The sequence below is a fragment of the Hyla sarda genome, chromosome 6 (assembly GCF_029499605.1).
Source record: "Hyla sarda isolate aHylSar1 chromosome 6, aHylSar1.hap1, whole genome shotgun sequence".
Taxonomy (NCBI): Eukaryota; Metazoa; Chordata; class Amphibia; order Anura; family Hylidae; genus Hyla; species Hyla sarda.
In genome coordinates this window covers 262,253,574-262,397,752 of record NC_079194.1, presented here as the reverse complement: position 1 = coordinate 262,397,752, position 144,179 = coordinate 262,253,574, and the positions used below count along the sequence as shown (strand labels likewise).

Here is a 144,179-nt window from a genome sequence, read left to right as displayed (position 1 = left end):
TCAACATTCATTAATCTAAAATATATCAAAAGTTTATTTGATGAGAGGTACCCTTTAAGGGGGCCCATTCACATTGAGGACATTCTTCTGGCGGAAATCTGCTTGCAGCAGAGTCCAAATGTTTTAATGGTTTTCTGCTGCTCTGTGCATATAGTAGAATCGCCACAATGGAATTCCCCCAGCAGAATGGACGTACACCCAAAGAACGAACATGTTCATTCTTTAGGTGGGTGTCCATTCTGCTGGTGGAATTCCACCAGACTGCACTGTCATCTATAGAGATGGCACACATCCATGCAGTCCTATTGCCAATGGCTTCTGTGGTGCCTGCAGCAAGCGGACATTCTGCCAACTAAATGTCCACAGTGTGGAGGAGTCCTTAGGGGTCTGCAGGAGGAAGGGAAAAATTGGTCTGGGGGGGGAGTACAGGGGTGGGATTCTGACAAACAGTGGAAACAGTTTCTGGCAATATTATTATTAGGGGTCATTATGTCTAGCAGGGTTATAATTGTCTTTATACAGAGGATGAGGATCGGCTAACAAAGTAACCAATGATGTCTGGGCGCCAGACTCTGCAGAGAAGTTGGAGCTGAAAGAAGATAAAGACCAGAGGAAGAAGAAAAATAAATACAACAGAGAAGACGTCTCCTGTGAGTCATTATACAATTGTGCATTCTCCTGACTGTCCCATCAGAGCTGGAGTCCCTTGTAATTTCTGCAGTGATGATGGGTGACACTGTACCCCTATCTGTGGTTGTCCAACTGTTACAAAACTACAACTCCAATAATGACTGAAGCTTTGCAACAGTTGGAGAGCCACTTAAACGGAGGTGATTTTAGAGTAAGCAGCTCATTTTATTTTAATGGGTGTTGACTGATGCGACCCCCACTGTAAAAAAAGAAATGGGCTGCACAATCTAATATCCTCGGGCCTATTTTTGCTCCCAGTCCAGCCCTGGAAGTAAGTGTATTACAGGTATTTCCCAACCTTTAACTCCACAGTTGTTTCACAACTACAGCTCCCATCATGCTCTTCTGTCTGCATGATGGGAGTTGTAGTTTTGCAACAGCTGGAGAGTTCACATGGGGGGCAGGCATAGTGGCATAGTTTTATATGGGGGAGGCATCATGGCACAGTTCATATGGGGGGCAGGCTTAAATGGCAGTATTATACTCAGAAACAGGGTGTATGGAGGTATTATATCAGGGGCATAGTGTTTGACAGCATTATATTTAGGTACACAGCATGTAGTAATATTATATTCAGGGGCACAGTGTGGCAGTATTATACCAGGGGCACATTGTGTGGCAGTATTATACCAGGGGCACAGTGTGTGGCAATATTATACCAGGGGCACAGTGTGGCAGTATTATACCAGAGGCACATTGTGTGGCAGTATTATACCAGGGGCACAGTGTGTGGCAGTATTATACCAGGGACACAGTGTGTGGCAGCATTATACCAGGGACACAGTGTGTGGCAGTATTATACCAGGGACACAGTGTGTGGCAGTATTATACCAGGGACACAGTGTGTGGCAGTATTATACCAGGGACACAGTGTGTGGCAGTATTATACCAGGGGCACAGTGTGTGTCAGTTGGAGAATGATTATGACTTAACAAATAATGTTTTACAACAGACAGCACCTATTTCTGGCATGGCACTGCGGCCGCTAGGTGTGAACCAGGTCTTAGCGTTTAGCTCGGACCTTCACTGGATGGCAGACCTGGATAAGCAGACCCCTACTAAGATTAGTTGAGTACCCCTGCCCTGCACTATCACCGCAACATCCAAGACCACAGATGAATGAATATACTCCCGGGGGTGCAGATCAAAGTCCAGACATAGCTTTAGCAATATATTATTAGAAGAAAAGTAGATCGCACTCACCCAAATGGAGATTAAAACACCCTCTTTATTAGATAACTTCTTTAAAACAGGTGAAGGTAGATGGATGCGGTCAGCATAAGCTGACTGACCGGCAGAGTCGAGGCAGCGCTCCTTTCATGGTTCAGCCCGCTTTCTCAAGCCTGCTCTTCGTCACACCTATGCGTCCCTTACAGCTCTTCTCCGGGGTCCTGCGAAGGAGAACTACAATGGAAGACTCCCTATCCAGTGGGCTGAGGAACAAGAAACAGCGTTCCAAGCTTTGAAGTACCTACTCACTGAGCCGCCTATCCTGGCGTATCCTGATTATGGCCAGCCCTTCAGGCTGTACACAGATGCCAGCTTCGAAGGCCTGGGAGCTGTTCTATCCCAGGTACAAGAAGGTAAAGAAAGGGTGATAGCCTATTCCAGCAAACACTTGCAAGGAGCAGAGAAGAATGACACCAACTACAGTTCCTTCAAGTTGGAGCTCCTTGCCTTGGTCTTGGCAGTTACCGAAAAGTTTAAAGACTATCTAGCAGCCACCCCTTTCACTGTATACACTGACAACCCGTTGGCACACCTGAATACCGCAAAATTGGGAGCCATTGAACAGCGTTGGGCCTCCAGACTGGCCAACTACGACTTCAACATTAAATACAGAAGTGGCAAGTCTAACGTGAACGCTGATGCACTATCCCGTATGGCTCCTGGCGAAGAACCATCCACAGAGGACGAGTGGAAAGACGTGGAGATGCCCCCATTCTATCAAAGGTTCATGAGTCAAAGCGTTCTGACTACACAAGAAGACGGTGGACCTGTGTTATGCCGAGCGCTCCGGGTCCCCGCTCCTCCCCGGAGCGCTCGCAGCGTTCTCCTGTTCGCAGCGCCCCGGTCAGACCCGCTGACCAGGTACACTGCGATAATGTCCCCAGCCGGGATGCGATTCTAGATGCGGGACGCGCCCGCTCGCGGTGCGCATCCCGACCCGCTTACCAGACTCGTTCCCCGTCTGTGCTGTCCCGGCGTGCACGGCCCCGCTCCCTAGGGCGCACGCACGCCGGCTCTTTGCGATTTAAAGGGCCAGTGCGCCGCTGATTGGCGCATGGTTTTAATTAGTATGTTCACCTGTGCACTTCCCTATATTACCTCACTTCTCCTTCACTTCCTTGCCGGATCTTGTTGCCATTGTGCCAGTGAAAGCGTTCCTTGTGTATCCCAAGCCAGTGTTCCAGACCTCTTGCCGTTGCCCCTGACTACGATCCTTGCTGCCTGCCCTGACCTTCTGCTACGTCCGACCTTGCTCTTGTCTAATCCCTTGTACCGCGCCTATCTCAGCAGTCAGAGAGGTTGAGCCGTTGCCGGTGGATACGACCTGGTTGCTACCGCCGCTGCAAGACCATCCCGCTTTGCGGCGGGCTCTGGTGAAAACTTAGAACCGGTCCACCGACACGGTCCACGCCAATCCATCTCTGACACAGAGGATCCACCTCCAGCCTGCCGAATCCTGACAACCTGGATCTACCAAGGTTTCTGAGGACCTACGTGGAAGACTGTACAAGATGAGAGTCGAGTCATGGGGGATCTGTTGGACTACCTACTTCAAAAAAAGGTACCAACCCGTCTACGCTGGTCACAGTGTGACTTTGAATTGAAGAGGTTGTGGTGCCAAAGAAACCGACTGTTTATTCACAAAGGACTGCTATACAGGAACTCACTGGATCCAGTCTCTGGTGAACGACTCCATCAGATCCTGATTCCTAGAAGAGATGCTGCCATGGTCCTAAATGCCTATCAAGATCAGTCGGGACATTTTGGGATCCACAAAACTGAAGCCACCATCAGACAGAGGTTCTATTGGGTAGGGATGCGAGGAGACATTGAAAAGTGGTGTGGTGAATGTACTGTCTGCAACGTCACCAAGAACCTCCGCAAGGATGTGTGAGCACCCCTTCATCCCATCCAAACCGAAAGACCCATTCAGCTGGTCGCCTTGGATCATGTGAAGTTGTCCTCTACAAGGTCTGGATACACCTACGCCCTCACCATGGTAGACCATTACTCCAAGTAGGTAGTGGTGGTGCCTATCAAGGACCTCATGGCGAAGACTGCGGCGCAGATTTTTTATTCCAACTGGGTCCAGACCCTGGGATGTCGGGAGGCGGTCCTCACGGACAGGGAAACAGCCTTTGAAGCCCAACTGTTCCAAGAGCTGTGCCAGTTTCACGACTGCAAGAAGCTCCGGACTACGGCCTACCACCCCCAGGGGAATGGATTGTGCAAACGCATCAACCAGGTCTTCATACACATGCTGCGAGCAGCATCAGTATCCAAGCATGAAGAGTGGCCCCGGCTATTGCCTGAACTGTTGGAGATCTACAATTATACCATCCACTGCTCCACAGGGTACACTCCCTTCTTCCTCATGATGGGGCGACATGGGCAACTTCCCAAGGACCGAGCATTTGGGCTGCAAGCACTCAGTGGCGTTGCGACCCGGGTGCGGGGGGTGCGGCCCGCACCGGGTGACACCAACCTAATGGGGTGACACCAAGATGCTCCGCAGCACCCCCCCCGCTACACAGACACCCCCCATCTGTGCCTGACCGGCCACCCATCCGTCAGCACACCCCCCCCCCCCCCCCGCGCTGTGTGTGCGGTGCGCCCTTCCGTCCGTCAGCAACCCCCCCTCTTTCACCTGCACTGTGCGCCCGTCCGTCATCACATCCCCTCGCCGTTACAAGCACTGTGCCCGGCCTCCGCTCCCACGTCTGCGCCGGCCTGACGTCACACTGCATGGCCGCGCAGGAGGACGTCAGTGACGTCACTCGCAGGGCGCCAAATGAGAAGGAGCGCTGCTGGATGGGTGAGTGTGTGTGTGTCTGTCTCTCTGTCTGTGTGTGTATGTGACTCTGTGTGTGTGTGTGTGTGACTGTGTGTGTATGTATGTGACTCTGTGTGTGTGTGTGACTCTGTGTGTGTGTGATTGTGTGTTATGTGACTCTGTGTGTGTGTGTGACTGTGTGTGTATGTATGTGACTCTGTGTGTGTGACTGTGTGTGTATGTGACTCTGTGTGTGTGTGTGTGTGACTGTGTGTGTATGTGACTCTGTGTGTGTGTGTGTGTGTGACTCTGTGTGTGTGTGACTGTGTGTGTATGTGACTCTGTGTGTATGTGACTCTGTGTGTGTGTGACTGTGTGTGTATGTGACTCTGTGTGTGTGACTCTGTGTCTGTCTGTGAGTGTGTGTCTATCTGACTGTGTGTGTGTTTGTGTGTGTGTGTCTCTCTGTGTTGTTTTTTGTGGTTTTTTGTGTGTGTGTGTGTGTGTGTGTGTGGGGGGGGGGGGGGGGTTGAACCAGCGATCTAATGTGGGGAGACTTTGACCCATTGTGGGGAACCTGCGGCCTAATGTGGGGAAACTACTACCAAGTGTGCGGAGTCTATGCTACCTAATGTGGGGAGTCTATGCTACCTAATGTGGGAAATCTGTGCTACCTTATGTGGGGAGTCTATGCTACCTTATGTGGGTAATCTGTGCTACCTTATGTGGGTAATCTGTGCTACCAAATGTGGGGAATGTATGCTACCTAATGTGGGGAAACTGCTACATAATGTGGGGAATCTGTGCTACCTAATGTGGGGAAATTGCTACCTAATGTGGGGGAACTGGTACCACATGTGGGGAATCTATGCTGCCTAATGTGGGGAAAAGATGCTACCTAATGTGGGGAAACTGCTACCTACCTAATGTGGGGGAACTGCTGCCTACCTAATGCTCCCCCCTGGCAGTAGCACCCTCATCATCCACGAGCAACACCCACCCCCCAGCAGCAGCACCTCCATCAGCAGATCCTGGTGGTGGATGATGGCGGTGCTCCTGCCAGGAGGATGATCCTGCCGATGGATGATGGGGGTGGTACTGCCAGGGGGGATGGCCAGTAGCACCCTCATCATCCTCCAGCAACACCCCCCAGTAGTAGCACCCCCATCATCCACTAGCAACACCACCAATAACCCCCCTCCCGTGGTAATAGCATCAGCTAACGGATGTTGAGGGGTGTTACTGCGGTTGTGGTATTATATTCAGAGGGTGCACTGTATGGCAATGTTATTCATAGGGCGCAGTTTGTGGTAGTATTATAGTCAGAGGGCGCAGTTTGTGGTAGTATTATATTTAGAGGGTGCAGTTTGTGGTAGTATTATATTCATAGGGCGCAGTTTGTGGTAGTATTATATTCAGAGGGCGCAGTTTGTGGTAGTATTATTAGAGATGAGCGAACTTACAGTAAATTCGATTTGTCTCGAACTTCTCGGCTCGGCAGTTGATGACTTATCCTGCGTAAATTAGTTCTCCTAGGACTGTATCCACCTTTTCCAGCCCACGGGAGCACCTGAAAGCTGAACTAATTTATGCAGGAAAAGTCATCAACTGCCGAGCCGAGAAGTTTGTGACGAATCGAATTTACTGTAGTTCGCTCATCTCTAAGTATTATATTCAGAGGGTGCAGTGGGTGGTAGTATTATATTCAGGGGTACAGTATGTGGCAGATTTATATTCAGGGGTACAGTATGTGGCAGATTTATATTCAGAGGGTACACTATGTGGCAGATTTATATTCAGGGGGCGCAGTTTGTGGTAGTATTATATTCAGAGGGCGCAGTGGGTGGTAGTATTATATTCAGAGGGTACAATATGTGGTAGTATTATATTCAGTGGGTACAGCGTGTGGCGGTATTATATTCAGGGGTACAGTATGTGGCAGATTTATATTCAGGGGTGCAGTGTGTGGCAGTTTATATTCAGAGGGCACAGTGTGTGGTAGTATTATATTCAGAGGGCGCAGTGGGTGGTAGTATTATATTCAGAGGGCGCAGTGGGTGGTAGTATTATATTCAGAGGGTACAGTGTGCGGCGGTATTATATTCAGGGTTACAGTATGTGGCAGATTTATATTCAGAGTGTACAGTATATGTTGGTATTATATTCAGAATGTACAGTGTGTGGTAGTATTATATTCAGTGGGTATGGTGTATGGAAGATTTATAATCAAAGAGTATAGTGTATAGTAGTATTATATTTAGAGGATACTGTGTCTGGCAGGTTTATAATAATAACTGTTTTCATATAGAGGATGAGAATGCGCTGACATAGAGAGGAGACGTCTGGGCGTCACATTCTGCAGACAGAAGTTTTAGCTGGAACAAGTCCTGGCGGTATGTACCATCTGAATTAGATAAGGGAAGACTATAGAGAAGACGTCGCCTGTAATCACTGATATCATTGTGTATTCTCCTCACTATAGAGAAGACGTCACCTGTAGTCACTGATATCATTGTGTATTCTCCTCACTATAGAGAAGACGTCACCTGTAGTCACTGATATCATTGTGTATTCTTCTCACTATAGAGAAGACGTCACCTGTAGTCAATGATATCATTGTGTATTCTCCTGACTATAGAGAAGACGTCACCTGTAGTCACTGATATCATTGTGTATTCTCCTCACTATAGAGAAGACGTCACCTGTAGTCACTGATATCATTGTGTATTCTCCACACTATAGAGAAGACGTCACCTGTAGTCACTGATATCATTGTGTATTCTCCTCACTATAGAGAAGACGTCACCTGTAATCATTGATATCATTGTGTATTCTCACTATAGAGAAGACATCACCTGTAGTCACTGATATCATTGTACATTCTCCTCTCTATGTCCTATCAGAGCTGTAGTCACTTGTAAGTTCTACAGTTATGGTGAGTGAAACTACAACTCCCAGCATAACCTCACCACTGCTCAAAGGGGTACTCTACTGGAAAACATTATTTTTTTTTTTATCAATTGGTGCTACAAAGTTAAACAGATTTGTAAATTACTTCTATTTAAAAATCTTAATCCTTCCAGTACTTATTAGCTGCTGTATAAGTGATTCACAGGAAGTTCTTTTCTTTTTTAATTTATTTTCTGTCTGACCACAGTGCTCTGTGCTGACACCTTTGTCCATGTCAAGAACTGTCCATAGTAGGAGCAAATCCCCATAGCAAACCTATCCTGCTCTGGACAGTTCCTGACATGGACAGAGGTGTCAGCAAATAGCACTGTGGTCAGACTGGAAAGAACTACACAACTTCCTGTGGAGCATACAGCAGCTGATAAGTACTGTAAGGATTAATATTTTAAATAGAAGTAATTTAAAAATCTGTTTAACTTTCTGGCACCAGTTGATATAAAAGTAAATGTTTTCCAGTGGAGTACCCCTTTAAGTAATTCTGGGAGCTGTATATTTAAATGGTGAAAACTTCCTTAACACTTTCCTATTCTGTGGCAACTGGTATATCTGATTATTATACTGGAATTTCTCACAATGCGCTACAACAGTGGTGTCTGTCACAACAGGCTAAAAACTTACTGGGGGGAGGGGGTAGGTATGGGGGTGACACCATTTTCTACCGCACCGGGTGACACCAACCCTAGCAACGCCACTGCAAGCACTCTTCAACAATTCTCCACAAACCTTGCAAGACTGGGTCTCTGACCATCAAAGGAGAATTCAGAAAGCTAAGGAGATTGTTGGGAAGAAAATGGGCGAGGCCGAAGAACATCAGCAGAGAGACTACAACCGTCATGCATCTGCTAAACCGTTACAACTGGGAGACAGAGTCTGGCTGAGGAAGTTTCCCAGAACACACAAGCTAGACTCCATCTGGGATATGGAACCGAATACGATAACAGCCGTGCCCTACCCAGACTCAGACATCTATGAAGTCCAGATGTCTGAATTTGAACCGCAGGTGGTTCATCAGAACAGGATTAAATTGTGCCTCAGAGAGGACCTACCAGAACCGCCTCTTCCTGCTCCCACATCTGCTAGACCCGGGAGAGAATATGTCCCAGGAGAAGGGATCCATCCGTCATTGGATATTCCGATGTTCTTACCCCATCAACCTGCGATGTTCTGTGGCATGTACTAACCATTTCCAACACAGCCGTCTCTGGTTTCCTCGCCTGCTATCAGTTTGTCTCCCTTAACAACTCCAGCAAGATCAGAACCAATGTCACCAATCCCTATGGGTTCTCTCAGTCCAGAGTTAGGTGCATCCCCTGCGTCCAAGCTGGTCCCTCTGGGACTGAAGTCACAAGAGTTCTGACGGGAGAAGAACATACTCCTGAAACACTAGAGGTGGTGTTGCGTCAGTCTCAAAGGTCTACCCAAGGGAACATTCCTCTCAGATACCAAGACTGACTGCCCTCATAAAATATAGTGTACACATAGTACATTTCATAACTTTCACTAGTGTACTTCCCCATAACATTCAGTACACATAATTCAGAAAAATATCTCACAAAAACAACAAAAATATTTCTTAGGGACTGTAATATGCTATATTTCAGTTCCATCCCACTGTTTATGCACTAATGTGTTCTTTTGTCTTCTACGTGTTCAGGATGCTCTTCCTGGCCAGAAGTTGCTCCTGTAGCTCAATAAAAATGCACGTATCCAGAAAGGTAACATTCTGTAATTGTTATCTAGTTCAGAGTTCTAGGGGTAAGTGTGGGATACCTATAGACCCTAGCTGCTAAGGCATTGGGCAGAAAGCCTCAGGCAACCCAATCCGCAACAAGTGTATAACTCTAGGAAAAGTGTGTGGTATAATACATTTATGGTATACTATTTACTGTCTGTCAAAGGAAGAAAAAATAATAACAAGTGAGATTTATAATGGTATGTAGAAGCCTCACCCTCATTATACATACTTTCAGTTCCGTATCAAAAGTACTTGTGTTAGTCTAGTGTAGTGTTTTTAGGGTACATTCTCACTGACGAGTTTACAGTGAGTTTCCCGCTAGGAGTTTGCGCTACAGCAGAAAATTTGCCGCAGCTCAAACTTGAAGCAGGAAACTCACTGTAAACCTGCCCATGTGAATGTACCCTCTACATTCACATGGGGGGGCAACCCTCCAGCTGTTGCAAAACTACTTTTGCAACAGCTGGAGGCCCACTGGTTGGAAAACCTTCAGTTAGGTTCTGTTACCTAACTCAGTATTTTCCAACCAGGATGCCTCCAGCAGTTGCAAAACTACAATTCCCAGCATGTACTGATTGCCGAAGGGCATGCTGGGAGATGTAGTTATGCAACCGCTGGAGGTATACGCAACTACAACTCCCAGCATGGCGAGACAGCTGTTTGATGTTTGGGCATGCTGGGATTTGCAGTTTTGCAACATCTGAAGGGCTACAGTTTAGAGACCACTGCACAGTGATCTCCAAACTGTGGCCCTCCAGATGTTACAAAACTACAAATCTCAGCATGCCCAGACAGCAAACTGCTGTGTGGGTATGCTGGAAGTTGTAGTTTTGCAACATCTAGAGGGCTACAGTTTAGAGACCTCTGTATAGTGGTTTCCAAACTTTACCCCCCCCCCCAGATGTTGCTAGGCAACTACTCACCGGCTTAATTAGTCTTCACCGGGAAGCCACGAGGGAGCCACACGTCATCACCACCCGCCTCCACCGGTCAGGTAAGGGACCTCCACCGCCGCCGCCACGGCTATTGGTCGCTGCTTTTTGACTGACTGCCATATCTGGAGTCGGGAAGGAATTTTTACCTCTAGTATGAGGGTTTTTTGCCTTCCCCTGGATCAACTCAGTAGGGACTCATTAGGGATATAGGTTGAACTAGACTCTGGTCTTTTTTCAACCTTACGAACTATGTTACTATGTTAATAGCAGCACCTAACTTCTATCCCTTCAGGGGGACCTGGGTGTCTTGGACACCCCCGATCCCCCTGATTTTCCGGGTCACCGGACACCAGTATGAACCAGATCCGCCGAAAATTGCCGGTCTGAATTGACATGGGGAGGGGGGGGGGGTCTCAGGACCACCCTGGGCATATGCTCGGGATCCTGGAGGAACTTAGAGACGCTTACATTGTGTGGCAAAATGATAAATGTTTCTTCAACTGTACTAGTGATTGGTGGGAGTATGTTAAAGTCGAATTTCGCTGTTTCTTTCAGGCAAAAAGCAGACAACAGGCGTGTGAGAAGAAGTGGGATTTCTGGGAGTGGGAGGCTGCAGCAAGAGTTGTGATTACTGCAAGAGCTACTCCGGTGTGTCTGGGACATTGGAGAGGAGCTGGAGGAGACCAAAAAGAGCTTGAAAAGGCACTTTGAGGAGGAATCCAAGAGAATCATCTTTCCAGCCAAGGTGGAGAACCTGGAAAAGGGTGAGAATTGTAACTCTTTCTTTTTCAGGAAGCTCCACGCCGGCCACACGCCCCTGACAGAACTGAGAGATGAGACTGGACACATGTGGAAGGGCAAGCAGAAGGTGATGGGGGTCTTCGCTGACTATTACCACAATCTCTACGCCCCAAAGACATCTGACCCCAAAGCCGCAGAGAGGTTCCTATCAGGTATCACTAACGTTGTTGATTCCGCAGTTGCCAGGGCTAAATCCTTTAAGCCCGGCAGGACCCTGGGCAGACACGGTCCATTACATCCAGGACCATCGTGCCTGCACCACCCTGCTCAGTCTGGATCAGGAGAAGGCGTTTGATCGTGTCTCTCACACTTTCATGGGCAGGGCTTTGCGCAAGCTGGGTATGGGGAAGATGGTTTGCTCGTATGTTAACGTAATGTATCTTGACATTTGCAGCACGGTGTTGGTGAACGGCTGGAAGACTGACCCCTTTCCTGTACTTTCCGGGTCAGAAAAGGATGCCCTCTTTCACCTCTTCTTTTTGTTTTCTGTTATAGAGCTCTACGCTCTTCGGGGAATGGCACCTGGCTTCTTCCGCCCCCTTCCCTTTTACTGCTAAACCAGACTTCCTCCAAATCCTCGGAGTCTAGTTCGGGAAGGAAGGCGCGGCCCTCAAGTTCTGGCAAGACTGACTGGCTAAAAGGAACTCAAAGATCGCACTTTGGAGTACAAGACAGCTCTTGATTGAGGGCAAAACACTTGTCCTGCAGAGTGAAGTTTTGCCTGTGCTACAGTACACCGCACAGGCCTGGCCCCCCCTTGCCACCGTTTGCAGGGCCATCACCCGGACCATGCTTTGCTTCATCTGGGGCAAAATGGAGTTAAACAGACTCTTATGTACAAGGAGCCCAGCAAGGGTGGGAAGGGAGTCCCCGATATCCCCACTCTGCTGCAGACTTCTTTTGCATGTGTCAGTGTGCAGAGGACTTCGGGCAGGTCCATGTCCCGCCTGTTTCTCCTGCCCCACTGGAAGAGGATTGGCTGGGACAACTGGCGCACTCCCTGGTTCTATGGGGATGTCTTCCGGTTCATAGAGGAACACCAACTGGAGGGACTCAAGCCCGACTTGTGGAAGCCTAAGACTGTTTACATTCCAGGGCTTCCTAAGGCCACTGAAGAAACTGTTTGGGACAATGTAGCCTCTGCAAGGCTAACTAATGGACACAAGGACTTGTCATGGATGGCCATTCAGGGGGGACTATCTCTGAGGTCATTTATGCATGTCCATGGCCTGTGCAAAACCAGGTACTGCCCCAGGTGCCCCTATGTGGAGGAAACATCTATGCACGTCTTTTGGCAGTGCCCCTTCGCGCAGGGCCTATTGAATGCCCTGGAACTTCAACTTAGAGACTCGGTACCCAGGAACAACCTATTGTACCATTCGTGACTTCTGGACTTTTTCCTGGGGTTCACGACGTGGAGGCCATCCAGGAGGCCTGGCACCTTATGACTTGTTTTAAGAACGCTATATAGCTGGCCAGGAATTGCCTCATCTACAACAGGGAGGACATGTCCGTCCAGGACTGCCGCAAGCTGGTCCACAGCCGGCTTAGAGACTATTTCATCTTGGACTGTCCGGACATCGATGAAGAAGAGGATTAACACCCCTCTGCTTCCCCTACCTCCCCATACGTTTGCCCAGTAGTTTGACAATGTGATCCGCCCTCCCCCAACCCCCCATTGATCCCACGCCCCACCCCGATCACAGACTGTAATATATTGTTCATTTTCACCTTTTTTTTTTCGATATCGAGTGATGGAGCAGAGTGTTAGCGTAGCATATGGTACGGTTTTAAAGCTTAGGGAACCTGTGCTGTATATTGTACTGTCATGCTTTGTGTGATTGTAATTTATTGTATGACTTGTAATGACAACTGAATGACGAATAAAGCTCTTTCAATACCTTTGGCTAAGATCAAGTGTAGTATCTTTTGTTATCAGGCAGTCCACTGGTAGGAATGGATGGCTACATGGAGGAGCAGGTGTTCCCGGGGCTGCTGCCCTGATGTGACCTGTTTCCTCTGGATCTTGCCATGAGGCTGGGAGGATCTAGAGCCAAGGTACTTTTGTGCCTCAGGGAGTGGTGATCCAGAGGTGCCGAAACTCCCTGCATGTTATAACTCACTGAGTGAATGCACTGCACCACTCACTCTTCACCCTTGGTATCCCAGCTTTCTGGCTAGAATCAAGGACATTTTTATAGATCCGGTCGGATGACTGGGCAGTATATCTGCACTCATCCACTTCTTTTTTTTTTTTTGTCACTGTGCCACTTTTATGTGTTTGTTTGTACACAGGATTTGTCAGGATGCGGTAACCCTTCTGGATGTCCCTCCTGGTGGTCTAGCGGAGGTGTGTGTGGCCATCAGGTTCCTCACCTCCCTGCAACCCCTGGGCATCTTGGCTTCGGTTGAGATGCAAACTGTATACGGCTCCATGGCTGATACCCTGGTTAACGCCTAGGTTGAAGCTAGATGCATTTGTGGCCCCTTAGTAGCTTCTGCGAAAAGGAGCATTGAACTTGGATCCTTGCAGGTGCCTTTTGGCCCGGATGTAAAGGGTAGGTTTGTTGGGGTGCCTCTCTCCTGTTGGAGAAGGGCTTAACGATAGACCACATCCTTTGTGCATGTTTTTTTAATGTGACATGTTTGCACTTTTTCTTTCACTTTGGTTGAAAGAGAGCACTTGCTTTCGGCTCTTAAAAAAAAAAAAAAAAAAAAAAAAAAAAAAAGATGTCCTTTTGGCTAAGATCAAGTGTAGTATCTGTTCTTATCAGACATTCCACTAGTAGGAATGGATGGCTGCATGGAGGAGCAGGTGTTCCGGGCGCCCACCCAGCTCTACGGCTGCCCTCATGTGACCTGTTTCCTCCGTGTCTCATGGAAAGTGTCTAGAGCTGAGGTACTTTAGTGCCTCGGGAAGTGGTGACCCCGGGGTTCAAAAACTTACTGGGTGTATTGGCTCACTGAGCACAGGCACCATGATCTCTTCACCATAGTGGCACTCACCTCTTGATTCTCGGCCTTCTGGCTAGAATCAGAGAAAATTTTACTGACCTTGCTGGATGTCCAGGCAGTGTACCTGCACACATTCACTTATTTCTTTATTTTTGTTCACTGTGTCGCTTTTTGTGTGTTGTGTGTCCACAGGTGTTTTAGGATGCGGTAGCCCTTCTGGGTGTCCCTCATAGCGGTCTAGGGGAGGTATGTGTGGCCATTAGGTTCTGCACCTCCCTGCAAAAAGAACCCGGGTACTCCTGCATGGGCAGGGTACTGACTGCTAACGGCTCTGCAGGCAGATACCTTGGCTACCTGAGAAGGTGGTGTGATGAGCTGCTTTGCATATTCATATATATACATATATTTGTGTTATCATTGTAAATGAGCCTTCACAATGTGACTTACCCCAGATTTATAATAACATGTAATGATTACAATTAACAATCAGAATCTAATTACATTTTCTGACTATTTCAGAGTAATTCATTTGATCATATGCATTTATTTTTTTACCATTAAAATTACTTGTGTCTGCTAACGCTTTGGTGAATAGTGTTGGGCGCGAATATTCGCTATGCGAATATTTATCACGAATATCGCATATTGCGAATATAGCGAATATAGCACTATATATTCGCAATTACGAATATTCACTTTTTTTTCACAGTACACATCATAATGATTGTGATCGTAGCTCCTGCCCGAGAAGCGTACCTACCTACCCTACTACTGCTGAATACCAACCCCTAACTAACCAAGCAGTCTGAGGTGTGCCATAACTGCTGCGCATAGAATATGCCTGGAGAAAAAAGAGGGCATACCCTGTAACTGAGTAAATGAAAATTAAGGGAGGGTGGGTGGGACCGAAGAACCCACGGCGTCCGGATGTGAGGCGGCCGTGGGTTCTTAAAGGCAGCTCGATCCTCTCACAAACTCAGGCCAGCTGCGCAGGCCTTTATACTTGTGGTTGTAGCTCCTGCCCGAGAAGCGTACCTACCTACCCTACTACTGCTGAATACCAACCCGTAACTAACCAAGCATTCTGAGGTGTGCCATAACTGCTGCGTATAGAATATGCCTGGAGAAAAAAGAGGGCAAAACCCTATAATTGCATCAAAGTACATTTATTACAGAGTGTACAAACCAACGTCTCAAAAGCATCAGCCATCTTTCTTCAACATGTGATTATTTCCATCCCTATAAGGCTATCGCAACTACGGTCATGCATCTGCATGTAATTCCTCTAACCTTAGGAAACCATGACAACTGAAGGACAGCGCGGCCTCTAACGGTGAGCTGTCTTGGTGTCCCGATGGGGAATTACCTGAGCGTCAGCTAACCAACTAGCTAAGCCAGCTGCTAGAGGGCACGCAACCTCCCTCTTCGTACACTCTTCAGGGTAGATTTGATGGCATGGAATGGAATGCAAACAATGACGCCCTGTCAGAGGAAAACCATGTGATTTTATGCTGGATACCTGACAGATATATTTTGATAGTATAATGCTGGATGCAAAGAAGAGTGGCAAAACCCGATGAAATGCAAGTAGGAGCAAAATGGCATGTGAGATATCCACTAGGTATCTGATGAAAAATATCACGTAAGTATTCTAAGCTACGTGTTGGAAGCTCTCTGAGCTGTGGGCGTGAAAAGTCTTGACTGAGAACAACCCTATGCCCGCATATGCAACTGCAAGTGCTAACAATGTGTATACACAAAAGACTACGTGATCACCAACCTAAACCTGTGTCAGGTAACCACTGTAACCGACCTGTAGACGTGAACAGCAATGCAACCCCTTATGCAGCAACATGATGATGAGACTCACCCAACATGCGACTACTATCATCGTCAATCTAAGCCAAGACAAACCAAACCAACCACACAGAATCAAGCTATGTCCCCAATGCTAAGTAAACGTATGGACACGTGATGACATTACCGCCGACCTGAAGTCGTGTCAGGTCGCAACTGAACTGACCTATAGACATGATAGGCCGAAACATGAAAGACTCAACTAAATCTGTAACTAACAGTATGACCGTCACCCTGAACCAAAACAGGTCGTAACCGTGACATACCTATAGACGTGGCAATTAACAATGGAAACATCATGCTATCCCTGTAGCATAACCCAATTGCTGAAAGAACACAACGTATACAAAGACATTATCGCCACCCTAAGTCTTGTCAGGTTGTATCCAGACTGACCTGTAGACGTGACTGGCCTAGATTTTTTTTTTATATATACGTGTCAGGAATAATGAGTATATCACCGCCTATGTGTCATAATGCTGTTGCTCTGAAGGCGTGTCAGTGACAACCATGCAACGTACCCCCCTGCAGGCATGGCAGGCATGATGGGTATACACCATCTATGTGTCGTAATGTTGTTGCTCTGAAGAAGTGTCATCAACAACAACTATGCAATGTATCCCCCTGCTGACGTGGCAGGTATAATGGGTATACATCACCTATGTGTGGTGTTATTGCTGTTCTGAAGGCTGTCAGTAACAACAATTATGCAACGTACCCCTCCTGCGGGCGTGGCAGGCATAACAGGTATACGCCACCTATGTGTCATAATGTCGTTGCTCTGGAGACGTGTCAGTAACAACAACTGCAATGTATCCCCCTGCTGATGTTTCAGGTATAATGGGTATACATCACCTATGTGTGGTGTTATTGCTGTTCTGAAGGCATGTCAGTAACAACAATTATGCAACGTACCCCTCCTGGGGGCGTGGCAGGCATAACAGGTATACGCCACCTATGTGTCATAATGTTGTTGCTCTGGAGACGTGTCATTAACAACAACTGCAATGTATCCCCCTGCAGACGAGGCAGGCATAATGGGTATACACCACCTATGTGTCATGTTATTGTTGTGCTGAAGGCGTGTCAGTAACAACAATAATGCAATGTACCCTTTCTGCAACGTGGTGGGCTTAATAGGTAAACACCGCCTGTGTGTAGTGTCAATGACGTTCTGAAGACATGTCAGTAACAACGATAATGCAACGTACCCCGTCGTCTGCAGCGTGAACGGTTTAATGGGTAAACACCGCCTGTGCGTCGTGTAATTGCCGTTCTGAAGACGTGTCAGCAACAACAACTGCCATGTATCTCCCTGCCTATATACAGATGTGTACAGAACGACTATGTGCGAAACTGTCGTAAAACCGCTATGCGTGGCTGTACCACCAACTTGATGAACCTATACTCGGGCCAACTATATGCGCGTCTGCACCACCAGCGAACGTATATGTGGCTAACCACAACCGATGACAGAAAATATGCATGCATGTAGTAACTATTATGACCACATACCTGCGTACAGGGCCACACCCCATGCACTGTATGAGCATGTGCGCTGCACCAACGCCGCAAGCGTGCGAACTTCACAAATACCGCAAGCGCATGTACAGAACACATGCCACGAGCGCACGCGCAGCATGATTCCCACGAGCACACATGTAATATAACCCTACAAACATGCACGATACAAGTCCTGCGAGTTTAGTATTAATCCGACGAGCGTGAGGACCGTGTGATACTATGAACTTGCGTACAGTGTAACTCGGATGAGCGTGTACATAGTATGATTCCTATGAGTGTGTGTACAACATGACTCCTACAAGAGTGTGTGTAGTATGAACCCTGCAAGTGTGTACAAGCGTGTATACAGCGTAAACCTACAAGCAAGTGTACGGTATGGATGCTACAATCCTATGTACCGTATGGAACCTACAAGAGTGTGTACCGTATGAACCCAACAAGCGCGCGTACAAAATAAATCCTACAAGCGAGTATACAGTATAAATTATGCAAGCGAGTGTACAGTATAAATGCTACAAGCGAATGTATTGTATAATCCTAACGTGTGTAAAGTATGAATCCAACCAGCATGTGTACAGCATATCCTACCAGTGTGTGTACGGCAGAAAACCCTACAGGTGTGTACAGCATGAATCCTACAAGTATGTACACAGCATAATCCTACAAGCATGTACAAGCGTGTGTATAGTATAAACGCTACGAGCATGAATCCTACAAACGTGCACAAGCGTGGGTGCAGTATAAATCCTACAAGCAAGTGTACAGTATAAATCCTAAAGGAGAATGTACAATATAATCCTACAAGCGAGTGTACAGTATGAATCCTATAAGCGAGAGTACAGCATAAATTCTACAAGTGTGTATACTGTATGAACGCTACAAGCGTGTGTACAGTATAAACCCTACAAGCGTGTGTACAGTATGACCCTACAAGCGTGTGTACAGTATGACCCTGCAAACGTGTGTACAGTATAAACTCTACAAGCATGTAGACAGTATGACCCTGCAAGCGTATGTACAGGATGTGCCCAACAAGTACAGCATGAATCCTACTAGCGTGTCTATAGTATAAATCCGACAAGCGTATGGACAATAAGAAACTCATGAATCCTACAAGCATTACAGGCATGTACAAGCGTGTGTACCGCATAAATGTTACCAGCATGAATCCTACAAACGTGCACGAGCGTGAGTACAATATAAGTCCTACGAGCGAGTGTTGGTTATAAATCCTACAAGTGAGTGTACCGCATAATTGCTACAAGCTTGTGTACAGTATAAACCTTACAAGCGTATATACAGTATGACTCTACAAGTGTGTATACAATATAACCCTACAAGTGTATGTCCTACAAGTACCGCATGAATCCTATGAGCGTGTGTACAGTATAAAATCTACAAGCGTATAAATGATGAGAATCTATAGCGTGTGTACAGCATAAATCCCACAAGCGTGTGTACAGCAGAATCCTACAGACGTATGTACAGCATAAATCCTACCAGCGTGTGTGTACGGAATAAATCCAACCAGCGTGTGTACAGCATAAATCCAACCAGCGTGTGTACAGCATAAATCCAACCAGCGTGTGTACAGCATAAATCCAACGAGCGTGTGTACAGCATGAATCCTACAAACGTGTATAGCATAATCCAACCAGCATGTGTACAGCATGAATCCTAAACACGTATGTACAGCATGAATCCTACCAGCGTGTGTACAACATAAAACCTACAAGCATGTATACAGCATGAATCCTACGAGTGTGAGTACGGCATGAATCCTACCAGGATGTGTACATCATGAATCCTACCAGCGTGTGTGCAGAATGACTCCTATAAACGTGTGTATAGTATAAATGCTATGAACGTGTACAACAACACGGAACAACAATATGATTGAATGTATAGAACAAATTATAAGAGCGAACAAATTATATGAGTATGTACAGACCAACTACGTGCACAGACCATAACTTATGTAAATTAACTTATAAGAGCGTGTACACCGACAACTATATGAGCATATGCGTAGAAAAAGAAGCGTGTGCCCGGCACAACTACATGACCGTCTATGTATAAGGAATGTGTACATGAAATGACTATATGAGCGTAGACATTTTTTTATTTTTTTTTTAAACATAGCGAAACGCATGAAAAGCGTAATTCGTGCAAATGACGTGTTAAATAAATAGAAATTGTGAACTGACAGGCCCCAAAGCTAAACAATACACATTTCCCGTTTATTAAGGACAGAACTCCCACCTGAAGTGGAGCTCCAACTCAGATGATTATTCCTGACTGCTAACAACTTGCAACACACCAAGAGAATACAAGTAACTGCAGGGGGGAGGGAGGGAGGGGGGGGGGGATAAAGGGAGACAGGATTAACACTGCTAAGTGAGTACGCCCCCATCCACCCTTGCAGCGTAATCGACCGCAGTATGAGTGAGAACTGTAGCTCCGCAACAGCTGGAGGCACACCGCCCGGAACACTGAAGTATGAATATAAAATATATGAAAAGAAATCCCACGTGAATACCACACTATTAATTGTTCCCCCCTAAACAAATATAATCCCCAGGGCTGGACTGACTGAGGTTCCCCCCGAAGCTGCGGCTTGCCTCCGGAGCGAGGAGGGCGCCGCCGCACACCTCAGCCAGTCCCAGCCACTTACCCACACCGGCTCCGATTCCAAATGAGCTTCCGATCAGCTGACCCGACAGTCAGGGGATAACGTGAAGAACCCGCGGCGGTTAGGTGCGAGCGGGTTAAATTCGATTATATGCGATTGGAAAACTCACATGTCACACACCTGGTGCCACATCCCGCGGCCTCACGCCGCGTCCGCGATGCGGCCCCAGGTCCCCATAACATGCTAAACGTGCGCCAATAAAGCAAATGAAACACCGGGGCTGGACTGACTGAGGTCCCCCCGAAGCTGCGGCTTACCTCCGGAGCGAGGAGGGCGCTGCGCATGCCTCAGTCAGCCCCAGTCACTTACCCATACCGACCAACTTCCGGTCAGCTCAACTTCCGGTCAGCTGACCCGACAGTCAGCTGATCAGTGATGATGTAACAGGACCTGTAACCGAAGAACCCACGGCATCCGGATGTGAGGCGGCCGTGGGTTCTTAAAGGCAGCCCGCTCCTCCCACAAACTCAGGCCAGCTGCGCAGGACTTTATACTTATCCCTCCCTGCTTCCAGCTTGTGGTGTAAACACGGCTCCAATACTTGTTGCTGTGTCAGACTTCATTTGCATATGCAAATTGTTGGGCATATTGATCCCTCCCTTCTTTTAGCTCTTTTATCACGCGATATTGCGCATAATTTTATGGCGAATACGCATGCAAATTTTATGGCGCATAGTAAAAAAGGCTGCGAATATGTGAATTTAGCAAATATATGACGAATATTCATCCATATATTCGCGAAATATCGCGAATTCGAATATGGCCTATGTCGCTCAACACTATTGGTGAATTTGATATAGATTTATAATAGGATATGCTCAGACATGGTGGATATTGTGTAGCTTTTTTGACCAGTTTGCTCATCGAAATTCAGTAACAGAACAGTATAAAATATTTGACAGATATTTTATAAAACCCATTCACATTTAGCAGAATAAAATGAGTAAAACTTTAAGGGTAAGCTGCTAATTTTCAACTGCTTGGCGGATGTTCCACAGCCATACACTCTTTGACATAAGCAATGTATTATAATAGAAATAAAGGATTGCTTCAAAACTTAGCATGCAGTTATGTCTCAGATAGGTATGAAAATGATTGGTGTGTTCTGACTAGACACCGGGTCTTACCATAAAACATAAACATAACATAAACATGCCTCTACCATGCAATTAAAGACATTTTGCCCTTTTTGACAGACTTTAAAAGGCGTCGATCTTGAGTATGAAGACCTTGAGGTGAACGATTCAATGCTGCCTTTGCTATGGAGTGACATCATCATTTCCTAGGAATGTCTATGGCAGATTCCAACACTTCCTTGGCCCTCCGGTCACCAGATTTGTCTCAAATTAAGAATATATGGCAAGCCAGTTTCAACAGCCTACGATTGGGGAGGAGTTACATACATACTTTGCTCCAACACCACTTACATCCTTTTCTTCGCACACCCAGAAGCTTTCCTTGCCATTTTGACAACAGCCCTGCAAATCACAGGGCCGGTCATCAGTGAGGTCAGCCGGCCTATCAGGAGGTGAGAATGCTGGGCCGATCAACTGCAGCACCAAAACTCACACTTCTCAGCAGCGGTACATTAACATTCATCTGCATCTCAGTCCTATGCCCATGATTGTGCTTTGTCCTGTCACTAGTGTTCCTGTTTACTGTGTTCCTATACTTTTGCTGATTTTGTACTTTGCTGTGTGTGGAGAGTAACTGCCTTCATTTTGGTTGTGCAGGAAGTAGCTAAGCAGGTAAATCTTACATTCTTAGCAATTGTAGGCTTAGTGCTAGTGTGGTATCCCGGTGCGGAACACCCTTGTCTTACCTGCCTTGTCAGGTAGATGTTACTTTATGGTGTCTGCTTTGGCCCACAGCTCCAAGTTCAAATGTCATGTATGTGGTGATTGATTTTGAAAGTGTTTTCCATTGTTTAATGCATTTGTATTTTTTCTGTCATGTAAAACAGTTAACTTTGTCTGTAGAAGGATGCATGGGAAATCACACGTGCACTTTGCCAATCAGAGCCACCTGCCCTTCTCCACCCAGATCTGTCTAGATGGGGAGGAGTTAGTGAGTTAGTTAGTGAGTTCAGTCAGACAGGTTCCATGTGTTTATTTTAGTCTACCTTTCCAGAGCGGCTGTCCCATGCATAGATCCTGCCTACTAGGATATCTGTCAAGTTCAAGTCAGCTTTGGGGACAAACACCAATGAAGGTGTGAAGCTGCTGGGGCCACATTTGTCCATACTGGTTGTAAGCACAAAACAGGAACCCTGTGTGTGAAAGGCTATGCCAGTGGCAGCCACCCCCTTTCACTGAAGTCTGTGTTTCCTATTCGGTCAAAGTCAAGTCTAAGTCAGTCAAGTCTAGTTACATCAAGGCACTACTACTGAACTGTACCATGTGTGCCATCTGTCAGCAATGGGTACAGTAAAGTTTCAAGGGGTTTCCCTAACCTTGCATTGGAGGTATTCATTACCCGGCACTTGGCACCAGCAACAGCTTTACCTTGGAGTGTGGTGGGTGTGGGGGCCAAATGGTATGCTAAGAACCTATTTTTTCTCTATTGCAGAATAATATGTATTATACATATATCTTAGAGCTAGCAGTATTCTGCTGTAATTTTCTTGTTTGTATTTGTATTTAAGCCACAGTAGCATGCACCTGTATACCTATAACATCTATAATAGTTGTGTGGGAGGGGCTCACCAATTTTTGCCTTTTGTGTCCTAAACTCCAAATCCATTCTATGAGGTAATAATAGATCAGAGTGATAGTAGTAGGAACACACTGCACTCACGTACTGCTGCTAAAGGTGCTATTTATTCCAGGTTCACAGGTAAAAACTATCACATCGAGGAAGCGGAGCAAATGGACATCATCCGCTTTGTATCGTCAGCTGCTTCAACTGGTCCAGTTGACCAACTGGTCTGGCTGGTGAGAACCAGTTGAAGAGGCTGACGCAGCAAAATGGTCGTTATCCATTTGCTTCGCTCCCTCAATGTGATCGGTTGTTTTTACCTGTGAACCTGGAATAAATAGCACCTTTGGCAGCAGTACGTGAGTGCCGTATGTTCCTACTACTCTCACTATGGTGTTCCTACTACTATCACTATGGTGTTCCTACTACTATCACTATGGTTAAAAGTACTGACACCTCTTGTATGACAGGACATTGTGGGACCTGTAGTGCCATTGTGGGACCTGGAGGTGGCAACAGCTTGACAAGACCATAGGGCCTCACAATTTAAAAAATTTAAGACATTTTTTAACATTTAAATTGAAGATTTCAAATAGGTGAACCTAAAAGCTTTTGTTTAATGTGCCAGCAGCATGAGAAGAACACATGGCGGTACAGTGAGGTGGCGGCAGCATGAGGAGCCCATATAGTGACTGAATGACACAGCCTGGAGTTGGCGGCAACAAGAGCAGACCATATAGTGGCTGAATGACACAGCCTGGAGTTGGCAGCAGCATGAGGAGACCATATAGTGGCTGAATGACACAGCCTGGAGTTGGAGGCAGCATGGGGAGACCATATAGTGGCTGAATGACACAGCCTGGAGCTGGCAGCAGCATGAGGAGACCATATAGTGGCTGAATGACACAGCATGGAGGTGTGGGCAGCATGAGAAGACACTAAAGTGGCTAAAGGACCCAGCCTGGAGTTGGCAACAGCTTGACAAGACCATAGTGCCTCACAATTGAAAAAATGCAAGATATTTTTTAACATTTAAATTGAAGATTTCAAATAGGTGAACCTAAAAGCTTTTGTTTAATGTACCAGCAGCAGGAGAATATCACATGGCGGTACAGTGAGGTGGCGGCAGCATGAGGAGACCATATAGTGGCTGAATGACAAGGCGTGGAGGTGGCATCAGCATGAGGAGACCATATGGTGCCTGAATGACAAAGTGTGGAGGTGGCTGCAGCATGAGGAGACCATGTAGTGGCTGAATGACCGAGCCTGAAGGTGGCAACAGCCTGACGAGACCATAGGGGCTCACAATTGAAAAGATTAAAGATATTTTTTAACATTTAAATTGAAGATTTCAAATAGGTGAACCTAAAAAGTTTTATTTAATGTGTCAGCAGCATGAGGAAACCACATGGCGGTAAAGTGACACAGCCTGGAGGTGGCGGTAGCATGAGGAGACCATATGGTGGCTGAATGACACAGCCTGGAGATGGCGGCAGAAAGAGCAGACATATAGTGGCTGAATGACACAGCCTGAAGTTGGCGGCAGCATGAGGAGACCATATAGTGGCTGAATGAAAGCCTGGAGTTGGCGGCAGCATGAGGAGAACATATGGTAGCAGTATGAGACAGCCTGGAGGTGGCATCCGCAGCATCAGGAGTCCTGAAAGTGACACGGTGACATAGTGGGGCGGTGGGTGGCAATACCAGTACGAAGGTGGGGGAAAAAAGGAGAACTTGGCATCAGATGTGTGGCATCAGGTGGGTGGCAGGATCAGAATAGTAGCTGAGGCAGGTAGGCAGAAGAAAATGGTCTCTTTTGTAAAAGGGTTAGTGTGCACAAGTAAATATAGAGGATATGCGTTATGTAAAACTTAACTTTTAATAATATTCTTAGTATAAAATATATGTACCCAACATTTTTTAGAAATAAAACAAAAGGAAAGGTATGCAAAAAACACCATGTGCCACCTGCACCACCAAGTATTGATGTGATGCAAATACCTCTAAAAGGTTAAAGGGAACAACGTATGGTTCATTGTAACCGGATGGGGAAAAAAATCTTCCCCTGTAAGGCCCTACTCTCGCATTATTAATTCCCTTCTTGGAAAGTGTTACTCGCCCTAAAAAGGGTGTCCCCACACAGAAACCTCTCCCTATTTCCACCTACAAACACTGCTATTTCCCAGGGTTTTTAGGTGGACATAGGGAGAGGTTTCTGTGTGGGGCTGCCCTTTTTAAGACGACTAACACTTTCCTCGAAAAGGTGGAAGGGAACAACATATTGTCCATTGTAGTAGATGGGGGTAAAAAGTTCCCCTGTAAGGCCATACTCTTGCCTTATTAATTCCCTTCTTGGCAAGTGTTACTCGCTCTAAAAAGGGCGGCCCCATACAGAAAACTCTACCTATTTCCACCTAAAAATCTTGGGAAATGGCAGTGTTTGTAGGTGGATATAGGGAGAGAGTAACACTTGCCAAGAAGGGAATTAATAATGTGAGAGTAGGCTCCTTACAGGGGAAGTTTTTACCCCCACCGGTTACAATGGACCATACGTTGTTCCCTTCCACCTTTTAGAGGTCTTTGCATCACACTTGGTCTTTGCATCAATACTTGGTGGTGTAGGTGGCACATGGTGTTTTTTGCACACCTTTCCTTTTGTTTGATTAAAAAAAAAAATTTGGGTACATATATTTTATCCTAAGAAAAGTTAAGTTTTAGCTAATGCTAAACGTCACACTGCTGCTCAGCCTATCGCCGGCCGAGTCGGACTGCGCTGTGGCTGGTGATTGGCTGATTCATCCGACCACCGGCAACCAGGAAGTGGATTGCGGCAGAGACCAAGGCCGGTTACCGGGGGAGCGGAGGAAGGTATGTACATCTTAATTTTTTTTACTGCCGGCACTATGGGGGACAATTTTTATGGTCTGGAGTTCTCCTTTAATACTTTAAAATTGTCATATTCTGACCCCTATAACTTTTTTATGTTTCCACGTATGGGGCGGTATGAGGGCTAATTTTTTGCGCCGTGATCTGAAGTTTTTAGTGGTACCATTTGCATTGCATTTGCATTACATTGTTAGGACTTATTGATCGCTTTTTATTCATTTTTTTCATGATATAAAAAGTGACCAAAAATACACTATTTTGGACTTTGGAAATTTTTTGCGCGTACGCCATTGACCATGAAGTTTAATTAATGATATATTTTTATAATTCGGACATTTCCACACGCGGCGATACCACATATGTTTATTTTTATTTACACAGTTTTTTTTTAAATGGGAAAAGGGGGGTGATTCAAACTTTTATTAGGGAAGGGGTTATGATCTTTTTTTTGCAATGTTATAGCTCCATTGGGGGCTATAACACTGCACACACTGATCTTTTACATTGCTCAATGGTTTCTCATAGGAAACCATTGATCAATGATTCTGCCGCTCGACTGCTCATGCCTGGATCTCAGTCCTGCTGTGTCACAGCTTTTCGGGATGCCGCGATTTCACCGCGGACATCCCCAACAGCCCCCTGAGCTAACCGGCAATAATTTACTTTCACTTTAGACACGGCGTTCAACTTTGAACGCCGCGTCTAAAGGGTTAATAGCGTGCGGCACCGCGGTCAGTGCCGCGCGCTATTAGCCATGGGTCCCCGCCATTGTTAGAGGCCGGGCCCAACCCGCGCCGTGGCCCCGCATTATAGAACGGGAGCGGACTCATGATGCACCGGTATGTCATGGATCCTTAAGGGGTTAAATATGTTTTGCAGTATCCATATTTGTGAAGTCTTGGTGTGGCACCATGGTCAATCTACTCTGATGCATCAGGCATTGGTGGGTGGAAATCCGGTCTGATCTATGCCTGATTCATCTTCACAAAGGTCAGTCTCTCCCCATTTTTTGTGGACAGACAAGTTCTCCTTGGGGTTACTATGGCCCCCGACGCACTAAACACCCGCTCTGATGGCACACTACTGGCCGGGCAGGACCACTTTTCCAGGGCAAACTCTGCTAGTTGTGGCCACAAATCAAGTTTGGCTGCCCAGAAATCCAGCGGATCTTTAAGGTGTGTTAGCTTGGGCATGTCAAGGTATGACACCACCTACTGGTTCAGGTCCTGCTCCAGGTCTACCTAATGCTTCACTATGCAAATGAAGAAATTGCTTCACTATTCAGATGAAGAAAGCTACTCATCAGCGACTGTAGACTTAGGCTGCTGCTGCTGATGAAGCTGGTACTGCTCCTGCCACTCCACCCCAGCAGCCATGGCAGTGGAAGTGTAGCGCAGAGGGCCCCCTGAGTCAGACCTGTGAGAGGATGGACAAACGCAGATAGTCATCGGCCAACTGACTACGTAAGATGTCTCTGTGGTAGGTCAGTTTGTCCTCCCTCTCAGAGGGTGTAAAAAAGGCCCCCATTTTGTGCCGGTAGCGAGGGTCCAATAAGGTGGAGAGCCAGAAGTCATCCCACTGCCGAATGGTGACAATTCGGCAATCACTACGCAAGCAAGCGAGGATGCATCGTGCCACTTGTGCAAGTGACTCGGAGGGACTCCCTGTCTCCATCTCCACTCTACATACTGACTCCCTGTCTCCATCTCTACTCCACATACTGCCACAGTGTGTCTGGGTCTGCTGTCTCGCCTTCCTCATAACCCTCTAGCTCGTGCTCCTCCTCTCCTGTCAGATGACTAGAAAAACGTCCATCTCACAAAACCTAAACTGTGCTCCACTGTGCCCCTCCCCCTCCTCATCCAGTTCAGCCTCCAGAGGGCTCATGTGGCAGTTAGATGTAGGCACAACATCTCCAGTCCCCTGACCAGCCATCATTTCCAACATTTGTTGTAGTAAATGAAGCAATAGAATGATGTTGTTCATCCTATAATCTTGGCGACTGACTAATAAGGTGGCTTCCTCAAAGGGTCTGAGGAAACGGCAGGTGTCACATGTGAGCTGTAACTGGTTGACATTAAAGGTACACAGGGGAGTCCCCCTATCCACTTGGTGATGGCTCTTCTCTGTTCATATAGTCGATCCAACATATGGAGGGTGAAATTGCAACATGTGGAAACGTCGCAAATCAGACTATGTGAGGGGATACCGTTCTAGCGCTGCAGTTTAAGGTGGGTGTGCTTTGCGGTGTACGAGTGGCTAAAGTGCATGCAAAGTTTCCTTCCCATTGTTAGGATGTCTTGCAGATGGGGGGAACACTTCCAGAACCGCTTGACAACCAGATTGAACATGTGTGCCATGCAGGGTGCATGTCTCAGGCTTCCTTGTCGCAGTGTAGACAAGATGTTTACATTGTCAGTCACCATGGTTCCCATTTCCAGTTTTCGTGGAGTAAGCCATGATTCTATTTCTTGATGAATGACTTTTAGCAGTTCCTCATGTGACTCAGTTCGACAAGGCAAACCATGTGAAGAAGAGTTTGACACCATCGTGCCCTGCACACATGCTATGATGGAGGGGCACTGAGACTTGTCCGTGCTGAGGAGGCAGAGTCGCACACTGTCACAGGACAAATGGCCTGAGAGCATGGAGGCGGAAGTGGTGTGACCTGTCCAAGTTGCTGTTGTGGCTGTGCAGGAACCACGTTCACCAAGTGCACAGTAAAGGACATGTATTGTCCCTGACCATAGTTACAGCTTCACACGTCGGCGCTGCCGTGCACTTTGGTACACACGGACAGGCTCAAGTACTGGCCCACTTTCTGTTCCACAAAATTGTGCAGGGCTGGTACTGCCTTCTTCGCAAAGAAATGACGGCCTGGCACTCTCCACCTCGGCTCGGCACAAGCCAGCAGTTCTCTGAAAGGTGCAGAGTCCCCCACTTGAAAAGGGATGGACTGCAGCACCAGCAACTTGGAAAGGAGCATATTCAGCATCTGCGCAGTTGTATGAGTGGGTGCATACTGTTGTCTCTTGGACATGGCTTCGCCGATGGATTGCTGGCGGAAGGACTGACTTGAAGTAGGAGGAGCAGGAGCATTTGGAGCGACAGAAGATGGGTATGACACAGAGCTTCCTTCGGCTGAGGTGGCGGAGCCTTGGCTGGCTAAAACAGGGAGTGGCATGCCACTGAGTGATGCAGCAGGCTGGACCACCTATCATTCTATCATCTCATGCAAGCCTTGCGGGGTAAGAATGCGTAGGGTGTGTATCCAATAATTTTCCTGTTTCCTTAATGTATTAAATCTCTGGGACACATCTTTGGCAATATGCTCAATTAGATAAGCTTTTAAAAAGTTAAAATTGTTGGCATGATGCTCATGCATATGGCGGGATACACTGTGGAAAGAGAACCCATGTATTGTATTATTACGATGCTTATTGAGGCGTTCACGTATGGTTCTCCCCACATATTGTAGAGCACACGTACACTGGAGTCAATAAATTACGTATTGAGATCCACAATCAAGACGTGTCTTGATGGGATATACATTCTTAGTAACATGCAAGGAAAAAGAGTTGCTTCTGTGAGAAATATGGGAGCAACACTTGATAAGCCACACATGAAGTTGCCAGGGGCAGACAAGAAATTGGAAGTGGTAACTATAGAGGTTTTTTTTCTTTAATTTGCTGGGAGCGTTTGTGTTCAGACATGGCTATTGGATTTGGTTGTGTTTTACCAGTGATATGTTCCCTGGTCAGGGAATAGTTAAAGCCTTTGGCTTTCTAACTAATAGCTCTGAGGGTGTGTCTACATAAGATCAGCTCAGTCTAGCTTCTGGGCTGGAGATTACATATTGACTTCCTGACATTCTTTTATGCCTGACATCCTGCTATGGAGCTTTTGGTGAAACACTCTTTGTTTGAGCTTTTAATCTACTATCTCTGTTTTAGCATGCACCTTCCATTTATCTTTGATATGTTCTGGGCTTTTACCCATGGTTAGATAGCAAGCTCATGGTAGATTTTAATCCGTGTTTGTATAGTTGGTTTTATTTATTTATTTTTTAACATAGCGCCTACAGATTCCACAGCGCTCCTTTCTGCTATGTATCTGTTCACACTGTGTTTTCTCTTGTATCCGTTGTAACACTCACGTTTCTGAAGACAGGAACTCCAGTGTATGTTGATCCACTGGACCTGTGTGGCAGATGACTCGGACTGTGCCAGGTAACGGAGTCTAAGGTGCTGCTGGTCTTCACCAGAGCCTGCCGCAAAGCAGGATGGGCTTGCTGCTGCAGGCGACACCCAGGTTGTAACCCCTGGCAACGGCTCGACCACACAGGTGGCTGAGGAGAAGCGAAGCACAGAAGGGATGAGACAACTCGTAGTCAGGATAGCTGTAGGTCAGGGCAGGCAGCACAGTAGCGTAGTCGGGACGTAGAAGACGTTCAGTAGGCAGGCGGCAGAGAAGCAAGGTCAAGGTCACAAGAGCAGGAGATCTGGTACACGGCAAGGCAATACAAAGGAACACTTTCTCTAGGGCACAAGGCAACAAAGATTCGGCAGAGAACTGGGGAGGGTGGAGGAATTTATCAACAAGACACAGGTGGTTACACTAATGAGCGTACTGGCCCTTTAAATCTGAAAGCTCTGGCGCGCGCACGCCCTAAGGGACGGGGATACATGCGCCGGAGCAGAGAGGTGGAAGCAGAGGCAGGGGAAGCACCCGGAGAGTGACGGACTGGGGCTCGCATTCAGGACTTTTCCAGAAAGTAGACTAATGACAAAGGCCACCTTACTACGTTCAGTTGGAAACAGTTCAGACATGAGCTCCAAATGCATGGAGCACTGTGTAACAAAGCCTCTGCATGACTTGGAATCCCCATCATACTTGGAAGGCAAAGGCAGGTGCAGCTGGGAGCAAGGAGAGACTGCAGGAGCTGGATGAGGGAGTGGGCCAGATTGTGGTACCTGCTGCTGTTGCAAGGCCAAAAGCTGTTGCATCATGGCTGCAAGTTGAGAAAATTGCTGCGCCTGTCGGGACAACTGCTATGAATGACGTATCACAACGGAGGAAAGATCCGCAACTTCAGGCAGGGGTTCCTCAGCGGGATCCATGGCCAGATCTTACTGCAACACTCACGTTTCTGAAGACAGGAACTCCGGTGTATGTGCATCCGCTGGACCTGTGTGGCAGATGACTCGGACCGTGCCAGGGAACAGAGTCTAAGGTGCCGCTGGTCTTAACCAGAGCCCGCCGCAAAGCAGGATGGGCTTGCTGCTGCAGGCGACACCCAGGTCGTAACCCCGGCAACGGCTTGACCACACAGGCGGCTGAGGAGATGCGAAGCACAGAAGGGATGAGACAACTCGTAGTCGGAATAGCTGTAGGTCAGGGCAGGCAGCACAGTAGCGTAGCCGGGACATAGCAGAAATTAAGTAGGCAGGCGGCAGAGAAGCAAGGTCAAGGTCACAAGAGCAGGAGATCTGGTACATGGCAAGGCAGTACAAAGGAACGCTTTCTCTAGGGCACAAGGCAACAAAGATCCAGCAGAGAACTGAGGAGGGTAGAGGAATTTATCAACAAGACACAGGTGGTTACACTAATGAGAGTACTGGCCCTTTAAATCTTAAAGCTCTGGGGACACATGCGCCGGAGCAGAGAGGTGGAAGCAGAGGCAGGGGAAACATCCGGAGAGTGACGGACTGCGGCTCGCATGCAGGTGCGTCCCGCAGTGCGAGTCCCAGCCCCGTCGGCAGCAGAAGGTAAGGGGACCATGCGCTCACGGCCGGCCAGCGTGTGAGGCCGGAGCGCATAGCGTAATATCCGTTTTCTGTTTTTATGAGTTGTAACTAGGTATCCCTGTTACTGGTCCATGGGGACTCTGGGAGATTCATTCCTGTGTCTACTGGAGGTTTAAGGATTGTGAGTATTTTGGTTTAGCTATAGATCCCATGTACCTTTGTGTGGGGGACTCAGAGGGTATTGTTATTCCTGTGTCTACCAGACTTTTTCTAGGGGATTATTCTATATTCCTGTCTGTTCCTGGAGTCTGTTTAGACTCATCCGTTTTCCTGTCTTGTGTTCAGTGTGAACAGTGTTCTATAATTATATCCTGTTGTATCCATTTTTCTGAGTTATAACTAGGTATCCCTGTTACCGGTCCATAGGGACTCTGGGAGATTCATTCCTGTGTCTACTGGAGGTTTAGGGATTGTGATTATTTCAGTTTAGCGATAGATCCCGTTTTACCTTTGTGTGCGGGACTCAGAGGGTATTGTTATTCCTGTGTCTACCGGAGGTTTTCTAGGGGATTATGCTATATTCCTGTCTGTTCCTGGAGTCTGTTTTGACTCATCCGTTTTCCTGTCTTGTGTTCAGTGTGAACAGTGTTCTAAAAGCTGGAGTATTTGTTGACTCATCCGTTTCCTTGTCCGGTGTTTTGAACTCTATATGTTTATTAGTTCTTTAATCAGATCTTTGGAGTTTTTGTACATGCACTGATCATAGAGTACATGATCACTTAGATAGTGTTTTCTTCTGTGCTTTACCATTGGTCTATAGTGTCCTCTGTGCTGCTCACTGATCTTTGTCCTCTGAACTTAAAGGGGTATTTCAGGAAAAAAAAAACTTTTTTATATATATCAACTGGTTCCAGAAAGTTAAACAGATTTGTAAATTACTTCTATTAAAAAATCTTAATCCTTTCAGTACTTATGAGCTTCTGAAGTTAAGGTTGTTCTTTTCTGTCTAAGTAATCTCTGATGACACGTGTCTCGGGAAACGCCCAGTTTAGAAGCAAATTCCCATAGCAAACCTCTTCTAAACTAGGCGGTTCCCGAGACACGTGTCATCAGAGATTACTTAGACAGAAAAGTACAACCTAAACTTCAGAAGCTCATAAGTACTGAAAGGATTAAGATTTTTTAATAGAAGTAATTTACAAATCTGTTTAACTTTCTGGAGCCAGTTGATATATAAAAAAAGTTTTTTCCTGGATAACCCCTTTAATCTATTTTGTGGTTGTTATCTGAGTCCAGTCATTATAGAGTTCTATGTTCCTGTTATGTTTCTGGCTTGTGACCAACTGTTTATCAGTATGTGTTTTTATGGCCACTGCACTTTAACTTAGGGAGGGACCGGCGCCCAGTTTTCGATCCACCGTTTAGGGTGGATGGGCAAGTAGGCAGGGAGAGGGGTTTTAGGGTCACTTTAGGGTTCTCCCTGTCCTCTGGTCGGTCCCTGTCAGCAGCTGTGTACTTTTGGCTGGCCTTTCACAGTATCTAGGCCCTTAAGACTTTAACAGGAACAAAATGGTACACCACTTAGATGTACGCACACCACTTAGATATATGCACAGGTTACACTTAATAGAGGACAATACGCTTTTAGTGCTCTGCTCACCCTAACTGGCTGGCTACTATTAGCTTTTCAGTTGTTGTACACACCAGTGCTGCAGCACACAGTCACTGTGTACTACACCCAAAATTGCCCTCCCTTCCCTATCAGTGCTTCTAGGCTGGATTTGGGCTTGAGGTGAACCGCAGCTCAAAAAAAGCTTTTCTGTGCAACACACTGCGCTCTTTCCCTCTCTCTCTGCAATAGAACGCTGATGTGAGTGGGAAGTGAATCGCTGCTGTAAAAATGTTTTTCTGTGCAACACACACTGCTGTCTCTCCCTCTCTCTCTGTAATAGAACGCTGATGTGACTGGCTGCAAGATGGCTGCCGATTATATAGGGCTGTGACATCACAGGGGTGGCTGGCTGCTGATAGGCTGCATGCAGCATGTGATTCAGGGTCAACCCTTGTTCCCGCCTTCCCAGGATTCCTTGCCCCATGTCCTCACATGTGGATGTGCCATTTTAGATGCCTGGACCACACTATACTGAGTTTAATGAAGCTATTTGCACGATCGAAACGCGGCGATATTCGCATTTGTTACAAATCTCATTTTTCCTGAAATTCGTAAAGAATCCGGATTCGTCAGATTCAATTTGCTCATCCCTAATTATCTGAACTATCTGAACAAATTTTCTCTTTGTACTAGACTCTACTGTCCATTACCATATTGCCCCGGATGCATGGTAATGCTCCCAGTATGGAAGAGGCTGGTATCCAGCATTTTGGTGTCCCACTCATTGGTGTCCTGTATTCTGATATCCCACTCATTGGTGTCCTGTATTCTGATATCCCACTCATTGGTGTCCTGTATTCTGATATCCCACTCATTGGTGTCCTGTATTCTGATGTCCCACTCATTGGTGTCCTGTATTCTCATATCCCACTCATTGGTGTCCTGTATTCTGATGTCCCACTCATTGGTGTCCAGTATTCTGATATCCCACTCATTGGTGTCGAGTGAGTTTGAGTTTTGAGTCTCCATAGCCCACTGATGTCCATTGATTTGTTGACTCAGGCCCTTGTACCTGCTGGGTGATAATCCCTTGCTTGCCTGCTAACTTCTGTGCTGCTTTTGATCTACAAAAATATGTAAATATATGTTTCTTTGTACCTTTTACTTGAACTTTACATTTCTATAATAATATAGGGGGAGATTTATCAAAGCCTGTGCAAAGGAAAAGTTGCCCAGTTGCCCAAAGCAACCAATCAGATCGCTTCTTTAATTTTGCAGAGGCCTTGTTAAAAATGGAAGAAGAGAGCTTATTGGTTGCTATGGGCAACTGGGCAACTTTTTCTCTGGACAGTTTTTGAAAAATCTCCCCCATAGTATTTTGCAAAGACATCTATCTATCTAGAAATCCAAAGAAGCAGCACAACCAAAATGCACAGGTGCAGGTGCTGGCAATAAAACAGCCTTGGTCCAGGGCTCTTCAGATACAAAGAAAAATAATTAGCAGCACTCCAACTAAAAAGTTAAGGTGAAAAAGGATAAAAGTTTATTCCATCTAAAATGCGACGTCTCGGTCGCCCATTGCGACCATTTTCAAGCATGCTTGAAAATGGTCGCAATGGGCGACCGAAACATCGCATTTTGGATGGAATCAACTTTTATGGTTTTTTCCCTTAAAGGGGTACTCTGCCCCTAACATTTTATCCCCTATCCAAAGGATAGGGGATAAGATTTCAGATTGCGGTGGTCCCGCCGCTGGGGAGCCCCTGGATCTCCGCTGCAGCACCCCGGTATCATTACTGCACAGAGCAAACTCACTCTGTGCATAATGATTGGCGGAGTCGTGACATCACGATGATCCGGCCCCTGTATTGCCGGTCATTATGCACAGAGCGAGTTTGCTCTGTGCAGTAATGATAGCGGGGCGCTGCAGCAGAGATCCCGGGGTCCCCATCGGCGGGACCACCCCCATCTGACATCTTATCCCCTATCCAAAGGGGCAGAGTACCCCTTTAAATTTTTAGTTGGAGTGCTGCAAATTATTTTTCTTTGTATCTATCTATCGACCTATCTTTTTTTTTTTTAGAGCCGAGGAACGTGCTCTCGAATCACCCAAAGTGAAAGAAAAAATGCAAACGAGTTACACTAAAAAAAAAACATACACAAGGGATGCGTTCAATTCTTCCATAGGAGAGAGGCCCCCCACCAACAAACCTTACCCTTCGCCACCAAAAGGTACCTGCGAGGTTCCATGTTCAATGTCCCTTTTCGCTGAAGCTACTAAGGGGCCACAAATGCTCCCGGTATCCCCCTTGGCGTTAGCCAAGGTATCTGCCCGCAGAGCCGATAACGGTCGGTACCCTGCCCATGCAGGAGTACCCGGGGTTTTTGCACGGAAGTGCGGAACGTGATGGCCACACACACCTCCCCTAAACCGGTAGGAGGGCCACCCAGAATCTATCTACCTATCTGTCTACCTAATCTTTCTACCTATTTACAGTATTTAAGTGCCTATCATGTGTAAGTATCAGAATTTATATGTATTCAAGCATATGACTGGTCCCAAGACACTCTCTGCTGATAATATGGCTATTGATCGCTATTGACCATGATCGTTTATCTGGAAACGCTGATGGGGCAGGTAAGTGGTTTAACCCTCCAATTACCGAGCACCAGTTATGGGCAGCATGTGTTGCTGGGTAGCAAGTTTGTTCTATGAGATGGCAGTAGACTTGGGAAAGGAAGTGGTATCAGTGTAATTGAACATCCCACTTTTACCATTGATGTGCAGAATGGCATTTAGCAAAAGTGAGGTTAAAGCACCATGTAGAGTACTGACAGGAGAGGAGATAAGTGATATATATATGTCTGTTAGACACATCTTAAAGCTCTGCAGAGGCAGGAAAGGGGTTAAGGCTGCTCTCAGCATTATGATATTATATAGTTTGCTTTGTGTCAGTCTGTCTGTGCAGAACCTGTGACAGAGAGAACAGAGCATCCCAGAGAGTGCTGATCCGAGGCCGAGGACTGCAGAGAACAAAACAAGTGAGAACTCTGTCACTCCTGCCCTCACCCTTCTCTTCTTTACTACCTCTTCCCACTCTAATTGATTAACTTTCATGCTGACTTTTATTCCCACCATTGCATTTTCTCCTGACAAAAGTGTTTTTTCTACTTTTTCTTATTAAAGCTATAGACAACAAAGCTGTACACTGTAGTAGAGTTAAATCTGTCCAATATAGCAGAGCTAAGATGATCATAATCATGTTATGAGGCACTCACCTATAATATTATCTTATCTCAAACTCAATGTGAGAATGTAGCCCTGAAGAGTTCATTGACAGATACAGCTCTGCTACACCAGTGGGTCACTCCGAGCACTTACAACGGAAGGGTCTTCTTTTTCTGTATTTTTGTGCCTCCATGTACTGCTCATAACGGATCAGTTATCCATTAATACATATGATGTATCACAGTGGTCCTATTCTCAATAGTCAGGGTTTTATTAAATGAAGCTAGTTGTAATGGAGGAGTGCATGAGTACACTATATATATGTATCTATATACAACTTTTTTTTATACAGTAAAACCTCTTTGAGATGACCATCCAAAATTGCATTGAAAAGTGGTCTTCAAGGGCAGTGGTCTTGTGAAAGAAGATGACCAGTATGCATAATATATGGAGGAACTGAATATCTGTCTTGGCAAATCTTGTCTGGATAATAGGTGGTCTTTTAGAAATGTCTCACTGTATATTATATGCTGTAGACAAACAAAGGGTAGTGCTGAATGACCATAAGGTGTGGCCGACCCACCCCAGCTTTCCCTTTAACAAACATATGGCATACAGTGTTTCAGAGCCAAATACTGAAAAAAGACCGATTTATTATAGGCAAAATAAACTTCAAATATCTACTAATGTTCTGCATATAAGGTGAATTCACACAGTTTTGTTTCCAAAGTTTTTTCAACTATAAATCCTTCTCATACATCTGAATGGGGTTGTTTTGGTGGCAAGTATAAGGATTTCTTCAAAATTTAAATGAATGAGGCAGCAAATGTTCCCCATGTAAATTCACTCTTAAATACATTCTTTTGCTTCCTGTCATCAGCTAATCTTGTGTGAGTTGCTGATTATAAGGATTATTGCTAACATGGCGCCAACATATTCCATAGCACTGGACAATTCACATCATATTGATGACCGCAATGACTACATTATCACTATATTATCTCATACATTTTTAGCCCTTAGCCCCAAACACCGTTACATATATATATATATATATATATATATATATATATATATATATATATGAAAAATGTTTACCGTTTTATCCTAAGCTGCAAATGAGTAAGCTTTGTAAGGGGGTGTTCACAGAATCAGGGTTTTAATTGCAATTATTCAGTACAATGTCATAAAAAGATTTAAAAAGCTCAGTATTTTCTTTGCACCTTTCCTTCATATAGGATCTGTTTCTGGCTTTTTATTCAATAATTGTCATTAAGGTTTAATACACATTAGGGTATGATCACATTTTTTAACTGCATTTATTGAATACATGAAAGGAGGCTATGTATATACAAAAGACTGAGACTTCTCCTATTTCATATTCATACCTGACTTTGCATTCAATAACTGCAATTAAATCCTAAATATGTGAACACGCCCTCAAACTGTTTTTTTTTTTGTGTTCACTGATGGGTCTGTAGCTACACTGACTACATGCTGCAATAAAAGCATAAAACATCTTCTACTGCCACTCGGAAGCTGATACATCACAATGTTTTTGGATGCCCATTCCATGAAGGGGTTAAGTAGTAAGGTTAAGTGGCAGGTAGTACTGGGAACGATCTCTATTGATTCTCATCATCATTTACGTGTGCTGACAGAGGGTACAATGAAGCATTAACCCTCTCCTAGTCAGAGATGGGCCATCAGACTGGGAGGGGTTAAGTGACACTGCAGGTCAGTAACATCAGGGAGCCTTCAGGATGCTCCCCTGCATTTTGGCAGGGAGGGGGGGGGGGGAGTTATTAGACAATGCTGCATAGTTCTAGCAGGCGAGTGGATGATGTTTTGCAGTGTATACATTGCATATGATGCAAATTTGCTTGAAAGGAAGGGGTTAAGCGATCTTCAGAGGGGCTGAGTTGGGCGAGTTTTATCCGGGGAGTGCTCAGGGCATGCAAGCATGGCTGGCAGAGAGAAGGTAGCTGTGGCCCAGTCTGGCTCCTGCCAGGGCAGAAGGGTGATGTTCAAGGATCTACAGGGAGTCAGATGATCTTTTCTGTCAGCCCTGGAGTTATGGTGGCTTTACATGGCAGTCAATACAATGTTGGAAGGTTTAATCCATTGCCTTCACTGCAAGTACAGGTTAAGTGAAGATCATCACGACTGTGATAAGAAGCTGTGACGGGTAAGTTACATCTGCTGAGCATAAGCAAAATATTGGTTCAATGTAGCCATTGCATTATCCTTAGTAAGTCTCTTGGTATATGCTTTTAGAGCATTATCATTCCCTCCATTATTCTTCTCCTGTACATGTGCTTTATATCATTGTCTCGTGCATTATTTTTTCATCTTCCCCCCACTCCCTCAGTGCGGTTCTTTTCTACATCCGTCTTCATCTTCTTTTCCTTATGTCTCAGTGTCTACATCTTATTTTACTCCTTCTGGCCCTCAATCTCTTCACTCCCTCTTTCCACGCCCATGCAGTGTGGATAGGAGGGAGGATTCAGTGTGGGTATCACTCCTTTGGGCATCAGATACAAGAGGTGAGCTACAGGCCCTGCTGCCATGGGCTCATACCTGTCTGAGTGTGAGTGTGCAGTTGTGTGACTATTATAGCATCCATGTTTGGACACCCCTGATGCCTCTAGCACCTTCTGTCCTGGTAAGTGTGACGACCCACACTCCACTAACTTCTACTACTGGCATTGTTGTTGGTTTATATGTCTTGATGAATGTAGAAATAATATTTTGCTTCGAAGAGTTTTCTCAGTGTAGCAGAATTTGATACGTTATATTATTAGATAATGGAACATAATGTGGATAAACTGGAGCTGTTATAGAGATTGTATGATATAACAATATATATATATATATATATATATATATATATATATATTATAAAATAGTGCATGAATATTATAACCCAATATACACAGTTGCTTCAGCTTTATTGACCCGATAAATAAATTAAAATCAATAAAGCTGTAAAAGTTGGATTCTTCCTATTCCAAGTTTTATTTACGAGTCAGCTTATAAAGATGTCAGAGATAATTTAGTCAGCACAGTACAGAAGGTGATGCTATTTGTTAAAAGGATTGCTCCCTGGGTGTACTATACTAATTCATTCTAATAGTTTATTTTCTTCTTTCAAGCCAGAAAATTGTTGCATGGTATTGTTTACCTTCAAGTTTTAGGCTGGGTTCACACTGCACATTTATGTTGTGTTTTTAACTTGTATTTTCTATTGTGGTTGGTGAACTCCTATGTCTCCCAAAGAGTTAATCTATCAAAACATACATATTAAAAGCACAACAAAAGGCACAGTGTGAACCAAGCCTCATGGAGTTTGGAACACATGGACATTACTTACTAGATTAGAACCTAATCATAAGAACCTAATCTAGAACCAGATAAGAACCTAATCTGGAAATTAGGTATGACATTTGTCATCTCCAACCCCAATCCCATGCTATTCCACCGGGGTCCAGAGATATAATTTATAGTTCTTAGGGTCCTTATAGTTTAAAGTTGTACTCGATGACTCTGTAACCTGGAGGGGAAAAAAGCTCTTCGGTAATTATTTTTCCTTTACTGTAAAAAAACTCCACATATGGCATCCTAAACCTATAGTTTAACTATGTTGTTGACAACAACCTTGTGATCCCCAGAAACCACCAGTTCTCCCGTGTGAGAGCCTGGCACATGACTTGCTTTCACACTGAAGTTAACTGCAGTCCCTTTTGCATCTGACTTCTTTGGTTAGGTTTATATGTAGTATTTTGGTCAGTATTTTTAGCCAAAAACAGAAGTGGGCCCAAAACACAGAAAAAGGTGCAAATGTTATCATTATTACTTTTTGTGTCATTCCTGGTTTTGCCAAATATACTTGCCAAGATACTACTTGTTTACTTGTACAGTATATTGATACTAGTATATATCCCTCTGGGATACATGATTGCAGACACCGTTTGTTATGCACAATGACCTAACACACTCTTTGGATATAGTCACATGATGCTATATGTTAAAAGTAATTGACTGTTTTCTACACATTAATATTTTTTAATACTAGAATATTTTTTTTCTCTCTACAGTGTCTTGCCACTCTTCGGTAGGCGGTCTTCCAGGGAGCTTTCTGTATCCAGTGTCTTGTTCATCTGAAGATTCCATACTACTTGGAGATCAGGCTGTGGTTGAACAGGACCTAGCACAGAATAAAAACGTCATGAAGAAGAAGACTGTTTTGGCCCTGCTCGGTATAGTACTTGGGTACCTGGTAACAGGGGCAGTGGTCTTTCAGAAGCTTGAACAACCCTTTGAAACTCAGCAACAGTATCTTCTCATGGAACACCGTAGAAAGTTCCTTGAGGAAAACATCTGTGTGCAGGAGGAGATTCTGGACACGTTTGTGCTGGTGAGAGCTTAAATACTTGAGTAAAGAACAGACATACTGTATGATGTTAGGTATTTTCTCTTTCTGGAAAAACTTGGGGGTCAATATGGCTGTCATTACAGCTTCCACTGGTGTCATCACCCAGATAATCTAGAATTCAGAAGGATATAGCTCCCTGATTGTACAAGGATTTTTATAGAACTCCTTTCTTGATGTGCACCTTGGAATTTTATTGTTTAAAGCTGTTAGCTGACTCTACCCCATAACATTTTATGACCACTAAATAGATTTGGGGAATTTATGTTCAGACATCCTTATGTATGTTATGATAATATAAGCATTCTTGAGAAAATTATGTTTAATTTAGTCATGTGTCATATACAAATTAAACATTACATGTACAAGGAGCTAAAGTCATCAGTGAAGTGTTCTGATTCAGCGCCAACCAACCCCAAACTTCTACTTCCTATAATACTTTTTATTGTCTGTCAAGAGCAGAATGTGAGGGTCATTTCACATAAGAATGGACACCCATTGGACACTTAAAAGGGTAATCTGTATCAGAAAATTGCATTTAAATAAAACTTATATCACCTCAGTATATATAACTTACTGTTTTAGTGTTATCACAAATTGTACTGGCATCAACAGGTTTTGCATGAAATACCTCTGTCAGGAAATAGTTTAGTCCTTTTATTTTCAATGTATTATTGTCTTAGCAGCTCCCCCGTTCCTCACTCTCTCCCAAGATGAGACATCATCCTCTGGAGGGGTGTCTGGATCTTACCTCTGAGTTCTAGCCCCCGGAGTTATGTAACCAACTCTGACCCCTGACCCAGACCCTACAACCTACATAACCATCTCCCTGTCATATGCACATATACATATATATCTTTATTGAAGCATTTAAGGAAGAATGAGGTGTGTTTACAACAAGCTGTTGAAAAATGGCACAGGCCGAGGAACAGCCAGGGAATGAATGCAGTAGGTGCTGCATAGATACTGACTGCAGAAGTTACTGACTGCAGAGCAATTGTTTGCTGTGTACTGAAATGTTCTGCAACAGCTTTGGGTGGGGAAAAGGCAGGAGTACTGTGGAAGTAGGTAGGGTAGGAGGACTGTGATATAGAGCTGGGGAAAACAATCCATTCTGGGAATTGTAGTACTGTAAAACTGCTCATCCAGGAAGTAGTAAAATATAGTAGGGGAGAGGATTACATACCCACAAAACAAGACAGCAATGATTTATGGTTTTGCAGCATTTCCTTTACCTGATGTCAGAGTACTCCATTAAAGGGAATCACCCTTTTCTATTGCATTACATTGATCTATGTCATTGGCACTATATTGCTAAAGCCTGCCTTTAAAGGAAAACTGGCATGTAGTGCGAGTTACACTGATGACAACCATACTCACGTCTCCGTGATCTGTTCCCTTTGTATGGCCAGCAGGCTTGGGGCATAGGCAGGGCTTTGTGGGGAAACAGGGAAACAGCAGTGGTGGCCTCAAGAAGCTCTGCTTGTGTCCCAAGCCTCTAGGCCGAACAGAGGGTACAGATGAAGATACTGGAAGAACAGTAGCACGGATTGCGGGCAAGTAAGTATGGTTGTTATCAGTGTCACCTGCACTACCTGCCTGTAACAGCAGATTAGTGCGGGACACTGATGACAGTGTTCCTTTATAAATTGGAAGCATGTAAATGCCACGATTGCGATTGACTGCAGTGTTTAAACAGTTAAATGACTGAAATCCAAGTGATCTCCGATATCCATCATTACTGCCAGATGTCAGTTGCTGATAGCAGCTGGCATCTAATGGTTATGGCATAGACTCAACTCCCGAGCCTGCGCCATACTCCCTCATCCGTTCCATGACGAACAGGTACATCAATGGTCAGGAATGGGGTTAAGGATCTGTAGAGTGAATGGTGTAAACGTAAAGAAAAAAAATACCAAAGTCAAAAATTGCTGATTTATGGTCACAACACATCCCAGAAGAAAAGGAATAAAAAATTATGGAAAAGTCACATATATGCAAAATCATGGCCTATATACGAAAGAATAAGAACGTTAAAGGGGTCAGAATAGGGAAATGTTAAACATTAAAATTTTGTTTCAAAAGTTTGACTTTATTTAAAAGCAGCACAATAATATTCAAGATAGTAACCAGCAGTATCATTTTAACTGTATTGACACAAAAGAAAACAGTAAAATGCACTGCGTAAAAAAAAGAAACTCCCCTATATTGTGGTTTGCTATTCAATTTTCGGCCACAAATAATATTTTTTATTTCACAATTTATGGTTAAATATTTCATTACAAAGTACAATTGGTCGCTCAGAAAACAAGCCCTTATATGAGTCTGTAGATAGAAAAGTAAAAGAGTTATGTTTCTTAAATGTCATGGAGGAAAATATTAAAACATAAAAATTGTCTCTCTGCTTAAGGGGTTGAAACTGAAAGTTTCTTCTGGTCTTTAGTGAAAAGTGAGATTCAAACCGAGAAGTAACAAGCCTATAAGAAATAAAGGTAAGCAGTTAAAGGGGAACTCTGGTACGCAGCATAGGGCATACGTGTGTGTACCAGAGTTCCCCTATAATTGTTCACCTATATTTCTGATATGTTTGTTACTTCTTAACACCCCAGCTCTCCTTGTGCACATAACAATCTGTGCTCTGTGAAAAGTGACTGTTGACCCCTGCACAAAGCTGTGGTCAACATGTCCCCTTCATGTATCTCTATGGGAAAGCCAGAGATACACAAGCACTGTATCTCCAGCTCTCCTATAGAGATGCATGGAGGGGGTGTACCAACCATGGCCACTCCCAGCAAGAGAAGGGCCAGTGTTCTGAAACGATGCGATCTCCTGCCCCTAGCGCACAAGTGTTCGAAACACTGGGGTGCTAGGGGCAGGAGATGGCATGGGGTACGCAATCAGACACTTATCCCCTATGCTGTGAATAGTTGATAAGATGATATGAACCTGAGTTCCCCTTTAAGTGTCCGGAATGAACTGAGTACATTACACGAATAAATGACAAGTCATCCCACAAAACTATATATCAATCTGCTCAGCCCTTTCTGCTGGACTGGATATTCAATCCCTTTAATGGGGAACAAAATCTGAAATCTAGATACAGTAATGGTGGCCATTAGAGATGAGCTAACTTACAGTAAATTCGATTCGTCACGAACTTCTCGGCTCGGCAGTTGATGACTTTTCCTGCATAAATTAGTTCAGCTTTCAGGTGCTCCGGTGGGCTGGAAAAGGTGGATACAGTCCTAGGAGACTCTTTCCTAGGACTGTATCCACCTTTTCCAGCCCACCGGAGCACCTGAAGGCTGAACTAATTTACGCATGATAAGTCATCAACTGCCGAGAAGTTTGTGACGAATCGAATTTACTGTAAGTTCGCTCATCTCTAGTGGCCATATTCATTGTCACCCAGATTTCCAGTAACAGATATAAAGTAGAACAGCAGAAAACTGTATAACAATTATAATAAAACATGGTTCACAAGAGGGCTGCAAAGGGAATTATATTTGCAGGTGCTTTGGATTGTTTTAGGCTGTATTCACATGTACTGGTTTTGATGTGTCTTTGTCACAATTTTGCTACTTTATTTATTTATTTTTAAATTACACTGAAATGCCAAAATCCAGAAATGCCAGAACCTTTATGTCTGATTACAGCCAAGGTGAAATCTCTATCTCTAAGGCTGGCTTGACATCATGTTTTCTCCCCTACGGGAGCGCATACGGCAAGGGGGAGCTAAAACCTTGCGCTCCCGTATGCCTTCGTATGCGCTCCCGTATGTAATTCATTTCAATGAGCCGGCCGGAGTGAAACGTTCGGTCCGGTCAGCTCAAATTTGTGCCGTATGCGCATTTACAACCGGACCTAAAACCGTGGTTGACCACAGTTTTAGGTCCAGGGAAAAAGCGCATACGGCGCAAAAATGAGCCGACCGGACCGAACGTTTCACTCCGGCCGGCTCATTGAAATGAATTACATACGGGAGCGCATACGAAGGCATACGGGAGCGCAAGGTTTTAGCTCCCCCCTGCCGTATGCGCTCCCATATGGGAGAAAACGTGATGTGAACCCAGCCTTACATCAGTCCTAAAAGAGGCCCAGCAATGAATAGGATTGTGATAATGTCTGCAACTAGTTTATAATAGCCAAAAAAGGACTGCATATTTTTTCCTTGAATGCTGAGAAAGCAATGGAAAACGTGCACAGCAGAGAAGGAGATCTTAGCAGCCAAAGCTGTACTATTCAGCATCATTTGGAAAGCAAACTGCAGTGCTGGTGTATTGGTTACTCATAAAAGAAATGTGAAGCTAAAGTACAAACTGGGATCATAAGGGGGGATATTTCATTGCAAAATGAAAGAAACAATCCAATTGGTTGCTAGGGGTAACTTTTCCTTTGCACAGGTTTTGATAAATCTCCCCCAAGCTGTTTTTTGTGGCTTTTGATTCAGGAGTGGATACAAAAGAAAAAAAAAAATCCTTTTTTACTCCAGTACTTCTAGTGTTATTTCTGGAGTGTTTTAGAACACTGATTTACTAATGTGTCGCACGTGTCAGTTCATTTTCTGTCACGTTTTTTTTGTGTCGCATGGGAAAATATGTCACACATACTCCGAGTTAAAAGAAAAAAAAACTAAAAAAACATGGGTATAGAATACAAATCATCAATAGCATGTTCCAAACCAAACAAGCAAAACACAAGATTTACCGTGAATTAATCAACAAAATAGAACAAAAAAAATTAAATGGACTTAGACCATCTAATATAGGAGTTTAAAAGAACCCCCGCCCCCCCATAACAAAAAAATATATACAATTAAAGGCATATTTTAAAGTTTAAAATGAATTGCATATCCGAAAAATCCTTGTGTAGAACCGTAAAACAATGGGGAAAAAAAGAAAAGAAAATAGTTTAAGCACTCCCCACCACGTTAAGTTGTGCCTTAGCCAAAATCACTCGCTTTTGGTAGTTTTTACACATCCTCTTGGCTGTCGGTTATTCTGTGAGCCAAACTCACACTTTATCAGGATAGAGAGGAGGAGAAAAAGAGTGGGGCGCTCCCTGTGTGGTATTTTATGGAAAAGCAAAAAAATGGAAATACCCGTCACCAACACCTATGGTAACGTACTGACCTTGGGTCGATAGTACAAAATGGTGGTGGGAAGGAAATAGCGACAGTCTGCTGCTCTCACCCCTTATTATTCCGTCTTTCCAAGGAGGACGGACAAACATGCAAAGTAGGAGGAGTAAAAATGGGGGGTAAGTTGGGAGCGCTGCTGTCAGATGGCGAGGGTTGGAGTCAAGAAACGGTGTGAGCCAGCACTTATGCAGGACTAACTTTTATTGACAAAAGAAGTCAAGACAGTAAAAACAGGACAACGCGTTTCGGCGCTCGCTGGCGCCTTCCTCAGGTCCACAATTATAAATATGTGCAGTCCTAGCCGGAGTTCCTGCGGGCGGGCTCGTGCACGAGCCCGCCCGCAGGAACTCCGGCTAGGACTGCACATATTTATAATTGTGGACCTGAGGAAGGCGCCAGCGAGCGCCGAAACGCGTTGTCCTGTTTTTACTGTCTTGACTTCTTTTGTCAATAAAAGTTAGTCCTGCATAAGTGCTGGCTCACACTGTTTCTTGACTCCAACCCTCGCCATCTGACAGCAGCGCTCCCAACTTACCCCCCATTTTTACTCCTCCTACTTTACACTTTATCAGGAGTGATTTTGGAAGTACTCCGAGTAATTTCATCTTTTTGTCGGGAACACGTCCATTTTTTTGTTGGCCACGCCCATTTTCTTGTAATAAAAAAACACTCTGAGTGTTTTCAAAAGTGTATGTTTTGCGGTGTAAAATTTGGGCATAGAATTAGTTGCACGGATGGTGCGGCAAAAATTTAGGCGCATAAACCGAGAAAAAAAGTTGGTTGGACTTCAGGGCCATTGTCTTAGAAAAAAAATAAATGTATACTCATCTCCCTGTGATAGATCTCTCCCTCTATATGCAAAAAGGGAGAAATCTATTAATCAAGGCTTAGAAGCCCCCAGTGACCACCATGACATGGGCCCACGTTCCCGGCCGGTGTTATACCTATCATTCCTCTAACATACTGCAGCATTTCAGAGTCAATCATATGTCCCTGTAATATGTTACTGTAATGGAGCCTGTCTCTGTTTTTTGCTGCTCATTGGTTTGAGCAGCAGGACAGTTATGTCAGGTTTCTTATAGTTTATGTAAATAATGCCTAATCCTATATAAATAAAAATTCAACAAATTTCTAATTTACTTGATGCCTTAGGTCCTCACCATTTTCAGGATATTGGTTGTCTGTCACTCTAGCTATGTGTGCTCTCAGCTGAGAAGTGGATACAGTAGTATCTAGTCTGGGTAATGATCTGGGAGCTTAAGGGTCTATTCACACGTACAGTATTCTGCACAGATTTGATGCGCAGAATTTTCTGCTGCAGATTTCAATGTAAACTCAATGACTGAACACAGCTTCAAATCCAGCGCATCAAATCTACGCAGAATACTGTACATGTGAATAGACCCTAAAGAGGTATTTTGTCAATTTTAGCCTATGTGCCCCTGGTGCCAAGTTATGTGTGGTGTTAAAGGGGTACTCCGGTGGAAACCTTTTTTTTTTTTTTTTTTTAAATCAACTGGTGCAAGAAAGTTAAACAGATTTGTAACTTACATCTATTAAAAAATCTTAATCCTTCCAGTACAGTGTGGGCCATATATATGGATACACCTTAATAAAATGGGAATGGTTGGTGATATTAACTTCCTGTTTGTGGCACATTAGTATATGTGAGGGGGGAAACTTTTCAAGATGGGTGGTGACCATGGCGGCCATTTTGAAGTTGGCCATTTTGAATCCAACTTTTGTTTTTTCAATAGGAAGAGGGTCATGTGACACATCAAACTTATTGGGAATTTCACAAGAAAAACAATGATGTGCTTGGTTTTAACATAACTTTATTCTTTCATGAGTTATTTACAAGTTTCTGACCACTTATAAAATGTGTTCAATGTGCTGCCCATTGTGTTGGATTGTCAATGCAACCCTCTTCTCCCACTCTTCACACACTGATGGCAACACTGCAGGAGAAATGCTAGCACAGGCTTCCAGTATCCGTAGTTTCAGGTGTTGCACATCTCGTATCTTCACAGCATAGACAATTGCCTTCGGATGACTCCAAAGGTAAAAGTCTAAGGGGGTCAGATCAGGAGACCTTGGGGGCCATTCAACTGGCCCACGACGACCAATCCACTTTCCAGGAAACTGTTCATCTAGGAATGCTCGGACCTGACACCAATAATGTGGTGGTGCACCATCTTGCTGGAAAAACTCAGGGAACGTGCCAGCTTCAGTGCATAGAGAGGGAAACACATCATCATGTAGCAATTTTGCATATCCAGTGGCCTTGAGGTTTCCATTGATGAAGAATGGTCCCACTATCTTTGTACCCCATATACCACACCATACCATCAATTTTTGTGTTCCAACAGCCTTGGAGGGATCTATTCAATGTGGGTTAGTGTCAGACCAATAGCGGTGGTTTTGTTTGTTAACTTCACCATTCACATAAAAGTTTGCCTCATCACTGAACAAAATCTTCTGCGTAAACTGAGGGTCCTGTTCCAATTTTTTTTTTTTGTCCATTCTGCAAATTCAGTGCGCCGATCTGGGTCATCCTCGTTGAGATGCTGCAGTAGCTGGAGTTTGTAATTGTGCCATTTGGGAGTAGCTAATATCCGCCGAAGGGATGTTCGACTAATGCCACTCTCCAGTGACATGCGGCAAGTGCTACGCTGTGGGCTCTTGCTGAATGAAGCTAGGACAGCAACTGATGTTTCTTCATTAGTGACAGATTTCATGCGTCCACATTTTGGCAAATCCAACACTGAACCAGTTTCACGAAACTTATCAAACTGTTTGCTAACTGTAGTATGGGAGATGGGTGGTCTCATAGGGTGTCTTGCATTGAAATCTGCTGAAATGACCCGGTTACTGTGTTCACCAGACATCAACACAATTTCTATCCTCTCCTCACGTGTTAACCTCAACGACATGTCAATGGCTGTAAACAAAGAGAAACTTGTAAATAACTCATGAAAGAATAAAGTTATGTTAAAACCAAGCACACCATTGTTTTTCTTGTGAAATTCCCAATAAGTTTGATGTGTCACATGACCCTCTTCCTATTGAAAAAACAAAAGTTGGATTCAAAATGGCCGCCATGGCCACCACCCATCTTGAAAAGTTCCCCCCTCACATATACTAATGTGCCACAAACAGGAAGTTAATATCACCAACCATTCCCATTTTATTAAGGTGTATCCATATAAATGTCCCACCCTGTACTTATTAGCTGCTGAGTACTACAGAGGAAATTCTTTTCTTTTTGGAACACAGTGCTCTCTGCTGACATCTCTGTCCATTTTAAGAACTGTCCAGAGTAGGAGAAAATCCCCATAGCAAACATATTCCTAAAATGGACAGAGATGTCAGCAGAGAGCACTGTGTTACAAAAAGAAAATAACTTCCTCTGTAGTATTTAGCAGCTAATAAGTACTGGAAGGATTAAGATTTTTTTTTATAGAAGTAATTTGCAAATCTGTTTAACTTTCTGGCACCAATTGATTTAAAAATCAAAAAAACTTTCCAGCTGAGTACCCCTTTAACCCCTTAAGGACTCAGCCCATTTTGGCCTTAAGGTCTCAGACAATTTAATTTTTACGTTTTCATTTTTTCCTCCTCGCCTTCTAAAAATCATAACTATTTTATATTTTCATCCACAGACTAGTATGAGGGCTTGTTTTTTGCGCGACCAGTTGTCCTTTGTAATGACATCACTCATTATATCATAAAATGTATGGCGCAACCAAAAAACACTATTTTTGTGGGGAAATTAAAACGAAAAACGCAATTTTGCTAATTTTGGAAGGTTTTGTTTTCACGCCGTACAATTTATGGTAAAAATGACATGTGTTCTTTATTCTGAGGGTCAATACGATTAAAATGATACCCATTATTACATACTTTTATATTCTTGTTGCGCTTAAAAAAAATCACAAACTTTTTAACCAAATTAGTACGTTTATAATCCCTTTATTTTGATGACCTCTAACTTTTTTATTTTTCCGTATAAGTGGCGGTATGGGGGCTCATTTTTTGCGCCATGATCTGTACTTTTTTTTGATACCACATTTGCATATAAAAACTTTTAATATATTTTTTATAATTTTTTTTTAATAAAATGTATTAAAAAAGTAGGAATTTTGGACTTTTTTTATTTTTTTTCGTTCACGCCGTTCACCGTACCGGATCATTAACATTTTATTTTAATAGTTCGGATATTTACGCACGCGGCGATACCAAATATGTCTATAAAAAATGCTTTTTACGCTTTTTGGGGGTAAAATAGGAAAAAACGGACGTTTTACTTTTTTATTGGGGGAGGGGATTTTTCACTTTTTTTTTACTTTTACTTTTACATTTTTTTACATTTATTTTTACACTTGAATAGTCCCCATAGGGGACTATTCATAGCAATACCATGATTGCTAATACTGATCTGTTCTATGTATAGGACATAGAACAGATCAGTATTATCGGTCATCTACTGTTCTGGTCTGCTCGATCACAGACCAGAGCAGAAGACGCCGGGAGCCGCACGGAGGAAGGTGAGGGGACCTCCGTGCGGCGTTATGAATGATCGGATCCCCGCAGCAGCGCTGCGGGCGATCCGATCGTTCATTTAAATCGCGAACTGCCGCAGATGCCGGGATCTGTATTGATCCCGGCACCTGAGGGGTTAATGGCGGACGCCTGCGAGATCGCGGGCGTCGGCCATTGCCGGCGGGTCCCTGGCTGCGATCAGCAGCCGGGATCAGCCGCGCATGACACGGGCATCGCTCCGATGCCCGCGGTTATGCTTAGGACGTAAATGTACGTCCTGGTGCGTTAAGTACCAACTCACCAGGACGTACATTTACGTCCTGCGTCCTTAAGGGGTTAACCTCTTAAGGACGCAGGGCATACCGATCCCGGTATATAACGCGGGGTCATATCGGGTCCGTCCCAGCGGTTAATGAAAGCCTTTAGACACAGTGTTCAAAGTTGATCGAAGCGTCTAAAATGAAATTGAAAGCTTCCTGGCAGCTCTGTCAGGCTGATCTGGACCATCGCAGTCAAATCGCGATGTCCGATCAGCTAGAACGCGAGCTGAGGTCCCCTTACCTGCTTCCGTTGCATCCGATCGGTGATTGCTCCAAGTCTTAAATCCAGGCTTGAGCAATCGGCCGCTGATAACACTGATCTTTGCCGTGTCAATGCACAGCAATGATCTGTGTAGCAGATCAGTGTGTGCAGTATGATAGCCACTAGGGGGGCTATAACACTGAAAAAAAAAAAAAGTGTTGAAAAAAAAGTTAATAAAGATCATTTAACACCTTCCCTAATAAAAGTAAGAATCACCCCCCTTTTCCCATTTAAAAAAAAAAAAAACAGAGTAAACAAAAATAAAAATAAACATATCTGGTATTGCCGCATGCGGAAATGTCCGAACTAGAAAAATATATCATTAACTAAACCACACGGTCAATGGCGTAGGCACAAAAAAGTTCCAAAGTCCAAAATAGCGTATTTTGGGTCACTTTTTACACCATGAAAAAATGAATAAAAAGCGATCAAAAAGTCCGAACAATAGAAAAATGGTACCGATAAAAATTTCACACCGGCCCATATGCAGAAAAATAAATAAAGTTATAGGGGTCAGAAGATGACAATTTTAAACATATACATTTTCCTGCATGTAGTCATGATTTTATTTTATGATTGTGAAGTTATGATTTTATGTAATACAAAATCAAACCTATATAAGTAGAGTATCATTTTAACCGTATGGACCTACAGAATAAAGATAAGATGTCATTTTTACCGAAAAATGCACTGCGTAGAAACAGAAGCCCCCAAAATTACAAAATGGTATTTTTTTCTTCAATTTTGTCACACAATAAAAAAATTTTCTGCTTTGGCGTGGATATTTTGTTAAAATGACAAATGTCACTGCAAAGTAGAATTGGTGGCGCCAAAAATAAGCAATAATATGGAATTTTTTGGCGCAAAATTGAAAGTGTTATGATTTTTAGAAGGTGATGATGAAAAAATGAAAATGCAAAAACGGAAAATCCCTGCCTCCTTAAGGGGTTAATGTGCTTGAATTACCATTATGGGGTGGATCTTGTGGTTTTCTTGAGTTGTATTCCCCTGGTTTCTTGTGCCCTGTGGATTACTGGTGTCTGAAGCCTTTCCCACTTTTCTGTGCGTTTAAGACAACAGCTAATCATAGGGGCTTTGGCTTCTTCTTCTCGTCTTCCCTGACAAGCCAGCCAGCTATGTGTTTAATGTGTCCAGGACTTTCTGCAGAACGTGACAGCCAGGGACGCATTGAACGTAGGCACATTGGCACGTACAGATAGGCCACACACGGCATTATGGTGTAGGCTTCATTTACATCACATTTTAGGCCTTCTTTTGGGCTATATTTTGACAAGCTGTCAAAATGGAAAGATCATGTACAGCCTGTAGTGCCCATGTAATTTAATAGGCCGAGCAGAGTCCAATTGTGACAACATCTGGCCCATTGTCTGACGGTACATGCATTCTTTGCAAGAGGAGGCATATACAGTCAGAATTAGATTATCTTGGGCCCAATAAAATCAATAGGCTCTATATAGCTTACCTTTTTGACAGCTTGTCAATGTAGACACTGAAGGAAGGGTTAAAATGTGATGTGACTACAGACTAAGACAGCTGGCTAGCTCCAAGAAGCGAAGTGTCTGCGGTCACAGACAGTAGTTCCACTTAAAGAGAAGGGGGGGCTCAAGCTAATACCATAAGATATCGAAGAGGGGTGCTATCCGGCATACAAAACCATAAGGACGACAAAAGCAACCAGACTGAAATGCCATGAAAGGATGCAGGCCCTAAACAGCAATTGAAGAATGAAATAGCTTTATTATAACAACAATTAAAAAAAATTTAAATTATATGGGACAGCACAACATTAAAAACACTTAAAAAAGCTCCAAAGAGCCACACTACAACAGTGGGGCCAATAGTGGCCACCACAGGACATGGGTGTAAATGTGGATTCCTCCTTGCACTCACGACAAAATAATGATAACAAAATGAATGACAGTTGAGGAGTGAACAAATCCAGTGTGCAAAATAACCCCTAAAGCCAAATATAGATAATGCAAATATAAAGAGCAGGCATAGAGGGAAAAATAAACACAAAATCAAACCATCAAAAAAATGAAGTACAATAACTGGAAAGGCAGACATCAGACAGAGGAAGGAAAATAGCTCAATCAGCCCATGTCCACACAGAAAGACCCCACGCGTTCCGTCACCAATGTGACTTCCTCAGGGTCACAAACAGGACCACCTGATACCAGAGCAGTGAGGGGAGCAGTGGAGTTATGTGTAATTTTTTTAATTTCATTACTAACCCTGGGCACATAAGCTTAAAAAAAGTTTTCACTGGATGCAAACTACAGATGTATTATGAACATATTTCCATAAGTTATATTGAACCAGAAAATCTTTAATTTTCATGTCTAATATTCTGTGATGGGGAATTTTATAACCTTTTATGTAGGGGGTTAAAGGGGTACTCTGGTGGAAAACTTAAACAAAAAGTTAAACAGATTTGTAAATTACTTCTATTAAAAATCTTAATCCTTTCAGTACTTATTGGCTGCTGTATACTACAGAGGAAATTCTTTTCTGTTTGCAACACAGAGCTCTCTGCTGACATCACGATCACAGTGCTCTCTGCTGACATCTCTGTCCATTTTAAGAACTGTCCAGAGTAGGAGAAAATCCCCATAGAAAACATATTCTGCTCTGGACAATTCCTAAAATGGACAGAGATGTCAGCAAAGAGCACTGTGCTCTTGATGTCAGCAGAGGCCACTGTGTTCCAAAAAGAAAATAATTTCCTCTGTAATATTCAGCAGCTAATACGTACTGGAAGGATTAAGATTTTTTAATAGAAGTAATTTACAAATCACTTTAACTTTCTGGCACCAGTTGATTTAACCTCAACTTTTGATTTTCCTCATAAAGAAAACTGTATATTCTAATAGAAATGGACCCCCACATCAGCTGATGATTACAGTCCCATTATCTGAAACCCCAGCTATAAGCTGATACTGCAGCTGGCCACAGATTTCTCTTGCAGCTGTGGAATAAATGGATGACCATGTAATAGTTGACATGTAATAGTTGAGTGATTTATGTCCCTTGCTAACATTTTGCCCACAACTATCTGGCATCCATATACCCTTAACCCCTTAAGGACTTAGCCCTTTTTCACCTTAAGGACTCGGCTGTTTTTTGCAATTCTGACCACTGTCACTTTAAGCATTAATAACTCTGGAATGCTTTTACTTATCATTCTGATTTCGAGGTAGTTTTTTCGTGACATATTCTACTTTAATATACTGGTAAAATTTTATGGTAACTTGCATTCTTTCTTGGTGAAAAATCCCCAAATTTGATGAAAAAAATGAAAATTTAGCATTTTTCTAACTTTGAAGCTCTCTGCTTGTAAGGAAAATTTATATTTAAAATAATATTTTTTTGGTTCACATATACAATATGTCTACTTTATGTTTGCATCATAAAATGTATGAGTTTTTACTTTTGGAAGACACCAGAGGGCTTCAAAGTTCAGCAGCAATTTTCCAATTTTTCACAAAATTTTCAAATTCGATATTTTTCAGGGACCAGTTCAGTTTTGAAGTGGATTTGAAGGGTGTTCATATTAGAAATACCCCATAAAAGACCCCATTATAAAAACTACACCCCCCAAAGTATTCAAAATGACATTCAGTCAGTGTTTTAACCCTTTAGGTGTTTCACAGGAATAGCAGCAAAGTGAAGGAGAAAATTCTAAATCTTCATTTTTTACACTCACATGTTCTTGTAGACCCAATTTTTGAATTTTTGCAAGTGGTAAAAGGAGAAAATTTTTACTTGTATTTGTAGCCCAATTTCTATCGAGTAAGCACATACCTCATATGTCTATGTAAAGTGTTCGGCGGGCGCAGTAGAGGGCTCAGAAGGGAAGGAGCGACAAGGGGATTTTGGAGAGAACATTTTTCTGAAATGGTTTTTGGGGGCATGTCACCTTTAGGAAGCCCCTAGGGTGTCAAAACAGCAACAAAAAAAAAAACACATGGCATACCATTTTGGAAACTAGACCCCTCGGGGAATGTAACATGGGATAAAGTGAGCCTTAATACCCCACAGGTGTTTCATGACTTTTGCAAATGTTAAAAAAAAAAAAAAAAAATTACCTAAAATGCTTGTTTTCACAAAAATTTAACATTTTTAAAAAGGGTGGTAGCAGAAAATACCCCCCAAAATTTGAAGCCCAATTTCTCCCGATTCAGAAAACACCTCATATGGGGGTGAAAAGTGCTATGCTGGCCCACTACAGGTCTCAGAAGAGGAGTAGTCACATTTGGCTTTTTGGAAGCAAATTTTGCTCTGGGGACATGCCGCATTTAGGAAGCCCCTATGGTGCCAGGACAGCAAAAAAAAAAAGCACATGGCATACTATTTTGGAAACTAGACCCCTCAGGGAACGTAACAAGGGGTTAAGTGAACCTTTATACCCCACAGGTGTTTCACGACTTTTGCATATGTAAAAAAAAAAATAGTTTTTACCTAAAATGCTTGTTTTCCCAAAAATTTTACATTTTTTAAAAGGGTAAAAGCAGAAAATACCCTCCAAAATTTGTAACACAATTTCTCCCCAGTACGGCGATACCCCATATGTGACCCTAAACTGTTGCCTTGAAATACGACAGGGCTCGTGAGAGCGCCATGCGCATTTGAGGCCTAAATTAAGGACTTGCATAGAGGTGGACATAGGGGTATTCTATGCCAGTGATTACCAAACAGGGTGCCTCCAGCTGTTGTAAAACTCCCAGCATGCCTGGACAGTCAGTGGCTGTCTGGTAATACTGGGAGTAATTGTTTTGCAACAGCTGGAGGCTCCGTTTTGGAAACAGTGGCGTACCAGACGTTTTTCATTTTTATTGGGGAGGGGGGCTGTGTAGGGGTATTTGTATATGAAGTGTTTTTTATTGTGTGTTAGTGTAGTGTAGTGTTTTTAGAGTACAGTCACACGGGCGGGGGTTCACAGTAGTTTCTCGCTGGCAGTTTGAGCTGCGGCAGAAAATTTGCCGCAGTTCAAACTTGCAGCCGGATACTTACTGTAAACCTCCGCCCATGTGAGTGTACCCTGTACGTTCACATTGGGGGGGGGGACATCCAGCTGTTGCAAAACTACAACTCCCAGCATGCGCTGCCAGACTGTACATGCTGAGAGTTTTAGTTTTGCAACAGCTGTAGGCACACTGGTTGTGTATCTCTGAGTTTGTGACCTAACTCAGTGTTTCACAACCAGTGTGCCTTCAGCTGTTGCAAAACTACAACTCTCAGCAGTCACCGACAGCCAACGGGCATGCTGGGAGTTGTAGTTATGCAACCAGCAGATGCACCACTACAACTCCCAGCATGCACTTTAGCTGATTGTGCAAGCCGGGAGTTGTAGTTATACAACAGCTGAAGGTACACTTTTCCATAGAAAAATTGTGCCTCCAGCTGTTGCAAAACTATAAGTCCCAGCATGCCCATAAGGGAATGCTGGGAGTTGTGGTGGTCTGCCTCCTGCTGTTGCATAACTACAGCTCCCAGCATGGCCTTTTTGCACGCTGGGAGCTGTTGCTAAGCAACAGCAGGAGGCTGTCACTCAGCTCCAACTGCTGATCCACGCCGATGCTGCAGGTCAGTCCCTCATCGCATGCAACAATTTTTCAATTTTTACAAAACAGTAAAGAAATCAAAAAGAAATGCACTGCAGGCTCCAAGTCCACATGTCATGAGTATCCGTACACCGATGTTCCCGAAGTAGGGATAGTCAGTTTTTCTTGATGGTAATTTGTGTAATAGCGGATATGTTGAGTACAAACTAAAGAAGCAGGTGCAGTCCAGAGTTTATACTATCAAACACTCTAAATGGTGTTAAGGTAACTAAAGGAAACTTTTAATGGGAAATTTTCCCATACTAGAATCAAACATATAAAAGCATAAAATGTAAAGTACTAAATGCTGGTTATTAAGCATAGTTGCTCCTTGACTAACGTAAAGTGAAAAGTAGTCGTATTTTTGATAATATAGTAATGGATTAATCATGTACTGTACATACCTCTTATCTCGTTTCAGAGTTTAAAATTTACAGTTTATTTACCCATAGACATGAATGGAGAGTGTGTGGCATGAAGTTTCCAAGCTTCCATTGCCAGAATGCCATGGTGCTGACTCAGAGATCGCAGGGTCCTACCGGATGCCCCCCAGCCCCCTCCCTCCCCGCGATCAGACAACTTATCTCCTATCCTTTGGGGATAGGGAATAAGATGTCCAGGGACGGAGTACTCCCTTTTTTTTTTTCCTCCTCCCCTCCTTCTAAAAATCCTAACTTTTAAAAAAAAATTCTACCTACAGACCCATAGGAGGGTTGTTTGTGCTGTTTTTACACAGCGCACTTTTTGGTAAAAAATTACACATTAAATTTGTTCTGTAGGTCCATTTCATTTAAGTATTACCTAATGTATTGGTTTTGTTTTATCATAACTTTTTGCATGAAAAGGAGTATGCTTAAAATTTTCCTCTTCTGACCCTATAACTTTTTATTTTTCCGTATATGAGGGCTCATTTTTTGCGCCATGATCTGTATTTTCTATTGGTACTATTTTTGTTGTGATGGGACTTTTTATTAATTTCTTCATGATATATGAAGTGACCAAAAATTCGCAATTCAGGTGTAATGACTGGTTCTGTCTGCACCCGTAGGGTTAATTTTGCAAAGCACTGTTGTTTATGTTGGTAACTGGGACTACACCCTTACCTCAGCTGTAATGTCTGTCTATGTTTGTGTTCACACACAGTCATTTGGATTTGCTTGTGTGTGAACAGTTTTATGTTCTCTGGTCATGGAATAGTTAATGCTTCTGGCTTTTTCAGCCAATAGCTCCTAGGGTGTGTCTATTTAATGTCAGCCCAGTCTAGCCTCTGGGCTGGTGATTGACTTCATTACATCAGACTTGCTAACATGCTGGACATGCTGCTGGGAGCTCTTTGTGAAACACTCTTTATTTGAGCTTTTAATCTACTATCTCTGTCTTAACATGCAATTTGTATTTTCCTGTTTTAGCCATGGTTAGGTGGCATATTTTGCTATGTGTCTGTTCACACTGTGTTTTCTCTTGTATCCGTTCATATGAAGTTCTGTGTTTTATATTTCTGTTTTCCTACTGGGTCAGCTTCTGACCACACTGTGGAGTGTACCGCTGGCCAGTAGTTTATTTGGATTCATTATTAATGGCTACTTCGTTAGTGGAGTGAAGTCTCCAGTCTTGTGTCCAGTGCCCCTATATTAGATCCCTGTTACCTCTCCATGGGGACTCCTTGTCTCCTGAAGGTGTACGGAGGGATTGCTATTCCTGTCTTGTGTCCAGTGTAAACAGTGTCCTATGTTAGATCCCTGTTACCGCTCCATGGGGACTCCTTGTCTACTGGAGGTGTTCGGAGGGATTGCTATTCCTGTCTTGTGTTCAGTGTGAAGAGTGTTCTATATTTATATCCTGTTGTATCCGTTTTTCTGAGTTGTAACTTGGCATCCCTGTTACCTGTCCATGGGGACTCCGTGTCTACTGGAGGTGTTCAGAGGGATTGCAATATTCCTGCTTAGCGATAGATCCAGTTTACCTGTCCATGGAGACTCAGAGGGTATTGTTATTCCTGTGTCTATCTGAGGTTTTTCTAGGGGATTAAGCTTATTCCTGTTTGTACTACTCTCTGATCTGTGTCCCCTGAACTTTATACTATAGAGTTCTATGTTCCTTTTATGTTTCTGGTTTGTGACCGACTATTTATTAGTACGTTAAACAAAATGTATAACCAATCCTCAAGGATCTTACCCCAAAAGGTACATAATGATGTTCAAATAAAATATCATAGGATTGCTTTAGTTAACAGTTTTATTAGATATAAAAAATTGCATATATAAAATAAAGTAAATTAAAATAAATTGCACTATATAATACTCTGGCACAAATTTGATATAAAGGGTGAGAAAACCACTGGGCCCTAGTGGTAAAAAAAAAAAAAACCCTGTATGAAAAGTCAAAAGATGTAAATTACATCTCTAGTGACCTCGTGAATTTAGTAAGGTCTATTGGATGGTTCCGGTCTATGAATTATGAGTCCTTTGCTGGATGATTTAAAAGTCTTTGCAGTGGATACTGTAGTAAAAATTGTAACATAAATATTGTTACTTGTATCTGAGTGTTAAAGTCTCTTTACTGGACTCAAAAATAGAAACACTGCTGATATTATATCTCACCCGCTCCTGTAGGACTCTATATGCAATGTCCTCTGCATTCACCACGTAACGGCAGCGTTGGCAGAAGCTGTCTCTGCTGGCAAGGTGGATACTTGCAAGGTTGCGCTTGGCAAAGCGTCTCCCGTGGTCTCCGCGCTGTTGTTGCAAAGCGGGTAGCGCTGGATGGTATGGCGTCCCTCGTGGTGAATGAATGGAGTCCTGGGCGGGTGGACAGGTGAATCTCCCCCAGCAGTAGGTTTAGGCTCAGGTTGTAGCAGGCACAATAAAGATCCGGAACGGACTCAAGCTGAGGTTATTGCCGGTCTCAGTGGATCACAGGTACTGGTGCCAGATTCACACTTAGTGTATACTGAATAGTGTGATAGTGCTTAAAAGTTTGTCCTAGACGCGTTTCAGGGTTCTATTGCTAGATAACACATGACCCTTTCTTCAGTAGGGATTAAAAGCAAACATATATGACAACTTTTTTTTTCTTTTTTACCACTAGGGCCCAGTGGTTTTCTCACCTTTTATATCAAATTTGTGCCAGAGTATTATATAGTGCAATTTATTTTAATTTATTTTATACATGCAATTTTATATATCTAATAAAACTGTTAACTAAAGCAATCCTATGATATTTTATTTGAACATCATTTGTACCTTTTGGGGTAAGTTCCTTGAGGATTAGTTATACATTTTGTTTAATATTGTTATTTTCTGGCCGTTGGGTTTCGGAATATAACCAATTATATCCTCGGATTGTGGTTTGTGAGCTGCACACATTTTTGTATTTTTGCTTTTTATTAGTATGTGTTTTTATTTAGGCCCCTGCATTTTAGCTCAGGGAGGGACCAGCGCCCAGTTGTTGATACACCGGTTAGGGTGGATGAGCAAGTAGGCAGGGAGAGCGGTTTTAGGGTCAGGTTAGGGCTCACTCTCCCTGTCCCCTGGTCGGTCCATGACATCAGGATTCTCTGTTCACATACACTATCATATATAAGGAAGTTCCTTTCACTTTTGCTTTGCTTGTGAAAATTACGATTTGACTGAAGCTAGCACTCTAATCTCTCATCTCTTGTCTATTTGGGTACCCTGATCATATGGCTTGGTTCTTGACTTTTCTTCTGGTATTTGCATTGTTACTTTGCTATCTCTTGTTACTGACCTTGTCTACACTTATTGCGATTTGACTGTGTGTGTGTGTGTGTGTGTCTTAGTGTATCTCTGTTAGTTTGTGTGCCTCCAGCTGTTCCCTTACTCTGACTGTTTTGTAGTTTATTATTTTGACAATATTGCCCCAGCACTTAGCAGGGAGGGTTTGTCATTGTGGTTGTCCATCCATCATCTAGGGCGGAGAGGTAATAGGCAGGGACAGTGGCTGTGGGTTGGTTAGGGATTCACTGTTCCCTGCCCATATGTGACATCAGGACTTTGGTATTTTTTTTACGTGTACACCATTGACTATGCGGTATAATTAATATTATATTTTAATAGTTCGGACATTTACACACAAAGTAACAGCATATGTTTATCTTTTTTTGTTTACGTTTTTAATTTAAAAAAATAGGAAAAGGAGGGTGATCAAAACTTTTAATAGGAAAGGGGTTAATTCACTGTTATTAACCTTTTTTCACCTTTTTATAATTTTTTTGTCCACATAGGGGACTATTACATGCAATTATTAGATTGCATACACTGTTCAATGCTTTGCCATTGCATAGCATTGATCAGTGTTATCAGCGCTCCATTGCTCCATCCTGACAAGGCTGACTGGAGCCTTGTAGCACCGGTCAGACGGCGGGGAGCCTGATCGCTGATGTCCAGCTGATAGATTGCTGATAGCAACCGGGACCTGTTTGGTATGAAGTGCGCTCAGCTTCTGAGCATGCTTCATATAATGGGAGCAAAAAATGGACTTAAAATAATAATAATAATAATTTGATTTATATAGCGCCTACAGATTCCGCAGCGCTTACAATTATGGGATACAAACAAAGACAAGTATCAGACATAATATTACACAATAACTATTCAAACAAGAGGTGTGGGGATATGTTGAGGATATGTTGAGGCCAATTAAAGAATGTTATAGGCCTGTCTGAAGAGATGTGTTTTCAGGCCACGTTTGAAACTATGGATGTTGTTGTTGAGTCTGAGGGATTGAGGGATAGCATTCCAGAGAACCGGTGCAGCACGAGTGAAGTCTTGGAGACGGGAGTGAGAAGTTCAGATTATAGAAGATGTTAGTGTGAGATCATTAGAAGATCGGAGAGAACGTGTAGGATGGTAGACAGAGATGAGAGAGGAGATGTAGGGAGGTGCAGCATTGTGGAGAGCTTTGTGTGTGAGACTGAGGATTTTGTACTGTATTCTGGACTGAATTGGTAACCAGTGTAGTGACTGGCACAGGGAGGAGACGTCGGTGTAGCGGCTGGAGAGGAAGATGAGTCTGGCTGCGGCATTAAGGATGGACTGGAGAGGAGAGAATTTGGAGAAAGGAAGGCCTATAAGTAAAGAGTTACAGTAGTCGAGGCGGGAGTGAATCAAAGCAATAATGAGAGTTTTAGCAGTTTCAGTAGTGAGAAACGGGCGAATTCTGGAAATGTTTTTGAGATGCAGGTGACAAGAAGGTGAGTGGGACTGATTATGGGGAGTGAAAGACAGATCAGAGTCAAGTATCTCCAAGACAGCGAGCCTGCTGCCTGGGAGTTATGGTAGTCCCACATACCGAGATGGAAATGTCAGGGTTAGGTACAGTATCAGTTGATGGAGAAAAAACAAGAAGTTCTGTTTTCGAAAGATTTAGTTTCAGATATAAAGAGGACATGATGTCTGAGACAGTAGAGAGACAGTCACTGGTATTCTGTAGGAGTGCAGGGGTGATGTTGGCGGAGGAGGTATAGAGTTGGGTGTCATCAGCATAGAGGTGTTACTGGAAACCAAATCTACTGATTGTTTTTCCAATGGGGGATGTGTAGAGTGAAAAGAGTAGAGGACCCAGGACCGATTCCTGGGGAACCCCGACAGCAAGGACATCCATTGTCCTTAAGGGGTTAATCTGCCACTGCATTTTTGAGCCAAAGTCAGAAGTGGGTCCAGTCGGAAAGAGAAGTATAAATCCTACTTTTATATGTCCCATTCCTTTAAAATACACTTCTGGCTTTGGCTCAAAAACTGTGGCAGATTTCCAAAAAACACCTTAAAAAACCTGTGTAGAAATCTAGCCTAAATGACATTTGGACAGGAGCTGTCTTTTAAAACACCACTTTAAATGGGAAGATTCTTATAAGACGTGTTAAAAGCGTTTAGTAAGTCTGTCTAAAAGTAACTGAAAGGGATTTTTTTTCCCCTTGGTAGATTCCTAGGATAGGTCATCACTATATTGCAAAAAAGTGTGGGCATGTTCTCAGTTCTGTCTGATAGCACCTATTACAGAAGAACTTCATTAAGTTTAGGTTCTGTGCACACCGCATTCAAGCCTTCTTGCTGCAAAATACTGAATATATCGGAGGGATTTCCTAACGGAAGACTGTGACATATGTCACTGTATAGTTAATAAGTAGCATACATTATCCATTGACTCCAAAATATACAGAGTGTATACTTCTATACACAAGACGTAGAGCTCAAACACAATATGACAGCAGAATCACCAGAAAGGATGGAAATGAGCTGACTATCTTTATACCACAGCAGGTGAAGGATGCTTTGGGTTCTGGAGCTGATATTGCAGCAAATGGCACCAACGCTACCACAAACTGGGACATCGGGAGTTGCTTTTTCTTTGCAGGAACGGTCATCACTACAATTGGTAATGATTTTTTGAATTTTTTTAAAATTTTTATTTGCAGACATAGAATAATATTCATAGATCTAAATAGGCAGTATAATATGGGTGTAATACACTGGAGATCATATAACTGTGAATACCAAATAGTTGTATCTATTTAACTATTTATTGATCTCATGTTTTATCGTGCTGCTTTATGTAACACACATATAGTGTATGTGCCTAATTTATGCATAATCTAATGTACATGTGCAGTATGAAACAAACACGGGCTAACTTATTATGGTGGCATATGAGTCCCTCTTAAATGCTGAATCAAATTAGGAACTTGGCTACGCAGTCCCTGGCAGCTTCTCCCCTCCTCAAAGGCCATGAGCGGCAGAGTTTTTATCTATTTGTGTATAGGGAGAGATGTATTAATCAAAGGGTGGGGGAAGGAGAGTGAATCATATACCTTTGTAATAAGGGAGCCTGTCCCTGTTTTATGCAGACTGTAGGTCAGGCAACAAGAAACTGATGACATATTCCCTTTAAAGGGAACCAATCATCAGGTTTTACCATATATAACACTTGTGTTACGCCTAGCGCTCCGGGTCCCCGCTCCTCCCCGGAGCGCTCACGGCGTCTTTCTCCCTGCAGCTCCCCGGTCAGTCCCGCTGACCGGGAGCGCTGCTCTGTCATGGCCGTTGGGGATGCGATTCGCACAGCGGGACGCGCCCGCTCGCGAATCGCATCCCAGGTCACTTACCCGTTCCCGTCCCCTGCTGTCGTGTGCTGGCGCGCGCGGCTCCGCTCTCTAGGGCGCGCGCGCGCCAGCTCCCTGAGACTTAAAGGGCCAGTGCACCAATGATTGGTGCCTGGCCCAATTAGCTTAATTGGCTCCCACCTGTTCCCTGGCTTTATCTGAGCTCCTCCCTTGCACTCCCTTGCCGGATCTTGTTGCCCTTGTGCCTAGTGAAAGCGTTTTGTGTGTCTAAAGCCTGTGTACCAGTACTTCTGCTATCCACCCTGACTACGAACCTTGCCGCCTGCCCCCGACCTTCTGCTACGTCCGACCTTGCTTCTGTCTACTCCCTTGTACCGCGCCTGTCATCAGCAGTCAGAGAGGTGAGCCGTTGCTAGTGGATACGACCTGGTCACTACCGCCGCAGCAAGACCATCCCGCTTTGCGGCGGGCTCTGGTGAAAACCAGTAGTGACTTAGAACCGGTCCACTAGCGCGGTCCTCGCCAATCCCTCTCTGACACAGAGGATCCACTACCTGCCAGCCGGCATCGTGACAGTAGATCCGGCCATGGATCCCGCTGAGGTCCCTCTGCCTTATATCTCTGATATCACCACGGTGATCGCCCAGCAATCCCGACAGATCGCCCATCTAACCCACCAGCTGTCGGAAATGTCCACCATTGTGCACCAACTTCAGTCGCAACTTCAGCAGCAATCATCTCCTCCGCCAGCTCCTGCACCTCCTCCGCAGCGAGTGGCCACTCCTAGCCTCCGCCTGTCCTTGCCGGACAAATTTAATGGGGACTCTAAGTTTTGCCGTGGCTTTCTTTCGCAATGTTCCCTGCACTTGGAGATGATGTCGGACCAGTTTCCCACTGAAAGGTCTAAGGTGGCTTTCGTAGTCAGCCTTCTCTCTGGAAAAGCCCTGTCATGGGCCACACCGCTCTGGGACCGCAATGACCCCGTCACCGCCTCTGTACACTCCTTCTTCTCGGAAATTCGAAGTGTCTTTGAGGAACCTGCCCGAGCCTCTTCTGCTGAGATTGCCCTGCTGAACCTCGTCCAGGGTAATTCTTCCGTTGGCGAGTACGCCATACAATTCCGTACCCTTGCTTCTGAACTATCCTGGAATAATGAGGCCCTCTGCGCGACCTTTAAAAAAGGCCTATCCAGCAACATTAAAGATGTTCTGGCCGCACGAGAAACTCCTGCTAACCTGCATGAACTCATTCATCTAGCCACTCGCATTGACATGCGTTTTTCTGAGAGGCATCAAGAGCTCCGCCAGGAAAAAGACTTCGATCTCTGGACACCTCTCCCACAGTCTCCATTGCAATCTGCGCCTAGGCCTCCCGCCGAGGAAGCCATGCAAGTGGATCGGTCTCGCCTGACCCTGGAAGAGAGGAATCGCCGTAAGGAAGAGAATCTTTGTCTGTACTGTGCCAGTACCGAACACTTTTTGGTGGATTGCCCTGTCCGTCCTCCACGTCTGGGAAACGCACGCTCGCACCCAGCTCTCGTGGGTGTGGCGTCTCTTGATGCTAAGTCGGCTTCTCCACGTCTCCCGGTGCCTGTCCGGATTTCTACTTCAGCCAGCTCTTCCCTCTCAGCCGTGGCCTGCCTGGACTCTGGTGCCTCTGGGAATTTTGTTCGGGAGTCCTTGGTGAATAAGTTCCGCATTCCGGTGACCCGTCTTGTCAAGCCACTCCATATTTCCACGGTCAACGGAGCCAGGTTGGATTGCACCGTGCGTTACCGCACGGAGCCCCTCCTAATGTGCATCGGACCTCATCACGAGAAAATTGTATTTTTGGTCCTTCCCAATTGCACTTCCGAAATTCTCCTTGGACTACCCTGGCTTCAACACCATTCCCCAACCCTGGACTGGTCCACTGGGGAGATCAAGAGTTGGGGTCCCTCTTGTTCCAAGGACTGCCTTAAACCGGTTCCCAGTACTCCCTGCCGTGACCCTGTGGTTCCTCCTGTATCCGGTCCCCCTAAGGTCATTAAGGACTCTGCCTGCCACAGGAAGTGCCTCTCCCCCCCTCCCAGTCCCATCAGGCAAGCCTCTGTGTCCCTTCATGGCTCCCGTCCTTGTGTCTCCCTGCCCCGTGCCAAGCTTCACCCTCTGCCCTCCCTCCCCATTCCTACTCCTGCTGTACTGCCTGCCATTGAGGAAACCATCCATTCCTTCCCGGTGTCCTCATCCCAGGGGAGGCAGTCACCGGACAAAAAAAAGGGGAGACCTAAGGGGGGGGTACTGTTACGCCTAGCGCTCCGGGTCCCCGCTCCTCCCCGGAGCGCTCACGGCGTCTTTCTCCCTGCAGCTCCCCGGTCAGTCCCGCTGACCGGGAGCGCTGCTCTGTCATGGCCGTTGGGGATGCGATTCGCACAGCGGGACGCGCCCGCTCGCGAATCGCATCCCAGGTCACTTACCCGTTCCCGTCCCCTGCTGTCGTGTGCTGGCGCGCGCGGCTCCGCTCTCTAGGGCGCGCGCGCGCCAGCTCCCTGAGACTTAAAGGGCCAGTGCACCAATGATTGGTGCCTGGCCCAATTAGCTTAATTGGCTCCCACCTGTTCCCTGGCTTTATCTGAGCTCCTCCCTTGCACTCCCTTGCCGGATCTTGTTGCCCTTGTGCCTAGTGAAAGCGTTTTGTGTGTCTAAAGCCTGTGTACCAGTACTTCTGCTATCCACCCTGACTACGAACCTTGCCGCCTGCCCCCGACCTTCTGCTACGTCCGACCTTGCTTCTGTCTACTCCCTTGTACCGCGCCTGTCATCAGCAGTCAGAGAGGTGAGCCGTTGCTAGTGGATACGACCTGGTCACTACCGCCGCAGCAAGACCATCCCGCTTTGCGGCGGGCTCTGGTGAAAACCAGTAGTGACTTAGAACCGGTCCACTAGCGCGGTCCTCGCCAATCCCTCTCTGACACAGAGGATCCACTACCTGCCAGCCGGCATCGTGACAACTTGGCAACGCATTATTTATGGTAAAATCTATATCCTCACTAGAGGATGCTTTTACCCCCAAGGATGGTGAAGTTTCCTCATCATCCCTGGGGGCAAAAATGTCCCCTGGGGATGGTGAGGATACAGATCTTACCATATATAATGTGTTCCCAAGAATTATATATGATAAAATCTGATGATTGGTTCCCTTTAAGTGCTGATCAGTATGAACACAGATCTCCTATGAGATGCCCTTTGCACAGTCCAATGATTCAGTAGATATTTTCAAAAACAAATCTGAATCATTTATTTATTTATTTTGCTTTCCTTTCAAGGGGTTGTCCAATTTCTTTACGTCCACTTTTTCTGGCTCCTTTGGCTTAGTTGCAGCGGTTGGAGGGGGTTGGGAAAACTGAAATCAGCCAATGCAGGGAGGTTACTCAATTTGCGTAACGTCCATTGACTTTAATGGGAGTTATGGGAACGCTGTTTGAACAACTAACATTAAAGTCAATTGGAGTTACTTAAAGTGAGTAGCTTTCCCACTTCGGCTGCTTTCAGCTTTCTAAACCACCTCTGGCTGATGCAAACAGGCTGAAGAAGCCTGCTAAAGCGGGAAAGGTGGGACAAGCACTTGAAAGCTTAGGTCTAAATGTTGTGCAGCTGCAGTTTAGTTTTCCAGGATATTAAGCCATAATAATCGGCCAAACCAGTATATTTCCATGGACCATCAAGTGTCATCATTGTTAAGCAGTAGCCATGTAAGGCCTTATGTACACATATGTAACATCTGAGTGGCACACAGCTGTAAAACAGTGCCTACAAACCTGGAATTCTACTGCTCTTCTATACAATACTGATGTTTTTTCATATAGCTCTGGTGTGTGCATGAGGCATAACGTGCCTAAACACAATTCCATGCAGAATCTCCTGGGTAAGTCACTGATCTGGATGATGGTTTGTAAATGGTTGCAGGGGTTAGAACCTAAAATAAAATATTAATTCAGGCTTGTATTTAGTTACTACTATGAATCAGATATAAGTTGCATGTTATCCTAAGGAGTCCCATAGAGTTGAGTCATTATAACATTATGACATATAAAAACCACTGGTAGCTTTTCAGAAAAATGTTTTAATAGCTTCGCTATACAGAAAGCATATTTACTGCATTGTACTACATAAAGAAGGGGGAAGAGGTAGAGTGCTGGGACTTGTAGTTACCAGTGGGCACTTAAGGTCCACAGATAATCCCATGCAACTGAAGAATGGAAAATGGCACTCCAAGGTTCCAGTGAAGTTGTTTCACCCATCAGTTGGACTTCATGTGTGAATAAACCACATTTGCTTTACTGTAGCCTTGGAGTGCCACTATCCATTCCTCAATTGCAGGGCATATTATTGGTAAATGTTAGTGTTTTATAGTCAATATATTATATTGCTAAGGATTATGTATACTGCAGCATAACGAATATAAAAAATGATAGCTCCCTACATAGATGCTGATTTAGTAGTAGTTCCATCTCTATCTTGCTTAGTTTAAGTTTGTTCTACCTTTTTCTCCCCAGTACAGGATAATGCTCCTATCTGTGAAGTCAATGTGGGCACTTTGGTGGGTAGAGTTATTGATAATGGAGCCACGTGCTATGCCAGTATACCTCTCCAATACAGCATACTCCAGATGCATAGTAACATAGATTATATGTCCATAAAGTTCAACCTAAAACACTACTTAGCTGAGGAAGGAAAAAAAAAAAACCTCATGAGGCTGATGCCAATTGCCTCATGACTGGAAAAATCCCTTCCCGACTCCAATATGGCAATCAGAATAAACCCCTGGATCAATGTTCTATCCAGTTTCCATAACCTTTAATATTAGAGTGTTCCAGGATAACAATTAGAATTTATTTATTGAGTCAGACATCACAACATCATGTGGCATCATGTAGTTGACTAAGCTATTGCTAACAGCAAAAAAAACTACACTCTGCAATCCATTTTTTTTATAATGTATTATGTTGTATGGCATAGAGCAGCATCTGTTTTTATCATCTCCTAACGTATATGTTTTTTTTATTTTCAAGTGTATACAACATATATAGAGACAAAAACACAGTGAACCCACCCTTATTCAATATATTTACATCAGGATACTGGCATAACACATTAATCGGCACCACTTTGTCTAAGTGTAATCTATGACGTTACAAGCAGGAGTCCAGCAGAAGAAGACAAGCAGAGACAAAGGGCATGCAGGTGTTATGATATCAATGGATCTTAAGTTCAGTACAAGGAGAACGTATAGTGTAGAATATTCCTAATAACATAAATGTGGTATTATTCATTTTTAATAAACTTTATCCTTCTCACTTTATGCGACAGGATTTGGTAACAATGCTCCTAAGACAGAAGGTGGTCGGCTTTTCTGTATTTTCTATGCACTTTTTGGAATTCCTCTTTTTGGCATCCTGTTGGCTGGAGTGGGCGACCATTTGGGTTCCGCTCTCCGCAAAGGCATTGGGAAGGTGGAAAGGATTTTCTTGGTAAGTTCATGTGTGTATATATATATATATATATATATATATATATATATACCGATATGCCCTAAATATGATTGAGAATAGTTCCTTATATAAAACTGTAAAACATTTTAGTGATATGATCTCTAACAGCATTTGTGGTTAGGATGGCATCCAGACCCCATTCTGTACACTAAAATCTAGTTGTGCAACATTTATTAGCTCCTATTGTCAATACGTCAAAGCTCTCCACAGAATATGTAGCATCCGAGAGTCACATCTGGTATCACATCTAGCCAATTTTGAGAGCCTGAAGGTAAACCTGTATTATCTAACTTCTAAATTGTAATGCATTGTCTTTACAAGGTTGCTTGATAAAACACCAAAGATTAAGCTAGGGCTGTTGCCTAAATAACAAATTCAGCTCTGCTTAATCAGTAAACAAAAATAATATGCATGATAAAGGCAGCCCAGACAGTCAATCTGTCCTGATGGTACCTGCCAAGGCCCTTATTTGTTTATAACACTGTTCCTATATTTGAAACATCGCTTATTGGTATTACTATCGATCATCCTGTCGGAGACAGTTCTTAAGCATCACCCCCATGCATAATCTGCCAGTAAATCCCTAGATTCAGTTATACAGTACACCTGTCTGAAGGTGTAGGTAAGTGTGTCATATTATTTGCACTTCCCTCCCTCCTCCAATTGTCCCTTGGGGTAGTTCTAAGGAGATACATTAACTCAAACTTGTCTCAGAAAGAGCTCAGTTATCGATTTGCGCTCTGAAATTCAATTTTTTGTGCTTTGCAAATTAGATTTTGACTTGAGTTTGGGACTCAGTGCAGACAGAAAATCACATGAGATAAAGTGCAAGTAGTCTGTTAGTATATTAACTGACCAGAGTGGTATAGGCTAGAGAAGGAAATATAGCAGGAGACAGCTGATTTTACCCATCTATGTAAAACCTGAGCATAGTATCTAGTAGGGATGACCGAATCGAACCTAATGAATCCGAATTCGTTACGAATTTCAGGAAAAATTTGAATCGCAACGAATGCAAATACAGTATCGCCGCAATTCGATCGTGCAAATCGCTTCATCAAACTCCATTTAGTGCGGTCCAGGCTCCAGGGCATCTAAAATGGCGGATCCACATGTGAGGACATGGGGCAAGGAATTCTGGGAAGGCAGGAACAAGGGTCAGCGGGATGAATCTGAATCACATGCAGCATGCAGCCTATCAGCAGCCAGTCACCCCTGAGATCTCACAACCCTATATAATCGGCTGCTATCTTGCGGTTAGTCACATCAGCGTTCTATTACAGAGAGAGAGAGGGACAGACAGCAGTGTGTATTGCACAGAAAAGCATTTTTACAGCAGCGATTCACCTTCCAGTCACATCAGCATTCTATTGCAGAAAGAGAGGGAAAGGGAGAAGTGTGTGTTGCACCGAAAAGCATTTTTACAGTAGTGATTCACCTCGCAGTCATATCAGCGTTCTATTACAGAGAAAGACAAATACAAAAGAAAGAGAAGCGCTCCATAGTGCATTAACCGGGCAAGTGGAATTTCACAGTAGTTTACTAGAAGCGCTTACCCGGTAAGTTGTGCTAGTGTAACAGGCACAACACTGTTGAGAGTTTCCAAAATGCAGCCAGTCCCGCCACCACAAAGGTGTAATGGTAACAGCAACCTCCAAACACTCCCAAGGGACTTCAATAGGCGCAGAAAGGATGAGGAGTTATAGATGTATAAGCGATAACATTTATTTGCAGAAACACGTTGTTCTGCAAATAAATGTTATCGCTTATACATCTATAACTCCTCATCCTTTCTGCGCCTATTGAAGTCCCTTGGGAGTGTTTGGAGGTTGCTGTTACCATTACAGAGAAAGAGGGAAAGAGAGTAGTGTGTTGCACAGAAAAGCTTTTTTACAGCAGCGATTCACCTCCCAGTCACATCAACATTCTATTGCAGAGAAAGAGGGACAGAGAGCAGTGTGCTGCACAGAAAAGCTTTTTTACAGCAGCGATTCACCTCGAGTCCAAATCGAGCCTAGAAGCACTGATAGGGAAGGGAGTGAGATTGAGAGAGAGAGTACAAGTTTGGGTGTAGTACACTGCGACTGTGTGCTGCAGCACTGGTATGTACAACAACTGAAAAGCTAATAGTAGTCAGCCAGTAAGGGTGAGCAGAGCACTAAAAGCGCATTGTCCTCTATTAAGTGTAACCTGTGCATACATCTAAGTGGTGTACCATTTTGTTCCTCTTAAAGTCTTAAGGGACTAGAAACTGTGAAAGGCCAGCCAAAAGTACACACCTGATGGTGTTGTAGACAAATACTGTTATAAGCGTACTGGAGCACATTGTCCTCCCCTCATAGGTGGATACCACGTACTTACATCTAAGTGGTGTACCATTTTGTTCCTGTCAAAGTCTTAAAGGGGTACTCCGCTGCCCTGCTTCCGGAGCTCCGCTCCCCAGCATCCGGAAGTTTATTGTTCCGAACGCTGAGTGCGGGCTTCTATGTACAGGGCCGCCCCTCATGACGTCACACCAGCCCCCTCGTGACATCACGCCCGCCCCCTCAACAAAAGTCTATGGAAAGGGGCCCTGAACACGGAAGCCCGCACATCGTTCGGAACAATAAACTTCCGGATGCTGGGGAGCGGAGCTCCAGAAGCAGTGCAGCGGAGTACCCCTTTAAGGGCCTAGATACTGTGAAAGACCAGGCAAAAGTACACACCTGCTGGTGTTGTAAACAAATACTGTTTTAAGCGCACTGGAGCGCATTGTCCTCCCCTCATAAGTGCATACCACATACCTACATCTAAGTGGTGTAGCATTTTGTTCCTGTAAAAGTCTTAAGGGCCTACATACTGTGAAAGGCCATGCAAAAGTATATACCTGCTGGTGTTGTAGACAAATACTGTTTTTAACCCCTTAGGGAATCAGCCCATTTTCACCTTAAGGACTCAGCCCTTTTTTGCAATTCTGACCACTGTCACTTTAAGCATTAATAACTCTGGGATGCTTTTACCTTTTATTCATATTCCAAGATAGTTTTTTCTGAATATATTCTACTTTAACATAGTGTTAAATTTTCGTCATTACTTGCATCCTTTCTTGGTAAAAAATCCAAAAATATCATGAAAATTCAGAAAATTTAGCTTTGTCCGAACTTTGAAACTCTCTGCTTGTAAGGAAAATGGGCATTACAAATAAATCATATATTGATTCATAAATACAATATGTCTACTTTATGTTGGCATCATAATTTTGACATATTTTTACTTTTTGAAGACATTAGAGGGCTTCAAAGTATAGCAGAAATGTTTTTAATGTTCACGAAAAATTTAAAATCTGAATTTTTCAGAGACCAGTTAAGTTTGAAGTGGATTTGAGGGGCCTTTCTGTGAGAAATACCCCACAAATGATGCCATTATAGAAACTACACCCCCAAAGTATTCAAAATGACATTCAGAAAGTTTGTTAACCCTTTAGGTGTTTCAAGTGGAGAAAAATCAAAATCTCAATTTTTTTACACTAACCTGTTCATGTAGCCCAATTTTTTTTTTCATTTTTACAAGGGTTATAAGGAGAAAAAGCCTTTCATAATTTGTATCCCAATTTCTCTCGAATAAGGAAATACCTGATATGTTGACGTAAAGTGCTTTGCGAGCGCACAACTTGGGGGAAAGAACAACTGTGGGATTTTGGAGGGCAAATTTTGCTGAAATGGTTTTTGGGCGGCATGTTGCATTTAGAAAGGTCCCATGGTGTCAGTACAGCAAAAAAGAATCTCACATGGCACATTATTTGGGAAACTACACCCCTCAAGGAACGTAAAAAGGGGTATAGTGAGCCTTAACACCTCACAGGTGTTTGACAGGTTTGCGTTGAAGTTGGACGTGAAAATGAAAAATGTGATTTTTACACTAAAATGATAGTGTTACATTTTTTTATTTTCACACGGGGTAATAGAAGAAAATGGACCCCAAAATGTGAAGCCCAATTTCTCCAGAGTAAGGAAATACCCCGTATATGGACATAAAGTGCTCTGCTGGCACACTACAGGTCTCAGAACAGAAGGAGCTCCATTGGGCTTTTGGAGAGAGAATTTGTTTGGAACGGAAGTCGGGGGCCATGTGCCAGAACAGTGGACCCCCCCCCCCATGTGACCCTATTTCAGAAATTACACCCCTCACGGAATGTAAAAAGGGGTACAGTGAGCATTTAAACCCCACTGGCGTTTGACAGATCTTTGGAACAGTGGGCTGTGCAAATGAAAAATGTAATTTTTCATTTTCATGGACCACTTTTCAAAAAATCTGTCAAACACCTGTGGGACGTAGATGCTCACTGTACCCCTTATTACAATTCCGTGAGGGGTGTAACTTCCAAAATGGGGTCACATTGGGGGGGGGGGACTGTTCTGGCACCAGGGGGCTTTGTATATGCACATTTCCTTAAAGGACAACTGTAGTTCAAGACTTTTATATATTCCTGTGCCCGGGCTGTAAAAATAAACAAAATAAACTTTAACATACCTTTCTACGTGCCCCCGACGGTCCGGTACTGGCCTCACGGTCCAGTGGTGCGAACCTCATTCAACTTCCTGGGGACGGAGACGTCACAGAGCCGTCGGCGTATCACCGGCCACAGCGATGTCCCGCCCCGGCCGGTGATAGGCTGAGCGCACCGTCATGTAAGGAGCTCTGGCCGGCTTCTTACGTGACAGTGCGCTCAGCCTATCACCGGCCGGGGCAGGACATCGCTGTGGCCGGTGATACGCCGATGGCTCTGTGACGTCTCCGTCCCCAGGAAGTTGAATGAGGTTCGCACCACTGGACCGTGAGGCCGGTACCAGACCGACGCGGGCATGTAGGAAGGTATGTTAAAGTTTATTTTGTTTATTTTTGCAGCCCGGGCACAGCAATATATAAAAGTCTTGCACTACAGTTGTCCTTTAAATTTCAGCCAAATTCTCTCTCCAAAAGCCCAATGGCACTCCTTCTCTTCTGAGCCATGTAGTGCGCCCACAGAGCACTTTAAGTCCAAATATGGGGTATTTATATACTCCAAAGAAATGGTGTTACACATTTTGGGGGCTTTTTCTCCTTTTACCCCTTGTGAAAATAAAACATTTGGGGTAACACCAGCATTTTTGTGAAAAAAATCTAATTTTTCATTTTCATGTCCAACTTTAATGAAAATTTGTCAAACACCTGTGGGGTGTAAAGGCTCACTATACCCCTTGTTACATTCTGTGAGGGGTGTAGTTTCCAAAATGGGGTCACATGTCGGTGTTTTTTTTTTTTTTTTTTGCGTTTATGTCTTAACCATTGCATCAGCCACCTCTATTCAAATCATCAATTTATGCCTCAAATGTACATGGTACATGAGCCCTGTTGTGCATCCGCAGATCACTTTACACCCACATATTTGGTATTTTGTTACTCAGGAGAAAATTGCGTTACAAATTTTGGGGGTCGTTTTTTCCTTTTACCTCTTGTGAAAAATTTAAAGTATGGGACAACACCAGCATGTGTTGGGATCCCTGTTAGTTTAATTAATACTAACCAACCTGTGAAAGTGGCACAACATGCTACTCCCTTACCGCAACATGTAAACCAGGTTCTAAATACCTTGCAATATGGAAATCTGGTCCAGACACTACCGCAACATGTGAATTTGATCCACACACCGGATCCACCTATTGATGGATCCGGTGGTGATGAATCAACGTTGGAGGATATTAGTCCTAATAGTTCTGTACTTACGGTACATGGTATTTCTTCTTCTACCTTGCTCCATAGCCCGACAGATACCATTTCTGACTCTAGTCTTTTTTTAGGCTCCCGTCCTATAATTGCCAGCACTGTCACACTTCAACACATGGAGGAGTGTGTAACCACCAATCGCATCACTCAATATTTTCAACCGATTGCAACAAAGTCAATAAAAAGAAAATTCGATACCGAGGTTGCAGGGGAGGCAGGAAAAATAGATCAAAAAGGTCCCAGTCCAGATTCCAAGAAGAACAAAAACCTGCTATAATAAATTCAGAACCAAATATTCCCGACAATATAGTTAGAGATAGTGATGGTAAAATAAATTTTTTTTATTTATCCTCTTATGTTTTGGCCCTAAATGAAAGTGATTTATTATCAAAAGGGTTATCTTTTTGTCCAGTTTCGTTACCAAATAATTTTTAATTATTTCTAGATTTGAATCGGTTTATACGTAAACTTACACTTAGTAGACATTTCTCTCTTTTGAACAAACGTAACGCTTTGGTAGTGGATCCATATTCAGGGCAATCCAATATAAGAGATCTACCAATTCTAGATACTCCAGGTAATACTGAAATGAAACATGTAAAAGTAGCCCCTCCTTCATCATTTTACCCTATTCATAATAAAGGCCCTTATGTTGAGTCTTTCTACCAAATTGTTTCAAAGGAACTTTGCTCTTTGCGAGATAGCCATACCTTTGGGAAAATACAAGATAACCTAAGTGCTGATGAACGACAGGCTGTTAAAAGTTTACAGGATAATTCATCTATAATTATCCGCCCCGCTGATAAGGGGGCGGAGTTGCAGTTTTGGATAGAACTGCGTATATTAATGAGGCCCTCAGAATCCTCTCCGATAAGGAGTGTTATGAAGTTTTGGTTAGTGATCCTTCTTCTATGTATTTTGTGGAGTATAAAGAGTTAATAAAAATTGCTACTGATAATAATCTGTTAAATAAAAAAGAATGTGATTTTTTATCAGTTAAAAATGATTCTTTACCTATTTTCTACTATCTACCTAAGTTGCACAAATCCTTATTTTGTCCCCCAGGTTGCCCTATTATTTCTGGTGTGGGTTCTCTCACTTGCAATTTATCACATTATATAGATTTGTTTCTACAACCTTTTGTTCTTTCCCTTCCATCCTACCTTAAAGATTCTACTCAGTTAATTAGGGAAGTTAGTAACACTAGTTTTCCTGCTGATTTTTTGTTTTTGACACTTGATGTTTGTGCACTTCATTCCAATATAGCTACTTCTATAGGTCTAGCGGCCATTAAAGAGGTTCTTCTTTAAGATGCAAATTTTCACCTACTCAAGCACTTTTTATTATTGAATCTATTTTTTTTTATTTTAGAACATAATATTTTTAGCTTCAATGAGATTATCTACAGACAATGCAGGGGCTGTGCGATGGGGACTCGATTCGCCCCCAGTTATGCCAATTTGGTTATGGGGCGTTTCGAGTCCTCTCACATCGCACAGTCCCCTGCTTTTAATCAATATGTCGCCTTCTACAGGCGATATATTAATGACCTGTTCATTATTTGGACAGGTTCTTTTCTCCAAGCACAAGAGTTTGTGGACACCCTTAATTTGAACACTTGGGGTTTAAAATTTACTTTACACTGTTCTCCCTCCTCTATTGATTTTCTTGATCTCCAACTCAGAAAGGATTCCGACGGCCGCATAAAAACTAAAACATTTTTTAAACCAGTGGACATAAATAGCCTGTTGGGCTTCAATAGCTCCCATTATCCTCAGTGGATTCGCAATGTGCCCTATGGGCAATACTTGCGTGTCAGGAAAAATTGTACCTCTAATATTGATTTTTTAGAGCAATCCCGTATTCTACAGAGCCGCTTTAGAGAGAAAAATTACCCTATATCCATTTTAAATAAAGCTTTCAATCGGGCTAAGGTGCAACGACAGGAGAATTTGATAACCACAAAAACTGCTGCTAATAACATTGAGAAGGAAACTGCAAACCTTACAATAGATGAATGTAAAAATAATAAAAAACTAAATAAGAATTACAGTTATAATTTTGTCACTAATTTTAACTGTGCAGCACCTAAGATAAAAACAATATTCAATAAATATTGGTATATATTAAAAGGTGATCCGATTCTTAAAGATATTTTGTCAGAACACCCGGGCGTCACATTCCGCAGATCACAAAATCTGTGGAATCTGGTGGCCCCTAGTGATGGTTTGAAGAATAATCTGTTATATCTAATTCTGTAGCGCAAGATAATGGCATTATTCCATGTGGGAAAATGAGATGTAAATGTTGCACCATGATAGAGAAAGGTGATAACTTTATCTGTAATACTTCAAAGAAAACCTGCGCATGGCTGCGAAAGCAGCTATGCGATACATCTTTTATCTTGTATTTGCGGTTTGCAGTATGTGGGCCGCACCGCTCAGACGGTGCGGTCCCGCATGAATAAACACCGGTCCACAGTGTCTCAAGACATATCTGTCAGATCCATGCAGGTAATTTTGATTGTATAAAATTACAAATTATTGAAGTTATACCATCTACTAATCGTTTCCAAAGGTTAATTAATAGAGAATCATATTGGACTTTTTTCACTTGGTTCCCTTTTTCCTGGTGGTTTAAATGAGATGATTGAGAACGCTGGGTAGCATGACCAGCTTTCCATTATTATATATATATATATATATATATATATATATATATATATATATATATATATATATATTATCTTTGTCTTTCATATTTTATTATATATTTTCTATATATTTTTTATATTTATTTGGTTTAGTATGTGTTTGTGGTATTTTTAATTATTAATTTACCATTTTTTATGTGTTTTTTTATGTGTTCCTGCACATTGCTTTTACATCAGCAATGTATGGGTTAAATATTATGTATAAATACCGCATGTGTCTCTACCCCTAACATGCCTGACGAAGCTGGTTGTCCAGCGAAACGCGTTGCATGCCGGGTAAATAAACCATTTTACCTTTGAAGTCTTGTGCGCCGCTTTTATCCTGGGCTGTTCCTTGGAGGGATCCGTCTGAGTGCAACACCAGCATGTAACATACTGGTGTAGACCCCAACTTTTCTATTTCATAAGGGGTAAAAGTAGAAAAAGTCCCCCAAAATTTGTAACGCAATTTCTCTCGAGTACGGAAATACCCCATATGTGGCCCTAAACTTTTGCCTTGAAATACGACAGGGCTCAGAAGTGAAAGAGCACCATGCGCATTTGAGGCCTAAATTAGGGATTTGCACAGGGGCGGACCCATATGCAAGCGTTACAATTGTCTCTGCCACCACAAATATCCTACAGAAGTGATTGCCAAACAGGGTGCCTCCAGCTGTTGCAAAACTCCTAGCATACCTGGACAGTTAATGGCTGTCCGGCAATGCTGTGAGTTGTTGTTTTTCAACAGCTGGCGGCTCCTTTTTGGAAATACTGCTGTGCGAGGCGCTTTTCATTTTTATAGGGGGGGGGGGGGGCTGACAGACCGTGCATGCTGGGAGTTGTAGTTTTGCCACAGCTGGAGGCACACTGGCGAGAAAACACTGAGCTAGGTAACAGACAAACTCAGTGCTTCACCACCAGTGTGCTTCCAGCTGTAACAATACTACAACTCCCAGCATGCACTGTCAGTCCCCCCCCCCCCCCCCATAAAAATTAAAAGCGCCTCGTACAGCAGTATTTCCAAAAAGGAGACAACAGCTCCTTTACGTAAATGTACGTCCTGGTGTGTACCACCGCACCAGGACGTATATTTACGTCCTGCGTCCTTAAGGGGTTAAAGTCTTAAGGGCCTAGATACTGTGAAAGGCCTGCCAAAACTACACACCTGCTGGTGTTGTAGACAAATACTGTTTTAAGCGTAGTGGAGCATATTGTAATCCCCTCATATACGCACTAAGTATATCAGGCAGAGAAGTGCCAGGTCGTGCACAGAGGCCTAATTTCATTCGGCAGAGGTCGAAGAAGACTAGGGGCGAGTGGCAGCAGGAGTTGCAGCAACAGGCCCGAGCTCCCGGTATCAGATAGCGGTCGTGTCTCGACCAGCAACCCATCTGCCGTCATCGATTGGTTAACACGGTCATCCACTTCATCACAAGTGACATCTGACACACCCAGTCAACAGTCGGTGGGTTCCTCAGACAGAACTATCAGATGGCATTCCCTGTCCTCCCATTGCCACTGTCCTATGCTGTTCCCTCCCCCACAGAAGTATCTTATGCTGTGGGTCCAGCTCCACTATTTAATGAGGACGATCTACTAGAGGATAGTAAGCAGCTACTGCCCAACCAAGAAGTGGCGGAGACATCCGCTGCTTCCTCAGCTAGGCGGGCAAGTAGTGATGAGGAGAGTGGAGTGGGAGCTGGTGTTGCGAGTGTTTAGGCTCATGAAGCAGACACTGTTGGGGAACCTGAGGAGGACATCAGTGACGTGCAGACACAACTCTATGATGATGAAGCCGTTCGCATTTGGGAGCCGGGTGCATCATCAGGAGAAGAGGGTTGCAGGTTGCCCGTGAGTCAGCAGCTGTGCCAGCAAGGTGGTAGCATGGTTGACAGTCAGCTTGCTGGCAGAAGTGGGAAGTCTGGAGCCAAACGTGCCTGGAGTAGACCACCTGCTTAGCAGCAGCCTACCTTCCCAGGAGGTAGGGGAACAGGGATTCCTGGAGTCGGCCACAGTAACAGTCAATCAGTGCAGACTTTTGGTGGGAAAATCAACTACTCAGCGTTGTGGCAGTTTTTCATCAAGAATCCGGAGGATGTTAACCTGGTCACAGGCAAGATGTGTCAGCAGAAGGTGAAGCGTGGACAGGGTCCCAATGTTGGCACCACTGCCCTGCATCAACATATGCAGCATCACCATAAAGCGGCCTGGGAGAACTGTGGCTCCAATGTGGTGGCCCAGCCTGCTGCATCACCCAGTGACACGCCGCTCCCTGTTTCAGCCAGCCAAGGCTCCACCACCTCAGCCGAAGGGAGCTGTGTGTCATACCCATGTTCTGTCACTCCAGATGCTCCTGCTCCTCCTACTTCGAGTCAGTCATTTCACCAGCAATCCATCGGTGAAGCCATGTCCAAGAGACAACAGTATGCACCCACTCTTCCAACGGCGCAGAAGCTGAATGTGCGCCTGTCCAAGTTGCTGGTGCTGCAGTCCCTCCCCTTTCAATTGGTGGACTCAGCCTCCACTGCACGGACAAGTCTCAATGCCCCTCCGGCATATCATGTGCGAGGGCACGGCGGCGTCACGCTGTTCTTCACATGGTTTGCCTTGGCGAAAAGAGTCACACAGGGGAGGAACTGCTAAAAGTCATAAATCAAGAAATCTAATCATGGCTTACCCCATGAAAACTCGAAATGGGAACCATGGTGACCGACATCGGGAAGAACATCTTGTCTGTGCTGCAACAAAGAAGCCTGAGGCATGCGCCCTGCATGGCACACGTGTTCAGTCTGGTTCTCAAGCGATTACTGAAGTGTTTCCCCCATCTGCAAGACATCCTAACAATGGGAAGAAAACTTTGCATGCACTTCAGCCACTCGTACACTGCAAAGCACAGCCTTCTTGAGCTGCAGCGTCAGAACGGTATCCCCCAACATTGTCTGATTTGTGACGTTTTCCCACATTGTAATTCCACCCTCCATATGTTGAACTGACTGTACGAACAGAAAAAAGCCATCACCAATTTCTTGATGATCCAAGCGGATTGGGGGACTCCCCTGTGTAACTTCAATGTTAACCAGTGGCAGCTCATACGTGACAACTGCCATTTGCTCAGGCCCTTTGAGGAAGCCACCTTATTAGTCAGTCGCCAGGATTATGGGATGAACAACGTCTTTCCACTGCTTCATTTATTACAACATGTGTTTTAAACGATGGCTGGTCAGGGCAAGGGGCACAGTGGAGCACAGTTTAGGTTTCGTGAGATATGCAGTTTTTCTAGTCATCTGACAGGAGAGGAGGAGCAGGAGAAACCAGAGGGTTATGAGGATGGCAAGACAGAAGACCCAGACACACCGTGGCAGTATGCAGTAGAGATGGAGGCAGGGAGTCCCTCCAAGTTATTTGCACAAGTAGCACGATGCATGCTCACTTGCTTGCGTAGTGACTGCCGAATTGTCTCCACCTTAATGGACCATCTCTACTGGCACAAAATGGGGGCCTTTTTACACCCACTGAGAGGGAGGACAAACTGACCAACTACAGAGACATCCTATATAGTAAGTTGGCCAATGCGTATCTGCACCATCCTCCATCCTCTAGCAGGTCTGATTCGGGGGGCCCTCTGCGCTCACCTTCCACTGCCATGGCTGCTGGGGAGGGGTGGGGTGGCAGGAGCAGTACCTGTCGCTGATGAGTAGCTTTCTTCACCCGTATAGTGAAGTAACTCATCAGCAGCAGGTAGACCTGGAGCAGTACCTGAACCAGTAGGTGGTGGCATACCTTGACATGACCATGCCAACACACGTTGAAGATCCGCTGGACTTCTGGGCAGCCAAACTTGATTTGTAACTAGAAAAGACAAAAGATACTGTGCTCCATGGTGTAATAAATGGGAGACCTGTGAGGTGGAGAAGTATATACTGACAAGAAGGCTCACCTGGTGTTGTTGTGTACCCCCATACACAACAATGGTGAGCGCATAAAGTGTCCGCAGCCAAGCCGGCAGAACAGGAGGTAATGCAGAGAAAGACTTCAACAGGGGTGCCGGCTTTGAGAGGCGCAGGTCACAGGACAATCAAGGTAAGTAAAAGCAAGGGTAGTTTATTCTCCCAGCATGCTGGGAGTATAAACTACCCTTGCTTTTATTTACCTTGATTGTCCTGTGACCTGCGCCTCTCAAAGCCGGCACCCCTGTTGAAGTCTTTCTCTGCAAAACTTGATTTGTGTCCTCAACTAGCAGAGTTTGCCCTGGAAAAGCTGTTCTGTCAGGCCAGTAGTGTGCTATCAGAGTGGGTGTTAAGTGTGGCAGGGGCCAAAGTAACCCCAAGGAGAACTCGTCTGTCCACGAAAAATGTAGAGAGACTGACCTTTGTGAAGATGAATCAGGCATGGATCAGCCAGGATTTCCAGCCACCAATTCCTGATGCATCAGAGCAGATTTATCATGGTGCCATACCAACACTTCACAAATATGGATAGTGCAAACCATATTTAACCCCTTAAGGACACATGACGTACTGGAACGTCATGTGTCCACTCCCGATCTATAACGCGGGGCCACGGCGTGGCCCCGCGTCATAGCGGGTCGGGCCCGGCCTCTAACAACGGCCGGGACCCGTGGCTAATAGCGCGCGGCATTGATCGCTGTGCCGCGCGCTATTAACCCTTTAGACGCGGCGTTCAAAGTTGAACGCCGCGTCTAAAGTGAAACCGAAAGCATCCCGGCTAGCTCAGTGGGCTGTTCGGGATAGCCGCGGTGAAATCGCGGCATCCCGAACAGCTGACAGGACAGCGGGAGGGCCCCTACCTGCCTCCTCGCTGTCCGATCGCCGAATGACTGCTCAGTGCCTGAGATCCAGGCCTGAGCAGTCATCCGGCAGAATCGTTGATCACTGGTTTCTTATGAGAAACCAGTGATCAACATAGAAGATCAGTGTGTGCAGTGTTATAGGTCCCTATGGGACCTATAACACTGCAAAAAAAAAGTGAAAAAAAAAAGTGAATAAAGATCATTTAACTCCTCCCCTATTAAAAGTTTGAATCACCCCCCTTTTCCAATAAAAAAAAAAACACAGTGTAAATAAAAATAAAAATAAACATATGTGGTATCACCGCGTGCGGAAATGTCCGAATTATAAAAATATATCATTAATTAAACCGCTCGGTCAATGGCGTGCGCGCAAAAAAATTCCAAAGTCCAAAATAGTGCATTTTTGGTCACTTTTTATATCATTTAAAAATGAATAAAAAGTGATCAATAAGTCCTATCAATGCAAAAATGGTACCGTTAAAAACTTCAGATCACGGCGCAAAAAATGAGCCCTCATACCGCCCCATACACGGAAAAATAAAAAAGTTATAGGGGTCAGAAGATGACAATTTTAAACGTATTAATTTTCCTGCATGTAGTTATGATTTTTTCCAGAAGTCCGACAAAATCAAACCTATATAAGTAGGGTATCATTTTAATCGTATGGACCTACAGAATACATATCAGGTGTCATTTTTACCGAAAAATGTACTACGTAGAAACGGAAGCCCCCAAAAGTTACAAAACAGCGTTTTTTTTTTTCAATTTTGTCGCACAATGATTTTTTTTCCCGCTTCACCATAGATTTTTGGGCAAAATGACTGACGTCATTACAAAGTAGAATTGGTGGCGCAAAAAATGAGCCATCATATGGATTTTTAGGTGTAAATTTGAAAGAGTTATGATTTTTTAAAGGCAAGGAGCAAAAAACGAAAATGCAAAAACGGAAAAACCTCCGGTCCTTAAGGGGTTAAGGTGCTGCTCCCCAGTTACAGACATTCCTCCGCATCAGACCACAAGTAAGTATTGAGGATATGCATTAGCTAAAACTTTGATTTCAAAAAATTTTTGGGTACATATATTTTATCCTAAGAAAAGCTAACAAAAGGAAAGGTGTGCAAAAAAACACCATGTGCCACCTACACCAACAAGTATTGAGGTGATGAAAAGACCTCTAAAAGGTGCAAGGGAACAATGTATGGTCCATTGTAACCAGTGGGGATAAAAACTTCCCCTGTAAGGCCCAACTCTCGCATTATTAATTCCCTCCTTGGCAAGCGTTACTCGCCCTAAAAAGGGCGGCCCCACACAGGAACCTCTCCCTATTTCCACCTACAAACACTGCCATTTCCAAGATTTTTAGGTGGAAATAGGGAGAGTTTCCTGTGTGGGGACACCCCTTTTTAGGGCGAGTAACACTTGCCAAGAAGGGAATTAATAATGAGAGAGTAGGGCCTTACAGGGGAAGTTTTTACCCCCACCGGTTACAATGAACCATACGTTGGTCCCTTCCACCTTTTAGAGGTCTTTGCATTACATCAATACTTGGTGGTGTAGGTGGCACATGGTGTTTTTGCACATCATTCCTTTTGTTTGATTTAAAAAAAAATTTGGGTACATATATTTTATCCTAAGAATATTATTAAAAGTTACTTTTACATAGTTACATAGTTAGTACGGTCGAAAAAAGACATATGTCCATCAAGTTCAACCAGGGAATTAAGGGGTAAGGGTGTGGCGCGATATTGGGGAAGGGATGGGATTTTATATTTCTTCATAAGCATTAATGTTATTTTGTTCCAGGAATGTATCTAATCCTGTTTTAAAGCTGTTAATTGTTCCTGCTGTGACCAGTTCCTGAGGTAGACCGTTCCATAAATTCACAGTCCTCATGGTAAAGAAGGCGTGTCGCCCCTTGAGACTAAACTTTTTCTTCTCCAGATGGAGGGAGTGCCCCCTCGTCCTTTGGGGGGGGTTTAACCTGGAACAGTTTTTCTCCATATTTTTTGTATGGGCCATTAATATACTTATATACGTTTATCATATCCCCCCTTAAACGTCTCTTCTCAAGACTAAACAATTGTAACTCCTTTAATCGCTCCTCATAGCTAAGATGATCCATGCCCCATATTAGTTTAGTCGCGCGTCTCTGCACCCTTTCCAACTCCGCAGTGTCCCTTTTATGGACAGGTGCCCAAAACTGAACAGCATATTCCAGGTGAGGCCGTACCAATGCTTTATAAAGGGGGAGTATTATGTCCCTGTCCCTTGAGTCCATGCCTCTTTTGATACATGACAATATCCTGCCGGCTTTGGAAGCAGCAGCCTGACATTGCATGCTATTCTGTAGTCTGTGATCTACAAGTACACCCAGATCCTTCTCTACCAGTGACTCTGCCAGTTTAATCCCCCCTAAGACATACGATGCATGCAGGTTATTAGTACCCAGATGCATAACTTTACATTTATCCACATTGAACCTCATTTGCCAAGTGGATGCCCAGACACTTAGTCTATCCAAGTCATCTTGTAACTTATGCACATCCTCTATAGACTGTACCGTGCTACAAAGCTTGGTGTCATCTGCAAAGATAGAAACAGAGCTGTTAATACCATCCTCTATATCATTGATAAATAAATTAAACAACAGCGGGCCCAGTACTGAACCTTGGGGTACACCACTAATAACCGGGGACCAATCAGAGTACGAATCATTGACCACCACTCTCTGGGTACGATCCATGAGCCAGTGTTCAATCCAGTTACAAACTAAAATTTCCAAACCCAAAGACCTTAACTTACCTGTCAGACGTCTATGAGGGACAGTATCAAATGCTTTAGCAAAATCCATAAACACTATATCCACAGCCATTCCTCTGTCAAGGCTTCTACTCACCTCTTCATAAAAGCAAATTAGATTGGTTTGACAACTTCTATCCTTAGTAAACCCATGCTGGCTATCACTTATAATACAATTATCCCCTATGTATTCCTGTATGTAATCCCTTATAAGTCCTTCAAACTATTTACCCACAATGCACGTTAAATTTACCGGTCTATAGTTTCCTGGGGAAGACCTAGAGCCCTTTTTGAAGATTGGCACCACATTCGCCTTGCGCCAGTCCCTTGGCACAATACCAGACACCAGAGAATCTCTAAATATCATGAACAGGGGTACAGATATTACTGAACTTACCTCTCTAAGAACTCTTGGGTGCAATCCATCTGGCCCTGGAGATTTGCTTACATTTATTTCACTTAACTTACCTTGTACCATCTCTACATTAAGCCAGTTCAGTACATTACATGATGTGTTACCAGCACTGACCTGTCCAATGTCAGCTCCTTTTTCCATAGTGTATACAGAACTAAAGAACCCATTCAGTAGCTCCGCTTTCTCTTGATCGCCTGTGACAACCTCCCCATTATCATTATTAAGGGGTCCTACATGCTCTGTCCTTGTTTTTTTTTGCATTTGTATATCTAAAAAAATATTTAGGATTAGTTTTGCTTTCTTTGGCCACCTGTCTCTCGTTTTGAATTTTTGCTGTTTTTATTACATTTTTACAGATTTTATTAAGCTCTTTGTACTGTTTAAATGTTATCGATGACCCATCAGATTTGTATTTTTTGAAGGCTATTTTTTTGTTGTTTATTGCTCTTTTAACATCATTTGTCAGCCATGTAGGATTTAGTTTTAATCGTTTATATTTGTTCCCCTTTGGTATATATTTAGCTGTATAGTTATTTAGAGTAGATTTAAAGATGTCCCATTTACCTTCTGTATCAGTATTTGAGAACACCTCCCCCCAGTCTATGTCCTGTAGTGCAGCCCTCAGCCCAGGGAAGTTTGCCTTTTTAAAGTTATATGTTTTTGCCTTCCCCGCCTGTCTTTGTTTTCTACATTTTAAGTCAAAAGTAACTACCGTATATACTCGAGTATAAGCCGACCCGAGTATAAGCCGAGACCCCTAATTTCAACCCAAAATCCCAGGAAAAGTTATTGACTCGAGTATAAGCCTAGGGTGGGAAATACCTCATCCCCCCCTGTCATCATCCAGACCCGTCATTAACATCCTCATCATCATCCCCTTGTCATCATCCCACACATCCCCCCTTCATCATCCCCTTATCATCCCACACATCCCCCTTCATCATCCCCTTGTCATCATCCCACACATCCCCCCTTCATCATCCCCTTATCATCCCACACATCCCCCCCTTCATCATCCCCTTATCATCCCACACATCCCCCCTTCATCATCCCCTTATCATCCCGCACATCCCCCCTTCATCATCCCCTTATCATCCCACACATCCCCCCTTCATCATCCCCTTGTAATCATCCCCACCCCCCTTCATCATCCCCACACCCCCCCTTCATCATCCTCTTCTCATCATTCGCCCTCAGTGGTCTTCAACCTGCGGACCTCCAGAGGTTTCAAAACTACAACTCCCAGCAAGCCCGGGCAGCCATCGGCTGTCCGGGCTTGCTGGGAGTTGTAGTTTTGAAACCTCCGGAGGTCCGCAGGTTGAAGACCACTGCGGCCTTCAACATCATCCAGCCCCCTCTCACCCCCTTTAGTTCTGAGTACTCACCTCCGCTCGGCGCTGGTCCGGTCCTGCAGGGCTGTCCGGTGAGGAGGTGGTCCGGTGGGGAGGTGGTCCGGGCTGCTATCTTCACCGGGGGCGCCTCTTCTCCGCGCTTCCGGAATAGAGGCGTTGCCTTGACAATGACGCAAATGACGCACCTCTGCGTCGTTGTCACGGCAACGTGACTATTCTGAGGCCGGGCCCGAAGCGCTTAGAAGAGGCCTCCCCGGTGAAGATAGCAGCCCGGAACACTATCCCACCGGACCACCTCCTCACCGGACAGTCCTGCAGGACCGGACCAGCGCCGAGCGGAGGTGAGTACTGTACAGAACTAAAGGGGGTGAGAGGGGGCTGGATGATGTTGAAGGCCGCAGTGGTCTTCAACCTGCGGACCTCCGGAGGTTTCAAAACTACAACTCCCAGCAAGCCCGGACAGCCGATGGCTGCCCGGGCTTGCTGGGAGTTGTAGTTTTGAAACCTCTGGAGGTCCGCAGGTTGAAGACCACTGCGGGTGGGGGAGTTCACTCGAGTATAAGCCGAGGGGGGTGTTTTCAGCACGAAAAATCGTGCTGAAAAACTCGGCTTATACTCGAGTATATACGGTATATTGTGGTCGCTATTACCAAGGTTTTCCCGCACAGTTACATTACCAACCAGCTCTGCGTTGTTGGAAATGATCAGATCCAACAAGGCATCACTTCTTGTTGGGTCCTCCACAAACTGGCCCATAAAATTATCCTGCAATAAATTTAGGAATTGACGCCCCTTTGTAGTTTTAGCCAACCCCGGACCCCAATCTATATCTGGATAGTTAAAATCTCCCATTATTACCACTGTACCTGCCCGGGCGGCCCTCTCTATTTGTTTATGCAGCCGACCTTCTATCTCTTCAGTGATATTAGGGGGTCTGTAGATTACCCCAAATATTATTTTTTCAGTATTTCCCTCCTTTTGTAATTCTACCCACAGTGATTCCACCTCCTCAGAATCATCACACACTATGGCATCGTTCACACTGACTTTCATACCACTTCTTACATACAGACAGACTCCACCACCTTTTCTGTTCATTCTATCCTTGCGAAACAATGTAAACCCCTGCAGATTGACAGCCCAGTCATGCGATGAGTCCAGCCATATCTCAGTGACCCCAACTATATCAATATGTTCCTCCAGTATCAAGGCCTCAAGCTCCCCCATTTTATTTGCTAGGCTTCTGGCATTTGTGAACATACACTTTACATTTCCATCCTTTATGTTATTGGGGTTAATGGGATTCAAGGGTGTAAGTTTTATTTTCCCATGAAGCCTATTCCTATTAACTATTCTAACCCCTCCCTCCGCTCCACCCCCAGGTACATTTATAATTCCCACCTCTCTATCTACACTATCTTCCCCCTCTTTGCTGTAGGTTCCCTCCCCCCAAGTCCCTAGTTTACGTAGTGCATATGCTCAATACTTTTACAAAAGGACCGTTTTCTTCTGCCTACCTGCCTCAGCTACTATTCTGATCCTGTCACCCACGTGATGCCACACATCTGATGCAAAGTTTTCCTTTTTTCACCCACCTTCGTCATCGTGTACTGGTATTGCCACCCACCGCCCCACTATGTCACCGGGTCACTTTCAGGACTCCTGATGCTGCTGATGCCACCTCAAGGATGTCTCAAACTGCCACCATATGTTTTCCTCATGCTGCTACCACCTTCAGGCTGTCTCATTCTGCAACTATATGGTCTCTTCATGCTTCTGCCACCTCCAGGCTGTGTCATTCAGCCATTATATGGTCTCATCATGCTGTCGCCAACTCCAGGCTGTGTCATTAAGCCACTATATGGTCTCCTTATGTTGCTGCCAACTGCACGCTGTGTAATTCAGCCACTATATGGTCCAGGGCCGCCATCAGGGCAGTACAGGCAGTACTGCCGCCAGGGCCCCGAACCAGAAGCACTGTGTACAGGGACCCACAGCTGCCGACGCTTTCACCCTCCTCTCGCACTCCACACTGCATGTCAGTAAAAAGAACAAGCTCCTTGAAGAGCAACAGGGCTCTTTTTACTGAGCTAAAATCACAGGAGACCATCCTCTCCCCTCCCCCATGCCCTGCCTGTACCCGGGCCTCTCTCCTCTCTCCTGGGCCCCTCCCCCACACAGGCCTCTTGCTGTATACACCTCAGCAGTCGGGGAATAGGAGGAGGAGGGGGCTGCAAGGTGCATAGTCTGAAGCCTGGAACTAAAGTGAAACTGAAACTAAAAGTCACAAGATGTTGACCCCCCTGGAGCTGCTCAATTCTGCCTAAAAAGGAGGTGTGTGTGTGCACGTGTGTGTATGTGTATATGTGTATCTTGAGCCTAATCATGTGTGTGTATATAATGCATTAAGCATTATGTATGTAATGTGCATGTGTTTGTATCTGTGCATTGTGGGGCACTACTTGGGTATATGGGGAAAGCTGTGTTTACTGCCTGTCACCCAGCTTTCCCACTCTCCTGAAAGGAATATGTGTCTGGTAAAACAGCCATATTAGAGAGATGACATGGAGGGAAATAACAACAAATGTCATAATAGTACTCTGCCATTAAAGGCAGACTTACAGTACTTCCCCAGCTTTATAAGACTCCTGAATAGCAGAATACTATAATTAATTTCTTCAATATAGTTGCTTCACAAGACATATATTCTCTTCAGGAGGCTAGGAAATCTGGGTGACAGGCAGTGCACAAAGCTAGGAAAGTAATATGAGCCCTGCACTGTGTAATGTCACCCAGCTTTCCAAGTCTCCTGAAGTCCCAGAAGTGATGGACTGCTTGTCCTCCCTTTACTTGTCATTGAGTATGGAAGCTGTGCCCTCTCCCTGCCACCGCCCTTCACACTAAGGCTGGGCCCATATCTAATTCATTTGAATGAGCCAACTGGAATCATATAGTGACTCCGGTCGGCTCATTTTTGCCGTGTATCCAGTTTTCTGACCAGACCTAGACCTTTCGGACTATTGTTTATAGGGCCCCGAAATTCCGGATGGTGGTCCTGATATGGTCTGCTCTTGCTACCACCAATTCCAGGCTGTGTCATTCAGCCACTATATGGTCTCCTCATGCTGCAGCCAACTACAGACTGTGTCATTCACCCACTATATGGTTTCCTCATGCTTCCGCCACCTCCAAGCTGTGTTACTGTACCGCCATGTGGTTTCCTCATGCTGCTGGCACATTAATAAACTTTTTAGGTTCATCTATTTGAAATCTTCAATTTAAATGTTAAAAAGTATCTTTAATCTTTTCAATTGTGAGGCCCTATGGTCTTGTCAGGCTTTTGCCACTTCCAGGCTGGGTCATTCAGCCACTATATGGTCTCCTCATGCTGCCACCACCTCCACGCTGTGTCATTCAGCCACTAAATGGTGTCCTCATGCTGCTGCCAACTCCAGTCTGTGTCATTCAGCCACTATATGGTCTGCTCATGCTGCCGCCACCTCCACGCTGTCATTAAGCCACTAAATGGTGTCCTCATGCTGCTGCCAACTCCAGTCTGTGTCATTCAGCCACTATATGGTCTCCTCATGCTGCCACCAACTACAGGCTGTGTCATTCAGCCACTATATTGTCTCCTAATGCTTCCGCCACCTCCAGGCTGTGTCACTGTACTGCCATGTGCTCATCTCCTCCCATCTCCTCATGCTGCTGGAACATTAAATTTAACTTTTTAGGTTCATCTATTTGAAATCTTCAATTTAAATGCTAAAAAATATCTTTAATCTTTTCAATTGTGAGGCCCCTATGGTCTCTTCATGCTGCCGCCACCTCCACACTGTGTCATTCAGCCACTATATGGTCTCCTCATACTTATGCCGCCTCCAGGCTCTGCTCTGCGACAGTAATTCTAATAGTGACGCCTCTAATCTGCATGTCATACTGAATAAGGCTGGGTTCACACCACGTTTTGTTAAACACGGTTCCCGTATACGGCTGGGAGGAGGGGGCGGGGCTTAATCACGGCGCACGCACTCACTGCGGAGTGAACCACAGCCTCCGGTCGGCTTCGTTTTCGGCCGTATGCGGTTTCCCAACCGCAGGCAAAAACGTGGTCGACCGCGTTTTTGCCTGCGGCCAGGAAACCGCATACGGCCGAAAACGAAGCCGACCGGAGGCTGCGGTACACTCCGGTCGGCTCATAGACATACATTTAATACGGTTCCCGAATACGGCTGAGTGCGGGCGCCGCGATTAAGCCCCTCCCCTCTCCTCCCAGCCGTATACGGGAACCGTATTTAACAAAACGTGGTGTGAACCCAGCCTAACAGTGTTATTTCAATAACCCAAAGTGGGGTGCAACTCTCAGTGATTATACATAATTCTACCCAAAAAAGCCACCACTGAAAATAGAATGAACACCACCATGATAACCAATTAATACATAATCTTTATTAATAATACACAAAGAAGACATATGTCAAGTTTCTATTAAAAACCCCTGAGGAAGTCGCTTGCGACGGAAAGTGTGGGGTCTCTGGCCCCGCTCCTACTCCGGTATCTGTGTCGCTGGCTCATTTGGTTTGCTATGTTTATATTTGTATTTATTCTGTGCTTTGCATATGATAGTTTGGCCTCATTATTTTAGCACTTATTGCATTACCTCTGTATTACATATAAGTACATAATCTGCTTACATATAAGTGCTATTTTTTGTCTATTGGCATTATCTTCTTTCATATGCAATAGTAGTATTTTTTGCACTTTCATTATTCAGCCACATAGGGACAACTGGTTGTATTTAGTATTGCAAGGCGGGGTCAACTACTCAGGAGTGGGGAATCATGGCCCTGCCTTGAGAGTGTGTTGTGGCGCCTGAGGGAGCATTTTTAATAGAAACTTGATATATGTCTTCTTTGTGTATTATTAATAAAGATTTATTAATTGGTTATTATGGTGGTGTGCATTCTATTTTCAGTGGTGGCTTTTTTTGGGTAGAATTATTTCAATAACCCATCACACACCCTATGCGTGTTACAGCAAGGCAAAGTGTTCTACACTCCTATTGAGGCTCTCTGTAGGCCAGAAATGGCCATTTTTAATACAGATTTGCTGCTAATAAATTTGGACCAAACCAAATTTTTTCGGAAAGTTCGGTGAATCGGCCAAATCGAATATTTCAAAAATTCGCTCATCTCTAGTATTTACATAACTAAGTACACCCCTTCTATTTTTGTAAATATTTTATTATATCTTTTATTGTGACAACTCTGAAGAAATGACATTTTGCTACAATGTAAAGTAATAAGTGCTCAGCCTGTATAACAGTGTTTAATGTTACTGTCCCCTTAACCTCTTCAGGAAGCAGAGCGTATGCATACGCCCTGCATCCTGAGTCCTTAAGGACGTAGGGCGTATGGGTATGCCCGTGGGAATTCCAGGCATCCAGTGCATATGACCCCCCCCCCCCCCCCCCCCACCACCACCATGTCAATTCAGACCGGCGATTTTCAGCGATTCCGGGTCATTCGGGGGGAAATCAGGGGGATCGGGGGTGTCCAAGACAGTGTTTCCAAAATGGAGCCTCCAGCTGTTGCAAAACAACAACTCCCAGCATTTCTGAACAGCCACTGACTGTCCAGGCATGCTGGGGGTTTAGCAACAGCTGGAGGCACCCTGTTAGGGAATCACTGGCGTACAATACCCCTATGTTCACCACTATGCAATCCCTATTTTAGTCCTCATGGTGCTCTCTCACTTCAAAGCCCTGTCTTATTTCAAGGAAACCACGACCACAAGAAGCGTCATTTCCGACGCAAAACTAGTTGTCTAGTGGTACACTCCCTGCACCTGAGAGCTGCGGCTCTCGCTCCCGCATATCCAGCTATCCAATTGCCTATGCTGTACGGACACTGGAATAAAAGATTTACCTTGGCTAACACTATCGAGTGGGTGAGTGCAGCTTTATTTCTTACTTCTTCGTTTCTGCATTGAAATTTGTACTGTTTCGAAGCTAAGCACCTCTACCACACCAACGGGATTGCCATCCATTCACGCTGGCTGTTTACACATATTGCTGCAGTGCCTGATTGCCGTCACCTGCCTTACAAGTTTTCAAGGAAACTGTTTAGGGCCACATATGGGGTATTCCCGTACTCGGGAGCAATAGAGTTACAAATTTTAGGGGGCTTTTTCTCCTTTTACCCCTTATGAAAAGGAAAAGTTGGGGTCTGCATCAGCCTGTTAGTGTAAAAAAAAAATTTTTTGCCCCATACTTTTTACTTTCACAAGAGTAAAAGGAAAAAAAGACCCCCAAAATTTGTAACGCGATTTCTCCTAAGTATGGAAATACCCCATATGTGAGCGTAAAATGCTCTGCGGGCGCACAACAAGGCTCAGGTGTGAGAGCGCACTATGTACATTTGAGGCCTAAATTGGTGATTTGCACAGGGGTGGCTGATTTTACAGCGGTTCTGACATAAAGGCAAAAAAATAAATACTCACATGTGACCCCATTTTGGAAACGACACCCCTCACGGAACGTAACAAGGTGTATTCGGCCGTATTCGGGAACCGTAGTTAATGCATGTCTATGAGCCGACCGGAGTGAACCGCAGCCTCCGGTCGGCTTCGTTTTCGGCCGTATGCGGTTTCCCGACCGCAGGCAAAAACTTGGTCGACCGCGTTTTTGCCTACGATCGGGAAACCACATACGGCCGAAAACGAAGCCAACCGGAGGCTGCGGTTAACTCCGGTCGGCTCATAGACATGCATTAAATACGGTTGCTGAATACGGCTGAGTGCGGGCGCCTTGATTAAGCCCCGCCCCCCTCCACCCATCCGTATACGGGAACCGTATTTAACAAAACGTGGTGTGAACCCAGCCTTATTCATGCATAGACAATATTTAAGATAAAGGCTGGTTCTCAATGCCTGCTATATGCATTCCTGACAGTCTTTCTTAGAACAGTTAATGTGTGAGACTCATTGCTTATTTTGAATTTAAAATTAAGTAGGAACTTGTATCCACAAAGTGTGGAACATTGGCACAGTATTGTATTGAGTTATGCTCCTAATATCCAGTGAATATGCATCAACAGTATATAATGGGGAAATATTCAAAGGCTTGTGAAATCATTGCTGGTTTATTAGCGCCAGATTTTGAGAAGTGGGGCATGGCTTTTGAAAATTTGGGGCATGTTTGTTCCATGGCCAAAACATAAAAAAAAGATAGCACATCATTTAATATCAGGTTAACTTGGTATTAACTGTGACACTTGTGTGCCAGAAAGTTGTGCTAAACCTTTGAAAATAGGGAGATAATAGCACACAAAGCCTAGCCATGACCCTTAAAAAAAAAAAAAGGCTAACAGGGTGCTAAATCGGGTGCTTAGTATCTGAATATGTGGTGCTAATAGTGTGTGCCACATTTTAAGCAAAAAACATGGGGCTAAATTATTTGAATATCTCCCCCCCCCCCCCCCATGTGCCTTGCACAGTCTGAGATTCCTTCTACACAATTAATAATGCATAAACTATAAATATATGTAAAGGACCAGTCCTTTTGTATAGGGCAGGTTAAAGGAAACCTGTCATCACTAGCATGTTGTCTGATCCACAAATCATTGGGGCGGTCCCCATCGGCTTCCCTCGCCCCACCAGCCTTGATTGATATACTGTTCCTTGTTTATGTATTTACAGAAACAATGCAGCAACAGAGCACTCTCCTGTGTAGAACCTTATTACACTGCTCAAGAAAAAAAATGGAACACTTAAACAACACAAAGTAACTTCAAGTCAATGACACTTCTGTGAAATCACACTGTCCACTCAGGAAGCAACACTGATTGACAATCAATTTCACATGCTGTTGTGCACATGGAACAGACAACAGGTGGAATAGGCAATTAGCAAGACACCCCCAAAAAAGGAGTGGTTCTGCAGGTGGTGACCACAGACCACTTCTCAGTTCCTATGCTTCCTGGCTGATGTTTTGGTCACTTTTGAATGCTTTCACTCTAGTGGTAGCATGAGACAGAGTCTACAACCCACACAAGTGGGTCAGGTAGTGCAGCTCCTCCAGGATGGCACATCAATGCGAGCTGTGGCAAGAAGGTTTGCTGTGTCTGTCAGTGTAGTGTCCAGAGCATGGAGGCGCTACCAGAAGACAGGCCAGTACATCAGGAGACGTGGAGGAGGCCGTAGGAGGGCAACAACCCAGCAGCAGCACTGCTACCTCCGCCTATGTGCAAGGAGCAGCAGGAGGAGAACTGCCAGAGCCCTGCAAAATGACCTCCAGCAGGCCACAAATGTGCATGTGTCCACTCAAACTGTCAGAAACAGACTCCAAGAGGGTGGTATGAGGGCCCGACGTCCAAAGTTGGGGGTTGTGCTTACAGCCCAACACCGTGCAGCACGTTTGGCATTTGCCAGAGAACACCAAGATTGGCTAATTTGCCACTGGTGCCCTGTGCTCTTCACAGATGAAAGTAGGTTCACACTGAGCACATGTGACAGACGTGACAGAGTCTGAAGACGCCATGGAGAACATTTTGCTGCCTGCAACATCCTCCAGCATGACCGATATGGCAGTGGGTCAGTAATGGTGTGGGGTGGCATTTCTTTGGGGGGCCGCACAGCTCTCCATGTGCATGCCAGAGGTAGCTGCCATTAGGTACCGATTAGGTACTGAGATTGTCACGATTCGGCTTCCAGGTAGTGGATCCTCTGTGTCAGCGAGGGATTGGCGTGGACCGTGCTAGTGGACCGGTTCTAAGAGGCTACTGGTTTTCACCAGAGCCCGCCGCAAAGCGGGATGGTCTTGCTGCGGCAGTAGCAACCAGGTCGTATCCACTAGCAACGGCTCTACCTCGCTGACTGCTGAGAAGGCGTGGGACAGAAGGACTAGGCAGAGGCAAGGTCAGACGTAGCAGAAGGTCGGGGGCAGGCGGCAAGGTTCGTAGTCAGGATGGGTAGCAGAAGTTCAGGTACACAGGCTTTGGACACACTAAACGCTTTCACTGGCACAAGGCAACAAGATCCGGCAAGGGAGTGCATGGGAGGAGATCAGATATAGCCAGGGAGCAGGTGGAAGCAAATTAAGCTAATTGGGCCAGGCACCAATCATTGGTGCACTGGCCCTTTAAGTCTCAGAGAGCTGGCGCGCGCGCGCCCTAGAGAGCGGAGCCGCGCGCGCCAGCACATGACAGCAGGGGACCGGGACGGGTAAGTGACCTGGGATGCGATTCGCGAGCGGGCGCGTCCCGCTGTGCGAATCGCATCCCCAACGGCCATGACAGTGCAGCGCTCCCGGTCAGCGGGACTGACCGGGGCGCTGCAGGGAGAAAGACGCCGTGAGCGCTCCGGGGAGGAGCGGGGACCCGGAGCGCTAGGCGTAACAGTACCCCCCCCCTTAGGTCTCCCCTTCTCTTTGTCCGGTAACTGCCTCCCCTGGGATGAGGACACCGGGAAAGAATGGAGGGTTTCCTCAACGGCAGGCAGTACAGCAGGAGTGGGAATGGGGAGGGAGGGCAGAGGGCGAGGCCTGGCACGGGGCAGTGTGACACCAGGACGGGGGCCATGGGGAGGCACAGAGGCTTGCCTGACGGGACTGGGAGGGGGGGAGAGGCACTTCCTGTGGCAGGCAGAGTCCCAGTTCCTGATCTCCCCGGTGGTCCAATCAATGGTGGGGGAATGAAGCCGGAGCCAAGGCAGACCGAGGAGGACCTCAGAGGTACAGTTGGGGAGAATGAAGAACTCAATCCTCTCAAGGTGGGGTCCAATAGACATGAGGAGGGGCTCTGTGCGGTAACGCACGGTGCAGTCCAATCTGGCTCCGTTGACCGCGGAAATGTAGAGCGGCTTGACGAGACGGGTCACCGGGATGCTGAATTTATTAACAAACGACTCCAAAATAAAATTTCCAGAGGCACCGGAGTCCAAGCAGGCCACGGCTGAGAGGGAGGAGTTGGCTGAAGAAGAAATCCGCACGGGTACCGTGAGACGTGGAGGAGCAGACTTGGAACCAAGAGACGCCACACCCACGTGAGCTGGGTGCGTGCGTTTCCCAGGCGTGGAGGACGGATAGGGCAATCCACCAAGAAATGCTCGGTACTGGCACAGTAAAGACAGAGATTTTCTTCCCTACGGCGATTCCTCTCTTCCTGGGTCAGGCGAGACTTATCCACTTGCATGGCCTCCTCGGCGGGAGGCCCAGGCGTAGATTGCAACGGATACTGTGGGAGAGGTGCCCAGAGATCTAAGTCTTTTTCCTGGCGGAGCTCTTGGTGTCGCTCAGAAAAACGCATGTCAATGCGGGTAGCTAGATGGATGAGTTCTTGCAGATTGGCAGGAATCTCTCGTGCGGCCAGCACATCCTTGATGCGACTGGATAGGCCTTTTTTAAAGGTCGCGCAGAGAGCCTCGTTATTCCATGATAACTCGGAAGCAAGAGTACGAAATTGGATGGCGTACTCGCCCACTGAAGAATTACCCTGGACCAGGTTCAACAGGGCAGTCTCGGCAGAAGAAGCTCGGGCTGGCTCCTCGAAGACACTCTGGAGTTCAGCGAAGAAGGCCTGAACTGTGGCTGTGGCAGGATCATTGCGGTCCCAGAGCGGTGTGGCCCAAGACAAGGCCTTTCCTGAAAGAAGGCTTACTACGAACGCCACCTTAGACCGTTCTGAAGGAAACAAGTCCGACAACATCTCCATATGCAGGGAACACTGAGACAAAAATCCACGGCAGAGTTTAGAGTCCCCATCAAATTTGTCCGGCAGGGACAAGCGGAGGTTAGGAGCGGCCACTCGCTGCGGAGGAGGTGCAGGAGCTGGCGGAGGAGATGATTGCTGCTGTAGCAGAGGCAGAAGTTGCTGTAACATGGCGGTCAACTGCGACAGTTGCTGTCCTTGTTGGGCAATCTGCTGCGATTGCTGAGCGACCACCGTGGGAAGATCAGCGAGACTTGGCAGCGGCACCTCAGCGGGATCCATGGCCGGATCTACTGTCACGATTCGGCTTCCAGGTAGTGGATCCTCTGTGTCAGCGAGGGATTGGCGTGGACCGTGCTAGTGGACCGGTTCTAAGAGGCTACTGGTTTTCACCAGAGCCCGCCGCAAAGCGGGATGGTCTTGCTGCGGCAGTAGCAACCAGGTCGTATCCACTAGCAACGGCTCTACCTCGCTGACTGCTGAGAAGGCGTGGGACAGAAGGACTAGGCAGAGGCAAGGTCAGACGTAGCAGAAGGTCGTGGGCAGGCGGCAAGGTTCGTAGTCAGGATGGGTAGCAGAAGTTCAGGTACACAGGCTTTGGACACACTAAACGCTTTCACTGGCACAAGGCAACAAGATCCGGCAAGGGAGTGCATGGGAGGAGATCAGATATAGCCAGGGAGCAGGTGGAAGCCAATTAAGCTAATTGGGCCAGGCACCAATCATTGGTGCACTGGCCCTTTAAGTCTCAGAGAGCTGGCGCGCGCGCGCCCTAGAGAGCGGAGCCGCGCGCGCCAGCACATGACAGCAGGGGACCGGGACGGGTAAGTGACCTGGGATGCGATTCGCGAGCGGGCGCGTCCCGCTGTGCGAATCGCATCCCCAACGGCCATGACAGTGCAGCGCTCCCGGTCAGCGGGACTGACCGGGGCGCTGCAGGGAGAAAGACGCCGTGAGCGCTCCGGGGAGGAGCGGGGACCCGGAGCGTTAGGCGTAACAGAGATGAGATCCTCAGACCCCTTGTGAGACCATATGCTGGTGCGGTTTGCCCTGGGTTCCTTCTAATGCAAGACAATGCTAGACCTCATGTGGCTGGAGTGTGTCTGCAGTTTCTGCAAGAGGAAGGCATTGATGCTATGGACTGGCCCTCATCTGGGACACATCTGGGACATCATGTCTCGCTCCATCCACCAATGCCAGGTTGCACCACAGACTGTCCAGGAGTTGGCGGATGCTTTAGCCCAGGTCTGGGAGGACATCCCTCAGGAGACCATCCACCACCTCATCAGGAGCATGCCCAGACGTTGTATGGAGGTCATACGTGCACGTGGAGGCCACACACACTGCTGAGCCTCATTTTGACTTGTTTTAAGGACAGTACATCAAAGTCGGATCAGCCTGTAGTGTGGTTTTCCACTTTGATTTTGAGTGGGACTCCATATCCAGACCTCCATGGGTTGATAAATTTGTATTTCATACGATTAGTTAATTCATTCAGATCTAGGATGTGTTATCTTAGTGTTCCCTTTATTCTTTGAGCAGTGTATTAAAGGAGAACTACGGAATATAAAAATTGTCCCCCATACTGCCGGCAGTAAAAAAAATAAAGATGTACATACCTTCCTCCGCTCCCCCGGGGCCTCCGGTAACCGTCTCCGGTCTCTGCCACGATCCTCTTCCTGGCTGCCGGTGGTCGGAGAGTTTTACTGCGCTCAGCCAATCACCAGCTGCAGTGAAGTCCCGACTCGGCCGGCGATAGGCTGAGCGGCAGTGTGACGTTTTCGGCCCAGGCAGCAGGTGCCAATGTAGTGACGAATTTTGTGTCCTGAAGCGTTCTCACACTGCCGCTCAGCCTAACGCCGGCCGAGTCGGACTTCGCTGCGGCTGGTGATTGGCTGAGCGCAGTATGATTCTCCGACCACCGGCAACCAGGAAGAGGATCGTGGTGGAGACCGGAGCCGGTTACCGGAGGCCCCGGGGGAGCGGAGGAAGGTATGTACATCTTTATTTTTATATTCTGGAGTTCTCCTTTAATAAAGGGTGAAGTCCAAGACAAGAAATGACTCAGCACTGTTATTTCTGTTGCAGCGATATTAATCACACTTTTTTCCTCCTCACATTTTCGAAAGTCTCTTGTGCTGCTTTGAAAATATGAAAATAATTAACAATAATAATAAAAAAATTTTCATGCCACATTTTTTTTGCATTACTTTGTTTTGTGTGGCAAAATTGGTAATTTTGGTGCCAAATTGTAAATAAAAATTCTGGTAAAGGCATGTCACGTAATATTCCATGATTATATGTGCCCAGACAAGCGATAACTGAGTGGATAAAATGTATCTGGGGGTTAAATGCGAGCGTGGGTGCATTGACCATGAAAAAAAAATTCCAATAATTAATATCTATGTTTCAATAATTGATTTAATAACACTCCCTCCCCCCCCCCCCCACAACATTTTTTTTTATGTAAAACAAAAATTTACATCACCATGCCCACTTTTGCAAAACTGGCATGACTTGTGTAAACCTTGTATCATTCTCATGTAAAACACTTTGAATGTGTGATGAAAACTTCACGGAATGCGACATTTTTTATGTGAAGAGTCTTGAATATGTCCCCCACTGTGTACACAGCGTGTCCAATGTACTGAAGACCACAAACACACGAAAGCAAATAAACAGCATTTTGTGCAGCACAATTGATGGATCTCTTAATAGTAAAAACACATAAAAAAAAGCCTGTTCAGGGACTGAAATCCATGCACAACAAAGACATCTCCTAATTCACACTGCTAAATCCCATTATATTTTATTAGCAGATACCATTATATTGTTTGGAAAGATCTATCAACCAAGGCTGCTGGCTGCCCTGATTACTTGTGGTTGACCTCATTGTTTGGATTAATCAAGATGCTGCATATTTTTAGATGCACTTTTGGACATTTTATGCACAAATTTCCATTTTTCAGATGTGACAATGCTTTTTTATTTTTTATTTTTTTTGAGCTGTGCCCATGAAATCTGTTATTTCCACTACCCCAACATATTAGCTGGCATCAGTCCTCATGTTCTCCTATAGCCTAGCCTATTACAAACAGAACTGGTGCAAGCCAGCGCCAACAGGTCCATCCCGTATTCTTCTCGATAAAGACACGACCCGTCTCGAAAACCCTTTATAAATAGATATATACATGTCATATAATTTGGCGCATTTAGGGTGCGTTCACATGGGCGTATTTGTCAGCGGATCCGCAGCTGCGGATCCGCTGACAAAGGCCCCTAAAGTGCTGCCCTCTTTGTGCCTGCTAATAGCGGCAATCCGCCGCTACCAGCAGACACACTGAAGTGCGAGTCGCAGTGTATCCGCACATCTCGGCTGCTCCCCCGGCTCCCTGAGCTACACAGAGAGCGGCCGCAATGTGTGCGAGTACACTGCACTATAAAATGGAATCTAACAACTTACTTATGAGGCTATATTTCCAGAACTTTGCATTGCTCTGAGAGATGGCAGCTTCTGGTATAAGAAACTTCAGCAAACTGTCAATCATTGAGAATCACTTTGGCAGAGGAAAGGCTGAATCATCTGTCTGCAGTAACCTCCAATATCAGTTTCTCTGCTGCCTTAGACGATTTGGTAAAGGTTATAAGGGTGCATTCACATGGGCGTATTTGTCAGCGGATCCGCAGCTGCGGATCCGCTGACAAAGGCCCCTAAAGTGCTGCCCTCTTTGTGCCTGCTAATAGGGGCAACCCGCCGCTACCAGCAGACACACTGCGATGTGCGAGTTACCCTGCAGTGTACTCGCACACATTGCGGCCACTCTCTGTGTAGCTCAGGGAGCCGGGGGAGCAGCCGAGATGTGCGGATACACTGCGACTCGCACTTCAGTGTGTCTGCTGGTAGCGGCGGGTTGCCCCTATTAGCAGGCACAAAGAGGGCAGCACTTTAGGGGCCTTTGTCAGCGGATCCGCAGCTGTGGATCCGCTGACAAATACGCCCATGTGAATGCACCCTTATAACCTTTACCAAATCGTCTAAGGCAGCAGAGAAACTGATATTGGAGGTTACTGCAGACAGATGATTCAGCCTTTCCTCTGCCAAAGTGATTCTCAATGATTGACAGTTTGCTGAAGTTTCTTATACCAGAAGCTGCCATCTCTCAGAGCAATGCAAAGTTCTGGAAATATAGCCTCATAAGTAAGTTGTTAGATTCCATTTTATAGTGGAAGTGTTTACTTATATCATTTTGTTACTTTGAAACTAGATTATGTAGGAATTAAAGGGGTACTCCGGCGCTTAGACATCTTATCCCCTATCCAAAGGATATGGAATAAGATGCCTGGTCGAGGGGGTCCCACCGCTTGGGACCTCCGTGATCTTGCACGCCGCACCCCGTTAAAATCAGTCCCCGGAGCGTGTTCGCTCACGGGGCCGAAGCGTTGTGACGTCAATGCAAGCCTATGGGAGGGGGCGTGACAGCTGTGTCTGTTCTGTGCTGGGAGCTGTAGTATCTGTATTAATAGACAGATCGCAGCGGGTGTAACTCCTGACACCCTCTGTGATCCTCCTGTATAATGTATAGAGGCGGCCGGACACTCTTCTATGGTCCTCTGTACTGACGTATATGTACACCTATTCATATATCCAACAGAGATGTGATTGGCTGGAACCATCTGACCAATCTCAACTCTCTGCGGAAATATGAATAGATGTATATATACATCAGTGTAGGGGACCATAGAAGAGCGTCCGCCGCATCTATACATTATACAGGAGGATCGCAACAGAGCCGGGCGATCTTTCAATTAGTACATGTACTACTACTCCCATCATGGAACAGTGTTATATGTTGCTCAGTATCTCATCCTGATCATGTACATATAATCTATATATGTCTATGCCCAACATTTCTCTTAGAATTCACTTTATTTAAAGTGAAAGTACTCACTGTGATGACCACTCCTGCTCCCTCACTGCTCTGGGAGCAGTAACCTTTTCCTTTCTGGTTTTATGCTATACACACACACACACACACTGTGTGCCTACAGCTTTTGCAAAACTACAGCTCCCAGCATGCCCACACATCCAATGAGTTGTAGTTTTGCAACAGCTGAAGGCATATGATTGGTTAAACTGATTTTCAGCAGTGTTGCTGCAGGCTGTGTTCCTCCACTTGTTGCAAAACCACAACTCCCAGCATTCCCACACATCATTTGGCTGTGCAGGCATGCTGGGAGTTGTACTTTTGCAACAGCTGGAAGCATATGATTGTAGTCCCTGTAAAACACACACACATTCACTTCATATATTCACAGATATATACACATACATATATATCCACACACACATATATATACATGCAGGGACACTTACTTTTTAACCCCTTAACGATGAAGGACGTAAATGTACGTCCTGGCGAGGTGGTACTTAACGCACCAGGACGTACATTTCCGTCCTAAGCATAATGCGGGCATCGGAGTGATGCACGGATCATGAGCGGCAGGTCCCGGCTGCTGACAACAGCCAGGGACCCGCCGGTAATGGCGGACACCCTCGATCCCGCGGATATCCGCCATTAACCCCTTAAGGACGGAGCCCATTTTCACCTCTAGGACGAAGCCCTTTTTTGCAAATCTGACCACTGTCACTTTAAACATTAATAACTCTGGAATGCTTTTAGTTATCATTCTGATTCTGAGATTGTTTTTTCGTGACATATTCTACTTTAACATAGTGGTAAAATTTTGTGGTAACTTGCATCCTTTCTTGGTGAAAAATTCCAAAATTTGATGAAAAAATTAAAAAATTTTCATTTTTCTAACTTTGAAGCTCTCTGCTTGTAAGGAAAATGGATATTCCAAATAAATTTTTTGGGGATTCACATATACAATATGTCTACTTTATGTTTGCATCATAAAATTGACAAGTTTTTACTTTTGGAAGACACCAGAGGGCTTCAAAGTTCAGCAGCAATTTTCCAATTTTTCTCAAAATTTTCAAACTCGCAATTTTTCAGGGACCAGTTCAGGTTTGAAGTGGATTTGAAGGGTCTTCATATTAGAAATACCCCATAAATTACCCCATTATAAAAACTGCACCCCCCAAAGTATTCAAAATGACATTCAGTAAATGTTTTAACCCTTTAGGTGTTTCACAGGAAAAGCAGCAAAGTGAAGGAAAAAATTCAAAATCTTAATTTTTTACACTCGCATGTTCTTGTAGACCCAATTTTTGAATTTTTACAAGGGGTAAAAGGAGAAAATGTATACTTATATTTGTAGCCCAATTTCTCTCGAGTAAGCACATACCTCATATGTCTATGTAAAGTGTTCGTCGGGCGCAGTAGAGGGCTCAGAAGCGAAGGAGCGACAAGGGGATTTTAGAGAGTACGTTTTTCTGAAATGGTTTTTGGGGGGCATGTCACCTTTAGGAAGCCCCTATGGTGCCAGAACAGCAAAAAAAAACACATGGCATACCATTTTGGAAACTAGACCCCTTGAGGAACGTAACAAGGGATAAAGTGAGCCTTAATACCCCACAGGTGTTTCACAACTTTTGCATATGTAAAGAAAAAAAAAAGAAATTTCACTAAAATGTGGGTTTCCCCCCAAATTTCAAATTTTTGCAAGGGTTAATAGCAGAAAAGACCCCCCAAAATTTGTAACCCCATCTCTTCTGAGTATGGAGGTACCCCATAAGTGGACCTGAAGTGCACTACAGGCGAACTACAATGCTCAGAAGGGAAGGCGTCATATTTGGCTTTTTGAGAGCAAATTTTGCTCGGGGGGCATGTCGCATTTAGGAAGCCCCTATGGTGCCAGAACAGCAAAATAACCCCCACATGGCATACCATTTTGGAAACTAGACCCCTCACAGAATGTAATGAGGGGTACAGTGAGCATTTACCCCCCACTGGTGTCTGACAGATCTTTGGAACAGTGGGCTGTGCAAAATTTTTCATTTTCACGGACCACTGTTCCAAAGATCCGTCAGACACCTGTGGGGTGTAAATTCTCACTGCACCCCTTATTACATTCCGTGAGGGGTGTAGTTTTCAAAATGGGGTCACATGTGGGTGTGTTTTGTTTTTTTGCGTTTGTCAGAACCGCTGTAACAATCAGCCACCTCTGTGCAAATCACCTCAAATGTACATGGCGCACTCTCCCTTCTGGGCCTTGTTGTGCGTCCCCAGAGCACTTTGCGCCCACATATGGGGTATCTCCGTACTCGGGAGAAATTGTGTTACAAATTTTGGGGGGCGTTTTTCCCTTTTACCTCTTGTGAAAATGAAAAGTATAGGGCAACACCAGCATGTTAGTGTAAATTTTTTTATTTTTTTACACTAACATGCTGGTGTAGACCCCAACTGTTCCTTTTCATAAGGGGTAAAAGGAGAAAAAGCCCCCCAAAATTTGTTAGGCAATTTCTCCCGAGTACGGCGATACCCCATATGTGACCCTATTTTGTTGCCTTGAAATACGACAGGGCTCCAAAGTGAGAGCGCCATGTGCATTTGAGGCCTGAATTAGGGACTTGCATAGGGGTGGACATAGGGGTATTCTACGCCAGTGATTCCCAAACAGGGCGCCTCCAGCTGTTGCTAAACTCCCAGCATGCTTGGACAGTCAATTGCTGTCCAGAAATGCTGGGAGTTTTTGTTTTGCAACAGCTGGAGGCTCCATCTTAGAAACACTGCCGTACAATACGTTTTTCATTTTTATTGGAGAAGGGGGGGGGGCAGTGTACGTGTGTATATGTAGCGTTTTACTCTTTATTTTATGTTAGTGTAGTGTAGTGTTTTTAGGTTACATTCACACTGGCGGCAGATTACACTGAGTCTCCCGCTAGGAGTTTGAGCTGCGGCGGAAAATTTGCCGCATCTCAAATTTGCAGCGGGGAACTCACTGTAATCTGCCGCCAGTGTGAATGTAGCCTGTACATTCACACGGGAGGGGGGTCAAAACTACAACTCCCAGCATGCACTGACGGACCATGCATGCTGGGAGTTGTAGTTTTGCAACAGCTGGAGGCACACTGGCTGGAAAACCTTGAGTTAGGTTCTATGACCTAACTCGGTATTTTCCAACCAGTGTGCCTCCAGCTGTTGCAAAACTGCAACTCCCAGCATGTACTGATTGCGGAAGGGCATGCTGGGAGATGTAGTTATGCAATGGCTGGAGGCACGCAAGTACAACTCCCAGCATGCCAAGACAGCCTTATGCTGTTCCAGAATGCTGGGAGTTGTAGTTTTGCAAGATTTAGAGGGGTTCAAGTTGTAAATCACTGTCCAGTGGTCTCAAAACTGTGGCCCTCCAGATGTTGCAAAACTACAACTCTCAGCATGCCCAGCCAGCAAACTGCTGTCTGGGCATGCTGAGAGTTGTAGTTTTGCAACATCTGGAGGGCTACAGTTTGAGACCACTTAGTGATCTACAACCTGAACCCCTCTAAATATTGCAAAACTACAAGTCCCAGCATGCCCACACAGCAAACAGCTGTCTGGGCATGCTGGGAGTTGTAGTTTTGCAACATCTGGAGGGCCACGGTTTAGAGACCACTGTAAACTGTGGCCCTCCGGATGTTGCTAGGCAACAACTCACCTAGCAGGACCCGGAAGCCGCCGCCGCCGCACGTGGGGGATCCCCGCATGGAGGATCGCGATCCGGGATCCAGGTAGGGACCTTCGGCGCCGACCCTCCCTGGACGGTTCCCCCGTTTTGCCCGGACACCGATAGGTGGGCAAAGCGGGGGAACCGAACTTTAACCCCCCCTCCCCCGGTCTGATATCGGTCGGTCGCTTGGCCGACCCTGCCACCAAACTCCTATCCCTTTAGGGGGATCTAGGGTGTCTCGGACACCTACGATCCCTCTTATTTTGCGGGTCACCGGGTCACCAGTGACCCGTATGACCCGGAATCGCGCAGATCGCAGGTCTGAATTGACCTGCGATTTGCGCGCATCGCGGTCATGGGGGGGTCTCAGGACCCCCCTCGGCGATGTGCCGGGATGCCTGCTGTTAGATAACAGCAGTCATCCCGGCCCGATCACCGCTACCGGTGACGCGGCGCTCCCGGAACCCCGTGACGTACATGTACGTCGCCGCGCGCCAAGTGACACTTCGCGGCGCCGTACATGTACGTCGCTCGTCGTGAAGGGGTTAACCGCTCAGATGCCGTGAATACAGATCACGGCATCTGCAGCATCATGGTCACTTAAATGGATGATCGGATCACCCGCAGCGCTGCTGCGGCAATCCGATCATCCAGCACGGCAGACGGAGGCCCCCTCACCTAGCTCCGCTGCCTTCCGGGAGTCTTCTGCTCTGATCTGCCTTCCCGCAGACCAGAGCAGAAGATGACCGATAATACTGATCATTGCTATGTCGTATACATAGCACTGAACAGTATTAGCAATCGAATGATTGCTATAAATAGTCCCCTATGGGAACTATTAAAGTGTAAAAATAGAAGTAAAAAAATTTAGTAAAAAAAATGTGAAAAACCACCTCCCCAATAAAAACGTAAATTGTCCCATTTTCCCTATTTCACCCCCAAAAAGTGTTAAAAAAAAAAAAAAATCTTATATACATATTTGGTATCACCGCGTGCGTAAATATCTGAACTATTAAAATAAAATGTTGATGATACCGTACGGTGAACGGCGTAAACATAAAAAAAAAGGCCAAAATAGCTGCTTTATAACATTTTATTCCCAAAAAAAAATTATAAAAAATGTATTAAAAGTTTTATATAAGCAAATATGGTAGCAATAAAAAGTTCAGATCACGGCGCAAAAAATGAGCCCTAATATCGCCGCTTATACGGAAAAATGAAAAAGTTATAGGTCTTCAAAATAGGGGGATCTTAAACGTATTAATTTGGTTAAAAATCCCGCGTGGAGGAAAAATAGAGGAGGCACTGGATTGCAGTTACTTGATACTTTATTCCTCAGGTCTCAGATACAACCAATGGCCGACGGGCCGTTTCTCGCTCACATGCGCTTAATCATGGCCAATAGTTCACACCCATCACCTCCACCTTTTTTATATACACCTCAATACAAAACTTTAATTAAACTACGTACAAAGTAAAAAAAAAAAAAACTAAAATAATAACCAATGTTTAAAAAACGTTTTCCATGTAAAAATAACAACTATTTTCAGGAGGTAGCAGGTTATTAGTAAGCACATAATAATATTTATCAAGTGCTGGGTCCAATTAATGTTTCAACGATTATATTGCCAAAAAATGTAAAAATGATTTTTACAGTTTGCAGTTGCGTTTTTCATTTCTTTGTTCCTTCTTTTATGTAAATATATTTAATCTGGTGTTTTTTCTTTCTTTCTTTACCTTATGTATGTCAAATTCATTTACTTCTTTCATCTTATTTCTCTTTTCTTTATAAAATTCTTATTCTTTTGACAAAAAGAAGGTCAAAAGCCAGTGATGAACCACCGTGTTCACACTAACCCACTATAATAGGACTATACTCAACATCCCAAAAAAGGAGGGGAATTTTTTGGGACGTTGAGTATAGTCCTATTATAGTGGGTTAGTGTGAAACGGCCGTCGGCCATTTTTTGTATCTGAGACCTGAGGAATAAAGTATTAAAGGAAAACTGTCACATATTTTCTTCCCGCCGTTCGCCCGCAATTGTAGTTTTAATCTCTGTGTATATCCTGCTATAACTGGCAAAGGCGGGGCTTCTGCAGGCTAGCGGACACTGACGTCAGCGCCGCTCATGAATATTCATCCCTCCCTCTGGTTAGGAGCGGCGAAGAGAGCGAGAACAGGAGGGATAAATATTCATGAGCGGTGCTGAGGTCAGTGTCCGTTAGCCCGCAGAAGCCCCGCCTTTGTCAGTTACAGCAGGATATACACAGAGATTAAAACTACAATTGCAGACGAACGGCAGTGCGGACCAGACCAAGGTAGGACCCGTTTTAATCAGCGTCTCCCGCACTATCCACCAATACCTGTGGACAGTGCGGGAGAAAATATGTGACAGTTTTCCTTTAAGTAACTGCAATCCAGTGCCTCCTCTATTTTTCCCCCACGCGGGATCTTCTACCTCTATGGTTTCCAAGGATTGAGCACGGTTTATGTTACTGTCACGATTCGGCTTACGGGTTGTGGATCCGCTGTGTCAGCGAGGGATTGGCGTGGACCGTGCTAGTGGACCGGTTCTAAGAGGCTACTGGTTTTCACCAGAGCCCGCCGCAAAGCGGGATGGTCTTGCTGCGGCAGTAGCAACCAGGTCGTATCCACTAGCAACGGCTCAACCTCGCTGACTGCTGAGAAGGCGTGGGACAGAAGGACTAGGCAGAGGCAAGGTCAGACGTAGCAGAAGGTCGGGGGCAGGCGGCAAGGTTCGTAGTCAGGATGGATAGCAGAAGTTCAGGTACACAGGCTTTGGACACACTAAACGCTTTCACTGGCACAAGGCAACAAGATCCGGCCAGGGAGTGCAAGGGAGGAGATCAGATATAGCCAGGGATCAGGTGGGAGCCAATTAAGCTAATTGGGCCAGGCACCAATCATTGGTGCACTGGCCCTCTAAGTCGCAGAGAGCTGGCGCGCGCGCGCCCTAGAGAGCGAAGCCGCGCGCGCCAGCACATGACAGCAGGGGACCGGGACGGGTAAGTGACCTGGGATGCGATTCGCGAGCGGGCGCGTCCCGCTGTGCGAATCGCATCCCCGACGGCCATGACAGTGCAGCGCTCCCGGTCAGCGGGACTGACCGGGGCGCTGCGGGGAGAGAGACGCCGTGAGCGCTCCGGGGAGGAGCGGGGACCCGGAGCGCTAGGCGTAACAGTACCCCCCCCCCCCTTAGGTCTCCCCTTTTCTTTGTCCGGTAACTGCCTCCCCTGGGATGAGGACACCGGGAAAGAATGGAGGGTTTCCTCAACGGCAGGCAGTACAGCAGGAGTGGGAATGGGGAGGGAGGGCAGAGGGCGAAGCCTGGCACGGGGCAGTGTGACACCAGGACGGGGGCCATGAGGAGGCACTGAGGTTTGCCTGACGGGACTGGGAGGGGGGGAGAGGCACTTCCTATGGCAGGCAGAGTCCCAGTTCTTGATCTCCCCGGTGGTCCAATCAAGGGTGGGGGAATGAAGCCGGAGCCATGGCAGACCGAGGAGGACCTCAGAGGTACAGTTGGGTAGGACGAAGAGCTCAATCACTTCGCGATGGGGTCCGATACACATCAGGAGGGGTTCTGTGCGGTAACGCACAGTGCAATCCAGTCTGACTCCATTGACCGCGGAAATGTAGAGCGGCTTGACGAGACGGGTCACCGGGATGCGGAATTTATTCACAAAAGACTCCAAATAAAATTCCCGGAGGCACCAGAGTCCAAGCAGGCCACGGCTGAGAGGGAGGAGTTGGCTGAAGGAGAAATCCGCACGGGCACCGTGAGACGTGAAGAAGCAGACTTAGAACCAAGAGATGCCACACCCACGTGAGCTGGGTGCGTGCGTGCGTTTCCCAGACGTGGAGGACGGATAGGGCAATCCACCAAAAAATGCTCGGTACTGGCACAGTAAAGACAGAGATTTTCTTCCCTACGGCGATTCCTCTCTTCCTGGGTCAGGCGAGACCGATCCACTTGCATGGCCTCCTCGGCGGGAGGCCCAGGCGTAGATTGCAACGGATGCTGTGGGAGAGGTGCCCAGAGATCTAAGTCTTTTTCCTGGCGGAGCTCTTGGTGTCGCTCAGAAAAACGCATGTCAATGCGGGTAGCCAAATGGATGAGTTCTTGCAGGTTGGCAGGAACCTCTCGTGCGGCCAGCACATCCTTGATGCGACTGGATAGGCCTTTTTTAAAGGTCGCGCAGAGAGCCTCGTTATTCCATGATAACTCGGAAGCAAGAGTACGAAATTGGATGGCGTACTCGCCCACTGAAGAATTACCCTGGACCAGGTTCAACAGGGCAGTCTCGGCAGAAGAAGCTCGGGCTGGCTCCTCGAAGACACTCCGGACTTCAGCGAAGAAGGCCTGGACTGTGGCTGTGGCAGGATCATTGCGGTCCCAGAGCGGTGTGGCCCAAGACAAGGCCTTTCCTGAAAGAAGGCTTACTACGAACGCCACCTTAGACCGTTCTGTAGGAAACAAGTCCGACAACATCTCCATATGCAGGGAACACTGAGACAAAAATCCACGGCAGAGTTTAGAGTCCCCATCAAATTTGTCCGGCAGGGACAAGCGAAGGCTAGGAGCGGCCACTCGCTGCGGAGGAGGTGCAGGAGCTGGCGGAGGAGATGGTTGCTGCTGTAGCAGAGGCAGAAGTTGCTGTAACATGGCGGTCAACTGCGACAGCTGCTGTCCTTGTTGGGCAATCTGCTGCGATTGCTGAGCGACCACCGTGGGAAGGTCAGCGAGACTTGGCAGCGGCACCTCAGCGGGATCCATGGCCGGATCTACTGTCACGATTCGGCTTACGGGTTGTGGATCCGCTGTGTCAGCGAGGGATTGGCGTGGACCGTGCTAGTGGACCGGTTCTAAGAGGCTACTGGTTTTCACCAGAGCCCGCCGCAAAGCGGGATGGTCTTGCTGCGGCAGTAGCAACCAGGTCGTATCCACTAGCAACGGCTCAACCTCGCTGACTGCTGAGAAGGCGTGGGACAGAAGGACTAGGCAGAGGCAAGGTCAGACGTAGCAGAAGGTCGGGGGCAGGCGGTAAGGTTCGTAGTCAGGATGGATAGCAGAAGTTCAGGTACACAGGCTTTGGACACACTAAACGCTTTCACTGGCACAAGGCAACAAGATCCGGCCAGGGAGTGCAAGGGAGGAGATCAGATATAGCCAGGGAGCAGGTGGGAGCCAATTAAGCTAATTGGGCCAGGCACCAATCATTGGTGCACTGGCCCTTTAAGTCGCAGAGAGCTGGCGCGCGCGCGCCCTAGAGAGCGAAGCCGCGCGCGCCAGCACATGACAGCAGGGGACCGGGACGGGTAAGTGACCTGGGATGCGATTCGCGAGCGGGCGCGTCCCGCTGTGCGAATCGCATCCCCGACGGCCATGACAGTGCAGCGCTCCCGGTCAGCGGGACTGACCGGGGCGCTGCGGGGAGAGAGACGCCGTGAGCGCTCCGGGGAGGAGCGGGGACCCGGAGCGCTAGGCGTAACAGTTACCTTTGTAGGTGTATGACTTGGATTCCTTTCCAGCAGCCAGATGTATTAAAAGGTACGCGGCAGTGCCGTACTCTCTCTTTTCTACTTGAATGGAATTTGGTTAAAAAGTTTGTGATTTTTTTTAAGCGCAACAGTAATAGAAAAGTATGTTATCATGGGTTTCATTTTAATCGGATTGACCCAAAGAATAAATAACACATGTCATTTTTACCGTAAATTGTACAGCGTGAAAACGAAACCTTCCAAAATTAGCAAAAAGTCCATCAAGTTCAATCTAAAGCCCTACTGTGTTGATCCAGAGGAAAGCAAAAACCCCTCCATGAAGCTGAAGCCATTTGCTCCATGAAAGGAAAAATTCCTTTCCAACTTCAATATAGCAAACAGAATAAATCCCTGGATCAACATCCTAACCCCATAAATCTAGTATCCATAACCTGTAATATTATTACTCTCCAGAAAAACATCCAGGCCCCCTTAAATTTATTTATTTAATCAGAAATCACAACATCATGTGGCAGTGAGTTCCATAGTCTCACTGCTCTTACCCCCTTAACGCATATGGACGTTTATGAACGTCCATTAGCGTCTCCAGAGGTATGACGCGCGCTCAGCAGATGAGCGGGCATCATACCCGGTGGATCCCGGTTGCTATAAGCAACCAGGACCCGTGGCTAATGCCGGACATCGCCGATCAGGCTGATCGGGCATTAACTCTTTAGACGCGGCGATCAACTTTGAATGAGAGTGAAAGTAAAAGCATCCCAGCAGCTCAGTCGGGCTGATCGGGACCATTGCGGTAAAATCGCGATGTCCCGATCAGCTAGGACGCAGCAGAAGTGTCCCTTACCTGCCTCCTGCTCGTCCGAACAGCGATTGATTGCTCAAGTCTGAAATCCAGGCTTGAGCAATCAACCGACGATAAAAAAACACTGATCCCTGCCATTGAATGCAATGATCAGTGTATTTAATCAATGTACTGCATGTTATAGTCCCCTATGGGGGCTATAACATTGCAAAAAAAAGTGGGGAAAAAAAGTTAATAAAGATAAAAAAAACTGTGTAAATAAAAATAAACATATGTGGTATCGCCGCGTGTGTAAATGTCCAAACTATAAAAATTAATTATTAATTAAACCGCACGATCAATGGCGTGCGCGCCAAAAAATTCCAAAGTCCAAAATAGCATATTTTTGGTCACTTTTTATACCATAAAAAAAATGACTAAAAAGCGATCAAAAAGTCTGATCAAAACAAAAATACTGATAAAAACTTCAGAGTACGGCACTAAAAATGAGCCCTCATACCACCCCGTACATGGAGAAATAAAAAAGTTATAGGGGTCAGAATAGGACAATTTTAAACGTATACATTTTCCTGCATGTAGTTATGATTTTTTTCAGAAGTAATACCAAATCAAGCCTATATAAGTAGGGTATCATTTTAACCGTATGGACCTACAGAATAAAGATAAGGTGTCATTTTTACCAAAAATGTACTGCGTAGAAACGGAAGCCCCCAAAAGTTACAAAATGCCATTTTTTTCTTCCATTTTGTCGCACAATGATTTTTTTTTCCATTTCACCGTAGATTTTGGGGTAAAATGACTGATGTCATTACAAAGTAGAATTGGTGGTGAAAAAAATAAGCCATCATATGGGTTTTTAGGTGAAAAATTGAAAGTGTTATTATTTTTAGTAGGTGATGAGGAAAAAACGAAAATGCAAAAACCCTCCATCCTTAAGGGGTTACAGTAAAGAATCTCTGTCTTTGAGGATGGTGAAATCTTCTTTCCTCTAGACGTAGAGGATGCCCCCTTGTCATGGTTACTTGCCTAGGTCAGGGATGTGGAATTCCTATCGCCCGACGCCCGGGACATGCAGTTCCGGGCGCCGGGCAGGTGAATTTTTCCGGCCCTTAGGGCCAGACCTGACGAGCGCTGCGGCACTCTGAAGTCTGTATGGGGGGCGGGGCTCCCGACTCGTGCCCGCTCCGTACTCTGCAGCCCCCGGCTGTGGAAACTTGCGTCCCCGAAGCAGAGCAGGGGAGATGAGAAGCTGTCTCTCACCTGCTCTGCCTTCTTTCTGCCATGCAGACGTGCGAGGGGGAGATGAGGCGGCGTGGCTTCTTGCTCCCCGTGCAGACCTGAGTCCTCTGCCTTCGCTCCCCCCAGCTCTAGCTTCGGAGAGCTGAGGGGAGGAGCGGTCGCACGTCTGCACGGGGCGCAAGTTTCACACTGTCGCTAATAGCCAGCATGCGGCGCTCAGCAGTGTTTATGGAGCGGGCTCCGGACTCGTGCCCGCTCCATACTCTGTTCTCAGTAGCTGGGGGCCGCCACTAATAGCCAGCATGCGGCGATCGCCGCGGCTGGCTATTAACCCTATAAATCGCCGCTGTCAAAGCTGACAACTGTGTCTAAAGGGACATGTGAATGCTCCCTGGTGGGCTAGTAGGGTGGATCGTGGCAGCGTGATCGCGAGGGGGGCGATCCACTATGGAGGTAGCCGGAGGGCTTACCTCTGTTCCTTGCTGTCCCGTGGCTCTGTCATTGATAGAGCCTGGCTGGACCAGGCTCTATCAATGGATCAGAGAGAACACAGATCAATTGAGTTCAATAGAACTCTAATCATCTGTATGAGGAATCTAATGATTCCTCCTATAAGTCTAATAAAGTGTAAAAAAAAAAAAGTTTTAATAAAAGTAAAAAAAAAAAACACATTAACCCTTCCATGTTAAAAGTTCAAATCACCCCCTTTTCCTATATAAAAACATGCAACCTGTACGCTCTTGGTCATGGACAGGTTAACACTACAGGATAGATACGTGTAACTTCAACACGCTTTTTGCGTGGCTGACATGACAGCACAATGAGTACTTAAGGGGTTTGTGGAAATCTGCTATATTCACAACTGTGTTGACAGGCCCTATAGGTATATAGGTGTCACTTGAATACACTTTGTGGGGGAGGTGAAACATCACTGCACCTCATTGGCTACTGTAGCTGGTTCAGGAACACTATTATAATGACAAATCACTACTGCGTTGACAAATCCTATAGATATACAGGTGCCACTTGAATACGTTTTTTGACTGCACCTCACTGGCTACTGAACACTATTCAATTTAGGTATATGGAGGTATGAGCCTATTTCTGTCTCTCTCCCTCTCTCTCTCTCTCTAGCAGTTCCGCCCCTCTGATTGCAGTGGGTGACGTCACTTATCTGGGTAAAGACTCCCCCCCCCCCCCCTTGCTGTGTCCTATTGTACTTTGTGCTGATTGGCACAGTAAGCAGCAAGTCACATGATATACTTGGGTTATCATGTGATATGTTGATGTCCCGACGCCATCTCACCGCCCCCTGGCTGCCCTGCTTCTTCTATCCGTCAAAAAAACATGCTTCCACTGTTTTTTGTGCTAACCGGTAAAAGCTTGAGTGTTCGCCGAGCCAGAAAAATCCTAAAGTTTAGGTCGAAACCAAACTTTTCTCCTTTACTCCTTACCACCTTTGACACCTTTTCTCTTTTTCTGCTAGCTAGAAAATGTCAGCTCTGTTGATATAGAGTCATAGCTTCAGCAAGCCTTCACCATAATCCATCACATACAGGCACATGGTGTCTTTGCATTGAACAATCACTAATATATAGTTTCAATATAATTATAGGAATATCATTAGAAAATCATTATAATGCCAAAGGGTGCCCAACTGATACTCACAGCCACGCACTTCTCCTGGCTAGATCTTGAGATCGGTGAGGCGGCTCAGCACTGACTATTGACATACCTGTGGGATATGTCAATTTTTTTATGATAGTAATGCTTTAAAGGGAACCTGCCAGGTCCCTTGGGCCTCAAACATCTTACAGTGCTCCAGTTCTCTGGAATGCCAACTAAACAACGTTTAGTCACCACCGGGCATGATTGGTTATGCAGTCACAGCGAGCAGTTTTAGTCAGCTTTCCCCATTAAATCCAAATGCAATGCTGTTTCCTTAAAGGGGTAGTCCAGTGGTGAAAAACTTATCCCCTATCCTAAGGATAGGGGATAAGTTTGAGATCGCGGGGGGTCCGACCGCTGGGGCCCCCTGCGATCTCTCTGTACGGGGCCCCGGCTCTCCGCCGAGATAGCGGGTGTCGACCCCCGCACGAGGCGGCGGCCGACACGCCCCCTCAATACATCTCTATGGCAGAGCCGGAGATTGCCGAAGGCAGCGCTTCGGCTCTGCCATAGAGTTGTATTGAGGGGGCGTGTCGGCCGCCGCCTCGTGCGGAGGTCGACACGCCCCCTTCCAGCGGGCTGTCGGGGCTCCGTACAGGAGATCGCGGGGGGCCCCAGGGGTCGGACCCCCCGCGATCTGCAACTTATCCCCTATCCTTAGGATAGGGGATAAGTTGCTCACCACTGAATCACCACTGGACTACTCCTTTAACCTTTCAAGTCCTGGGGCCTGCGGCCCAGAGACCCCACATGTTTCTTTTAAGTGATAAGGTGTAGTTCTGTTGGGGGTCACATTTTTAAATTGTGTTTGGCTCCGTTTGATTATACCATTATTAATTGTGGTGCAGCTTAATGAAGAAGATTATAAAGTTGGGTTGACAATTGGTAAAGATTCTTGAGTCTAAAGGGGTACTCCGGTGGAAACTTTTTTTTTTTTTTTTTTTTAAATGAACTGGTGCCAGAAAGTTAAACAAATTTGTAAATTACTTCTATTAAAAAAATCTTAATCCTTTCAGTACTTTTTATCAGCTGTATGCTACAGAGGAAATTCTTAATTTTTTGAATTTCTTTTTTGTGTTGTCCACAGTGCTCTCTGCTGACACCTGATGTCCATATCAGGAACTGGCCAGAGCAGGAGAAAATCCCCATAGCAAACCTATGCTACTCTGGACAGTTCTTGACACGGACAGAGGTGTCAGCAGAGAGCACCGTGGACAACACAAAAAAGAAATTCAAAAAGTAAAGAATTTCCTCTGTAGCATACAGCAGCTAAAAAGTACTGGAAGGATTAAGATTTTTTAATAGAAGTAATATACAAATCTGTTTAACTTTCTGTCACCAGTTCATTTAACAAAAAAAGGTTTCCACCGGAGTAACCCTTTAAGTTTACCTTCCTTTACCTAATGGGCAGCATAATTATACATCCTGAATTAATTTTCCATAATAAGACGTGAGTGACAATCCTCTGGTATAAGTCATACATTTAGATCAGATTCGGATTGATTGCAAGATTAGCAAAATCTCTAAAATGATGGACAGCACAGGATACATGCAGATGTATGGGGATAGCAGTTGCAGCTGCCATATTGAAAAAATTATCTGTAACAAATATTAAAAGTTTTGAATTTGCAGAATTGTCAGATTTTTTGGTAATTCTGAATAAATTTTGATTTGTGCCAAATCCATTCAGTTGTCTATAACTGCAAGGTATAAATGAAAACAATCTCTGCCATTTGAATTGCATGTAGATTGTGCACTTTTCTGGTGCACAGGTGATAGGGATATTTCAGCGCTGTCCACAACCAGGGTAAATAATTTAAAAGTATTTATTTTTTAACATGTAACGCGTTTCAAGGATGCTCCGTCCTCTTCCTCAGACATCATTTGAATTGCATCTCCTTTGTATTTTTTTCTGTACACAGAAATGGCGTGTCTCATCAACCATTGTACGGGTTATCTCAGCTGTACTCTTCATCCTTATTGGTTGTCTACTTTTTGTTCTTATCCCCACCTTGATCTTCCAAGAAATCGAGAGGTGGAGCCTGCTAGAGGCCATTTACTTCGTAGTCATCACCCTCACCACAATTGGCTTTGGTGACTATGTGGCAGGTATATAATGTCTTTATGTCATTTATTAATGTATTTATTGTATGTTGTTTTAACTGAAATATTCACCATAATTCCTTATTATAATAATTATATTTACCATTCAGAAATGTGTTCATACTTTGGGAAACATATCTATTAATATGTTCACCTTTTCAGTGTTTCAGAATTTTTTTTCGAAAGTGGCAACAGATGAGGTTGTCGGGAGAGAACTCTGCTCAAATCAGAAACTACCTTATGCTTATTGTATACATTGAAAGACCAGCATTCCCACACCAGATTCTCTGATTTCAGTACATCTAATGTAGTCTAATAGTGACTACATTCAGGTCATTTGTGAGTCTATACAGTTTTTTGCAGGGCACAGAACTCTCTAAGCTTGCAAATGTACTGAATGTATTCACTATTTGACTACATGCAGTGGGAATTCAGCTGGGTTTTCTAATTTATAATTTATATCTATTTATTTAAGTGTTGAATAGTTTTATGATGTAAATGTAGCATTGGGTCACAACCTCTTTCTGGTTACATAAGGTTTTACAGCATTCAATGTACCTAAATGGTATTTACTTTTATGGCTATTTATGAGGTCAGAGTAGATTGCAACGTGAAGACTATTGGGGGAGATTTATCAAAACCTGTGCAAATGAAAAGTTGCCCAGTTGTCCATGGCAACCAATCAGATTTCTTCTTTAAATTTTAACAAGGCCTCTGAAAAATTAAAGAAGTGATCTGATTGGTTGCTATGGGCAACTCGGCAACTTTTCCTCATGATAAATCTCCCCAATTGTCTTTATTCAGTCTTACCACTGTAGGTAAAATGGGAGTGAGAATACATGAATAGAAGGCTTGCTTGTGGCTTCTGCATTCAGCTATTTTCTCCCAGAAGACTTTTGTTTTCCAGCATATAGCAGTTTCATAACCATTTTGCTTAATGTAAAATATCACACAAGTGTATTTCCTGGGTTTTTCAACTATCAATACAAATACAAATGAAAATACCTTGAACTGATCATTGCATGAGATGTCAAAATTGTTGCCCCAGTGAACGTAGGGTTGGGGGTAGGCAGGGTTTCAGTTGATGATTTAGGTCGTGACTGGTCCGCAAGAGGAAATGACAATACAAAGGACAGCATAATAGTTTCCTTAAAGGGGTACTTCGCTGCTAGACATCTTATTCCCTAAACAAACACTGGGTTCTGGCAGCAGTGGTCGCAACATCACAACTACGCCCCCTTGTGATGTCACACCACACCCGATCCATTCATGTCTATGGGAGAGGGCATGACAGCTGACGTGGCGTGAAGTCACGAGGGGCATGGCCATGTCATCGCGATCACGGCTGCCCTCTCCAAGAATTTTGAACAAAATGTTCAGAACCCTGGGGCACGGTAGTACCCCTTTAACCTTAAAATGGCATTACTTCTTTGTGGTAACTATGCTTAATGGTTCTGATGGACAGGCTCCGTACTTAGTTACAGCAGTTGAGCAGGCTGGTGGTTGTGATTACAGCACATTTCTTAAGGATACTCACAGTATTTCTTATACTCTTGCTCACGCTGCCTTTTTTTTTACATGTAACCTGTCATTAGAGATGACTTAATGGCGCTTCCTAACTGTTCTTTTAAATCCCCAAAACTTTGTCAGATAATTGAAGATTTTGGGAGGGTGTATCAATTTCTCCAATGTGTCATCTGTCTCACCCTCACACCATTATCTCCAGTAAAGCATATAAATTTAAAGCGCAACTGTAATGGATATTATACCCCCCAGACTAATAACATGATAGTATAGATGATGATACGTGTAATGCAGCTGTACTTTTGGCTGCTCTTTATCACACTTTATCAGCAGGAAAATAGTTTTATCGTATGGTGAGCAACAGTCGGATAGGCGTGGCTGGGGAATAATGCCCCACCTCCGCCACGCCTATCCCCAGTAAGTGAGCGCAGTGACAACTGTGTGAATGACACAAAGGCCCCCACCCCCGATGTCTCGTCCTCCTCTTCTTTCTTCTCCTGGTGCCGGAGACGCGCTGCTTCTGCTTTCACTAGAGGCAGAGAGCTCGCTCCCTGCCTCTATCACTGCGCAGGCGCACTGAGCTGGTGGCAGACAATGGGAGTGAGCGCTTTCTCTCTGCCTCTAATGAAAGCAGAAGCAGCGCGTCTCCGGCACCAGGAGAAGAAAGAAGAGGAGTAAGGGCACTGTATTTCATAAATCATAAATGTGAACACAATATATGTATAGGCTCAGTGGAGTCACGCCAGCCGGCACATCATGGACATATGGGGTGGGGACCTTTGTGTCAATCACACAGTGGTGCCTGCGCTCACTTACAGGGGATAGGCATTGCGGAGGTGGGGCATTACGATCCCCAGCCACGCTTATCCGACATTTGCTGACCGCACAATAAAACTATTTTCCTGCTGATGAAGTGTGATAAAGAGCAGCCAAAAGTACAGCTGCATTACACATATCATCATCTATACTATCATGTTATTAGTCTGGGGGGTATAATATCCATGACAGTTGCGCTTTAAGCATTTATCACATCCACCAGATTTAGGTCCCCATCACACTGCCCCATCCCGTTAAGGGTCTGTTAGGTTCTTTCTTTTGCACATAACAGACTCTGAACGAGCTGGAGCACAGCAGGCACCGCTGGGTCCCAACCAGGGCCAGATTAAGGCTGCCTGGAAGACGGAGCACTTCGTTATGATGGGGCCCCCCCAAAAAAAAAAAATTGGCCTGGGCAGATTAGACTATGTCGCTTTTTTTTTTGTGGGTGTCACAGGAGTCAGGCCCCCGTTAAAATAAAATGGGCTGCATGGTCTAAAATCACTTCAGTTCAGGTCACTCTTTCCAGCTGTTGCAAAGCTACAACCCCCATTATATCTGGAGAGCTTCAGGCATTATAGGAGTTGTAGTTTTGTAACAGCTGGAGCCTCAAATTGGGGTACAGGGTCATCCATTATTACTGCAAAACTTAGAAGTGACGAGAGATCTAATGGGACAGTCAGGAGAATACACAAACATAAAATGACTCACAGGAGACGTCTTCTCTGTTGTCTTTCCTTTTCTTCTTAATCTGGTCCAGACGCCATGTCTTCTTCCAGCTCCATCTTCCTCTGTAAAGTTTGACGCCTGGACATCATTGGTTCCTCACTCTGGCAGACGATCCTCATCCTCTGTATAAAGACAACAATCATTATAACCCTTCAAGAGACTGTGCTTCCTAAATATAATACTGCCAAACCCTCTGTGACCTGTATATTATACTGCCAAACATCATGCCCTCTAAAAATAATACCACACACTGTGTCTTCCATAGTGTGCACAGAGCAGCAGAATCCCATTGAAAACAAGCTAAATTCTGCTGGCGGAAGGTCAGAGTGTGGATGAGCCCTTATTCCCCCAGACCCCTAAGTCCTCCTCCAGACTCCTGCTCCCAGAGACCCCTAAGGCTAGGTTTCCCCCTTTTTTTCTACCTGCAAAAACACAGAAAAACTGCTACTGCTTTTTCCTGTGTTATGGTAATTTTTTGGCATTGTTTTTCTTGTGCTTTTGCCTTCTCCGGAAACTTAGCCTTAAGGACCAGGGGAGGACTAAGGCTAAGTTTCCGGAGAAGGCAAAAGCGCAAGAAAAAAATGCAAAAAAATTACCAAAACACAGGAAAAAGCAGTAGCAGTTTTTCTGTGTTTTTGCAGGTAAAAAATGCACAGGCTTCAGCACTCCTGGTCCTTCGCCACTATTCTACTTTTCTGCACCCACACTGTGCTGCCGGGATATAATAGTGCCACACACTGTGCTGCCAGGATATAATAGTGCCACACACTGTGCTGCCAGGATATAATAGTGCCACACACTGTGCTGCCAGGATATAATAGTGCCACACACTGTGCTGCCAGGATATAATAGTGCCACACACTGTGCTGCCAGGATTTAATAGTGACACACACTGTGCTGCCAGGATATAATAGTGCCACACACTGTGCTGCCAGGATATAATAGTGCCACACACTGTGCTGCCAGGATATAATAGTGCCACGCACTGTGCTGCCAGGATATAATAGTGCCACGCACTGTGCTGCCAGGATATAATAGTGCCACACACTGTGCTGCCAGGATATAATAGTGCCACACACTGTGCTGCCAGGATATAATAGTGCCACACACTGTGCTGCCAGGATATAATAGTGCCACACACTGTGCTGCCAGGATATAATAGTGCCACACACTGTGCTGCCAGGATATAATAGTGCCACACACTGTGCTGCCGGGATATAATAGTGCCACACACTGTACTGCCGGGATATAATAGTGCCACACACTGTGCTGCCAGGATTTAATAGTGCAACACACTGTGCTGCCAGGATATAATAGTGCCGCACACTGTGCTGCCAGGTTATAATAGTGCCACGCACTGTGCTGCCAGGATATAATAGTGCCATGCATTGTGCTGCCAGGATAAAATAGTGCCACACACTGTGCTGCCAGGATATAATAGTGCCACACACTGTGCTGCCAGGATATAATAGTGCCACACACTGTGCTGCCAGGATATAATAGTGCCACACACTGTGCTGCCAGGATATAATAGTGCCACACACTGTGCTGCCAGGATATAATAGTGCCACACACTGGGCTGCCAGAATATAATAGTGCCACACACTACACTGTACTGCCAACATATGAGTGCCACATAATGTACCCCAGAACATATTAGTGCCACACAATCTACCCCAGGAAATAATAGTGCTACACAATATACTCTAGGACTTAATAGTGCCACACACTTTGCTGCCAGGATGTAAAAGTGCCACACATAGTGCTGTTAGGATATCATAGTGTCACACACTGTGCTGCCAGAATATAATAGTGCCCCACACTTTGTCGCTAGGATATAATAGTGCCTAACACTACACTGCCAGGATATTATGGTGCCATATGCTTTGCTACCAGGACATAATAGTGCCATATGCTGTGCTGCCAGGACGTAATGGTGCGACACACTGTGTTGCTAGGACATAATAACGCCACACAATGTACCCAGGACTTAAAGGGAAACTGACAGCCTGTTCACCTGCACTAAACCCAATACACTGGGTCATAGTGCAGGTGAACTGGAGTAGAAAAGGGTATAACGTACATAAATTTGTGAAGTAGTTTAGAAGATATTGTGCCCTGTAGATTAAATGCAGAGCAGCTTTACTGCGCAATGGAGGCTGCTTCTGCTTCTCTGCCTCCTCCTGTATGAAGCGCTAGGCCTGCCCATTATTTGTATATTTATTACTATTCACTCTCACGTCATAGTGACTCGTGTGAATAGTGAATAGTAATAAATGTACACTCACTATATACATGTACTCATCAGACATTATATATACACTCACTATATACATGTACTCATCAGACATTATATATACACTCACTATATACATGTACTCATCACACATTATATATACACTCACTATATACATGTACTCATCAGACATACATACACTCATATATACATGTACTCATCAGACATTATATATACACTCACTATATACATGTACTCATCAGACATTATATATACACTCACTATATACATGTACTCATCAGACATTATATATACACTCACTATATACATGTACTCATCAGACATTATATATACACTCACTATATACATGTACACATCACACATTATATATGCACTCACTATATACATGTACACATCACACATTATATATACACTCACTATATACATGTACACATCACACATATATACACTCACTATATACATGTACTCATCAGACATTATACATACACTCACTATATACATGTACTCGTCAGACATTATATATACACTCACTATATACATGTACACATCAGACATTATACATACACTCACTATATACATGTACTCATCAGACATTATATATACACTCACTATATACATGTACACATCAGACATTATACATACACTCACTATATACATGTACTCATCACACATTATATATACACTCACTATATACATGTACACATCACACATTATATATACACTCACTATATACATGTACTCATCAGACATTATATATACACTCACTATATACATGTACACATCACACATTATATATACACTCACTATATACATGTACTTATCAGACATTATATATACACTCACTATATACATGTACTCATCACACATATATACACTCACTATATACATGTACTCATCACACATTATATATACACTCACTATATACATGTACACATCAGACATTATACATACACTCACTATATACATGTACACATCACACATTATATATACACTCACTATATACATGTACTCATCAGACATTATATATACACTCACTATATACATGTACTCATCACACATTATATATACACTTACTATATACATGTACACATCACACATTATATATACACTCACTATATACATGTACTCATCAGACATTATACATACACTCACTATATACATGTACTCATCAGACATTATACATACACTCACTATATACATGTACTCATTAGACATTATATATACACTGAATATATACATGTACTCATCAGACATTATATATACACTCACTATATATACATGTACACATCACACATTATATATACACTCACTATATACATGTACTCATCAGACATTATACATACACTCACTATATACATGTACACATCACACATTATATATACACTCACTATATACATGTACTCATCAGACATTATACATACACTCCCTATATACATGTACTCATCACACATTATATATACACTCACTATATACATGTACACATCACACATTATATATACACTCACTATATACATGTACACATCAGACATTATATATACACTCACTATATACATGTACACATCACACATTATATATACACTCACTATATACATGTACTCATCATACATTATATATACACTCACTATATACATGTACACATCACACATTATACATACATTCACTATATACATGTACTCATCAGACATTATACATACACTCACTATATACATGTACTCATCAGACATTATATATACACTCACTATATCCATGTACACATCACACGTTATATATACACTCACTATATACATGTACTCATCAGACATTATACATACACTCACTATATACATGTACTCATCACACATTATATATACACTCACTATACACATGTACTCATCAGACATTATATATACACTCACTATATACATGTACTCATCAGACATTATATATACACTCACTATATATACACATGTACTCATCACACATTACATTACAAGCACCAATACACTTACATTTTACCCACATTGAAGTCAGAATCAGGTCTATGTCCTCCCGGAGGCTGCAGACTTCCTCCCCATACTCTTCACCAGCAGACGGAGCCATGCAGTGCAGACGGGGCCAGCCGAGGGGGAGGGGGCTTGTTAAGGAAGCACAGCCAGGATCTCCTCTTAAGGCGGCAATACAGCTGTGTTGTGAGATCCTCGGCCAGCAGGAATTAGCTGTATCGAGGATCTTTTCGATACTGTCTGCTGCCTGTGATCTTCTTCCCCCAGTCCACTGGCACCATGGAAGCTGCAAGGGACTTCTCAGGGTTTTTCCTTGGGGGGGGGGGGGCAAGAAGTAGGGGGCCCTGCATGATGTAGGGGGGGTGGGGCCTTGGCCCCCTCTGGGCCCTCCTTAGTGATGCCACTAAACAGCAGTAGTGAGACTCCGGTGGCAGTGGTGAGGATCCCCCTCCTGCAGGGAGCACAGCTGGGGCAGGGATACTCCGGTGATGTCAGCAGTGTCCCTGCCCTGGCTTACTGTGCATGAGGCCGCGGTGAGTGCTGCACACACAGTATACATCCACACACAATTAGAATACCCCCGTCATCCTCCTTACCTGCGGCCGCCATGAAGGGAGATCACAGATGAGGCCTGTTGCTGATCAGGTCCCGGGTCCCAGCAGCGTCAGAGGCACAGACTTCCTACTTCCTTGCTCCCCTTCCTGGCTCCCGGGGCCTGCTGACAGTAGCGGGAGGGGCCCCCCTTGTTTCACTGGGCACATGGGGCCCGGAGCAGGAGCTCCATAAGATCCAATGATAATCCGGCCCTGGTCCCGACGGATCCCATTGACTTTGCATTGGGTCCGTCGGGTGTCCGTTATTCTGGAGGAGTTGAGCAGAGAAAATTCTGGACATGCAGTATCTTTTTCTCCACTCAACTCTGGTGATTTTGTAAGGGAACTCCCTTTAGTGGAGCTCAGTGGCAGTGTGAAAGTAGCCTTAGTGGTCCCTTCTCCAAACCCCTTAATCTGTCATTAGTCATGGAACATGAGATACATGCTGTGCCCTTCTAGCCGGTATGTAAGTCCTTACAAAAAAAGTAAGATAGTAACATAAAAAGACATATGTTCAGCCTATTACCCTGCAGAGTTGATCTAGAGGGAGGCAACCCCCCCTTGAGGTACCTTTAGGGGAAAAATTCCTTCCCGATCAACAACCTCCAGAATGCAGTGTAGGAGCCAATCTACATAGCAAACCTCTCCTGCTCTGTACAGTTCCTGAAATAGACAGAGGTGTCAGCAGAGAGCACTGTGGTCAGACAGAAAAGAACTATACAATTTCCTCTGTAGTATACAGCAGCTGAAGTACTGGAAGGATTAAGATTTTATAATTGAAGAAATTTACAAATCTGTTTAACTTTCTGCCACCAGTTGATTAGAAAAAAAATTGCTTACCACTGGAGTACTACTTTAAACCAGGCTGCCTATTCCCGTTACATCAACAGCCATTTTTGTCCACACAACTGCTGCTCACTGGATACTTTCTCTTTTTCAAATCATTCTCTGTAAACCCTAAGATGGTTGTTTGTGAACTAGTAGATCAGCGTTTTCAGAAACACTCAGACCAGCCCATCTGACACCAACAATAATGTCACGTTCAATGTCACTTAAATCCTCTTTTTTCCCCTTTCTGAGGATCGGATTGAACTTCAGCAAGTTGTCTTGACCACATCTACATACCTATATGCACGATTTGGGTGATTAGCTATTTTTGTTAGCAAGCAATTGAACAGAGTGGCCAGTGAGTATAACTCAGTGGTAGTGGTGGTAAGTGGGGGTTGTCCTTAGGGCCATTCTTCCCTCCGGCAAAAGAAAGAGCACAGTTTATGTACATTACAGTTTCCTAAAGGCACAGTAACTTTATATTTTCCCCAGGTATATCTTAAAGGGGTACTCCCGTGAAAAACTTTTTCTTTTTAAATCAACTGGTGCCAGAAAGTTAAACAGATTTGTCAATCACTTCTATTAAAAACATCTTAATCCTTCCAGTACTTTTCAGGGGCTGTATACTAAAGAGAAATCCAAAAAGAAATGCATTTCCTGTGATGTCCTGACCACAGTGCTCTCTGCTGACCTCTGCTGTCCATTTTAGGAACTGTCCAGAGAAGCATATGTTTGCTATGGGGATTTTCTTCTTCTCTGGACAGTACCTAAAATGGACAGCAGAGGTCAGCAGAGAGCATTGTGGTCAGGACATCACAGGAAATGCATTTCTTTTTGGATTTCTCTTTAGTATACAGCCCCTAAAAAGTACTGGAAGGATTAAGATTTTTTTAATAGAAGTGATTTACAAATCTGTTTAACTTTCTGGCACCAGTTGATTTAAAAAAAAAATAAAGTTTTCCACGGGAGTACCCCTTTAAACCAGCAAGCTACAGTACCCAAGATGGCTCATTTCCAAGAAGATGGATAGTAAAATGTTACCTCCAAACTAAACATAAAGGACCATTACTAGCTACCAGAATTGTGCTGGTCTGTTACCAGGCTATGATGGGTTCTTCCTTTTCTTCCTAGGGGCTTTCTTGGTCTCTTTGGTGCCGCTACCACTAGTCTCAGAGCAACACTAGATTTCTTTGGCCCAACAATGGCTTTTTCCTAGCCATCACTTTTCTTACTTTTGGCACTGTTAATTTTCCTCCTCCTCGAATGTTGGATTGAGCCACAGTGTAAAACCCATGAATATGACTGTTCTCTACAGCGATCAGGAGTAAATGGGTAGGCTTAGCCTCCATTGATTGGTAAATGGGCATGGTAAACATTATATGCATTACTGGCCTAGCATTTATCATTGTAGTAGAATCATTTTATATTTTATTTCTAACTTTCCTTGTTTCATTACAATAGCAATAATAAAATTAATGTTACGTATTGCTGTATGTTACATATTCCACCATTATATACCTGTGAGATTATATATGTGAGTATTCAACTACACTTATGCTGTCTTGTAGGTGATAGTGCTGGAAATGAACACACCTGGTACAAACCGCTGGTATGGTTCTGGATATTACTTGGCCTTGCCTACTTTGCTTCCATTTTGACAATGATAGGAAACTGGCTAAGAGTTCTTTCGAGAAAAACCCGAGCAGAGGTAAGCTGCAGTGCCCATTTACAGGGAATCTGTCAGCTCTGTTTGCCGCCAAGAGCTACAGACAAACTTATAAAATTGCCTTTTTGATTTTGAGCCATGTGTTAAAGAGGCAGAGATGAGCTGTTCAAGTGGCACAGTAGATCCACAGTAAAGCAGTCAAGTAGGGGCTGGGAGGCTAGGGGGCACTTAAACACACTTGACTGAAACAAGAAAAGGTTAATTTATATGGTAAACATATACATTAAATATGTTTGGCAGCCGCCTTCACCTCCAGGATAGGTATAGTTTGCTTTTATACCCTAACAGCTATCCAACACTGTCTGTAGGTGATAGCAGCAATAGAGCTGACAGATTCCTTTAAATTTAGGACTAAATAAAGGAGTGTATGTATACGTGTGTATATCTAGATGGGATATGGGAAAACACTGGGGACAACTGACATGGAAAAGGACTTTGGAGTTTTAGTTTAAGGAGATCTGCAGCCATAGACACTTATCGCGGGGTGTCCGAAACCTGGGACCCCCTGCGATCTCCTGTACAGGGCCCCCCCCATGTATCTCTATGGTAGAGGCGGAGATGTGGTGTTTCCCACCTCTCTCATAGAGCTGTATGGAGGGGGCGTGTAGTCCACCTCAGTGAGGTCACCAACATGCGCATTAGCCACGCAGAGCCGTGGCAATGCCGGGACCCCATACAAGAGATCACAGGAGTCCCAACGGTCGGACCCCCTGCAATCAGACACTTATCCCCTTTCCTGCGAATAAGGGATAAGTGTCTAAGACTGCAGTACTCCTTTGATAGTAAATTAACCTATAGCAACCAGATCAGGCAGCTACTGGGTGCATCAAAAGGGGCATAGATGCCCATGACAAGAAGATAATTCTATACTGAATTAATTATATACTGTGCTCCCATAAATTAATTAATTATATTTTGTGCCCTTATAATCTACTTTCCTATTCTGTGACCGTTCCTGCTGCATCCTTAGGCCTGGATACTAGATAGGAATGTAGGCAGCTCGATTGCCTAATCCAGGCAAGTAACCAGTTTGGGGATTCTTGTACTCCCTGTTTGTTGTACAGGCTATTTTTTTTCAAATCTGATTCGGCAAACTGCGCAGAACCAGCTGAATTAACAGGAATCAAACAAGGTGGAAGTTTACTTATTTCATCCACCAAGATGTGCAACGTTTTGGCAAGGTGCGCTCCAGAAAATTGCATTGCATTGCATTCAGTGCAGAATAAGTAATGTGATGTGACCTTTTGTCCGATGGGTGGCACCCATTGTGAAAAATCTATCCATTGCAGTAAATGCAAGGTCACATTACATAACTTTCCGTGGAAGCAGCATGTCACTAACCTAGTCTGCTAAAAAAACAGTTGACTTATGTGATGCTCCCCAGTTTGTCTTATATCTGTGGCAGCTCTGGGCTACAATGAAATATAGCTCAGGATCATTACAGGATAAGTAATGTATTGTATGTATGTACAAAGTGACCCCACCAATAGTGAATACAGCTCTGGAGTATAATACAGGATATAACTCAGGGTCAGTACAGGATAAGTAATGTATTTACGCAGTGACCTCACCATCAGAATAGTGAGTACATATGGTGAGCCACAGGGGTGCGATGTGAGGTGTAGGGACAGATGGTGTTGCCCAGGGGTAGATGGTGTTTCTGACACTAGGGCGTGGTTTGCCTATTTAACCACCCAAAGGTAGTCCTGTTACTCCTAGGTTAGGCAGGGGTAAATAATGGTCCAAGGTCCGGTTAAGGTTAAAGGGGTACTCCAGCCCTGAGACATCTTATCCCCTATCCAAAGGATAGGGGATAAGATGTCTCACCACCACAATCTTGTATTCGCCACCCACCTGTTTGAGCTGCACGCTGCAGTGCCAGCTTACAAACAGCCGTCACGCCCCCTCCCATAGACTTGCATAGCGGGGGGTGACGTCACACGGCACGGACACGGAGTCGTGGCGTCACGATACTCCAGCCCCGTGATCGCCACCCAGCTGTTTGTGAGCTGGCACCGCGGCATGCAGCTCAAACAGGTGGGTGGTGAATACAAGAATGCGGGGGTCCCCAGTGGCGGGACCCCCGCAGTGAGACATCACCAAAGGATAGGGGATAAGATGTCTCAGGGCCGAGGTACCCCTTTTAACGGTAGCTTTACTGAAGTTGAAGAGGTATAACAGTCTTTACAGAATAATAAGGTTCCCAAAGAGGTGACCAGTAACACTAGGGACCTTGCAGCTTTCTGGGACTTGCAGTGACTTGACAAACTTTAGCACAGCCACGCTGACTATAACTGACTTGAGTTGACTGAAGATAGTGACAGCAGACAGAGATGACTTGACTTACTGACTTGTGGCTGCAATTTAGGCTTGAGGCCTCCAGATCTGCTGGACACTGGCTCTGAGACGTCTGGACTGGACTTGACCTCAGCAGAGCGAGGCGCCCAAAGGCTAGCTGCGGGTCATCTGGTCACCTGGTGCTCTCTGGATAACAAAACATATTACTTAAACATGTGACTAACAATCATGTGACCATATCAAAGGTCTTTTACCCTTAGTATATAACTTATACACATTATGGAGGAACACTGCAGGTGAGCCCTGAGGGCGTACATGGGACTCAACCAGACAGGACTGTAGGAACATCACATACAGCTCTGGAGTATAATACAGGATATAACTCAGGATCAGTACAGGATAAGTAATGTAATGTATGTACACATTGACCCCACCAGCAGAATAGTGAATACAGCTCTGGAGGATAATACAGTATATAAATAAGGATCAGTACAGGATAAGTAATGTAATGTATGTACACAGTGACCTCACCAGCAGAATAGTGAGTACAGCTCTGGGAGTATAATACAGGATGAGGATGTAAAAGGGATGCCCATACTACATTATATAAAAAAAAAACTCTACTCACCTCCAGCACTCCTGATGTGCCCTGCTCCGGTCCTGAGCTGCAGCATGTTTGCTGCTGAACCAACCACTGACCGTTGTGATGTCCCGCTTCGACCAGATAAGCAGCAGCATGACACACTGGGGCCCAATGTCACTCTGGGCCCAATTGTCACACTGCAGCTCAGGAAGAGGATTGCACCCAGGGACCAGAGAAGGGCACAGTGGGAGTGCTGGAGGTGAGCCCTCATACATCCCTGTATATGGAAAAATAGAATAGTTATAGGGGTCAGAAGAGGACAATTTTAGGGATACTGATTTTCATACAAAAAGTTATAATTTTACATAGTAAAATATAACAAAACCTATATAAATTGTGTATCTTTGTAATCATATGAACCTATAGAATAATAAATTGTTATTTTTATTTTTTTACCGAAAAATGCACTGCGTAGAAAGGAATTTCCCCCTTCAAATAATGTTACTTTTGTTTCACTGTACATTTTGTGGTATAATGAGTGATTTCATTACAAAGTTCAATTGGTGGTGCAAAAATGTTTTCTTCCATTATGCCATTATTGTTTTATATCATATCAGCCAGGGCATAATGGCTGAAAAAAGATCTGGATGACACATATACTTGAAGGCCCAAGGAGTAGTGCGGATTAGGAAAATGTATCCTCCAACCCCGAACACACCCCCCAACTAAAGAAGGGATACATTTTCCTAACTCGAAATACCCCTTTAAAGGTACGTTCAGACGAGCGGATCCACATCGTATTTTATGCTGCGGATCCGCCACTGAAGGACCACTACAGGGTGCCTTTAGATGTACCCGCTCGGAGCAGCAATACGCCAGTACGAACAGACACACTGCAATGTGCAAGTCACCACGCACATGCGCAGTATACTCGCACATTGTGGCCGGTCTCGGCCTAGCTCAGGGAGCAGGGGAGCGGCCGCAATGTGAGCGAGCACACCGCGCATGCGCAGCGTAAAATATGCTGTGGATCTGTGGGCGTATGTTCATCTGCCGCACGCTCCTCTCTGCCGGGAACATGTCGCACGTCATCACTGACATGACGTCCCTCTGACCCACTCTATTCCCAGACAGCCACTGCAGTACTCTTAAAGGGCCGCACGCCACAGGCTGCCTGAGAGGTAAGCATGTCTGTGCCTCCGCTCCTTTACAGAGGCACAGTTGCGCCTGAGGCGACCCAGCCCGCACACTGCAGTGGCCGCCTGGATCCTGGGAAGAGCAAAAAAAAGGGGGGGTAGCACGTCTGTGCCCCCTTTATATAGGCTGTAGCTGCGCCTGAGGCAAGTGCCTCAGTCGCCTCATGGCAGCTACGACTCTGATGCATTTATGAAGTGCACAAACATATGTACAAATTAATTGCACATGATTTGACAAAAAACGTGTATAATATTCCTAGATGATAAAATACCTCCTACTTATCTGAATTTCAGTGATCATTTGTGAAAAACACTGATCACCATCCTCCTGTTATTATAGAAACTCTAATGTACACAACAAATTATTTAAATGTGAATTGAGATAAATAACTCTGGGCCCAGCCGTAGCAGGTGAGCAGCTCCCTCTCGTAATTTGGAAACAAATCGTACATCCCCAGCAGACTGCCCTTAAGGTGCTCAGAAAACAAGTGAGGATAGTCTCTAATAATAAAAAGAAGATAGAAAAATAGCAATTGCAGCACTCATCAGTTCAGTCAGTTTAGAAATGATTTCAGGTACTTAGGCAGTAAAGGATAGGGGATAAGATGTTAGATCACAGGAGTCCTGGGACTGGGGACCCCCATGAAATCTGGGCCAGCAGCGTCCTGAACACAAAAGCTTGCAGCTTCCGTGTTCATGATGTCTCGCCACGCCCCTCCATTCATGTCTAAGGGAGGGGGCGTGATGGTTCGTAGATAGCCGTCACGTCTCCTTCCATAGACATGAATGGAGGGGGTGTGGCGGCTGGCATCGCTGGCCATCGGGACAGAGTGGAGTTCGCTCCGTGGACCGAATGACAGGGGTGCTGCAGCAGAGATCATGGGAGTCCCCAGCGGCGGGACCCCCGCGATCTAACATCTTATCCCCCATCCTTTGGATAGGACATAAGATGTTTTCAGCGAAAGTACCTCTTTAAGGCAAGGACCTCCAAGGTGATTTTTTTTCTAAATACTACTTGTAAACAAGTGGCTCAGATGCTGGTGTAGGAGTTTGGGTTCATGGAAAACTGGACTGACTTTTCTGTCGGATACAGGCTTTACGGTGGGAGGGTGGAGCTGTGATCGGGAAGAAGATGGCCAGAAGAGTGGAGGAGTGTTTAAATTAAGGACTGGAGGGTGTACGGAAGCTACAATATAGAGGGGAAAGACAGTGTAGATAGAGAACTGTGGTCAAGTAATTAAACCAGTGGTGGTTTGAGGGGGGGAAGAGTTAGATCAGACATAACTGATTAGAGGAAAGGAAGTATGAATAAAAACATTGAGTGTATGTACACTAATGCCAGAAGCCTCAATAATAAGATAGAGGAACGGGAACTATAAATGTTGGAAGAAGGCTATGACATAGTGGGGATAAGTGAGACGTGGCTGGATACAAGCTATGACTGGGTGGTTAATGTACAGGGATACATGCTGTTAAGGAATGACCGTACAAGTAAGAAGGGGGAGGGGTTTTCTTATATGTAATATTCTGTCTGAGGCTCATTCTGCGTGAGAACATTGGTTAAGAAAATGATCATGTGGAGTCTCAATGGGTGCAAATAAAGTAAGGGGGTAAGAAAAAGATATTACTGATAGCAGCAGAAAACCTACTAATAGGACAAACAGATGGGGCAGCAAAGAAGGGTGAAGTCATTATGGGGGACTTTAACTACCCTAATATAGGTTAGGAAGCTGAAACCTGCAGGTCCAGCAAAGGAAATAGATTTTTGGCAATAATAAAGGACAATAGGGGGAATTTATCAAGAATGGTATAGGTGAACGTCTTTTTACCCTTTTAATTCGTGTGGTGGAAACTGTGTACCTGCACCAAATTTATTAAATGGTGCAGTGCATGTGATAAATATGGTGCTGATCAAATTTTTTACTTCAGTATTCAACTTTTTATAGTGATTCCTCTGCGACTTTTTATCCCATGAAAAAAAATGTGCGACTTCTTAATAATAATGTCCACTGCCAGTTTTGCTAGCGCATTTGCACCAAAAGATGCGTCACACTGAAAAGTCACACATCATAAATTCCTGATCACTGCATGATATCAACTGAAATCATGACTTGGTATGTTCTCTTCTCCCTCCTAAAGCAAAAGTCGCAATGAAAAGTCTCTACAAAATAAAGTCAAACCAATGATAAGTTCCCCCCAATTATCTTTCCCCATAAGTGCAGGACCCAACAGGAGGGGGGGGGGTCACTTCTGGACCTTATACTATCCAATAGGGCCGACACAGTATCCGACGTAGAAGTAGGGGGTATCTTGGCACCAGTAACCACAACATAAGCTTTTATATATCCTAAGCAACAACAGACAAAAACAAGAGGATCAATTTAGTAATGGAAGCAAGTAGTATAAGAGTCTGTTCAAATGAAATGGTTGGGTTCAATCTTACTAAGTAGATTATTATAATGAGCAGTAAGTGGATTGTACTGAAATTTTTAAAAACAAGTTATAAAACTTCTTTTATTGCTCTCTTTACAGATGGGTGGCTTTACTGCTCATGCAGCAAATTGGACAGCAAGCATGACCGCTGACATGAAGCTTCCTCACAGGGGGATAAGTATTAACTTTCAAGAACGAATGCAGCGACAGAAAGGGGGTTTAAATGGTTCAGATGCTCTGCCGAGAGATGACGATGAGGTAGAAGTGGAAATGGAAAACAAGGGAGAACAAATGGAAAGAACAGAAGATGAAGATGAAGAAAAGGAAGAGCCACAGACAGTTCCAACTTCAATTCCCATCATCGCACCCCAGACACCACCACTCACTCCTTCTGTTAGAGCAGAAGACCCTGCAAGACGAATCATGGAGTGGGGAGAAAATATGGCTTTCATTGATGAATCTTCAGACACTCAAAGTGAGATAGGTGTGGGAGATAAAGACACAGATGAAAAAGGAGAAAAGGGAAAAGTATCAAGAAACAAGAGGCGGAAGAGGACAGGAGTAAGAGGTGCTAGGAGAGAGACCCATCCAACTTCACGGAATAGGGATAAAGGGGAAAGCGGCTAACAAGGATGTACCTTAATCTTACAACTTTGCTTTAATAAATACCAACACTACTTCCAAAGTGCCACTCCCCTGCCATCACTTCACTGCCAAACCTGAATTGTATTGGCCGTAACACTGGTCAGTTGGTTAGTTTTATACACATTGTCCAGAATAGTAAAATTGGCAGTTTTCAACATGACATGACATTTTTCTATGTTTACAAATACAATGTGCTATGCAAGAGCTTGCTCACAGGCAAGTTTGACTATGCCGATGCCATCATATATCACACGTATCCTTCTTAGCATGTCATATAATGCCAGTTCACAATAATTTGCTGGAAGTTTAATCTCATCTCCTAGGTATCCTCAGCTCATGCTTTTGTGAGTGAGCAATCCCTGTTCTCCTAGTCATCTCATTGGCTTGCGTATCTGATCCATGTGGGTGAGGGAGGTGAATGTGATTAATAAATGGCCTGTAATAAAGAGGTTTAATGAGATGTCTGTGCGGCTACAGATTAAATGCTGTTTGTCTCATGTGCTGCCAAGACTGGACCAATACTCTGCATTTTCCATCCTTGAAGCAATCATTGCTGCAGCCACTGCTCTGTCATCCATTAGGACTCTCCCAGCACCGTAATAAAAGATGGCATATTTCCAGCTATTCTTTTCTCAGCCTCGTCTTGCATCTTTTCTCATCACCTGATCAATTTGTGAACATTCATATAATAATCTTTTTCATTCCAAACCGTTCCTTAACTTGTCCTTATGTACCCCTACTACCACTAGCTTAGAATACTGAGAACGTATTGCATTATAAATACAAACCTTGCCCATATGGAATAAAACTATAGTGAAGGGCTGTTCATCATTACTTTGCTATGTACCAAGCATATACATATTGAAACACATTGCTTGACAAATCCTTAGTGTAAAACGTCATACTTTTAAATACGGTTTGCCATGGTTAAGTCTGCATGGGAATAATGAAGTATACCACGCTTTCCTATCCCTAACGATAAACGTATACATGACATACTTGTTTTTAGGATTAAAGTCTATGGGGAATGTGTGGAAATGTATAGCCTTTGGTTTCCATTCATTTAAGATACACATTTCCTCTTTTAAGTCGTGCGCTGTAACAGGAAATGAATTCCACAACTTTCTTTACAAGGAAAATAGGAAAAAATGTATACATCTTTAGAGTAAAAAATGTGTACAGAATTGTATAGCCATTAATTGATATGTAAAAAAGTAGACATGTCATAATCCGAAGGACCAAAAATAGTTATTATCCATTCCTTTCCCCTTTTTTCTTCTTTTTCACCATTACTGCATGTGAAACAGAAGGTTTAGAGAAGGGAATGGGAATTAGGCTCGTGCCACACGCTGCAGTTTTTTTTGGGGGGGAAAACTTCCACTGCAGTTTTTGAGGCAAAGCTAAAAGTGGATCCAGCAGAAAAGAAAAGTATAAGTCTTTTCTTTATATTTCTCAATCCTTTTGAATCCACTTCTGGCTTTGCCTTACGGCAGTAGTCTTCAAAAATACTTATGTGTGTGAAACCAGCCTTAGGCACACCCATTTCAGATACAAGTACCAATTTAGTAGATCGGGGCTCGTTTAAGGAGCCTTTTACACAGTCTAATTAATGTGCGGACGGGGCTGCATAAACTATCACTGAATTATTTGTGTGATGCCCTACTTACATCATTGTCAGCTGCTCAAGGAGATGTGCTGCCGACTGGCAATGATGTTTAGAGCCGCTCAACCTTATCAATCAAAAAAGTGTTATTCTACTTCTGATTGATGGGCCTTTAACACAGGGAAAAAATTGACCAATAATCGCCCCTTCTGCTGTACAGAAAGTTAATGGCCAAAATCATAGCGAAAACGTGCGTGGGAATTATTTGGCAGTGCTGCAATGTGTGAACACAGCCTTAAACTGTCCGCACCTGATATTTCTGCAATGGTGATGAAGCAAGCTAATGTTTGTCCCACAGATAGGAGATCAAGAAGAAGATGACTCCTTCCATATTTTAGCAATCTCACCTGATTAGGGTTGGGTGTTTATCTACTTGTCCTCATGACCCATTGATACATTTTACAACTGGACGGATAGTCTCTCATACAATTCTAAGGCCTGCTATGTTTTTCAGGTAACTTTATGATCTATACCTTTCTATACCTTTTCTCTTAATGCATGCATACTTTATATTCAGTAATGTATGTTTGCAATGTGCAACCTCTTCTGAAATACTAATGGGTTCATGGAGTTTGTAATAGGGATTTAGCTTGTTGTGAAATATGTAATAAACTTATTTGAGATTTACTATTACTGGGGACCATGTAAGCATGCATATCCTTTGACTAATAAAGGGTTGCTTCTATTGGTGTAAATGCAGAGCTGTATCTTGGCTTTTTTTCAATCAGAACAATTGTTTGGTTTGCTGCCATATCCCCGTACCTAAATGCCCTGGTTAAGGCACAATAATGTCACTTTCCCCCTTATAACTCGGTACCTGGGGCACATACCTGTCTGCTCCCTATAAGAACCAACAGGTAAGTAAAGTGCTTGAGTCGTTTATTCTCCCAACATGCAACGCGTTTCACTGCTACAGCAGCTTCATCAGGCATAACAAGGAACATATGAGTGGTGAATTTATCCGGGTAGTGAAAGGATACGTAGGGAAAGGGGAGGGGAAAGAGAAACTGAATGCGGGGGGGGGGGGGGGAGGGAAAAAGGAAGGTATCCTCACCACCAGGCAAATTGCACAGTACAATTACCACTACTACCACACAACAGAAAAAAGATTTAAAAAAAAAAACAATCAGTTAAAATATAATTTTATTACTAATTATAATAGAGCGGCCCCTTTGATACATAATATTTTTAAACATAATTGCCATATTATTCGGAATGATCCGATACTCAAGGATATAGTCCCCTCCAAACCAGGTATTACATACTGGAGATCTAAAAATCTCGAAAATTTACTTGCTCCTAATAGATTAAAAAACCCTTCACTGATCAATACTTTATCTGTTTCTTCTACTACAGGTTGTTCACCGTGTAACAAAACTCGTTGCTTATGTTGTCGCATGATGGATGCATTCGTGGATAAATTTTGTTCTTTTTATACCAATTTTTTTTTAAATATTAAACATTGTTTGAACTGCAATACCCAATATGCTATATACCTGCTATCCTGCAGCTGTAATATTCAATATATCGGACGCACAATTCAAACAGTACGTTGCCGCATGTCAAAACATCAATCTAATATTAAGAACAGATTCACACTTCAGTGTATCACGTCATTTTACTTTAGTTCATAAAAGTGACATCTCATCTCTACGTTTAATTATTTTAGAATCTATTCCATCCACTAGACCCAACCGTTTTCAGCATTTAATTAATTGTGAATCATATTGGATATTTACACTTTCTACTCTAATACTGCATGGTTTGAATGAGACCATAGAGAACGCTCGCTAACTTTTTGCCCGTGCTCTATTGTTCCATTCACCATAGCTTTATTTTCTTTTATTCATATTTTTATACATATATTTCAACAGAGGTTTGATTTTGCTTGTTTTCTGTATTGAAATATAAAAAAATTTTTAAAAAAACATATCTACTTGTACCATGCAATTTGCCCGGTGGTGAAGATACCTTCCTTTTTCCCTCCTCCCCCCCCCCCCTGCATTCAGTTTCTCTTTCCCCTCCCCTTCCCCTACCTATCCTTTCATTACCTGGATAAATTCACCACTCATATGTTCCTTGTTGTGCCTGATGAAGCTGCTGTAGCAGTGAAACGCGTTGCATGTTGGGAGAATATACGACTCAAGCACTTTACTTACCTGTTGGTTCATCTGTGTCCTGCGCCACCTGAAAGCCGGCATTCCACTGAAGCCCGTCTCCTCATCTTCCATTGTTCAGCCTGGCTGGCTGCGGACACTATATGTGCTCACCATTGTTGTGCATGTGGATACACAACTCAACCAGGTAAGCCCCTTTGCCATTTGCACATTCACCTTACAGGTCTCTCTTTTATTACACCATGGAGTGCTATATTTCTTATCTTTTGTAGTTGCTCCCCATAAGGCAGTTATTCTCAATTGGGGTGCCAGGAGGTGGCACCAGCTCCGGTGGGCATAGTCAAGGAGCCAGAGTACAGATGCCGGGAAGCATCCACATTAGGTTCAGGGGGTGAATGAATACAATAATGGGGTTGACGGGTAAATGATGGAGCCAATATCAGGAGGGTGGGGGTAAATTATGGAGGCAATAGCAGGGGGTGGGGGTGAATGATGGAGGTAAAAGCAGAAGGGTTGGGAATGAATAATGGAGACAATAGCAGAACAAGGTCAATGCTGAAGGCAATAGCAGGGGGGGAGGTGAATGATGGAGGCAATAGTGAGGGGGTGAATGGTAAATAATGGAGGCAATATCAGGGGGGTGGGGGTAAATTATGAAGGCAATAGCAGGGGGTAGGGGGTGAATGATGGAGGTAATAGCAGAAGGGTTGGGAATGAATAATGGAGACAATAGCAGGGGAAGGTGAATGATGAAGGCAATAGCAGAAAGGGGGTGAATGGTGGAGGCAATAGCAGGGGGGTGAATGATGGAGGCAATAGCAGGGGGAGGTAAATGATGAAGGCAATAGCGGGGAGGTTTGAATAGAGGCAATAGTAGGGGGAGGTGAATGATGGAGTCAATAATGGGTGGGGGGTGAATGATGGAGGCAATAACAGAAAGGTGGTGAATGATGGAAGCAACAGCAGGGGGTGAATGATGGAAGCAACAGCGGGGGGGGGAATTATGGGAGCAATAGCAGGGGGTGAATGATAGAAGCAATAGTGGGGGGCTGAACGATAGAAGGAGTAGCATGGGGGTGAATCATGGAGGCAATAGCAGGGGGTGAATTATGGCGGCAATAGCAGGCAGGGGGTTATTAATGGAGGCAATAGCAGGGAGGGGGTGAATTATGGAGGCAATAGCAGGGGGTGGGGGTTAATGATGGATGCAATAGCAGGGGGATGAATGATGGAGGTAATAGCAGGGGAAGGTGAGTGATGGAGGCAATAGCAGGGGAAGGTGAATGATGGAGGCAATAGCAGAAAGTAGTTGAATGATGAAGGCAACAACAGGGGAGCGAATGATAGAGGCAATAGCAGGGAGGGGTGAATGGAGGCAATAGCAAGGGGTGATTGGAGGAAATAGGGGGGAATGAAGACCATAGCGCTGGAAGCAATAGCTCTGGGAGGCCATGTGGTTGGCTGGAAAGCAGGAAGCAATGTGGGTGGCTAAAGGCAGTGTGGGTGTGTGGGAAGCAGCAGGGTGTGTGGGTGGCTGGAGACAGTGTTGGTAGCTGAGAGGCAGTGTGGGTGGCTGGAAGTCAGGAGACAACGCAAGTGGCTAGTAGGCAGGAGGCAATTTGGGTGGCTGGGAGGCAGGAGGCTGTATGGGAAGTTAGAAGCAGTGTGGGTGGCTGGGAGGCAGGAGGCTGTGTGGGTGGTCAGAGGCAATGTGGGTGGGTGGGAGGCAGGATGCAATGTGGGTGGCCAAAGGCAGTGGGGGGGGGGCTGGGAGGCAGGAGGCTGTGTGGGTGGCTTGAGGGCAGTATGAGTGGCTGGGAGGCAGGAGGCAATGCGGTTGGCTAGAGGCAGTGTGGGTGGCTGGAGGCAGGGGGCAATGCGGGTGGCTAGGAGGCAATGTGGGTGGCTGAAAGCAGTGTGGGTGGCTGAGAGGCAGGAGGCAGTGGGGGTGGCTAGAGGCAGTGGGGGTGGGTGGGAGGCACGAGACTGTGTGGGTGACTAGAGGCAGTGTGTGTGGCTGAGAGGTAGGACGGGGTTATTAATGGAGGCAATAGCAGGGGGTGGGGGTGACTGATGAAGGCAATGGCAGGGGGTTAATGATAGAGGCAATAGTGGGGGGATGAATAATGGGGCAATAGCAGGGGGGAAAATGATGGAGGCAATAGCAGGGGAAGGTGAGTGATGGAGGCAATAGCAGGGGAACGTGAATGATGGAGGCAATAGCAGAAAGGGGGTGAATAATGGAGGCAATAGCAGGGTGTGAATGATAGAGGCAATAGCAGGGAGGGAGTGAATGGAGGCAATAGCAGGGAGATGAATGGAGGCAATAGGGGGAATGAAGACAATAGTGCTGGGAGGCTGAAGGCAATAGCTCTGGGAGGTCATGTGGTTGGCTGGAAAGCAAGAGGCAATGTGGATGGCAGGAGGCAATGTGGATGGCTAAAGGCAGTGTGGGTAGATTGGAGGCTGTGTGGGTGGCTGGAGACAGTGTGGGTAGCTGGGAGGCAGTGTGGGTGGCAGGAAGTCAGGAGGCAATGCAGGCGGCTGGGAGGCAGGAGGAAATGCGGGTGGCTGGTAGGCAGGAGGCTGTGTGGGAAGCTAATGGCAGTGTGGGTGGCTGGGAGGCATTAGTCTGTGTGGGTTTTCAGAGGCAATGTGGGTGGCTGGGAGGAAGGACGCAATGTGGGTGGCTAAAGGCAGTGTGGGGGCTGAGAGGCAGGAGGCTGTGTGGGTGGCTTGGAGGCAGTATGAGTGGCTGGGAGGCAGGAGTCTGAGTGGCTAGAGGCAGTGTGGGTGGCTGGAGGCAGGAGACAATGCAGGTGGCTGGGAGGCAGGAGTCAATGTGGGTGGCTGAGAGGCAGTGGGGGTGGCCAGAGGCAGTGGGGGTGGCTGGGAGGCAGGAGGCTGTGTGGGTAGCTAGAGGCAGTGTGGGTGGCTGAGAGGCAGGAGGCAACGTGCGTGACTGGGAGGCTGGAGGCAATGCGGGTGGCTGGAGGCAATGTGGGTGAGTGGTTTGTAGGCTGGAGGCAATAGTGGTAAGGGGGTGAGTGAAAGGCTGGAGGCATTGTGTGTGCATGTGAGAGAGGCTGAAGGCATTGTACATGTGTGTGGGGCTTGAGGCATTTGGGGGAGGCTGAAGGCATTGTGCGTATGTGTGTGAGGCTGGAGGCATTGTGTGTGGGAGAGGCTGTAGGCATTGTGTGTGAGAGGGTCTAGAGGCATTTAGGGAAGGATGACAGCATTGTGTGTTGGAGAGGCTGGAGGCATTTGAGGGAGGCTGAAAGCATTCTGTTTATGTGAGGCTGGAGGCATTGTGTGTGGGAGAGGCTGGAGGCACTGTGTGTGTGGAAAAGGCTGGAGCCATTGTTTGTGTTTGTTGACAAGGCTGGAGGCATTTGTGTTTAGGGGGCGAAGCTGAAAGCATTTGGGGGAGGCTGAAGGCATTGTGGGTGAGGCTGGAGGCATTTTGGGGAGGCTAGTGGCATTGTGTTTGGGTTGGGTTGGAGGCATTTGGGGGAAAAAGGTGATGATGATGCTGGAATAGTGCAGAGCCTAATATATGTTTGTTTTGCAGGTTCTGGCTGGAAGAAACTCTCATGACAGTCCGGGCCAGATGGAGAAGAATAGTGAAAAGTTAAAGACTCTGATCAGAGAAGACGTCGTCTGTGAGTCCTGCCTATAGCAGCCCTGTTGTGTATTGCTTCTTTTTAGCCATTTTTGTCATGCATAGAATGTTATTCAGTAGGGGTGCCCCGCAAAAAAATAAAATTCTGAGGGCAGCTAAAGCCAAAAAAGGTTTTGAACCACTGCCATAAGGTCTCATGCACATTGTATATACCTGTAGTACACATCCATGATATGGCAAACAGTCCATACTTCTCTGAGTGGGTCTGATTTGTAAACAGGCATATATAGATTTTTTTTCTCATTAAATCCCAAAAACTGTGAAATGTTCATTTCTCCATGTACAATCTTCCTCCGGAATTTAGTTCCTCATTGGAAGTTCAAAGCTGCTGCAAGAGTGATTTCTTAAAGGGGTACTCCGGTGGAAAACTATTTTTTTCAAATCAACTGGTGCCAGAAAGTTATACAGATTTGTAAATGAAGTCAGGAACTGTCCAGAGTAGGAGAAAATCCCCATAGCAAACCTCTCCTGCTCCGGACAGTTCCTGTCACAGACAGAGGTGTCAGCAGAGAGCACTGTGGTCAGACAGAAAAGAACTATACAACTTCCTCTGTATTATACAGCAGTTAATAAGTACTGGAAGGATTAAGATTTTTAAATAGAAGTAATTTACAAATCTGTTTAACTTTCTGGCACCAGTTAATTTGAAAAAAAAAATTAGTTTTCCACCAGAGTACCCCTTTAAGGCCACATTAAAGGGTCAGGACAAGGTATTTCAGTTCAGTGCTCTGGGTAGATAAGGCAAATGACAACTGTTAGGCCAGGTTCCCTCTATAGAATTTCTGACCGGAATTCTGCTCAGGAATTTCAGTGGGAAATTCCGCTGCATGAAACTTAACATGCAGGTGGATGGGATTTTTGTGAACCCATTCACAGTGAAGAATTTTCTGGACAGAATTTATGACAAAAAATTCAGATGTTGTAAGTCTGTTAAGGCTGTGTTTGTGGGAGAGGCGAGAGTATACATAAATGCCCCCCTGCTTAAAGGCAGGGCGTGTCGTGCGTTTTTCCTTGTCAGAATAGGAGGCGCTTTGAATTTCCCACCAATTTGGAAGCTCCGATGGCCATTCGCCCTCTTAGAGTTTCTCTGTGCTAGCTCATATCAACTGTAGCCGTGTCTCGGGAATTCTATCCTGCCTGTCATCTGCGGTGGTAAGGCCGTGGCTTACCTCCAGTGTGGAGGTCGCCGCGGATATGCTATTTCAGTATGTAAATTAAGGGGGGGTAGGGGGGATGGGGAGGTGCTCTGGGGGTGATGGAACTGAGCGGCCGCTGGTATGTTCGGCAGCTAGGTCAGCACACGGCAAGGATTCACATGACGAGGAGGGGAGAGTTTATAGTCCGTTTTTTTGGGCAAGAGCCCACAGGGAGTCCCCTT

At 44.9% G+C, this 144,179-nt stretch overlaps 1 protein-coding gene across 3 annotated transcripts; it reads left to right on the top strand.

Moving 5' to 3' along the window:
* Positions 1 to 37,577: 37,577 nt before the first annotated feature.
* KCNK4 (potassium two pore domain channel subfamily K member 4) lies at positions 37,578 to 135,956 on the top strand. 3 transcript variants are annotated; one of them, XM_056527162.1, is made up of 7 exons: positions 37,578 to 38,521; positions 40,431 to 40,750; positions 62,932 to 63,046; positions 69,080 to 69,240; positions 117,546 to 117,732; positions 128,024 to 128,163; positions 134,791 to 135,956. In XM_056527162.1, the coding sequence occupies exons 2-7, from the start codon at positions 40,562 to 40,564 to the stop codon at positions 135,316 to 135,318; spliced, it is 1,320 nt and encodes a 439-aa protein (XP_056383137.1). In that variant the 5' UTR covers positions 37,578 to 38,521; positions 40,431 to 40,561; the 3' UTR covers positions 135,319 to 135,956. The 3 variants fall into 3 exon arrangements, with proteins under 3 accessions (XP_056383137.1, XP_056383135.1, XP_056383136.1); XM_056527160.1 differs by having other exon boundaries at positions 37,582 to 38,521; positions 62,929 to 63,046; XM_056527161.1 differs by lacking the exon at positions 37,578 to 38,521 and adding an exon at positions 38,776 to 38,998 and having other exon boundaries at positions 62,929 to 63,046.
* Positions 135,957 to 144,179: the final 8,223 nt, after the last annotated feature.

Bases quoted from the DNA above. Each gene is read 5' to 3' on its own strand.
- KCNK4 (XM_056527160.1), top strand. From the start codon at position 40,562: ATGAAGAAGAAGACTGTTTTGGCCCTGCTCGGTATAGTACTTGGGTAC. The intron at 40,751-62,928 runs GTGAGAGCTTAA...TTTATACCACAG, and splicing joins TTCTGGACACGTTTGTGCTG to CAGGTGAAGGATGCTTTGGG. The intron at 117,733-128,023 runs GTATATAATGTC...GCTGTCTTGTAG, and splicing joins CTTTGGTGACTATGTGGCAG to GTGATAGTGCTGGAAATGAA.